This window comes from Panthera pardus, unplaced genomic scaffold, assembly GCF_024362965.1.
Source record: "Panthera pardus isolate Hobbes unplaced genomic scaffold, ASM2436296v1 HiC_scaffold_3, whole genome shotgun sequence".
Taxonomy (NCBI): Eukaryota; Metazoa; Chordata; class Mammalia; order Carnivora; family Felidae; genus Panthera; species Panthera pardus.
Window position 1 is genome coordinate 12,165,074 of NW_026526876.1, and position 132,518 is coordinate 12,297,591.

At 61.7% G+C, this 132,518-nt stretch overlaps 5 protein-coding genes across 15 annotated transcripts in view; 2 read left to right on the top strand and 3 right to left on the bottom strand.

Annotated features, from left to right (window-relative positions):
• SMTNL2 (smoothelin like 2) overlaps positions 1-6,314 on the bottom strand; it is a 16,773-nt gene extending 10,459 nt beyond the window's left edge. Inside the window, exon 1 of the mRNA XM_019413789.2 lies at positions 5,806-6,314. Coding sequence (XP_019269334.2) covers positions 5,806-6,213 — 408 coding nt within the window. The 5' untranslated portion in view covers positions 6,214-6,314. The remainder of the gene's footprint in view (positions 1-5,805) is intronic.
• A 23,865-nt stretch (positions 6,315-30,179) lies between these two features.
• GGT6 (gamma-glutamyltransferase 6) lies at positions 30,180-33,348 on the top strand. The gene is made up of 4 exons (XM_019413803.2): positions 30,180-30,689; positions 31,251-31,435; positions 31,526-31,639; positions 31,896-33,348. Exons 1-4 carry the CDS (start codon positions 30,547-30,549, stop codon positions 32,924-32,926), a joined length of 1,473 nt encoding a protein of 490 aa, XP_019269348.2. The 5' UTR covers positions 30,180-30,546; the 3' UTR covers positions 32,927-33,348.
• A 915-nt stretch (positions 33,349-34,263) lies between these two features.
• On the top strand, positions 34,264-47,371 carry MYBBP1A (MYB binding protein 1a). Its single transcript, XM_053893297.1, has 26 exons — positions 34,264-34,504; positions 34,669-34,764; positions 35,463-35,546; positions 35,633-35,707; positions 35,813-35,920; positions 37,040-37,215; positions 37,316-37,483; positions 37,597-37,714; positions 38,687-38,982; positions 39,204-39,314; positions 39,778-39,903; positions 39,991-40,158; positions 40,247-40,352; positions 41,641-41,737; positions 41,835-41,986; positions 42,292-42,372; positions 42,459-42,617; positions 42,700-42,882; positions 42,960-43,117; positions 44,020-44,260; positions 44,463-44,588; positions 44,669-44,737; positions 45,258-45,371; positions 45,562-45,663; positions 46,219-46,355; positions 46,553-47,371. Exons 1-26 carry the CDS (start codon positions 34,298-34,300, stop codon positions 47,112-47,114), a joined length of 4,020 nt encoding a protein of 1,339 aa, XP_053749272.1. The 5' UTR covers positions 34,264-34,297; the 3' UTR covers positions 47,115-47,371.
• Positions 47,237-76,777, bottom strand: SPNS2 (SPNS lysolipid transporter 2, sphingosine-1-phosphate). Of its 4 annotated transcripts, none has more exons than XR_008418871.1 (13): positions 76,241-76,777; positions 64,899-64,964; positions 56,817-56,953; positions 52,994-53,145; positions 52,768-52,834; positions 51,853-51,995; positions 51,495-51,647; positions 51,190-51,379; positions 50,746-50,811; positions 49,215-49,313; positions 48,982-49,145; positions 48,664-48,824; positions 47,237-48,241 (listed from the first exon to the last, which is right to left on the bottom strand). XR_008418871.1 is itself a non-coding variant. In XM_053893298.1 (13 exons), the coding sequence occupies exons 1-12, from the start codon at positions 76,608-76,610 to the stop codon at positions 48,668-48,670; spliced, it is 1,650 nt and encodes a 549-aa protein (XP_053749273.1). In that variant the 5' UTR covers positions 76,611-76,777; the 3' UTR covers positions 47,237-48,241; positions 48,664-48,667. The 4 variants fall into 4 exon arrangements, 1 of the variants encoding a protein (XP_053749273.1); XR_008418869.1 differs by having other exon boundaries at positions 48,982-49,124; positions 76,241-76,724; XM_053893298.1 differs by having other exon boundaries at positions 48,664-48,710.
• A 7,228-nt stretch (positions 76,778-84,005) lies between these two features.
• Positions 84,006-119,638, bottom strand: SPNS3 (SPNS lysolipid transporter 3, sphingosine-1-phosphate (putative)). 8 transcript variants are annotated; one of them, XM_019413791.2, is made up of 12 exons: positions 119,184-119,638; positions 116,077-116,142; positions 111,865-112,001; positions 111,216-111,367; positions 110,410-110,476; positions 109,656-109,804; positions 108,723-108,875; positions 105,243-105,436; positions 91,367-91,432; positions 86,021-86,119; positions 85,174-85,345; positions 84,006-84,349 (listed from the first exon to the last, which is right to left on the bottom strand). In XM_019413791.2, exons 1-12 carry the CDS (start codon positions 119,392-119,394, stop codon positions 84,025-84,027), a joined length of 1,791 nt encoding a protein of 596 aa, XP_019269336.2. In that variant the 5' UTR covers positions 119,395-119,638; the 3' UTR covers positions 84,006-84,024. The 8 variants fall into 8 exon arrangements, with proteins under 8 accessions (XP_019269336.2, XP_019269341.2, XP_019269340.2 ...); XM_019413798.2 differs by having other exon boundaries at positions 84,163-84,349; positions 105,247-105,436; XM_019413799.2 differs by lacking the exon at positions 91,367-91,432 and having other exon boundaries at positions 84,163-84,349; positions 105,247-105,436.
• Between the last annotated feature and the right edge of the window lie 12,880 nt (positions 119,639-132,518).

A 132,518-nucleotide genomic window follows, 5' to 3' on the forward strand; every position in this document is an offset into this window, starting at 1 on the left:
ACCCCCTGGGGGAGCTGGGGGTCAGGTCATGCCGCTGCTGGGTCTCAGTGTCCCCGTCTGAGATAAGGGAGGTACACTGTAGAGCATCCATCGAGCATCAGGCCCTTTTCTGGCCACGCCAGTTACGCCAACGTGCTTTCGTCCTCTCGGGTGCGTGCTAACACCCCCACGCGGCAGGGAAAGCCCAAGGCTCCGAGAAGAGGTGTCCTGTCCACAGTGACACGTGAGAATCACCTGTGGTCTGTGGCCAGGAGGGACGTCCTCCTGCACCGAGCTCCTGCCTCTCTCAAAGCGAGGGAGGTGGGGAGGGCCCGGCGTGTCCACAGGGCTGGCGGGGTCTGCTTGGCGGGAAGGGGATCGGGGCAGACCCCCCAGTACTAAGGGCCACTTGGAGGCTGGCTATACCTCTCCCGAGACACCTCCAGGCTGGCTCTTGCCTGCAAGCTTCCCAGATGACTAAAGACCACCCCTGGCCCCAGATGGCTCAGCGGCCCCTCAGCCAGTGCTAGGGGTGGCCACTGTGCCATGGGGGGATCGCTCTGGCGGGGGAGCCAGGACCTCGAGCAGGGCCCGAGAGTGCGTCCAGCCCAGCAGGTCAGGGAGGGCCCCCCGGAGGCAGCAGTGCCCAAGCCGGGTGTAGGGTACGCCAGGTGGATGAGGAGGGGACAACTAGCGTCTGCAGGGACAGACGACTTGGAGTTGTGACGCGTTCTGATGGGTGACTGCAGGGATAAGTGACCTGAGGGGGAAGGAAGGGGCGTTGGTGGGAAAACAGGGACTTCAGTTCGGGCCACATGGAGTGTAAGGTGCCCTGGGGCATCCAGGAGGTGAGGTCAGGACACAGCTGTGTGTTTGGGTCTACAGTTTAAGAGACAAGACAGAAGGATGGAGGGAACAATGAGGGACAAGCAGGAGTCCTGTGTCCTCGGCACACGCACAGAGCAAGAGGTGGCCAGGGGTGGAGGGGGCCTGGGGGGAGAAGAGGGGTCTACAGAGGGGCAGCCAGAGGTGCAGGGAGAAAACATGGAGAAGGCTGGGTGAGGCAGGTAGACACATTCAGGAAGAACACAGGCGTGCCTGGGGCGCCCAAAGGTGGCCTCGGGTCAAGGAAATGGTCGAGATGAGATCTGAACAGCGCTCATTGGGTTTAGCAAAGAAGAGGCCGGCAGGTGATTTAGGGACTGAATGAGGTAGGGGTGGGGCGGGAGAGGGCGGAGGGGGGAGAAGCTGGGAGGACAGGGGAAGAGTTGGGAGGGGCTGTCCCTCTGTGGGGTGTGGGTCCCTGCAGAAGGAGGAAAGGACAGGACTCAGAGCCCTGGGGGGGGGGGGGCGCCTGGGAGAGGAGGGGACCCCTCAAGTCCTGACTCAGGAGGACAGAGAGGGAGAGGCCAGGCTGTGGAGAAGGGGGGCCTCTGTGGGCACCCCTAACTTGAAGCCAAATCAGCAGAAGGAGAAACAGCCGGTCCACCCTGAACCCCAGCCCCTACCTGTCACCGGGGCCAGCTCAGCCTGGGGTCTCCGTGTCCCCCCACCCTCCTACTCTGGCCCAACCGGTGCCACAGGTCTGGGCAGAGGCCTGGAGGGACAGGGTGATGGTGAAACCACGTTCCCAGGAATGGGGGGCCCCCAGACGCCTGCCCCTGCACGTAGCAGGTCCCCCACCCCTGTGACGCCCCAGGGGACCAGGAGCCACAACCAGACAGGAAGTAGGTTCTGGACCAGCCAGATTCCTGGGTCTCCTGCCTGCCACCCCCCCCCCCCCCACTGCCACTTCCCCTCGATTGGAACTACCCCTTGTCCCCTAAGGCCAAGGGGTCATTGGGAGACCACCCGCCAACCATCATCACATAACCCATTCGTGGGACAGGCTGGGGAGGGGTAGAGGAGTGGAAGTTTGGGACCCGGGTCTCCTACCCCAACCTGAGACTTTGTCCACAAGGCACTCTGGCCTTCCAGAGAACAGAGGACAGCTCAGGACAAACGTGTCCCCCGGGACCTGGGGCAGGGCGGGTCCTGGCCCCTGCCAGACCTGTCTTAGCCAGATGAGGGGGAGGAAAAGGGTTAACAATGGGATAACCGCCCCAGCAGGACCTTTGCAGAACAGAGGCCTTAAACCAAGGACTTGTCCTGGTCCCCAAGCACACCCTGGGACCTCAGACACACTCTCCCAGCGTCTCCCGGCATGGGGGTGGGGGGGCTGCCTCACCCCCAGGAAGAGAACCGGGGCAGGGCAGCCTCTGTGTGCTGGGGCAGAAATCACTGGTAAGCCCTGGGGACGGGAACCAGCACAGAACGGTCCCCATCTGGACTTTAGGAAGAGCCCCGCCCCCACCCCCCCCACTCCCCCCCCACCCCCTGCATAAGGGAGCCCAGGCCTGAGAGCATGAGAGGGAGGCACAGGGTGACACAGGTCTGATTGCAGGGACTCCAGGAGATACGATCCTCTCACTGGGAAGTTTGCAGACGCTTCGGGAGGGTGGGAAAATTTCAGGCATTCTCAGTGCCGCTGGCCCCATGCGGGCTCACGTGTGGGGGCTCACGCGTGGGCACAGGAGCCCGGGAGGGGCCAGAAGCCCGTCCTGAGACTGCTGCCCATCCCCCACTCACACTCGGCTTTCGAGACTCAACCCAAACATCTCCCCAAAGCATTTACCTCTCTTATCACACAGTGTGTCTGGGAAAGGAAGGCAGATAAGGGAGTCTGGTTTCTTTCACCGCCGGCCTCGACCCAGAGCTCCTGGCAGCCGGCCCTGAGGGCCTCCGCCAGCGGGGCCCGGGCCTCCAGCCCAGCGGAGGACATTTCCAAGGGCCACGCTCCAGGCCCGGCCTGGCCTCAGGCTGCCGCCATACCACAGGTCCCCGCGGGCTCCCTCTGCCTGCGAGGCCACGGCTGCGGCTCTGTGGATGCTTGTGAACAGACCCTGCCGATGTCACCGTTATAAGGAGCCAGTCAGCTCAGAGTTGAGGGGCCCACCCAGCCTGGCCCCATCCCCCTTGGTTTAGATCCTGAGAAACTGAGGTCGACCTTTGAGGAGGTGCTCCCGAGGCCTCAGAGCAAACATGGCAAAAGCAGCTCCTGTCTGCTTCCGGGACTTGGGCCTCCTACAGGAAGTCCACCTTGGTTTCTCCCACTTCATGGCCCTGCCCTCTCCCTCCTCCTGGAGCCGCCCTGGCTACTCTTCTGTCTCCTTACCACTTAGCAAGGTCAAGGCTTGTGCACTCAGAAGTGGATTCCATGATCGACTCTTTCTGCATGGAGTTCGGGACCCATTTACATGCTAAGTATGATGCACTTTCAACGGCCTCAAGTTTGAAACAGCAGAAACCAAAAGATTCTCTAAATCTCACCGCTTATTACAGAGGGGCGGTGTAACACCAGGCCCCGCTGGCCTCACCTCGGCTGTAACTGACCCCTCCCCGCTGTGACACAGAACCAGCCGGGGCATGAAACACAGAACCAGCCACCCTGGGGCCCAGCCTGGAGCCCTGACTTCCAGGTCGTGACTAAGCACCCAGTTGTGTGCTGCTAGAGTGGGGACATACAGATGTCTCCACGGTCCCCTTTGCCGCCAGAAACTGGCTGGAGGCCGCCCGTCAGCGCTCCTGAGAGGGGGCTGCAGGAGAAGTGGGGACGACGCTTCTGAAGCCAGCAGAGGGGGTGCTGCCTCGGCGCAGGGGGGCTGCACGACCTCTGACCCCCTGGAGACCTTGGCCATCCTCCACCCAAGTGCCCATCTATACCTTTCTGAAGCCCACACCACTTCCCATTCGTGACTCCATCCCTATCCCACAAAGAGCCGTGGCGTCCCTGACCCCTTCCTCCAAGTGCTGTCCCCTTGACTTCTAGGGCTCGCTGGGACCCCCTAGCTGCCCAGCAGCTCCTCCCCGTCCTGCTGCACAATTACCTGAACACTTTACCCACTTCAGGGCTCCGCTGTAGGCTCTGCCCTGATGTCTCCCTAAAGTCCAGCCTTGACTCCCCCTGGCTCACCAGATCAGGGACTGCACCTGCTCTGGGACAGCTTGGCCTGGATGTCCCGCAGCCCCTCACACTGGGCAGGACCCAGCCAGATCCCGGCATCCTCCCCCCACCCCGATCTGTGACCCAACAGCTCCCCAGGCACGGCTCCTGTCTGTGCCTCCCTGCCGACTCCCCCTTGAAGATCGTCTCCTCTCCTTGGACCATCCCCCTTAACCCACCCTGTCTCCAGCCACCCTCCAACCCGCCACCCATCCTTGCCGGACCTTGCGGAACAAGGAGAACCTTGTCCCTCCCTGCCCGGTGCCCCACACCCACCACCCCCATGATATGCAAGATGACTAAGTCACCTCAGGTGAGAACAGCCAATTCCCACCAAGACAGCTGGATGCCGGGAAAGCCTCCTGTCACACATGCATGAGCACGCACGTGCGTACCTGCGGTCACACACATATGACTGGGACGTTATGTCTCTGGACACTTGGGAAGCTGCTTCCATGAGCAGACAAGTAGCAAACGTGTGTTAAAACCCAACTTCAGAAACAGCCGATGACACAGTTGATTAGGCACGTGTGAGCTCACCGCACCGTGGTGATTTTATACCACGGATGCGTAGTGTGTTGTGCTCATGGCACAGAATTAAATGTCTCCACATTTCCAGACCCTTCACACGGAGCACCGGACACCAGGGACAGAGCCCAGCTCCCGTAGCCAGCGCCCAGAGGGCCTTCACAATTCAGCCCTCCCCTCTCAGGCCCACCAGCCCCCCTCGCCACCCCCCACCTCTGAAAGCATCGCGGAGCCTGCACGTGCACAGTCCCCTTCGCCCCCGCAGCCTGCAACAGCAGCTACAGCAAGCCCTGGGCTTCCGGCACAGAAGCCTTCCCGGGACACCCACCTGGAAGGGACTGGGGCACAACATCTGGTCCCGCTGCCCACACTGTTGGCACTGCTCTGTCTGGGGCCACCTCCCACCCGGCTGGGACCTCCAGGGGCTGATGTGATCCCCCTCCTCCTGGCCCCCGAGGTGCAGCCCAGCCCACACAGGAGATCTGCGCGGATGACGGATGGAACCAAGGAGGGGCGGCAGGTGCAAAGCGCTCAGACCCGGACCCTGGAAACCGCACCCCAGAGCACATGCCTGAGCAGAGTGGAAAATCCCACCTAAGGCCACTGCGCACACCATGGAAACATTCTAACCTGCCTCTCCGGGAGGCCCCATGCTGGGCGTGCTGGTCCACACCGGCCTCCACCCCACCCCCACGCGGGTCACTGACCCCAGGAAGCTGGAGACTGCTCCAGGCTGGTTTCCCATCTGTCTTTACCCCCTGCGAGTTCCCAAACGCTGCCGCCCCGACCACACTGCGTCCTCCTGGCCTCCCCCTCGCGCGCGCGCGCACACACACACACACACACACACACACACACACACACGGGCCTGAGTTCTCAGTCTGGGTTAATTAATAACGAGAGCCGTCAGGCCTCAGTGAAGCGGCGACGCAGGGGGCGCATGAATGGAGGTGGGGGAGCCGGGGGCTGCCGGCGAGGCCCAGGCGGTGTTGAACCGGTCAGGGGCCGAACCTCAGCGCCCTCAGCGTCATGGGACAAAGGGGAGAGGGAGTCAGAACTCGGGGCAGACAGGGCCTGGCTCCCAAGAAAGGAGGGGGCCGGGAGCCGGAGACAGGTGCAGCGGGCAGGCTTCTAGGGCCCTCTCCCACCCCGGAGTGAGTCCCCGCGCGGCCGGCAGAGGCCCTGCCCCCAGCCCAGCACCCCCGCGTCGGCGGCCCCACGCCCCCGGCGCCCGCGCCCCCCGCCCCGAGGCTCACCTGGCCGCGGCCGGACAGCGAGAAGGTGGCGTGGCTGGCGAAGCGCGCGGTGCCCAGGCGGGGCGCGCGGCTGGGGACGCCGGGCGCGGGCGGGGGGCTGGGCGAGCCGGGCGAGCCGGGCGTTCCGGGCGCGGGGGACGGCCCGGTCGCCAAGCCCAGCGCCTCCACCTGCCGCGTCAAGCGCTCGAGCTGCGCCTGCAGCCGCTGGTTGTCGCGCTGCAGCTCGGCCACCGTGCGCGCCAGCGGGCCGGCCAGGCGCAGAGCCTCCGCCACGCGCCGCTCCACGCCGCGCTGCAGCCCCTGCATGTCCTCGTGCAGCGCGCGCACCGCGCCCTCCAGCGCCGCCTCGTAGCGGCCCAGCGCCTCGCGCACCGTGCGCGCCTCCTCGGGGTCGGGGCCCTGCTCCATGGCCGAGCGGGCGCGCCGTCCGAGCGGGCAGAGAAGCCAAGCTCCGCAGCTCCGGGCCGCGACTGGCCGCCCCGGGCCGGGTTCGCCGGAGGGGCGACGGGAGGGGCGGGCGCAGGGCGGGCGGGGGCGGGGCCGCGGGCGGGGGCGGGGCCTCTGGCGGCGGGAGGGGCGGGCACAGGGCGGGGGCGGGCCCGCGAGCCCCGCGACTGGGCGCCGCGCGGGGGCGGGGCCTCGGGGGCGGGGCCTCGGGCGGCGGGAGGGGCGGGCGCCGAGGGGGCGGGGCCTCGGGTGGGGGGAGGGGCGCGGAGTCGCCGTAGGGGGAGAGCGGGGCTCTGCTGCCCGGTGGGGCGGGGCCGCAGGGGGAGCGCCGGGTCCGAGAGCCCCCTGACCCCGCCCCAGAGGAGCGACGTGCGGCCTGGAGAGAGGCTGCGGCCCCCGAGGGGACTTTACCCCGGAGACCACTGACGCGGGCTGTGGGTCGCCGGGCTCTCCCCCGCAGGGCCCAGTCCCGCTGGGGGTGGGAACTCCCCCACCGGTCGGGGAGACCTGAGGGGGGGAGCAGTCCCCAGAACTGTCTGGCCCCTGCCCCCCTCCCATCACAAGAAAGGGAAGAATGAAAACAATTGTGGCTTAAGGAGGACAGGATGATGGGCAAAGATACTCTCCTGTAGTTGTAAACTGTTACCTGACTTAAATGGAGAATGGGAGGAGCGCCCGGGGCGGGGCCGGCGCTCAGTCGCTGAAGCATCCGACTTTGGCTCAGGTCATGATCTCGGTCCGGGAGTTCAAGCCCCGCTTTGGGCTCTGTGCTGACAGCGTAGAGTGGAGTCCGCTTCAGATTCTGTGTCTCCCTCTCTCTGCCCCTCCCCCCCAAGAATAAACATTAAAAACTTTTTTTTTACTGTTTAAAAATGGGAACATCCCACCTTTTGCCCAGAACTTTTTCCTGACTAGGCTTCTCCTTACCAGGCCAGGCCCACCTGAAGGAGGCCCAGTGCCTGGGCAGGCACAACCGGATGACCTCAGGAGCACGAGGTCTGAAGGGCTTGTTTCTGTCGTGTTAGGCATTCAGACAAATCTGGAGCCACAGACCTCCTGGACTGGTCCACACTGCCCAGATGCTCAGATGCTGAGAGCCAATCCCTCCCCCACCCACCCCTCCCCGTGCTCCCCTCCACCGTGGGGACAGGAAGGAACACTGGGTTACCTAATCCAAGGAGCCTTCCAGCAATTATTTCATGAGAAAGTCAATGCCAAAAGGCGTGCGTGTTGCATGTGTGTGTGAGTGTGTGTGAGTGTGTGTGAGTGTGTGTTCCAAGAAGCCGTCGGCACAGAGTGAGCCAAACCACTCCCTGCATTCTTTCTCTGGGTAGAACCTTTGATAGAGGCTGGGAGAGACACTGGCCCCTGCAGGTCTGACCACGGGAGCCTGGAGATCAGAGACCCCGTCTCAGCCAGAAAAGCCCATTCTATTCTTCTGCAGGACCCACGGAAGAGCCATGTGGGAAGGCCTCGGAGGCATTAGGCAGTCTGACCCCTGGCCCCACAGCCACAGTACACCTGGGCATGACCTCCCCTGGCAGCATCGTGGGGGCGGGCACGGGGAGGGGTCCAGCCTCCCCGGCCATCCTCCAGCAGGCAGGCTGGCCAGGTGTCTGGGGCTGAAACCCTACAGGAGGAGGAGACAGTAGACGGCAGAGAACCATCCCGCTCCCACCTCGGGTGTGTTATCTGCTCTGTCCCCACATCCACCAGAACATTCGGAGGAACCACCGCAGAGTCTGCCGCCGAAGTGGGGCCTCTGTCGAGGGCAGAGATGGAAGGCACTGTGGGTTCTGGGAAGGCAGACAGTACAAGAATCAGGCCTTCCCCCCTGGCTCCTCTCCCTCAGCAGTCAGACCACAGAGTGGGTAGCTGGAGATGAGCCTAGCAGAGGAGAGATACACCAGGAGCGCCAAAGAAGAGGGCGCAGGGGCAGGGAGGGGGGGAAGGGGTGATTCTGGGGTGGAGGGGTGGGACCAAAGCGGGCTCTAAGACAGCCCCGGGGGGGGGGAGGGGCGCCGCTGGGCTCCAGCCCCGCCCCCCAGCTCAGCCCCCACCCTGTACCAGGCCGTGAGGGAGGCCAGCGCTGCCTAATGAATGGGGCTGAACTCCCTCCACATTCACGGGCCCTGATGTCAGCGAGCTGGTGAGGCTGACCTCCCACCCGGTCCCGGGGGCTCTGGTGCTTCCGGCTCCCCCTCACCTGGCTCTGAGCCCTGCACTGCGGGCCGGGCCCTTGATCTGCTCTTTTCCTAGGCCAGAAGCAGGACGTGGGACGGCCCAGCCCAGCCCCGCTGCCCGTCACTTCTCAAAATCACATCCTTGCCGGGCCAAAACCATGAAGCCAGGGAAGTCGGTCACGGAGCTGAGATGGGGAAACTGAAGCCCCGAGAGGAAGAAGGACTGGCCCCGGGCCACACAGCAAGTCAATGCAAAGACAGGACTGGAACCAGGGCCCTGTCCCCGGATCTGATACTTGTCCCAGCGTGCTGGTCCCAACACAACTCCCTGGGCAACAGCCACATCCAGCCAAGGGTGGGCAGCTCCCCACTACTCCTGGGGCTGGCAGGAGGCTCCACCCCCCTGGCATTGCTCCCCAGAGGTCTCCAGCACCCCCACCCATGGCTCTCTGGAAGTAGACCCCCAGGACCACATCCTCCTCCTCTCTCTCTTGACTCCCCTCTCCCGGCCTCGCCCTCCCAGTGACCTTCCTGACTGGCTGTTCTGTCCCTCATCCCTTAACCATGGTGGGCCCCGGGGCCCTGAGCAAAGCCCCCATGCCCCTACACGCCCCCTACCCGCGCCTCCCTGGGTAGACTCACTCACCCCTACAACAGTGCTGATGACTCCCACTTCTCCGCCTCCAGCCCAGCCCTGCTCTATACCCACCGGCCTCCAGGCTGCTTCCCCCCTCCCTGACCCCTCAGTTCCTGAGATCGCAGGTCAAGTCAGCCTTACCGGGTGGGGGAAGGACGTAGGAAGTGGAATGGACAGCCGTCACACTCCTCTGCCCACCGGCTGGTGCCGCCCCTCCACCCCTGCACCCCAGGTTCACGTGCATGGGCACCGCGTGCACATGTACTCAGAGAGCAGGGTCTCTCTGTCTCCACCCATCTCCACTGGGATCACCAACTGGCCTTGGAAAGTGCTCGGGAAACCCTGGGTGACTGAACGCCGGGGCAAAGAGGGCTTGCTGGTGAGCCAGCAGGGCCAGGAGGGATGATGCTAGGTGGACGGACCACGGGCAAAGGGAGGGAAGAGGGGCGAGGGTGGCCCCCTTGCTGGCTGGGTGCCTGCGGGGTAGGATGGGTCACAGAGAGGGTGTGTGGGAGGGAATGGCGAGTCCTGGGGTGCGGCCCACGGCCCACGTGCTGGGTCACATCAGCCTTTGCACTCGGGATCCCTCCAAGCCCCTCTGCCCGGAATGGCTCAGGTTAGAGGGTCACAGGCCAGGCCAGACCTGATCGGCCCTGCACACCCTGCCTGCAGCCCTCAGCTCACAGGGCGGCTAACCGGCCTGGCCATCCAGCCTTGTGACCAGGGAGGGTGTGAAAGTGGGTCCACAGCTGCAGGCTCCCAATGGGAACCAGCTAACAAGAACCCACTCCAGGCCTGGGACCCCTGGCAAACATCTCATCCCAAATCCTGAAGGCAGCCTCCGGCCTGGAAACCACTGCCTTGTAAGAGACCCACAGGGGTGGCAACACGGGGCTTCTGTTTCCCTCGTCCTGCCTGGTTGTCGGACCCCGGAGCCGAGCAGGGAGGTGGGACCCTGGTAGACGCTGTGCAGGAACAGAAGTCCCAGGTGGGCAGGCCTTGGGGTCTTGTCTCCAGCAAGGACCCCGGAGGGGGCGCATGGGGCTCTGCCTGCTGGAAGCTGCAGCGGTGGGGGCTGATCCTGGAGCCCGGTGGCCCCTGGGAGGCTGGGAAGGGACCCCTGTCCCCGGGTCACTCCGACCAAACCTCAAACTTTGTCCCTCCTTCCTAGGGGACGCTCTGCCAGCCACACAGAAGTGTGCGATGCCCATCCTAACCCCCGTACATCTGAGGGCGGGTCTGTGCACGCACCAAGCTCGCACGTACAGGTTGGGCGTGTCTGTGGAGACGAGAGGTGTGGGCACGGCGGAGTCTGTTGTATCTGCGCACGTGCCTGCAGGGACACGTGTGTGCAGGGCACGTGTTCATTCACGGTACCGTGTCTGCAGGAGGGATTCTTGCGCATTTGCTCGTGGGTGGTGAGCATACGTTTATGCACACACGTGTGTGTGTGCCTACAGAACATGTGCCGACGTTGACACTGGGATGGGTCCTCGGCCGCTAATGCACACGTGCATATCCTCGCGTGTCCGTCCTGTGTCTACACAAGCTTACCTAATCAGATGTGTGTGGTTGTGTGAGCTCCATCATACGTGTCCCATGCCCCTGAAAGTCGGTCTCTACAAGGTGCAGATCCCGGGGGTCGGGGGCCACTCTGAAGACCCCAGCGCACGAAATGCCAGAGGTGCCCTGGTTTGGGGAGGCAGCCACACTGAGCAGCGCTTCCCGCCTCCGGGACCGTGCTGGGCCTCTGGGTCCCCTCCCACGGGCCTCTGCTGGGGCACGGGGCCCAGAGCACAAAGCACATCCGCCCCGGCGTGGAGGGGCTTGCGGTCCTGCCCACGGAGGCAGGGGCTGTGCGGGGCATGCAGTGGAGACAGCTGTCTCCCCCCTCCCCCCAACCCAGAGAAGGTAGTCGGGCTCACATTTTCTATCTCCAGGAGTAGCAGCCCCTGAGCCCCGTCGCACGGCCTGGAGAGGCCTCCTCGGCTCACCCTAGCTCCCTGCCCGCACTCTGGGGACTGCGGCCCCAAGAGGGGACACTGAGGTCTGGGAAGAGCCAGCACCGCCCCCCCCTCCATTGTTTGTGCTGGGCCCCTGGGTCCCTGGGGAAGTGGTGTCTAGGGCAGAGCACCCTGGAGCCCTCCCAGCTCCTGTCCCGACCCTCAGGCCTCCAGACACCCGCCCAGGAAGGCCCCTCCCTTTTATAACACGAGTCTCTGAGCGGGCACTCACTCTGCCCTGCTGACCCTGGCCGCTCCGGCCCAGGGGACCCCGTGAGGCAGAGGCCCAGCTGTTGTCATTTGGGGGCAGAGCTGGGCCTCCAGCTCTGGGCTCCTCCTGCCTTCTCCCCACCCCCTCCACACCTCCCACCCGAAGGCCTGGCCCCTCCAGCCCTGCTCAGCCCGCTCCCCTCCCCCTTCCCGGACTATTTATAGAGCCTGGCTCAGTGGCCTCCAGGACAAGAGGAGCCAGAGGTCCAGGGCAACGGCTCCCGGCTCCTCGGCCTTCCCCAGGGGCCCCGCAGGCTGGCCAGTGTCTGCTTTCAGCCCAGCCGAAGGCCGCTAGCTCAGAGTGAGCAGTGGGGGTGGGGAGGCCAGGCCGAGGTGCGGGGCCTGCCCAAGCCGAGGCCGTTTGGCTCCCTCAGGAGAGTTCTGGAGACTCACTAGGGCCGGGGCCTCCACGGGAGATCTCAGGGCCCGCCGGCACCTCCTCGCCCCCTCCCCTGCCAGCCCCCAGAGGCCCCTTGCTCTGACAAAACCATCCCTCTGACCCACGGACCCCCTCCACCAACAGGGAACGCCTTACAGTGCCATTCAAGGCCCCTCCGGTAAAATGCGCAAAACTCACTCGTGCACTGACGCCTGTCCTGGTACCTCTGCCTGAAGCACCCCTGCTGCTGGCGGTCCTGTCCGGCAGACCCCCCTCCACTCTCCATTCTTCACATCTTCAGAGCGCATCTTCAATGCCACCTCCTCTGGGAAGCCCCCCTGAGGTCCCCACTCACCTCCCCTCCCTGTCCCACTGTGCCCGTTGGAATGCGTCCCCTCTCCCCTGCCCTGCCTCCCTCCTCCCAAGTGCAGCTTCTGTCTTAAGGAATGATCACTGTTTGGGGTGTGGGCTGGGGGTTCCTGAGAGGGCAGGACCCTGACTCGCTCATCCTTCTGCCCCCGTGCCCAGCTCCATCAGCCAATGCTATGCAGGGGTGAAAGAGGGGGTGCACGGACCAGTGACTGAACCGAGGTGGACACAACAAGGGAGGGGAAGGAAGCAAGAAAGACCCCCCCCCCGCCGTGTCCCCTGAGCCCCGATTAACTGCCTGGTGTCCCTGGGGCGGGAAGGCGGCAGGGGCAGCCCAGGCCAGGTCTCAGTGGCACGGCGCGGCCCTGGGCAGCAGCCAGATTGGTCACCCTCATTCTTTCCAGATCAAAGTTCCCCCAGGGAACAGCCTGGAACCTGACACTGGCACTGGGGGGGCTGGGCCAGCTGGCCCTGTCCAGGAGGAGGACGTGGGGGAGCGGGACACCTGTCTCCAGCTCCAGGGACATCAGGCCAGCAGCCAGGGAGGGGACCAGACACACGCACGCGCACCTGCTCCGGCCCCAGCCCCACCCCCTCAGGAGGGCCCAGCCCTCTGTCCCAGACCCCCCAAGGACTCCAGGCCCCCAGGGGCTCAGCGCCTTGAGATGCCACCCCTGCCCATGACCTCTCCCCTCCCCCAGAGAGACTTCCATCTCAGACGCCCTCCGGGTACATCTCTCTGTCTCTGCGCCCTGTGCGGCTGTATTTCTCTGCATTTTCTGCTCTCCCCTCATAACCCCACGTCTCTTTGCATCCTCTGTCTCTGGGAGGGGGGTAGCCATGGGGTGGTGTGTCAGCCCTTGCTTCCAAGGATGAGCGGTTGTCATGTTCCTCTCCATTGTCCAGATTTTCCCTGATGGAGGAAGAGGGGGAGAGGGGAAGAGGGCAGAACCCACCGCCCCTGCTGCAGCCAGGCCTCCTTGATGCCCTCCGGCTGCCAGTCTGAACCGGCGGGGAGGAGGTGGGCAGAGCTGGTCGAGGCTCCTCTGTCCTCCGTTCTGCTTCACTGTGGAAAGTCCTGCCATCTCAGAGTGTGACTTCACGCCCCTGTGTGCAAGCAAGCACGTGCAAACGCATGCACACATGCACAGACATGCATGCACATAAGCGCACACGCCCACACAAGCACCCATGCATGCACACGCACGCCTGCACACACACAAATAGAGCGCACACACAAGCACACACACATGCATGCCTGCACACACACAAGCACCCATGCATGCACACGCACGCCTGCACACACGCAAATAGAGCACACACACAAGCACACACATGCACACCTGCACACACACAAGCACCCATGCATGCACACGCACACCTGCACACACGCAAATACGAGCACACACACAAGCATACACACATGCACGCCTGCACACATACAAGCACCCATGCACGCACACGCATGCCTGCACACACGCAAATACAAGCACGCACACCTGCACACCTGCACACACGCAAATACGAGCACACACACAAGCACACACATGCACGCCTGCACACACACAAGCACCCATGCATGCACACGCACGCCTGCACACACACAAATACGAGCACACACACAAGCATACACACATGCACGCCTGCACACATACAAGTACCCATGCACACACACGCATGCCTGCACACACGCAAATACAAGCACACACACATGCACGCCTGCACACACACATGCACACCTGCACACACACCCAAGCACCCATGCACGCACACGCATGCCTGCACACACGCAAATACAAGCACACACACATGCACGCCTGCACACACACAAATACAAGCACACACACATGCACGCCTGCACACACACCCAAGCACCCATGCATGCACACGCACGCCTGCACACACGCAAATAGAGCACACACACAAGCACACACACATGCACGCCTGCACACACACAAGCACCCATGCATGCACACGCACGCCTGCACACACGCAAATACAAGCACACACACAAGCATACACACGTGCACGCCTGCACACATACAAGCACCCATGCACGCACACGCATGCCTGCACACACGCAAATACAAGCACACACACATGCACACCTGCACACACACAAATACAAGCACACACACATGCACGCCTGCACACACACCCAAGCACCCATGCATGCACACGCACACCTGCACACACGCAAATAGAGCACACACACAAGCACACACACATGCATGCCTGCACACACACCCAAGCACCCATGCATGCACACACACGCCTGCACACATGCAAATAGAGCACACACACAAGCACACACATGCACACCTACACACACACAAGCACCCATGCATGCACACGCACACCTGCACACACGCAAATACGAGCACACACACAAGCATACACACATGCACGCCTGCACACATACAAGCACCCATGCACGCACACACATGCCTGCACACATGCAAATACAAGCACACACACATGCACGCCTGCACACACACAAATACAAGCACACACACATGCACACCTGCACACACACCCAAGCACCCATGCATGCACATGCACGCCTGCACACACGCAAATAGAGCGCACACACAAGCACACACACATGCACGCCTGCACACACACAAGCACCCATGCATGCACACGCACACCTGCACACATGCAAATACGAGTGCACACATACATGCACGCCTGCACATACACACACACCCATGTGTGCACATGCACACCTGCACACACCCAAATACAGTCATGCACATGCACACACACATGCATGCCTGCACACAAGCACACACGCACAAACAAGCGTGCACGCACGCACATGCACATACACACATACGTGCACATGTGCGCACACATGCACACGGATGCACACACGTGCACACAATCACCCATGCATGCACACTCACGTATGCCCGCACACACATGCACACACATGCACACCTGCACACACACACACATACAAGCGCACACATGCACACACACAAGTACGTGCACACCCAAGCACCCATGTATGCACGCGCACGTATGCCTGCACACACACATACGTGCACACTCGTGCACACACGTGCATACACGCACACACACGTAGACAGCGTAGAGGACTGGCTAAGAGCCCTGGACTCTGGATCGTAGTCGTGGTTCACTATCTGTTGTGCCTGTTTTCTTACTTGTAAATGGGGATTATGGTGAGACTTTCTGCATCCTAGGATTGTCTCTGTTTGTAGGGCCCTTGTGTCAGGCACAGAGCGTTGCATATGAGTTAAATAAGCTCAGCAAATATGTGTCCATGCTTCAAACTTGGCTGTCAGTGAACAGGACAGCTCCTGTCCACCTCTATGTCTTTGCTCCAGGCTGAGCCAGACGCGTCACCAGCAGGTCCAAACGGCCTGATGTGAGCCGTCGTGACTCGAGCCAAGGAATGACACACAGCCCACAGGTGTGACTCTGCAGATCCTCTGTGGAACCACATTCAGTCACCAGTGGCTGTGCCACATGTGGCAAGGTCGCCTCCTCCTTAAAGATGTCTAGAACCTTCTGCTACAAACCCGAGACGTCAGATTTTTGAAAGTTAATAACATGAGAGGACATGTTTGTAGACAAGAAACGGAGACCAGTTCTTCAGAGAAAGGGGACAGGAGGCGGAGGCTGGCAGTCCATGGGGGATGGGGGATGGGCCACGGCATAAGCGCTGAGCTGGACGGGGCCGCGGCCCGGCCAGCGTGGGGACCAGCACCACCTGTGAACGAAGATAAACCAGACAGGCTACGTTCACCCTTCAGGGCCGTGGCAAACACCAAAGGCTCAGCAGAGCCGCCAGGGTCTGAGGGACTGTCCCACAGATGCATCAGTCACATGACGTGCAGGCCCACAGCAGTCACTTCTGGGGAAACCCTGATCGGGAGCCCGACGGAGGCGGCCAGCAGGTGGCCTTGGGTTTTATAGCATCTCCGAGTGACCACGTGACCAGGAATCACAGAGCCCCGACGAGGCAAACAAATCTGCCAAACGGAAGGACCGCTAGCTGAGAAAACCGAGTTTTAGAGCAATTTGAAAAGCACTTTAAAGGAGACATCGGCAAGGCCTTCAAAGAAACCGAGGGGTGGCAACCGTTGAAACCACAACGGGAGGACGAAGTACGAGCAGGTCAGGTAACAAAGTCCATCAGAATATGGGAAGTTAGAGTTAGAGCTGAAAAATTCAAAAGGTGGGCTATCTTCCCGGAGCAGAGCGGGACAGAGTCACCGTGGATGCGAAGACTGACCTGAGAAAACACCAAGGATGCAGCCCCAAGAGACCGAGAGAGGAGGCTGCGACAGAAAACACTAGGCACAAGGAGACAGAAATAGATGTTTCCAGAACAGAGACATAGAAGGACAGACGGAGAGAAACTACAGAAGAATTGACGGCAGAGGGTTTTCCAAAAACGAGGGGAAAAAAAAGTCCTTAGACCGGAAAAATTTTCATCACACGCTAAGCATAACAGACAAACAAATCCGTGGTCATTTCATGTTTTAGTGAAACTTCAGAACATCAAGGATCAAGGGGAAAAAAAAAAAAAAATCCCAGACCCGGAAAACAAGATTACGACGCAGAGTCCTCACGGGCGACACTAAAAATCAGAATAAAATAACGTTTTCGAAGGAACGAAGGCAGCACGGCGAGCTTTCGCAGAGCTGTGGGCACAGCACCTTGAGAGAAAGAAATGGTAACAACTACATTTCCGGGCATCACGTGAAAGGGACTGGGGGGGACAGCTTCCCCGGCAGTCAGGAGGCCTGACTCCCACCGTCCCACGTGTCAGCCAATGCTGCAGCCGGCGTCCCATCCCTGTCCCCGTCCGTCTGTCCCTCCCCTGCCCACCACGTCCCCCCCCTCCTGTCCCCAGGGCTCAGCTGACAGGCTCTCACCCCCAAGTGTTTCACGTTCTGCTCCGGGGCGTCCGCAGTCACCGCCTGCAGGGATGGGAGCTGGCCGCAGGTGCCTGTCCTGCCCACCCCTCGGGGCCTCACAAGGTCCCCCAGGAAGTGAGCCCAGACTGCCCACAAGAGGCCTCAGGAACACACTCACAGTGGCCTTCCGGCCACCCTCCCTGTCCCGGCGGCCTTGACGGCCATGGTGCCGGTGCACGAATTCGGGGGAGGGGGGGCGTCAAGCAAGGGGGGACGCGGTTTGTGTTAACACCTGACAGAAGGGGGGTTTCCCGGGTCCCCAGTGCAGGACTCCAGTCAGCCCTGCACCTGACTTAGGCTGGAAGTAGGGCGGCCGAAGCCGCAGAAACCGTATTAATCACGATGCCGAGTCTTAGCCTGGACGAAGGAGCGTCGGTCTGCCCCTCCCACCTTTCCATCCCTCCCCTTCTTCCCTGGCCCCCCGCCAGACCCTCACCCCTTCCCTGCAGCCCCAGCCCAGCACCCTTCTATCCCTCAGCCCCTCTCCAGACCCCAGACCCTTCGGGACAGTCTTCCGTATCCTCAGCACCCGTCCCGCCCACGTCCCCCCCTTTCCCACTGTGTCCAGCACCCCCCACCCGGGACCACAGGCTGGAGACTCTATCCAGCACCCCACCCGGGACCACGAGCAGACCGCTTCCCAAGTGGCCGGATACGAGTAAAACACAAACAAAACGTGATGCCACCTCCAGCCTCCCCGAGCCCCAGTGAGGAGGAAAGGTGGGGTCCCCCAGGCCCCCTCTCTCTTTCCACCCCAAGCAGGATGACAGCAGGCTGACAGGGTGGGTGGGGGCAGGGACCGTCCTGCAGCCAGGGAGCTCTAGGTCCAGCCGGGCGAGGGTCCCAGTCCCAGGGGCTGCTGCGCAGGTGCTCACGGTCAGGACCAGAGGGCCCTGTTTGCGGGAGGCCTGCGATTTATCAACATGGCCAGCCCCAGCCACCAACTCCCCCAAACTCCTCTCAGCCCCCAGACCCCCCAGGACCCCCAGCCGCCCACACCTCCACCAGCAGACAGGACAAACGGCCACGGCTAGGGCTGGTTACCGTGTGACGGTTTCTGTTTGGGGAGCTGAGCGAGGCCCAGGGGCGGTGGGGTTGGTTGCACAACGTTGTGAACCTGTTTAATGCCACCCAGCGGCACACTTTAAAATGCTCACGATGGTAAACGCTATGTATATTTTGCCACAATTTAGACACGTTTAAAGATTTTCTCTGCAGGCACCGTTCCCTGCCCCCCCTTCGAGCCCAGCAGCCCAGCCAGCTCTCCCGTCCCTCTGATTTCCCCCAACCCTCCCAGCCCCTCCGGGCCCCCCCACCCACTCAAATCACTCCCCCTGGGTCCCATCGTCTTCTCCTGGCCCCTCCCTCCCAGCGCACCCCACACTTGCCCGTCACCTCCACCCCACCCCGCAGAATCTCTCTGCCGCCCCTGCTCCAGGCCCCTGATCCGGGCAAAATTTTCTGTGCATCCCAGGAGCTAATTTTCCTCTTGGGGCTTGTATGAGTTGGGAGACAGGAAACCTGCCTGCAGTGGTTTAAACAGGTACAACAGGATACGGGAGAAGGACTGGTCTTGTCTCCGTGCTGACTGAGACTCCGGGACGGGACGGTAGGTGCCGAGGACTCCCGCATTCCAGAGTGGGGACACCCACCAAAGCCGGAGGTGCTTGAGAAGCAGTTTTGGGACCTGAGCCGACCACCCCACCTCGAGTCACAAAAGAGGTTGGAGAAGCTGAGAGCAATTAGAAATAATCAGAGATATCACTTCTCAGGAGAGAAGCGGTTTCAACCCCTCTCAAGAGGTGGGGGCGTCCTGTCCCCCCCCCAGCAGAGGGAAAGAGGTGGGGGCGTCCTGTCCCCCCCCAGCAGCGGGAAGGAGGGGGGGCGTCCTGTCCTCCCCCAGCAGAGGGAAAGGGGGGGGGCGTCCTGTCCTCCCCCAGCAGAGGGAAAGAGGGGGAGGGGTGTCCTGTTCCCCCCCCCAGCAGCGGGAAAGAGGGGGGGCGTCCTGTCCTCCCCCAGCAGCGGGAAAGAGGGGGGGCGTCCTGTCCTCCCCCAGCAGAGGGAAAGAGGGGGGGCGTCCTGTCCTCCCCCAGCAGAGGGAAAGAGGGGGGGCGTCCTGTCCCCCCCCCAGCAGCGGGAAAGGGGGGGGCGTCCTGTCCTCCCCCAGCAGAGGGAAAGAAGGGAGGCCGTCCTGTCCTCCCCCAGCAGAGGGAAGGGGGGGGGGGCGTCCTGTTCCCCCCCCAGCAACAGGAAAGGGGGGGGCGTCCTGTCCTCCCCCAGCAGAGGGAAAGAAGGGAGGGCGTCCTGTCCTCCCCCAGCAGAGGGAAAGGGGGGGGGGCGTCCTGTTCCCCCCCCAGCAGCGGGAAAGAGGGGTGGGCGTCTTGTCCTCCCCCAGCAGGGGTGGGCGTCTTGTCCTCCCCCAGCAGAGGGAAAGAGGGGGGGCGTCCTGTCCTCCCCCAGCAGAGGGAAAGAGGGGGGGCGTCCTGTCCCCCCCCAGCAGCGGGAAAGGGGGGGGGGCGTCCTGTCCTCCCCCAGCAGAGGGAAAGAAGGGAGGCCGTCCTGTCCTCCCCCAGCAGAGGGAAAGGGGGGGGGGCGTCCTGTTCCCCCCCCAGCAGCGGGAAAGGGGGGGGCGTCCTGTCCTCCCCCAGCAGAGGGAAAGAAGGGAGGCCGTCCTGTCCTCCCCCAGCAGAGGGAAAGGGGGGGGGCGTCCTGTTCCCCCCCCAGCAGCGGGAAAGGGGGAGGCGTCCTGTCCTCCCCCAGCAGAGGGAAAGAGGGGGGGACGTCCTGTCCCCCACCCCCCCACCCCGGCCAATGGAAAGCAGGTTCACCGGGATCCCTGAGTCAGTCAGTAAACCGTCCGCTGATACGGGAACGGGGGTAACTTAGAGAACACGGTACACTGGTCTCTGACCTGATCCTCAAAAGTCTAGGAGGGAGGACTTCCCCTTCTGCCCCAGGAATGGCGCCCTCCTGCCATGAGCAAGTACAAGTCAGGAGAAAAGACAGAAAACGTACTTTCTACAGGCAGCACAGACTGTGACCCCTGTGACCCCGGGACGGGAGGACGCGCAGTGTGAACGCCCTCGGCCCCGCGGCAGCGGGGCCCAAAAGCAGCCCACAGTCTCACTGAGCCAAGGCAACAGAGGCCACGTGCCCAGGAGGAAGGGGCCTCCGGAGACAGACGCAGCCGTCTGCAGGGGGGCTCCAGGAGGTTTGGGCCGAGACCTGACGGCTCACAGGTGAGAGGAAACCACCCAAGGCTAAGGAGAGAAGCACCACCAGGCAGCCGGGCCAAGCAACGTGTGGGGCTCACGCAGGGGCGGGGTTGTCCCCGCTTCCTCCGTTGGAGTGGAGAGACCTCACGATACGTCGAGCATGGGGAGAGTCTTCAGAAGGGGCATGTCCTTCAGCGTGAAAAGACAGACTCGAGAATGGCAGAAAATACTTGCAAGCCACGTGCCCAACAAGGGGCTAGTGCCCAGAATATATAAGGAACTCACAGCTCAGTATCAAAGAAGGAAATAACCCATAAAAGTGGACAGAGGACCTGAATAGACGTTTTCCCGAAGGAGACATGCAAATGGCCAATAGGTACATTGAAAGGTGCTCGACATCGCTGATTAGCCGAGAAATGCAAATCAAAACCACAACGAGCTCTCACCTTACACGTCTTGGGGACGTGAGGTAGGGGCGTCTGGGTGGCTCGGTCGGTTGAGTGTCTGACTGTTGATTTCAGCTCAGGTCGTGATCTCATGGTTCGTGGGATCGAGCCCCACATCAGGCTCTGAGCCCGAACAAAACCCATCATTCTTTTTAAAATTTTTTTTAACGTTTTTTTATCTTTGAGACAGAGAGAGACAGAGCATGAATGGGGAGGGTCAGAGAGAGAGGGAGACACAGAATCCGAAACAGGCTCCAGGCTCTGAGCTGTGAGCGCAGAGCCCGACGTGGGGCTCGAACTCACAGACTGCAAGATCATGACCTGAGCCGAAGTTGGACGCTTAACCGACTGAGCCACCCAGGCACCCCCCCCATCATTCTTTTTAAAAATAGAATGCAGCACTCAACAGCATAAAATTCAGAATATTCAGCTCTACTAGAAAATCACCAGACCTGGGGCCCCTGGGTGGCTCGCTCAGTTGAGTGTCTGACTTCGGTGAAGGTCATTTCGAGCCCCACGTCGGGCTTCAAGCTGACAGTGTGGAGCCAGCTTGGGATTCTCTCTCTCTCCCTCTCTCTGCCCCTCACCCACTTACTCTCTCTCTCTCAAAATAAATAAATAAACTTAAAAAAAAAAGACAAAAAAATCACCAGACTGACCCATACGTAGGAAAAAAACCAATTCCTAGAAACAGACCTGGAAACGCTGGGATGATGGAATCCGTAGATAAAGACTTTGCAACGGCTGTTTTAAATCTAACGGACATAACCGAGGAGGAGTTGGACGTGACGAGGGGAGAAATGGAAGACGTACCAAAGGGACCGAAGTGAAATTTCTGGAGCTGGAGAACACCACCCCTGAAATGAAAACACACCAGGTGGGGCGGGGACCAGATGAGATTTTCCTGGAGAACGGGTTGGTGGGTCTGAAGGAAATGCAGTGTAGCTACTGGAAATCAACCCGCAGAGAAAGGCCGTGGAGGAAGACGTCAACAGAGTCACCGCGGGCCGGGGGGTAGCACCAAGGGGCCCAGCATAGGCGTAGCTGCAGTCCCGGGAGGGGAGAAAGTCGGGGGACGACAATGGAAAATACGTCAATACATCACGGCTTAAAATTTTCCAAATGAGACGATGACGACCAACCCATAGATCCAAGAATCTCAACAAAATCCAAGCAGAGAAACAGAGAAAGTCACGCCAACCCACATCACAAATTGCTTTAAAAAAAAAGGAAAATCTCAAAAGAAGTCAAGGAGATGCCACCTGTAGCCAAGATGGAATGACAGAGACTGAATTGTCCCTCTTACCAAAATGATCTAAACACAGACATCAAGACACCTGGTGTCAGGTGACAAAGGACAGCGATCTCGGAAAGGCGGGGTCTTCCGCTGCCCCAGCTCATGCTTTGGGTTCCCACAAGACGTGAAATGGCACAGAGTCACCCCTATAGTGGTGACAGTAGGCTGCGGCAGTCACAGTGCAGTAGCACAAACCCTAAACAATCAGGGAAACAGCAAACAAAGAGCCGGAGTCGATAATCTAACAAGAGATACAAGTAGACTCATGAATGATATGAGTTTGACCCGGGAGAAGTCAGAAGAGGAAGTAAGGGGAGGAAGTCAAGCCTGAAATAAGCAGAAGAAAATCATCAATAGAAGAGCAGAATTTAATTAAGCGGAAAACAGAAACACAGTAAAGTCAATTATGCCAGAAATTAATCCGAAAGCCGATTCCTTGAAATGACCTATACAATGGGGGGAGAGAGGGAAACTCTAGGCAGACTGATGGGGGGAAAAACACAGGAATCATCAGGAGTGAAGCAGAGGCCATCTTACAGACCCTACAGACACGAGGATGATGAGGGGATACCGTGAACTGCTTCAGGCCAATAAACTTGACTAAGTGAAGTGCATAAATCCCTCAAAAACACAAAGCATCAAAACTCACTCAAAAAAGGATAGCTAACCCTTCTTACTAAGAAAGCTCCAGGCATAAATTACTGATGATTTCTACCAAACATTTCAGCAGGAAAGGTTAAAAGAAACATCTAAGAAATTAAGGAATCATTCATTCATTCATTTACTTACTTACTTACTTACTTACTTACTTTGGAGAGAGAGGATGCCATAAACAGGGGAGAGGGTCGGAGAGAGAGAGAGAATCTCAGGCAGTCTCCACCATCATCACATAGCCCCATGCAGGGCTCCATCCCACAACCCTGAGATCATGACCTGAGCCAGAATCAGGCGTTGGACACTCAACCAATGAGCCACTCAGGTGCCCCGAAATTAAGGAAAATTTTAAAAGAAAGCACCAGCTTCTGGCCTGTTTTTTCCTAATACTAAAAACAGATACGAACATTACAAGAAAAAAAACAAAACACAGAATAATATTCTCTATGCACATAGATGCCAAATCCTTTACAGAATTTGAGCCAATCAAATCCAGAAATACACAACAAGACAATGCACCGCGGTCGTCAGGGGTTTATGCCGGAATGCAAGCCTGGTTTAGCTTTTGAAAATTAATCAGTATAATCCAAATTAACAGCGCCAACCAGAAGAACTACAGGACGACGTCAACAGATACAGAAAAACCATTTGATAAAGCCCAACACCCAGGAATGATTAACGAGTTTTTAAAAACCTCTTGGTAAACTAGGAACTTCCTCAACCTTACAAAGCTCAGCCAAGACAAACCTAGAACTAACACCAGACTTGACCATAAAAGGCTGGATGTGTCTCTCCAAAGATTAGGGGAGAACAGACCAGGGCGTCCTGTCTCATCCCCTCCGTTGACAATTGTGCCAGGAGTCTTAGCCAGTTCAATAGACAAGGAAGAAAAGGCATATTGGATACGAAGTAAAATTCTGTTCACAAAACATGAGTGTCCAAGTCGAAAACGTTAAGCAGTCTGCAAAGAAACCTGGGTAACTAATAGACGAGCTTAGCGAGGTCTTCGGATGCAAGGAAGGGTCGATATAAAAAAATCAATTGAATTTCTTTACAACAGCAAGACCTGAGTAGGACACTGGGATTTTTTAAAATACCATTTGAAATAGCAGAAAACTTGCAGAAAAATAGCAGAAAAAATGCTCGAGGTTAGGCCCCCCCCCCCCCCCCCCCCCGCCCCGGGTGGCTCAGTCGGTTGAACGGTGGACTTCGGCTCAGGTCATGATCTCACGGCTTGTGAGTTCGAGCCCCGCGGCAGGCTCTGGGCTGACAGCTCAGAGCCCGGAGCCTGCTTCCGGTTCTGTGTCTCCCTCTCTCTCTGCCCCTCTCCCACTCTCACTCTGTCTCTCTTTCAAAAGTAAATGAACATTTAAAGATTTTTTTAAAAATTAAAACTGACGATACCAAGTGTTACCAAGTGGAATTCCCATTCCTTGCTGATGGGAATGCAAAACGGAGCAGTGACCTTGGAAGGTAGGGTGGTAGTTTCTTGAGTCGGCCATACGCTTGCCCTACGGCCCAGAAATCCCACTCTTAGATCCACCTAAGAGGAATGAAAACACGTGTCCGCACAAAGGCTTGCACACGATTGTTTGTAGAAGCTATAGTCACGATAATAAAATTTTGGAAACGAGGCCATCTCTACCAATGAACACATTGTAGTGTGTAGATGCAATGAACACTGCTCACCAATAAAAAATAAAAATGTTAATACATGCGACAACATGGGTGCTTCTCAAAGGCTTCTGCTAAGTGAAAGGACTCAGATAGGAATGATTGTATGTTGTATGATTCCATTGGGAATACACAAATCCCCAAAACAGGATTCCTTTGGTAAAGGCAAACCCGTGGGGATGGAGATTAGATCGGTGATTGCCGAGGGCCAGAGGCAAAAGGTGAGGCTGAGGGCCACAAGGAAACTTCCTGGTGACACAGATGTCCACCTTGATCGTGGTGGTGTTGGAAAACGGCCGTATAGGTCAAAATCGGTAAATTTTCCTTTATGTACACGACACCTCAACAAATCTGGTTTTAAAAATGGAACGCATGGCGGACTTGCGGCCAACGGTAGTTTTGAGAGCAAAGAGAAGACACTTCGCCGCATGGGAAGCTGGCACCCCGAAATCTCTGGGGGGAAGGGCCGGGCGCCTGCCTCCCGTGGACCAGGTGCGCGGAGACTGTCCACGCGCGCCCCCTGGCGGGAGGTGAGACCCTGACAGCCCAGCAGCCAGGCGGCAGCGGCCGGGGAGCGCGCGTGCTTCAGCCACCTGCCACCTGCCACCTGCCAAGGGGGTCGTGGTGCGGGCTGCCGGGTTTGGGAAGGGCTTCGAAAGAGCCCGACTTAAACAGATGAGTCAGCTTCATACACACGCCAAGCCCTGAGAGGCTCTGCGCCGGCCGAGGCGGAGTCCGGTGTCCGGTATCCGTCAGAAAACCTTTCTTGCCCCTCTCTCCGCCTCCTTCCCCTCCCCCCCTCCCTTCCCACCCTGGAGGAACAGTCTGGGGGTGAGCCGGCGAGCAAGTCTGAGAGGAGTGAAATCAGACACACACACACACACACACACACACACACACAGACACATCCGTCTGTCTCATGCACACGTGCACACACGCTGGTTTCCCTGTTGCACTGTCTACCCAAAACAGACAGAGAAGGTGCAAGGGAGGGGATTTTAACTCTGAGTGAACTTTTACGTTTTGTTTTGGGAGGACGTATGCTTTTTTTTTTTTTTTTTTTTTGCATTTTTCATTGTGGTTAAAACATAGCTAACAAAAAATGTCCCGTTTTAGCCATTTTTAAATGTACAATTCAGCAGCACCAAGCAGACTTAACATTGCTGGACACCCAACCCCAGGGACTTTGCATCATCTCTACCTGCAACCCCCCAGCCACGGACAGTGACTCCCCAGTACCCCTCCCCCGCCCTGGTAACCACTATTCTACCCTCTGTCTCCATGAATTGGACCAATGCATGGTTTTCCTTTTTTGTTTGTTTGTTTTATTAAAACAATTTTTTAAATGTATTTGTTTCTTTTGAAAGAGAGAGAGAGACAGAGTGCGAGTGAGGGAGGGGCAGAGGGAGAAGGAGACACAGAATGTGAAGCAGGCTCCAGGCTCTGAGCTGTCAGCACAGAGCCCGACGCGGGGCTCAAACTTGTGAAGTGTGAGATCATGACCTGAGCTGAAGTTGACGCTTAACCAACCAAGCCCCTCGGGAGCCCCTTGTGTGGTTTTCTTTTTTTTTTTTAATTTTTTTTTTAACGTTTATTTATTTTTGAGACAGGGAGAGACAGCTCATGAATGGGGGAGGATCAGAGAGGGGGAGACACAGAATCTGAAACAGGCTCCAGGCTCTGAGCTGTCAGCACGGAGCCCGACGCGGGGCTCGAACTCTCAGACCGTGAGATTATGACCTGAGCCGAAGTCGGCCACCCAACCCACTGAGCCACCCAGGCGCCCCCTTGTGTGGTTTTCTCAATTGCAGTTAAGAAATTAACCCCGAGGAGCCAGCGCGGCTGGGGGGTGTGGGCACACCAAAGGACAACAGCCCCTGGCCATCCCGGCCCCTCCCGGCCGCCAGCTTGTGAGGCGGTACCAGGCTCGCCTGATACACGTGTCTGTGAGGACATAATCCCGGCTGGCAGGTCTCTGGGGGGCCTGACTTGGTTGGCGTTTGACGGGGGTGGGGGGTGGGGGAGGGACACCAGGACTTCGGGCACCTTCACAAACTGCCGGGGTGTGATAAGCAGCGGGTATTGTGCTGAAGAAACTAATCTTACATTGTATGTTAACTAACTGGAATTTAAATTAAAGCTTTTAAGAGACAGAGAGGGTTGCCCCTTGCAAAAATCGCCAGCAGACGGCTAGGAAAGGCAGCCGTTCGCAACTGTTACTACACATCAAAACACCCGGGCAACTACAAAAAAACACTGATTAATCACCAACCTAAAGATTCCGGTTTGATTAGTTAACTGGTCTGCCCGGGTATTAGGCGTCGTTAAAGCTCACCAGCAGATTCTAATGTGCAGCTAAGGCTAAGAGCTCGAGCTGATGAGTCTCCAGTCCCGTACTGCAGCCCTAAAGCCGTCCGTGGAGGGGGAGGGGGGCGCTGGGGGGCCTTGCTGGGTGCGAATCCTCCAGACCATTTCTGCATTGTGAGACTGAGGCCCGAAAGCAGAGAGGAAGGACATTGCTTCCTGGACCCAATTCCCATGGGGCAGGGGCGGGGTCCCACACCCAAGCCGTTCTCCTGCCCCTCCACTCCTTTCTGACCCCATGTACCCGGAAAGAGTGTCAGAGTCCACGGGCTAAGGGTTCGGTCCTACAAGACTGCCACCCCCCCCACCCCGCCCCACCGGAGGGGCCAAGTGCAAGGCCGGGCTGTCGCTGTACTTCTGACTGACCGGCTATGGGTCAGAGGTCCCCTCGGCCCCCTCCTCGGGTCCTGCCGTCCGCTGGGGCGGCCTCCAGAACCCGGGGAAACGCCGCACTCCCTGCCTCACCAGCTTCTTGTAAAAGTTCCCTGAGCCCCGTCCTCTGGGGTTTTCCCGGAGGCTTCGCCGAACCGCACGGCTCATCGAGTCATTGGCCACCGGCGTCCGACCGGACCTCCCGCCCCTCGTGGGTCCCCAGAGGTCAGGGGGTGGGACTGGAGGGGCCAGCCTCTGGTCACGTGCGGCCTGCTCCTGGCCACGGCCCCCCCCCTTGGGTGGGGTCCAGATGCCACCTCATTAACAAACAAAAGGCATCTTGAGGGCTCTCTGGCATCGAGGAGATTCCAGAGGTTTTAGGAGCTCTGGGCGGGAACAGGATGACCAAACGTGTATTTCTTACTGTAAATCACACTATCCCGGGAAGGAACCCATGTTTCTGAAGGGGCTACCTCATACCAGGCACTGGCCAAGTGCTTTCAGTGTATTTCCTCGTTCAATTCACACCTCAGCTCTGGGAGGAGAGATGTCGTGACCCCTATTTTCAAGTGGAGTCAAGACTCCCAGCGGTCAAACCACTTGCCTGCGGTCACGTGGCAAGTCAGTGGCAGAGACCGGACTGGATGCAGGTCTCCTGAAGCCGACCCCACTCCCAGCCCCCACGGAAACAGCCTGTCAGCCCAGGGAGCCACCTGGCCTGACCGCCACCCATCGCCAGAGCCTGCCTAGCATGTAACTGGAGCTTGGCTGACAGGTGTCTCGGGGTGGGGTGGGGTGGGGGAGCCGGGGCAGTGCTGTCCAAGCCCAGAGCTTCTGGAGTGAGAAAGACCACATCAGGAAGGGTCCCGGGACCCAATCGGGGGAAGTGGGGGTCCCAAAGAGCTCATCGGGGCCTAGTTGTAAGCAGAAATGTCAGTTCCCGGGCTGAGGTGGAGCAGGACATGGGGGCCGCACAGGCTCGGACGGTTCCCCACTGCCCCTTCTTGGGCGGGACCCGTCTCCATTCTGAGATTATAACCTTCCCTGAGAAAGGAGAGCCGATGGTCTTTGTGAGCGCCCCACAGCCTTGGCAAAACTGAAAGGTGGCCTCCCTCTGCCGGTATCTCCATTTGGTTGGTTGGCTTTTTATTGGCCGGAGAAATCAGACGCCCCGGAAACCGGCTTCGAGTGAGCTGAGGCGAGGGAGTGGAGGCAGCCGCTGTGCCTGGTTCTTTGTAGATCGATGCTTCTCGGAGCATCGTCAAGGGATCACCTGGGCGTTCGGAAGGCAGATTCCTGGGCCCTACCCCAGACCCACAAGGTCAGAATCCCTGGGAGGGACCGGCAGTCTGATTTCACAAACCCCTTGGGTGACTCTGCAGCTCGCCAAAGGGAGAGAGCACTCCGCCTGCTGGTGAAAAGGCCCAGAGAAGGGGGGAGTGGCGGAGAACCGTGTGGGGTTGAAGGATGATTTCTACGGTGGTTGTTTTAATGTAAAAAACATTTGAGCTTTAAAAAAAAACTTTTGTGTTGAAATAAAACCTTCAGGAGCTTGGGGCGCTCTGGTGACTCAGTCAGTTAAACGTCCGACTCCTGGGGGCGCCTGGGTGGCTCAGTCGGTTAAGCGTCCGACTTCAGCTCAGGTCACGATCTTGCGGTCCGCGAGTTCGAGCCCCGCGTCGGGCTCTGGGCTGATGGCTCAGAGCCTGGAGCCTGCTTCCGATTCTGTGTCTCCCTCTCTCTCTGCCCCTCCCCCGTTCATGCTCTGTCTCTCTCTGTCTCAAAAATAAATAAACGTTAAAAAAAAAAATTAAAAAAAAAAAAAAAGTCCGACTCCTGATTTCCACTCGGGTCATGATCTCGCAGTGTGTGGGTTCAAACCCTGCCTCGGGCTCTGTGCTGACAGCTCAGAGCCTGAAGCCTGCTTCGGATTCTGTGTCTCCCTCTTTCTCTGCCCCTCCTCTGCTTGCACTCTGCCTTTCTCTTTCAAAAATAAATAAACATTAAAAAAAAAAAGAAATAAAATATGCTTCCAGAAAAATGCGTGTGTCCTGCATGGAGAACGGGATGCATTTCCCCCATCGGCACCGTTGGGTAAGCAGTTGAGATTAAGAGACGGATCGTCACCAACGTCCCAGATCCCAGCGGCCCCTGTCCTGCCTCTCCCAGTCACCGCCTGCCCTGTGGTGGTCACAGCTCCTTTTATGTGTTCCTGCCCTTTATGTCATGGAAGCAGATAGAACGTGCTCCTTCATGCCCGACTCTGGCCCGTGACCGTGTTTGTAAGATCCAACTGACCTATCGCATCCACCCGAAGAGCGTTCAGTCCTGTGGACACACGGCTCGCTCTACCCAGAGGGCGGGTGTGACACGTCCCAGCGTGGGACTGCTCCAGTGTCTACAGTCCTCATGCCTGTCTGTTGGAGTCTCTGTGGTCTTGACCCTGTTGAAACATCGAGAAGGAACCAGTGGGGAAGGTCCTGAAGCTGCAAGACAGAAAGAACCAGTGAGGAGGGGTTCTGGGGAAGCCGGAGGCAAGAGTGGGGTGCCTGGGGCCAGTGAGGGGGTCCTGGGGCCAGTCGGAGGGGTCAGGGGCCAGTGAGTTGGGGGTCCCGGGGAAGCCAGAGGCAAGAGTGGGGGGCCAGAACCAGAGGCAGGGCCTGGCTTTGCCACTGCAGAGGGGAGGAGAGAGCCCAGCGCAGGTGGGTTCACAGCTGGGGTGGCTATGAGGGGCTCCTGCCGTGGGCCTGGATTTGGGTCCGTGAGGTGGGAGGCAGGGTCACCCGCTTGGGCGCGTGGGAGGGTCAGGATGTGAGGCAGGGGAGATGGAGGTCTGAAGTGGTCACGGGAGACTGGTCAGCCCAGGTGACTTGAGAGCCGAGGCTGGGGTCCACCGCGCTCCCGCAGCACCTTCCGGGCCGTGCCAAGTTGCCCTGGAACAGGTGCTGGGGAACTCGGGGGCCGGGCCGCCGCCCCAAGAGGTCTGCGGTGCCACCTGCTGGGCAAGAGCCACATGACGCCCAGGGAGTCCCCTTCCCCGCCCCAGGGGCTCCTCCCCAGACAGAGAAATGCAGACCCCAGCAGAGGCCAGACATGTCCACACCGGGACCCGGTCACAGGCTGAGCCCTGACCCAAGCCACACCGAGTGCTGAACAGGCCAGGGGATCCCGTGGTTGCGTCCCCAGAAAGGCAGGGGTCGGCGGGGGTCCTGGGTCTCCTGGCTGCGGCTGTGGCTCCCCCCTCACAGAGCTGCTCCCCCTGACAGGCTCCCCAGCCGCGACAGCCCCCAGGCCCCGTGCCCTAGTGGAGCAGGCTCACACGCAGCCTCCCTGGCTCCGTGCCCTGCCCAGACCTGTTCTAGAAACACACCACCCTTCCCCACGGCTGCCTCCACCTCCCACCAGCCAAGCGCAGGCGAGGCCGGGACTCAGCTGGGAAGGCCGGCAGGCAGGAGGGCTGGGGTGGCCTCCGCGGGGCCATGGAACCCACAGCAGGGCCCGTGCTGTACCGACAGCTGCAGCTCTGGGATCCAAGCTTGGAGTCCGGGCAGGAGGAGGAGGAGGAGGAGGAGACCTCGGAGCTGGTCGTTCCTGATCCCCGGAGGCCCCAGGACTCCTCTAGGTGAGTCAGGGAGGGGTCTGGGCACCCGGCAACTCGGGCCTGAGGCTGGTAAGTCCCTCCCTCTGGAGCCCCTAAGGTGGGGGCAGGTGTCGGACCGCCCCACGCCTGGCTCGGCTCCAGGAACTTTCTGGGTGAACAGGGGAGGAGCGGAGCTGCGGCCCCAGACCTGGCCTCCGAAGGGACATCTGTACGAGGCCTGCCCGGCCAGCTGCTCTGCCAAGGGCTCCCAGCCCCCACTCCTGGTGCACCTGCCAGGCAGGTTGGAGCCGGGCCGCACCCAGCTAGGCCCTGCTCCCCACCCAGCCAAGCCCACCTGCGGCCTCCCTCCTGCCTCTCCAACCTCCTCCCCAGGGGCTCCCTCCCTAGCTGTCCTCGGTGTCCCCAAGCTCCTTCCAATCGCCGTGTCTCGTCCACGCCCTCTACCAGGAGGCCTTTCTCCTTGGCAAAACTGTAGTCCTCACGCAAGTAAGACCAAGTTTTGGGGAAACGTCCCCTGGGTCCTCTCGGGGCTCCTGGTGGCCCTCCCGCCCCGGTCCTGGCTCAGGACACCCCTCTCTGCAGGGACGAGGCCGGTGGGCTGCCCGGGGCCTGGGCCCGCCTGGTCGCGGCCCTGCTACTCCTGGCCGTTGGCTTCTCCCTGGCGGTCAGGCGGCTCCACGCCAGCAGCGGCTCTGCGGCTCCTCCTCCCAGCGGGCACTCCCACCACCCCGGCGTGTACCACCACGGGGGCGTCATCAGCCCTGCAGGTCAGAGCGGGGAGCCGCTGGGGGAGGGGGGACGGGCCGGGGTCACGGTCCCGGGACGGCCGCACCCCCGACGGTCTCCTCTTGCTGCAGCCACGTGCTCCCACCTGGGCCGAGAGCTGCTCGTCGCCGGGGGCAACGTTGTGGACGCCGGAGTGGGAGCTGCTTTGTGCCTGGCGGTGGTACACCCTCACGCCACGGGGCTAGGTCAGTGACCCACAGCCCCAGGTCTGCTCTTGGGCCCTGACCTCGGGGCTGCTTAGTGGCAGGACCTGGGACTCAGGCGGTAGCCCCAACCCTGGATCGTGGCCCCGGCTCCCACGTCCGTGTGGTCTTGACCCCCGTCTCCAGGCCTAGTGAGCAACTCCTGACCTCAGGCCGAGTCGGTGACCCTTCACCTGGGCTACCGAGTCCCCCTGACCCCCGTGCCCTGACTCCCGTGTGACCCCTTCATCTCCTCCAGGTGCCACGTTCTGGGGCCTCTTCCACAATAGCACCTCGGGCAGTTCCACTGCCCTGACGCCAGGTCCGGCCCGGACGCTGGCCCCCGGCCTGGGGCTGCCGTCCGCTCTGCCGGCCCTGCGCCTGCTGCACGCACACTTCGGCCGCCTGCCCTGGTCACGCCTGCTGGTGGGCCCGGCCACGCTGGCTCAAGACGGCTTCCTGGTGGATACAGCCCTGGCCGGGGCCCTGGCCGCCCGGAGCACGGAGGGCCTCTGTCCACTGCTCTGCCACGCCGACGGGACCCCGCTGGGCCCCGGGGCCCGCGCCACCAACCCCAAACTGGCCGCCGTGCTACGCGGGGCGGCACTGGCCCCCACCCCAGACCTTGCCGGGGACGCCCTGCTGAGTCTGCTGGCCAGAGACCTGGGGCTGCGGGGACCCTCGCCTGGGCCCGGGCCCACCCTGGAGCCAGCCCTGCAGCTACCTATGCCCCAGGGCATCCTGTCCACCACCCCCAGCCCCTCAGCTGGCCCAGAACTGCTGGCGAGGGTGGAGGCGGCCTTGCGCTCTGGAGGGCCCAGCCCTGACCCCTGCCTGTTAGTCCCACGAGCTCCCGTGACCCCCGGGAGCGGCGTCCTGGCCACCATAGACAGCAGCGGCTCTGTGCTCCTCCTCACCTCCTCACTCAACAGCTCCTTTGGCTCTGGACATCTGTCCCCAAGCACCGGGGTTCTGCTGAGCGACCTGGTGGCCGAGTCTGCAAGTGGGGGCTGGGCTTGCCCCCTCGTCCTCCACGGTGGTTCTGATGACACAGAGGCTGATGTGTTGGGGCTGGTGGCTTCAGGAAACCCCGTAGTGGCCAGAGTCACGACTCGTGCCCTGCTCAGTCGCCTGGCGGGGCCCCAAGCCCAGGCCCAGCAGCAGCAGCAGGGACCAACACAGAGCCCTAGCATTTGTGGTCAAGGGACCCTGCTCCAGGTAGCTGCTCACGCAGAGCATGCTCACGTCTCCAGTGTCCCCAGGGGCTGCTGCACCTTCCAGGGCTTCTAAGTGTGGGGCAGTGGCCAGCAGGGCGTGGACCGGGTGGGGGGTCTCCAGCCTGGACGCAGGGACAGAGCAGGCCCAGCAGTGATGAAGTGCATACAGAGCACACTGCCAGCTCAGGCCCACAACCTCTGGCCTGGATTGGAGTTAGTCAGTTACCTGGACTGGAGTTCTGGCTTTTTTTTTTTCAGTTAAGGAACCCAAGGACAATGAGGAAAGAGCCCCAGGCCCCGGGGCCAACCCTGAGTTCAGATCCAGCCCTGAGAAGGACAGGTAGAAAGACGCCAAGCCCCTGTCTTGGCTCCAGTCCCCACGGGCAAGGCTGGCAGAGCCCGGGGTACTGCTGGCCTCTCTGTCCTTCCCTTCAGGCCACCCTCTGCTGATCTGTGTCAACGGGGCTGGAAACAAAATAAAGATCAAGTCTCCTGGATGCCTTGTGCCATTCCTGTTCTTAGTTTCCCATCAGCCTGTGAAGTGTTCGGTGTGGCGGCTTCCCCCTTGGGCAGCACAGCTGACCTGCACCCAGACAGGCAGAGGCTGGGCCCTGCCTTTCAGCTTTCCCCTGCTCTGCTCACCTCGGGCCCCCTGGGGCACCATGTTTTCATCTCATTTTCCAAGACAGGCAGCAGGGGTTGAGAGGAGGAACAGAAGATACCCTAGGGGCCTGGGTCCAAAAGTGGCCGCAGCTGGGGTGTGGGATTTGGCTGGGGGACGGAGCGGGGCGGGGCTTGGCCCTGACATTGCCTGCCTCCCACGTCCCCCCAGGGCTGGGGTCCCTCGGGACTATAACCCTCTAGAGACAGCTTCTCCAGGCCAGAAGCTGGGGAGGCCCTCTGTATTCCCGCCCGCCCTTGGAAAAGTTATGTCTGATTTTGTAGAACCCTTGATCAGCAAAGAGAATCCTCCCCCAGCTCAGTGGATGGTACCACCATCTACCCAGCTATTTTAGCCCCAAACCTGGCATCGCTCTCTTTTCTGCTCCCCCACATCCATCCCTCCTTACCAGCTCCAAATTAGCTGGAATCTGACCTCATTTCATATTACACTGCGGTCTGTCTCTAACGGTTCTTCCTGCTTCTCCCTCGGCAATCCGACAATCCATTCCCCACGTAGCCACAGAACAATCTTTTAAAAATGTAAATAGGATCAAGGCTTGCCCTTGCATAAAACCCTCCGACAACTTCCCATCCACGCTCCGATTAAACCCAGTAGCGAAAGAACCCCCCACCCCCCACCCCGGGCCGGGCTGGCCCCGCCCCCAGCCGCCATAGGCCCCGCCCCTCCCGACGAGACCCCGCCCCCGCGGCCAGTCCAGTGCGCACGCGCGGCGACCTGACCCGGAAGAGGTCGTCTTCAGAGCCCACGTGTTCGAGGAGCATGGCGGAGATGGAGAGTCAGGACGTCGCCGAGCCCATGGCCCCCGGGGAGGCGAGCGAGAGCGGCGCCCGGCCCGCCGACCGTGAGGGCCTGCTGAAGCACAGCCGCGAGTTCCTGGACTTCTTCTGGGACATCGCGAAGCCTCAGCAGGAGACGCGGCTGGAGGCCACGGAGAAGCTGCTGGAGTACTTGCGCGCGAGGCCCCAGGTACGGTGGCGGGGCCCGGGGCAGGGGGCTGCGTGCCTGCGGCGGAGAAGCGGCGGCGGCGGCGGCGGGAGCTGGGCCCGGGTGCCCCGGTGAGCGCGCCCCGAGGGGCGGGGGTGGGCCCGCGCGGGACGGCTCCACACTGGCGGGTGTGCTTGGGTCCGCAGGGAGCCGAGATGAAGTACGCCCTGAAGCGCCTCATCACTGGGCTCGGGGTCGGGCGAGAGACCGCCCGGCCCTGCTACAGTCTGGCCCTGGCACAGGTGAGGCGGTGGCTCCTGGAAGGGCCCAGCCGTGCTGGTCGGAGGCTGAGGGGTGAGGAGGGCAGTGGTCTGAGCGGACGCTGGGGGCGGGCGCGGGGGGGTGGGTGGGGGGGGGACCGGGCTGATGTCCTCACCGTGGAGGTGGAAAGTGCCTCAGCAAGGCCCGCGTACAGAGAAGCTCGGTCAGGTGGAGGAGGATGGTAAGTGGGTTGGCCAGCCCCCCGGGGTGCGTCTGCTGGGCATAGTCAGCTCTGGGCTGGGTTCTGACCTGCGCAAGGCTCAGGGCTCTTTTCAGCTGCTTGTAGGCCACCCCTTGAGGAACGTGGGCAATGGGCGGGTGGGGGGCAGGTGCGAGGGATAAAGTTCCAGTCCTTTAGGAGGGTCGTGGGGGAGCTCGGAGCAGGCTGTGGAGACAGACTGGGAGTCTCAGGCATTCTAGGCTCCAGAGGAGGTACTTCCTGAACCCGGGGTGGTCACGAGGCAGGGAGGCAAGATTCTGGTTCATCTGAGCAGCGGTGCTCCACACGAGCACTCCTTTGGGGGGGGGGGTGCGGCAAGCAGTCTCAGAGGCAGCCTTGGGGTGGGGGCAGGGGCCCAGGTCCTCTGGGCCGAAGTTGAAGGGAGTCGGAGAAGGCTGAGGTCTGTTGGGTGGGGCTGGACATCCCCCGACCCCTGTCGCGACCCCCCTCTCCCGCCAGCTGTTACAGTCTTTCGAAGACATCCCCTTGTGCAGCATTTTGCAGCAGATACAAGAGAAGCACGACCTGCAGAAGGTCAAGAAGGTGAGAGTTAGCGGCTTGAGGGGGATCTCAGCCCCTGGGTGGGGGACACTGGGCCCTTCTCACTCGCACCTGAAATTCTTTTCCAGGCGACGATGAGACCTGCTCTGTTCGCAAACCTGTTTGGGGTGCTCGCCCTCTTTCAGTCAGGCAGGCTGGTGAAGGTAGGAGATTTGGCGGGGGACTGCACTGGTGGGGAGTGACGGGGGGTTGGGGGGACAGCGGCACGGCACGCCCTCCTCATGCCCTGTCCCCTCTGTGGGCGCCAGGACTCAGAGGCGCTGATGAAGTCGGTGAAGCTGCTGCAGACCCTGGCCCAGCACCACAACCACCTGCAGGAGCAGCCCCAGAAGGCCCTGGTGGACATCCTGTCGGAGGTACGGGCTTCACAGCTGCGGGGCCTCGGGTAGCGCTCCCTGGTACCCGAGCACAGAGAGGAAGCATCAGAACGCCCTCGACCAGCATCGGCCTGCAGAATCGTGAGAGCGTGCAACCTGACGTCGATTGGGATCTGAATTAAAAAGCGAAACGGGAGCGAGCGTAGTTGAGTGACGTGTGTTAGTGAACCTAACGCGTTCAACGTGTTGTTTGAGCACGCCATCAGTGCAGAAGGTTGCAGAGGTATCTTACGTTCTCCATCGAGTTTCCGGAATCCAGCATGTAGGTTATGCTTAATACGCGTCTCCACTTAGGTCAGCCCGTTCTAAGAGCCCAGGGGCTGCCGTGTTGGACGGTGCGGTTCTAGAACAGTCCCTGGCACGTGGCAAGTATATTAAACGTGCTTGCCGTTGTTGTTTTGGATAGAGCTGGCCCCCCAGGTCTCTGCTGCCCTGCGTGGGACATGGGGGCGGGCTAGTCCCTGGAACTCTTTGCTCCCGAGGACAAGACAAAGACTGGCATAGCCCTGGCCCCAGAGCTGGGAGGACCAGGCTTCAAATAAATCTCAGCTGTCTACTCAGGGCACCTTGTATAACAAATGAGCTAATTCAGAAAAAAACAAGGAACAATTATAAGGGCCCTCAATTAGCGTCAGCTGGGTAGTTGTTAAAAACCCAGTGTCCTGGGATTGGGGGTTTGAGCTTTTTTTTTTTTTTTTTTTTTTTTTTAATTTTTTTTTAACGTTTATTTATTTTTGAGACAGAGGGAGACAGAGCGTGAACAGGGGAGGGGCAGAGAGAGAGGGAGACACAGAATCTGAAACAGGCTCCAGGCTCTGAGCTGTCAGCACAGAGCTTGACGCGGGGCTCAAACTCACAGACCGTGAGATCATGACCTGAGCCGAAGTCGGACGCTTAACCGACTGAGCCACCCAGGCGCCCCGGGGATTTGAGCTTTTAAACACCTGGTACTGGTGCCGATGCCTCGTGGTGGGTTGTGGCTGCGCCACCTCAGACTGGCACTGTGTCGGGGCCTCACGGGAGCCTGGCAGGTGGAAGGGGGAGGGCAAAGGATGCTGGGAGGAGGCCCCTCCCCCAATCCGCGCCTCCCGTGCCCAGGTCCCAGAGGCCACGCTGCAGGAGATCCTGCCGAAAGTCCTCAGAGCCGACCTGAATTCGGTGCTCGGCTCCCCCGAGCACCTAGAGCTCTTCCTCCTGGCCCGGCAGAAGGTGCCCCGCAAGCTGGAGGAGCTGATGGGACCAGTCAGCCTGTTCTCGGATGAGAACGTCCCCAGGTACGGGGTGGGGCGGGCAGGGCGCTGCCCCTGGCCCCGCACAGGTTGGTGGTGTGGATGGGGTGCTCCTGCCGTCTGAGTCCCCTCACCCCGTCCCCAGACTGGTGAGCGTACTGAAGATGGCCGCCGCCTCCGTGAAGAAGGAGCGGAAGCTGCCGGCTGTTGCTCTGGACCTGCTCCGCCTGGCGCTGCAGGAGGGCAAGTTCCCCCGGTTCTGGAAGGACGTGGTGGAGCAGGGGCTGCTGAAGAAGCAGTCCTGGCCAGCCAGGTGCGCGTGGTGCCCGTCCTTGCCCCCTCCCCTGCTTGTGGGCGGCGCGGGCTCGGGGCCCCACATCCGCCAGGGCGGCTGGACTCTGACAGGCTCCGCCGTGCACCCCGCAGCTACCTGTGTTTCCGCCTACTGGGCGCAGCCCTGCCCCTGCTGTACGCAGAGCAGCTGCCCCTGGTGATGCGGGGGGACCTGATCCGGCATTTTGGGGAGCACATGGTCACTGCTAAGGTGGGTATCCGCGCCCCCCCCCCCCCCCCCCCCCCCCCCGGCAGCCCAGCACTGTCAGCAGGGGCGGGGCACCGGGGTTCCTGGTGGGGAAGAGGGGCAGGCCGCCTCTGGGATCAGCCGGCTTCTGGTTTGCTGCAACATCCAGGGGTCTTCCTGCCTCAGTGGTCTCGCTTGGGAACTGGGGTTCTCTTCCCTCTGGGTGATGGGAGCTACCTGAGTTCCCCCAGGCCTCCCCCTGTGAATGGAGTTCGGGCAGGGTCGGTTGTTCGGGCCTCAGGCCCCTCGGCAGAGGCACGTGCAGCCCTCAGCCCCCCAGGCCTCCCCCACCCCGGCTGGGGAGAGCCCTTGTCCCCCACTGGTGTGCCCCACACTAGGCCCAAGCAGCGGACGGGAGAAGCAGGTGCCGATTAGGAGTTCGGGGTCAGGAGCCAGGGCTTGTCTGCTGGCCAAGAGCAGAGGAGCGGCGTCCCCCTCGGCCGCTGTGAGGACAGTAGGGGGAAAGCCCATGGAGGTTACCGCGCCAGGTGCCCAGGAGGTGCTGCTGTGATGCAGTCCTCCCCTCCGGACCGCCAGCTTCATGCTTCTATGGGGGCGGGCCCAGCTCCAGAGCGGAGGGCGGCCCACGTCCCAGTGCAGACGGTTGTCAATGTGACACAAATGTGTTGTGCACCCACGAGGGAAGTGCTCAGTTTTGAGCCCCACGGTGACAGCTAGGAGCTAGAGAGCTGGGTGTGGACCCAGGTCAGGTTGGTGGCCCAGCCTGGACTCTGCTACACCCTCGGTCCAGCCTGGACAACAGCCCGTCCTGGTGCAGTGAGAAGGGGGAAGGAGGGGCCTCCTGGGGCCGGGGCCCTCGGATGGGGCCTGGCTGTGTGTGGGGAGGAGGCGTGCCGGGCCTCAGGCGCGCCTGTTGGATGAGAGCTGTGGGACCCTCCTGGCGGGTGACCCCAGTGTTGGGCCTGACTCTTGCAGCTCCCAAACCAGTTCAAGTTTGCTCCGGAGATGAATGAGTACGTGGGTGCCTTCCTGGAAGGCTGCCGTGCTGACCCCGAGCGGCAGTTGGCGGTGGTGGTGGCCTTCACCTCTGTCACCAACCAGGGCCTTCCTGTCCTGCCTACCTTCTGGAGGGCTGTGCGGTTCCTGAGTCCCCCCGCCCTCAAGGGCTACGTGGCCTGGCTACGGACCATGTTTCTCCAGCCCGATCTGGACTCCTTGGTGGACTTTAGCACCAGCAACCAGAAGAAAGCCCAGGATGCTTCGCTGCACGTGTGAGTGGCCCCGCTGAGCCCAGAGCTCGGGCCCAGGGCCCGGGTGGGGGCGGGGAAGAAAGGGCCGCAGCCAAGCCATGGCTCCCAAAGAAGGCCTCTGTTTCCCCTTGTTTTCCCTGGGCGGGGGGGGGGGGGGGGATGTTGGTCTGTCTGCGGGGAGGGGCAGAGGAGGACCGTTGTGCTGTCTCTGAGTGGCTCCCTACCTGGCTCTCCCCCACCAGGCCCGAGCGCGCCGTGTCCCGGCTGCGGAAGTGGCTCATCCTGCGCCTGGTCAGCATCGTGGACACCTTGCACGTGGAGAAGGAGGAGGATGTGATTGAGGAGGTGGCCAGGTGTGAGCAGGCTCTGTCCCCAGCTCCCTGGAGGGGGACCAAGAATTGGGTCTTCCCGGAGCCAGAAGGCTCGGGTCAGGTCGTCGGGTGGAGGCAGGCCATTCTCGCCCCTTAGGCAGAGGGGGTTTGGGGAACATCCTTGAGAGGCCCCGTGAGGAGGGGACCCAGGGAGTGTGGAGCTGGGGGGCCACAGGCGTCGGCGATGTCAGGGGAGCCCCCCGCACTGGCCTCGTCTGCCGCCTCACGCAGCCCTCGTTTGCAGAGCCCGTGCTGTGACTTGGCGGGACGTAGCCGCGGGTCCGCCTCCGTTCCAAGGGCCAGATCCTGCTTCTGTTCCCAGTTCAGGCCCGGTTGCGTTCAGCGGGAGGTCCAGACTTGGGAGACGTTCTCTCTGCCACCAGGCCCTGGGTGGTGCCCTCGTGGGAGGGGGCCGCTGAGACCTGTGCTCCCCCCGCCCCCACAGGTTTTGCTTCTTCCACTCGTTCTTCGAAGCGAAGAAGCCCACGTCCCAGATCCCAGAGACCGAGCAGCGCTTCTCCTTTCCTCTGGAGAGTCGGACGCGGGAGGTGGTCGGCAGCGCCTTCTTCAGGTGGGCGGCTGTGGAGAGGGCAGGGCGGGCAGGTGGCCCCGAGAGCCCTCGGCCCGGCTGGTGACCCCGGCCCCTGCACTCCCCCAGCCTGCTGCAGACCCTCAGCGCCCAGTGCAGGCAGGCGCCCGAGCAGACCCGGGACAGCCAGCCCTGGACCTACCGCCTGGTCCGGTTTGCAGACTCGCTGCTGAACCACAGCCGGAACGTGGCCGCCCTGACGCCCTTCACGGCGCAGCAGCGCCAGGCCTGGGACCGGTGAGGGGGTGGGGTTTCCCGGGGGGGCCGGTGGGATGCCCTGGGGTCCGGAGGGCAGCGGCCTGAGAGCGTGCCCGGCTCCCCCCAGGATGCTGCAGAGTGTGCGGGAACTGGAGGCCACCTCCTCGGGGGCCAGGGCCAAGGCCGCTGCCTTCCAGCACCTGCTTCTCCTGGTGGGCATCTACCTCTTCAAGGTATGGCATTTGGGGTCTGGGGCACCACGGCTTTCTTCCCGACGGGGCTGGGGGCGGGGGGTGCTCTGGGTGGACCACAGCCCGAGAACAGTCGCTCCGTCCACCCCATGGCCAGTTGTGTCCTGAGCTCTCCGTGCGGCGTCTCCGATCTGTGACACCCCCCCCCCCCGCCCTGCTGACTGGTGGGGCGAGTAGCGCTCAGGCCACACACACAGCTGTTGGCGGGGGTTCAGATACCAGGTCTGACCGCACGGCCCCCCCCAGGCCCCCCAGCATTGCCTCACTGAGCAGAGGTGGTGGGCGTGGAGGGGAAAGTGCCTCCTTCCCGGGAGGGCCCGACTCTGGGCAGGCCTGTCCCCAGGGGCGCTGCTGTCCTCTCTGATGCCCGAGGACAAGGTCCCGCCTGTGCTCCTGCAGCCTCTCCCGCGGGAATCCAGGGTGGCCGGTGGGGTTAGCGTGTGTTCCTGTCGCCGCCCAGCCCGCGGTCCCGTGCCGTGTCGCTGTGTCCCCACGTTGGTTCTCGTACGCCAGACCGAGGTGTCTCTAGATCCAGCGTTGTCTCCCTTTCTGTGCCAGCAACTCGTGACCCTCCTGCTTCCTCTGGTTTCTCAGGAGCTTTTTCTTCCCAGGCCACGGGGTGGGGTCGGGGTTCCTGCCTCTGGCTGCTGGGCTGTGGTGGTGGTTTCTGCTTCCAGGCTGCAGACGCTCTGAGCGTGGCCCGTAGGCGAGTTGTGTGTGTGCGTGGTGGCCACGGTGCCCCTCGAATGCGTGGCAGCAGGGGCCCCCCTCCCCCCGCTGGTTACGGGACACGCTAGACGCCTGCCCAACCCCAGGGCCTCTTAGCTGGACGAGGAGTGAGGTGCATAAAGGGCCGGGTGTTGGGCTCTTGTCTGCCTTTCTGGTACCACAGTCACACTGACCATCTCGGGCCCCCCCGACTCACTGGGCAGTGGCTGCAGTCCGGGCTTAGCCGGGCAAGTGGGGTTCAACCGGATTTGAATTCGCTCAGGTTAATGAATTTGGGTACTTTGTAACAGTGTGGAGGTAGGGGCGGGAGGAAAACCTAGCTTTGGGGATCCAGCTGGGACAGGTTTGTGGCGACCCTGAGCTGGCTGACGTCGCCAGACTCCATGGCTTCATGTGGCTCCCGGGGTCCCGGTGAGGGACTGGCTGAGGCAGGCTGGGGGGGCCATCCGACACCAACTGCTCGCGCTTGACCAGCCCCTCCCCTGGCTCGACAAGGCCTGGAACGGGCCTGGTTTCTGATTCTGTCCTCGCCCTGCCACAGTCCCCCACAGAGAGCTGTGACCTCCTGGGTGACATCCAGACGTGCATCAAGAAGAGCCTGGGGGAGAAGACCCGCAGGACCCGCTCCAAGGCCACCAGTGGGTCACTGTCCCCGGGGCAGGGGGCGGGGCACGAACCATGAAGGGGCGGGGGAGGTGGCGGGGCCGGCCCAGGCTCAGCCTGTCCCGTCTGCAGACCCCCAGGAGCCGCCGTGGGTGGAGGTGCTGGTGGAGATCCTGCTGGCCCTCCTGGCCCAGCCCAGCCACCTGATGCGCCAGGTGGCCCGCAGTGTGTTCAGCCACATCTGTTCCCACCTGACCCCACGTGCCCTGCAGCTAATCTTGGATGTAAGTTGGGGCCTCTGGGCAAATGGGTCCCGGGATGGGGCCTTGCAAGCGCCAGGCTGCGTCACGGCTGCCCTTCTGTCCCGTCGGTGTCACTGTAATGTGTTCAGGCCGCCACTGCACGAGGCCGTTCCCCGGGGTGCACCGAGGGGCCCTGGGTGTGGGTGCTGGGCGCGTGGCCTTCTCTCTCGGGCCCCGTTTTCCTTCCTGAAATAGGGACCTTTTGGCCCAGACCGCACAGGGTGTGGCTGGAGGTCTGGGGAGGTTAAAGGCTCTGCGACGGGGCGGCCGTCTGGGAATCCCTGCAGGTGCTGAACCCCGAGAAGAATGCGGATGAGGACAGCGTGGTGGTCACGGACGGCTCGGAGGAGCAGCTGGAGGGCGCAGAGGTGCGTGCCGGCGTGGGGCCGGGTGGGGCGGGCGGATGTGTAGACGCGCGTGGGAGACCGGAGGTACAGCACGGCGGCCCCCGCAGGACAGGAGCTCCGACGGCGAGGACGACAGGGCCTCGGCCGGCGAAGAGGACAGTGGCGATGACAGTGACGACGACAGTGAGGAGGAGGACCGTGACGCGGACGTGGACCAGGGCTTCCGGGAGCAGCTGATGGCGGTGCTGCGGGCGGGAAAGGCGCTGGTGAGCGGCGGGGCGGGGACGTGGGGGGGGGGGGCCCGCGTCCGTACCCAGAGGCCAGCCGCTCACGGGCGTCGTGCCTCAGGGCGCGGTGGACGGTGAGGACGACGACGACGACGGTGATGAGCTGGGGGACGAGGCCATGATGGCCCTGGACCAGAACCTGGCCAGCCTCTTCGCCGAGCAGAAGCTGCGCATCCAGGCCCGGAAGGACGAGAAGGATAAGCTGCGGAAGGAGAAGGTTCTCCGGCGAGACTTCCAGATCCGGGTGAGCCCCAGAGCCCCCGGCGTCACGCGGCCCGCCCTCCCCGCGACGTCGCTGAGCCCGCCCCGTCCTGGCCGCAGGTCCTGGACCTGATCGAGGTGCTGGTGACCAAGCAGCCGGAGAGCCCGCTGGTGCTGGAGCTGCTCGAGCCCCTGCTGGACGTCATTCGGCGCAGCATGCGCACCAGCAGCACCAAGCAGGAGCAGGATCTGCTGCACAAGACGGCCCGCATCTTCACGTGAGCGCCGGCCCTCCCCTCGGCTGTCCCGCATCCCTCCTGGCGCCCGCTCTTTGCCGGAACCGTGGTCCTGGGGACCGCTCCCTGCCCTCGGGGTCCCCACATCAAGGAATCAGACCGATGGTGCAGCAGTGACACCCGGGGCTGTGGCAGGGGGCGGGTGGGAGGCCGGAGCACGGAGGGGGTGGGGCCCAGGGGCCCCTCTTGAGGTACCAGGGAACCCTTGCCGGGAAAGGGGTCCTCGGGCCTGGAGGCCCCAGGCAGGGCAGGAGAGGTGGTCTCTCGACAGGAGCTGGTCACACACAGGTGGAGGAAGGCCTGGTGGCCCGGAGCCCATCAGCGTTGGGGGTCCACAGAGCTGTTCTCGTCAGCAGGAGCTCCCGGGGGGATAGTTTGCATTTAGGAAGGGACGATGAGTGGGTGGGTCGTCCGGAGCAGGGGGCCCAGCAGGAGAGACGACACGGGGCGGGGGGGGGGGGGGTGCAGACCTGCCTTCCGGAGCAGAGACGCGGCCTACAGATGCGAGATGCCGAGCTTAGGTCACAGAGGAATGGGGGAGAGCAGGACAGACAGTGCCCCAGGTGACGCTTCCTGGCTGTCCCTGCCACCTGTCGGGGCAGCGCTGAGCTGGTTGAGTGACCTACTTCTCTTCCCCCGAGGACACCGACCCTCACGTTAGAAAGGGCTCAGGGGCCGCTGTCCCAGGAGGGATGGGGGCAGACGGGAGACGTGGACAGGGTTTCCCGTGGTGCAACCTTGTCCCCGGGGGCTGGTTTCTCTGGCTCGTGCTCGGCAAATGCAGGTGGCCCTGGGCCGCCCCCTGCAGCTTTGGTCGCGTCCCCGTTCTCGGCAGGGAGGGTGGCGGAGGTGTGGTGACCGGCTCTCCCCCCACGGCCCCACAGACACCACCTGTGCCGCTCCCGGCACTACTGCCACGACGTGGGACGCCTCGTGGGGACCCTGTACGCCCAGGTGGAGCGGCTGGTGCAGCAGGCCGGCCGCCAGGCCGACGCCGCCGTGTCCCTCTACTATTTCAACGCAGCCCTGTACCTGCTCCGCGTCCTGAAAGGCAACGCTGCCGGCAAGCCTGTGGGCAAGGCCCCCAAGAAGGAGAAGGCCGGCTCCCAGCCCAAGGGACCCGAGGTGAGTGGGCCCCGCCCCGGAAGTCGCAGCCCACGGCGCACCCGGGCAGCCGGCCGGGGCCGCCTGCCCGTTTCACAGATGGGGAGTGGAGGCCACGACTCCCGGGGACCCAGCTCTCAGCCTTCCGAAGGCGGTCCGGGCTCTGCCCCGTACCGGGGACCCTCTGCGCCGCGTCACACGGGCTCTCTCTCGGGTGGCCCAGGCTGCCGGCGGCTTGGATTTGAGCCTCGTGACCCCGATCTACTCATCGGCGCTGACCTCCTTCCTGACCAGGCGCAACAGTCCGCTCACCGTCACTATGTTCCTCAGTCTCTTTTCCCGGCACCCGGTGAGTATAGGGGCCGGCCCGCCCCCGGGGCCCCTGCTCAGCCCAGGCCCCACCTCACCGGCCTGTCACTTCCTCCATAGGTGCTGTGTAAGAGCCTGCTGCCCGTCGTGATCCAGCACGTGACGGGCCCAGCGCGGCCCCGCCATCAGGTAGGGACTTCCCAGGTCCCGGCCCCAGGCCTGATTTACCCCCCATGACTCACCATTGGCTGGGTGTTTGTGAGGCCCAGGAAGTGCCCGGGCCAGGGCAGGCCCACCCCTGCCCCTTTGACCTGGTCGGCCCCTGCCCCGCCGTGTGCACGGTGTCACGGGGAGAGGGGAGGCTTTGCTCCCACCACGGCCACATCCGTGGCCTGAACCCTCGGGCTCCTCCACACACACACTCTGACCTTTGCGGCCGAGGCCCCTAGCCGTCCCCGGGCCTGGATGGGTGGGACAGGGGCTTGTGAGCCCGGAGGAAGATGGCCCTGAGCGAGTGAGAGGGCCGGGTGCTGTCCCAGCTGCCCCCTCTGCCACGGGGGCCGCCTCTGCTCCTGGTGGGGGCCGGGCCCAGGTGGCTGCTGAGGCCAGGGCCGCAGGACCAGGCAGGTGGGACCCACAGCAGTGGCTTCTCAAGCTCGGGGCCTGCACGCTGAAGCCCCCGTGACCGCACCCCCCCCCCCCCCCCCAGGCCCAGGCCTGCCTGCTGCTCCAGAAGGCCCTGCCCACACGGGAGCTGCGGGTGTGCTTTGATGACCCTGAGTGGGAGCAGCTGGTCAGCCAGATCCTGGCGAAGGTCACAGAGGTGAGGGCCACGGGGTGGGGGGGGGGGGGGGTGGTTGCCGCCCATATTCCCGTCCAGGGTAATTTTCTGGGGCCCTGAGCCTCGGGGGGAGGGGTCTGGGCTGCCCTGCCCCCAACCCCGAGACCTCCCCTCCCTCGGGGTCCAGCGGGCAGTCCTGCAGAGCGGCTCAGCTGGCCGCCTCTTCCCCTAGAACCTGCGGACGCTGGGTGAGGCGCAGACCAAGTCAGAGCAGCAGAAGGAACTGGCGTCTTTGGGGCTGCTCAACACCCTCTTCAGGACCATTCACCAGGAGGTGGGGGCGGGGAGCGTGGGCAGGGTCGGGGTGAGCCGAGCTCACGGGAGGACGTGAGGAGGGTCCTGGCCAGCACGTTTCTGGGCCTGGGGAGGGGTGGGCCTGCGAGTGAGGCGCTTACGGGCCGCCAGGAGCTGGGGGTGAGCGGTTCCCCAAGTCCAGCCCTGGGGGGTGGCGGGGGGGGGAGGGTCCAGGAGTCCTTCGTGAGGATGCTGGTCAGAGCCCACAGGCAGGGCAAGCTGGCAGGGCGTCTCGGGGAGCAGACTCCTGGGCCAAGGCTGCGCAGACCACAGGTGCACCCGGGGGGGCAGTGGGTTACAAAATTAATCCATTCGCTGCGTGGCAGGGAGGGCACAGCGGGGCTCTGGGCAGAGAGGCCTGAGGGGGGTCGAGGAGGGGTGGGGCCTTCTGGCTGCGGGAGGGGGCTCTCCTTCCCTCCCAGGTGACGGAGGCCCGATGCACAGGCAGGAGGGGGGGCAGGACTGGGGACCCAGAGCCAGGCAGAGGCCCTGCCTCCCGTCACCTTTGCGGCCACCCTTTTCCCTGTCCCCGCAGAAGCTGACCGTGGACTTGACCGCCGTCCTGGGCGTGCTGCAGAGCAAGCAGCAGAGTCTGCAGCAGAGGGAGTGTGCGGCCGGGTCCAGCCGCCTCTACGACCTCTACTGGCAGGCCATGAAGGCGCTGGGAGTCCAGTACGTGCCGGGAGCGGGGGGTCCCTCCTGGGGCGCGTGCCTCAGGGTGGTCCTGGCAGGCCACGAGGGCCCTCACAGTCCAGTGGGGGCGCGCGGGACCCTCGTAGTGTGCGTTATCCCGGGGGGAGCTTTGGGGCGGCATTCGTCCCTCTGTTCCACAGGGGTGGGGTCCCTTCTCTCATTTTGCTCCCTTGCAGGCGCCCCAAGTCAGGGAAGAAGGAGGCCAAGGAAGTCCCCAGCGTCACGCAGAACCCCGTCAGCACGAAGAGGAAGAAAAAAGGATTCTTGCCAGAAACAAAGAAGCGCAAGAAGCCTAAGTCAGAGGGTCCCGCGCAAGAGGAGGGTGCCAGGCCTGCAGCCGCTGGTGAGCAGCAGCCCCCCAGCACAGGCAAGAAGAGGAGGAACAGGAGGAAGGCCACGGTGCCCGCCCAGGCCCAGGCGAAGCAGAGGCCGGCCCCGGCCCCCACCGCCGCCGCTGCCGCCCTCACAGGCCCCGGCACCCCCGCCAAGACCCCAAAGCCGAAGAAAAAGCGGAAGCTGTCCCAGGTGAACGGGGCCGCTGCCGTGTCCCCCGCGGAGCCTGCTGGCAAGAAGCAGCCTCAGAAGGATCTGCCCGAAAAGGGGGTCTCCGGCAAGTGCCCACAGTCCGCGCTGCCGCGGAAAAAGGCCAGGTTGTCTTTGGCCAGCAGGAGCCCCAGCCTCCTCCAGAGCGGGGCCAAGAGGAAGAAAGCGCAGCTCAGGAAGGCCCGAAAGCCCTGAGCGCGGGCCCCGCCCCAGAGACCCCAGTGTTTTCACCGTGATCTTCACAAACGAGCCGGAGGGAGCGCGTGGGGCCCCGTGTCCCCCGCCCCCGGGCTGCTCTGCTGGGGGAGCCGGCGGGCCATGATTTAAATAGGTTTATTCCTTCATTTACAAGAGGAATATATTTGGTTTTTCTCTTAAGACTCTGAGATTCACAATCAGCAGCTCTAAAAAATAAAGGAGGAGTTTGGCTTCCGGAAGGAAGAGGAGGCGAACTTGGACCTGGTTCTTGTACAACAAGAAAACATCGCTGGGGCCCCGGTTGAGGCTGGGGTGGGAGGCGGCCAGGCTGGTCTTTGGGGGTCCCACCCCCTCGCAGGTACCCCAGAGCTGGGTGAGGAGCGGGTGCCTGCCAGCTTGCACACACTGAAGCCACGCCGGCGGGAACTATGGGGCAAAGCGTCGCCTAGGCTGGCTCTTGGGGTCTCCTACCCGCCACCTTGATTCCAGCCAGTGTGCGGGGAGCGTGTGTGGAGCGGGGGCAGGGGTGTGCAAGTGCACGTGGCGGGGGGGGGGGGGGGGCGCGGTGGGAGTGGAGGTGCCCTGGGCACCGTGGGCACAGGGTGTGCGGTCGGGTCTCCGCCTGGGTGGCCCTCACCTAGGAGACCGCCAGGCCGAGCACCAGCCCCGGCAGCAGGGACCAGTGCCCTCCGGAGGGTCGTGCCCAGTGCCCAGCAGCACCCTGAGGTCAGAGCCTGAAGCTCCGCCCCGAGGCCTGGGCCGCCCCTTCTCCGTGCAGTCCAGGGTCTCCAAAGCTGCCACGTGGGAAAGTCCAGCCGCCCAGGACCATGTAAGGTGGTGACGCCCCAGGCTCTCCCCACAGACGCGCTGGGGGCTGCGTCCTCCCTGGGCCCCAGCGGCTGGGAGTCTGTCCGTCCGTGCGGCTCCCCCACACGCAGCCTTCCACGTCAGTTGAGGACGCGGCCTCTTGGTGCCACGGCCACTCGGCAGGCCCGCACCAGAGAGGGTGGGTGCCCAGCCTCGGGTCACATAGAAAGCTTCGCGTCAGCCCGGCAGGGCCGGGATGCCCTGGGACGCCTCCCAGGTAGGGCGACGGCACGGTCTCTTCGCCATCCTGGGGGCACCTAGAGAGAGAAGCCAGGTCACGGGCGGGGCTCCCTGCCGTTTGAAGAAAGAGGCCTTTCTCAGGGCTCTGGGGGCAGCAGGGGACATGGGGGTGGTGACCCTGGATCCTGCACTGCTGGGAAGCGTGGCCCCTGGAGGCCAAGCCCAGGGTGAGGTCAAATTTGGAGTCACCTGGTGCTGGGAGGGTAGAGCAGGGGCTTTCTGCCAGTCCTGGCCTGGACCCCCGCCCCCCGAACCCACCGGTCAATTCGGGCAACAGTTCTAGAGAAGCGGGCCAAGCCCAGGGTCAGTGGAACGTGCCCAGGGGAGGAGGTGCCTTTGGAGAAGCTGTTCCTGCTTCCAGAACATTCCCCAGGGCCCTGCAAGGTGCTCCCTGACCCCGCCCCACCCCCCAGGGGCCCCTCCACCCGGCTGCACTCACGGCCTCAGACTTTGACGGGTGCGGGTGGCATCGCCAGCTGGTTCACCCTGGGGGAGAGACGGGCGGGGGTCAAGGTGGCGGATCAGCTGCGGCCGGGCCCGGGCACTGCTCTGGCGCATCGCATCTCGGGGGCCGGCTGGCCGGACGTGCCGGGCAGGGACCTCGTCAGCCCCAGGGGAAGGTGGGAGAGCCCAGGGGTGGGGAGAGAAGAGGCAGGAGTGAAGAGGAAAAGAGAGAGAAGTCAGAAAACTGGAGGCGGAACTGTGGGCACCGCCCCCCCCCCCACACTCCCCCCGGCAGCCCACCCGGCCCACTCACTGCTGCTCGGCCTTGGCGCGGTCGCCCAGGAAGAAGAGGGCCGTGGCCAGGAAGAACATGCCGCCCAGGACCACCACGAAGGGGCAGAGCATGAGGGCGTAGCCCAGGCTCAGGAACTCCCAGAGCGGGGAGTCCTTGGTGCTCTGGCGGATCAGGTCGGAGATCTGTGAGGGCGGGGGCGCGTCAGGGGGCGCCTCCCGAAGCCACCCCCACCCGGCCTCGCCCCTACTCACAAAGCCGATGAGGTAGGGGCTCCCGGCGTCCCCCAGCAGGTGCGACGTGAAGCTCTGCAGGGCCACGGCCGTGGCCCGTCGCGTGGGGATGACCACGTACTGTGCGAGAGGCGGCAGGTCAGAGGCCACGTCCCCGGGGCCACCGCATCCCCCTGCCCCCGCCCCACGCCGGAGGACAGGCTGCTCGAGGTTCTGCACGGGGCTTGTGCTGGGTGCCGTGGTCCTGGGAAACTGAGGCCCACGGGCCGCGGCAGCGCCGGGACCAGAACCCTGGCCTTGGCTTCACGTGCCCGTGAGCTGAAGGCCACACGGGTTTCTCCCCAGGAAGACCCAGCAAGGCCCAGGCTGGCAGGGGAGGGGGTGAAGCTGGTCTGCCTGGACCGGCCTCCACTCCCACCCACTGGTGCCCCCAGCTCCCCAGGCCAGAGCCCAGCTCCAAGTATGCAGAGCCCCCCCTGTCCCCGCAGCGGCCACGCCCTCGGGGACCCTTGTAACAGGGCTGGGGGAAGGGCAGCTGCATCCGATGGGATCGCGTGGCCCCATTTCCAGCACTGATTAGTCATGTGGCTGTGACACTTAATAAAATGGGACGTGATTTCCCTGGGACCCAAACCCTGCCTGCAGCTGGGGCCGCCCCTGGGGGGCGGAGGCAAGCACAGGGGTCCTGCCCAGCACCAACAGCTTCACCTCCCCCCTGCCACCTGCCTGGCTCCACGCTGGGCCACGGGGCTGCGTCAGACCCCCCCCTCCCCAGCCCCGTGTCCCCCGGCCCACCGATGGAGGTGGAACAGGGCAGGCTTCCTGGAGACCCGGCAGGGCCCCCGGTGGCAGGCAGACTCTGATCTCTCCGGCTGTCCCGTATCGTGGCCCCAACCCCCACGTGACCCCCAGGAGGTCTGCCCTGGCGGCTCCTGGACTCTCCCCACTGTAGACCCCGCGTGCCCTTCTCCCACCCCTCCAGGCCCTGGCTGGGAGGATCCCTGGGAACAGGAGCAGCGGTCACCCTACCCCCAAACCGCCACCCCTCAGAGACGGCAAGTTAGCAGGGCCGCACCCCCTCCCGGTTTCTCCAGGGACACAGCCCCCGCCACTGCTCAGACGGCCCTTTGTGCCCGGCTGGCTGGTCTGGAACCCATTGTTGGCCCTGTGAAGACGGCCTCTGTCCACCCGGCCCAGCCGCCGGCCCTCGGGCAGGCGCGCCTGGGACCCGAGCTGGGCTGGGAGGGCAGGGCCCGTGGAGCTCAGGCCGGGGGAGGGGGCTAGCCTGGCACTGCCGGCCTCCCGGCCACGCCGAGCCTGCACACGTCCCCCTCCCCGCCAGTCCCACGCCCGTCCCTCCCGCTGGCCCAGCCCCCGGTTTCAGCCCCGAAGCCTGATCCCTTCCCTGCCTCCAGGCCCACCTTCCCCGCCGGCCTGGCTTCCTGCCCACCCCCCACCAGCCCCTCTGGCCTCCCGTCCCTTCACCGCCCTCTCCAGCTGCCCCCGGAGACAAGAGGCCCGGGTTGTCACGAGGGAACTCTGTCTGCCTCACCATGAGGATGTCCGCGGTGATGGCCCAGTTAGAGAACAGCAGCGTCTCCCCAACAAAGATGCAGACCTGCCCAGGAGAGACCGGGCAGCCGTCAGGGCCCCACCCCCACCCCCAGCAGCTCCACGCTGTCCCCAGACCTGCCCAGGAGAGACCGGGCAGCCGTCAGGGCCCCCCACCCCCAGCAGCCTCAAGCTGCTCCCTGCACCCTGACTGCCAGCAGGGAGCCCCCCCCAAGCCCCCACACCCCCCTTGGGGCCCCGCATCTCTCAGCAGGAGAAATTCCTCAGGCTCAGAGCAGTTGACAGGGTCCAGGAGGACCCCAAGGCGTGCCGGTGGCCTGGACAGGCCCCGGAGGGAGCAGGGCAGGCAGCGGACTTGAGCCCCTCTGCCCCGAGGGGAGGGGGCCCGCTCGCCCCACCACCTGCGCACCCCCGTCACACTCACGTAGGCACCCACGATGCTGCTCTTGGCAGCCACGAAGATGAGGCAGACGAAGATGGCGGAGCCCAGCATGCCCACGGCACACACCAGGGGGTCGGCCCGCTGGGTCCGCAGGCGGCACCATCGCGTGGCTCCCGCCCCCGTGACGACACCCAGGAAGCCAGTGAAGCAGGTGATGGCCCCGAAGATGAGGCTGTGGGGACAGAGGGCAGGAGCCGTGGGTCGGCCGGGGGCAAGGCTGGGGTGGGGGGCGGAGGGGGCGGCGCTGGGCACGGCTACCCCCCGCCCCCGCCCCCGCCCGGCCCTACCTGTCCTTGGCCCCGCACGGCGGGCTGCTGCACGTGTCTGCTGTCTTCTGCACGACCTGAGCTCGGTGCAAGTACAGCGGGATCCACATGCCCAGGGCCCCTGTGGCGAAGGACACGGCCGACGTGGCCAGGGAGGAGAAGACGTAGCTGCGGCTGGGGAGAGGCCAGGACGTCACGCTGAGCCGGGCTCCCCCCGCCCCCCACCACCCCCAGCAGCCCTCCCCGCTCCCCCTCAGGCTCAGGCTGCTGGGATAAGCATCAGGGGCCCCAGTGAGCACCTCGAGCAGCAGGGAGCAGGGGGGCCGGGGCCCTGCCAGAGCCCTCCCCCCCCCCCCCCCCCCCCCCCGGCAGCACTCACTTGTGGATCAGGGCCTTCATGTCTCGGAGCCACGAGGTCCGCACCTTGAGCTGCCCCCCGAGCTGGTCAGCGTGGCCTCTCTTGGTGGCCGGGACCAGGATCAGGATGAGTGTTCCTGTGATCATGCCCACGACGGGGGACACCTGGGAGGGCAGGAGTAGGTCAGGCAGGTGGGGCCCCAGGGCCCAGGGGGCTGTCCCTGTTTCGCCCCCAGGAGGGCCGGGGTGGGAGGGGGCGGAAGGAGAGCGAACTGACCGCCGGGCGGACGAACACGTGGAAAGACAGCCTGACAGACTCTGGAATCGAGGCTGGGGCCTGGGGGCCGGGGCTCTGGCTGCCATGAAGCCCCAGCTAAGGGATCGGGTCGGGGAACAGAGCCGCCACGGCCCCGGGCCCTTCCGGGTGGAGGAGGACACCCTGGCGGCCCGCATTCCAAGACACCAGCCCCTCCGGCAGCTGGAGCCCAGGGAGGCCCGTCCCCACCCCCGCGAGCCCAGGGCGGAGGGAGTTCCTCTCCATGCGCCCCGTCAAGAAATTCCACGGAGGCTGCTTCCTTCCTGCTTTTGAGGAAAAAACACTTTGTCTTAAGCTTCCGTTGCTCTGCGAGACTGGGGATCTCTGTTTCCTCCGATTGCGCTGTCCTGGGGCCTCGGCAGACTCGCCTGAATCCTCCCTCGGGACAGGAAGGGGCTCCAGGCCCCCCGGGGGGGGGCCCCACACAGAGGTCTCCTCTCAGCCCTGCCCTCACACAGCGCCAGGCTCGAGCAGGATGCGCCTTCGCGGACCTGGAACTTCCTGACACGTGGGAGAGTCCCTCGTCCCGTCCTGGGGCCCTGAGGCCGCAGGACCACTGGGTCTGGCCCCCCAGCTCCCCGTGCGCACGCATCCACGGACCCCAGGCTGGGGTGTCCTTACCCGCAAGGCCCAGCGCCAGTCTCCAGCCGCCTGCTTCACGCTGGAGCCCGTGATGTAGCCCAGGCCGCTGCAGACGAGACAGCGCGGGGGACGGTGTGCTCACCAGCCCGGGGGCGGCCGGCCGCCCACCCCACCCCACCCCACCCGCTGGCCGCCACCGCGCGTCCGGGTCGCAGAGCACCAACTTCGGGGACGGGGGTCCCAGGACGCGCGCAGGGACCCTCACCTGCCCAGCGGGATGGCAAAGTAGAAGACGGACAGCATGAGCGTGCGCGTGTTCTTGGTGAAGAGGTCGCCGATGATGGTGGGCGCGATGGTGGAGTAGCTGGCCTCGCCGATGCCCACCAGCCCCCGCGACAGGACCAGCAGCCAGAAGTGCTGCAGGAGGCACACGGGATGGAGGCCGCTGGCTCCTCGGCCCGACCCTCCCGGGTCCCCACGCCGGCCCGGGAGCCGGCCCGCGGGATGGAGCCCGACGCCGTCTCAGCAGCGAGGACACCCAGGCCCCTGGGCCCCTCCACACAAGCCCGGCACGGGGTTGGCACTGGTCTTCTGCAGGTGGACGGCTGTAAGTGCGGCCTCCGGGGGCTCCGGCCCCACCTGGGGAGCTTCAGGTCACCCCACTCACGTCCCACCCCGGGCAGGGCAGCTGGGCTGGCCCTGGCAGCACTGAGGACCCTGCGTGCACGAGGAGTGGGCAGTGCCCCCCCCACCCCCGCCACACATCAAAGCGGGAAGCCCAGCTGAGCCAGGAAGGGTGGGGCCGTGCCAGCTGCCAGGGTCCTCCCCCTTTGAGGTGGACCCGGGCCCTCCGGCCTCCCAGCTGCCCAGGGCCTGAGAACCCAGCCTGGCCATCTTTCCCCGGCCCCACCCTGACCACCCATCCGGCCGGCCAACGCCGCCCACAGGCTACCCGGCTCAGTCTCCCGCTTCCCTCCCTCCATCTGCCCGTCTCCGTCCGGGCCGGCCCTCTGCATCGTCGACTGCCCGTCCAGCCCCGCGCCTCTCCTCCGCCTCTGTGTCCCCCGCCTGCTCGCCTCGGTCCCTCTCTCTGGGGGTCACCTGCCCGCGTTGCTGTTGGGTCGTCCTGTATCGGTTTCCATTAGCCTTTTACACATCACGTGTACCGATCCTTTGTTTAATGTGATGCCTCCAGCCTGGCGATTCCCCGCCCCCCCCCACCCCCCCCATGGCCTCTGGACTGCACATCTCGCTCAGGCCCCATCCCCAAATGACAAAAATACCCCCTAACACGCTGTTTGCGAGACGCTGGAGGCGAGATTTCCTCCTCGGCAGGAGAGCAGGTGGATAGGACGTCCTGTGGGTCCCCGGGCCTCCCCAGGAACCCCCTCCTTGTGCGTGTGTCATGCTTCCTCCCTCCCTGTTCCCGCATACGCACGTGCCCCCGCATGCTTTCCAAACAGGGACGTAAAGGGGACGGTTCCGTGCCTCCTGCCCCGCACCTCGCCTCTGCCCTCAGTCACGCGTTGTGGAAGCGGGCCCATCGACGCCGGCTAATAAAGACCCGTTCACGCTTCTCCTGCCACGAAGACACCCCGTCTTTCCGGGCGTGCACCACACGGTCCCCCGTCCTCCGAGACTGTCACAAACGCCCGTGTGCGCGTGTGCCGCTTCGCGTGCACGAGCCGGGGTTTCTCTCTCGGGTACACACCTCCGAAGTCAGAGGCCGGGCCGTGGGCCGCGCGCCCGTGGCACTCGGCAGGATCCTGCCGCCCTGCTCTCCGCAGAGGCCCCGCCAATTTGCACCGCCAGCAGCAGCTTCAGTAACACTTGGTGTCCTCACCTCCCTAATTATTGCCCATCTGATGGGTGTGAAGTGTTATCTCGTTGTCGTTTCAATTTGCATTTCCCTGCTGACTTGGGACCAACACCGGGCACCGGCTCCTCCTGGGACGGCCGGCCGGTCCTCGTCCTCCCCCCACTTTCCTACGGGCTTGTCTGGCTTTTTCTTGCCGATTTCTAGCTCCCGGTTTTCAGACTTTGCTTTTTCCCTTATTTTCGCCTGCCTGGAACTTATTTTGAAGCAGGGTTCAGCTTTCATCCAGGTGCACGGTCAATCCTCCACAAGCCCCCCGAGGCACACCTGTCACCCCCACGGAAGGGACCGTTTCACCGTCAGCCTGCTGCTTTGGTTAAGCGGCCACCCCGTGATGACCAACGGGGCAGGCCACCTCCACGGCCACTTTTCACCATGTCCCTCGCTGTTCCTGGACGTTTTCTCTGCCAAATGAACTTCAGGATCCCACTGCCGAGGCTCGCCAACGCCCCTCCCCCCCACCCCGCCCCGCGGGGCCCGGACCGTGGCGGCCGTGAGTCTACAGACTAACTGGGGCGATCCGTCTCTCCGCCTCCGCCGGCCCGCCCTCCCTCCCACACCCCGGCACCGGCGTCGCGGTCCCCAGAAGCTTCTGGTCCAGGCCCCATTTTCGACCGTGGCTGTCAGACTCTACTGACACTCTGGCCTGACCCTCCTCCGTGAAGCCACGTTGTACCCGCACACCTGCCTGTTCCTTCCGCCCCTGCCTCCGGCCTCTTCTGGGCCAGCGTCAACCTTCGGAGGAAGCCCAGACCCCGAAGTGCCCCACCACCTGGCCCCTGCCTTCCTTTCCAGCCAAAACACTCTCCTCCGTTGTGGACCCACCGACACGCCCACCGTTAGTGGCTCTGTGGGCTTGCTCCCACCGCCATCCCGTCCACCAAAGGCCTCGTCACCCTATTCCACCTGCCTAGCTCAAATGCCGCCTCCTCCAGGAAGTTCTCCCTGACCCCATGGATTTCAAGAGACTGCTCTCTCTTCACTCAGGGCTCTCGGCACTTTGCACATCTCAAAGGCTGTGAACGTGGGGCGCCTGTCCCATCTTCCCACACCCAGCCCGGGAGCCCCCAAGGACGGGGAGAGGGTCTGCTCCTTTATGCCGGAGGCCGAAAGCTCCTTGAAGACAGATCTTGGTCTCTTCTCCTTCTCCCTCTATTTCCCTCTACGGTAGCCACCATGTGATTGTCCTTCCTCCGCTCGAACACTCCTGCCGATGGGAGACTCACTACCTATCAAAGCAACATATCTCCCTTGTGGATCGGGAGAACAGAAGGGACGGTTGGTTGAATGCCGCCACGGTCCGCCGTCTGGGCACTCATCGGCTCGGCGATTTCCCACAATAAACCTTCCGGTGGGGAAACACTAGTCCCATTTTACAGATGAAGGAACCGAGGCTCAGGGAGAGCTCTCCAGATCACAAGGCTGAACAGACAACAGAGTTGGGACATTCGCACCTGGACTGTGGGAGCTGAGTAAGAAACACCTTCCTCGTGTTGAAATGATGCTTGCCGCCCTAGGACTCTGACCCAAGGAGTCAGCTGGTTGTTGGGCAAAGAGCACACCGAGCGGGGCGCCCGGCCGGCTCAGTCAGTACACGTGTGACTCTCGACCTTGGGGACACGGGTTCAAGCCCCATTTTGGGCGTAGAGTTTACTTGAAAAAATAAAGTAAAAGGGCGCTGGGTGGCTCACGGTCAGCTGAGTGCCCGACTCCTGACCTTGCCTCAGGTCATGATCCCAGGGTCACGGAATCAAGCCCCACATCGGGCTCTGCGCTGAGCTCGGAGCCTGCTTGGGATTCTCTCTCTCTCTGCCCCTCCCCCATTCACACTCAAGCTCTCTTAAAAAAAACGAAAAGGAGGAAACCGTGCGAGGCACAGAGAGGGCCCGTGACTCACCTGGGGTCACACGGCAAGGTGCTGGCAGAGCTGGGACTAGAATAAAGGGCCCTGCCTCCTGGACCAGACTGGTTCTGCCGTTCCTTGCATCGTCCCCAAGTCAAGGCAGGTCAGAAAGAGGGTGCCACGCGGGGCTCGGCTAGGCTCGCAGCGGGGAGGCCCTTTCCGTAGCCAGGCCAGCTTACAAAAGCAGCCACGACGCCCCCCCCGCCCCCCACCCTGCTCTGGGAAGACAGCGCCTGAGACTCCAGCAGAGAGGCAGAACGAAGCCGGGCGGGGGGGGGGGGGGGGGCGGGGGCAGAGGAGCCGACGCACCTGCCGGGGGATGAAGGAGCTGGAGAAGGTGACCGCCGACCAGAAGAAGACACCGCAGCTGAGGATCACTTTCCTGTTGAAGCGGTCACCCAGGTAGCCGAAGATGGGGGCGGCCACCATGAAACTGCAGATGAACACTGCGGGGAGAGGAGGCCGTGACACGGGGCCAGGCCCCCACCGCCCGCCAGAGGCGACCCCACGACCCGCCCGCCTCCCCGCGGGCCCAGCTTGTCCAGCGGGTGACCCTCGGGGGACCTGAGCGACAGAGGATTCACTGAGCGGTTGACGTGGCAGGAGCCACGTCAGGAGCTCACCACCTGGGGCCTTGTGGGTCCGTGCAAGGCCACCTCCTCGCAAAAGAGGGGAGGCAAGACTCGCCCGAGGCCCCACCGGCGGCAAAAGCCCCGCGGGGACCTGATCCCCTGTGTGTCCGGCCCCGGAGCCAGTGTCCTCATACCTCGTCACGCTGCCGTCCTTCTTATACTTGGGAGAGAGGTTCAGAGAGGGGAAGGGACCCACCCAAGGTCACACAGCAAACCGGGACGGAACTGGGCCTGGAACCCCAGTCTTCCACCTGCCAGGTCATGCAGTCACACTCACTCCTCACTCCCCACAGGCTGGAGAGGCTTTCCTGGCGTCTGGAAACACTGTCATTCGCTCACTCTTTCACTCATTCAACGAAACAGGCAAAAATTCCTGCCTTCCTGGGCAGGAGAAAGAAACCACAAAATGAAAAATAGAGTACATGAGGTGGTGGCAAATGCTAAGGAGGGGAAAAGGGCAGAGACGGGAGACAGGAAACGTGTGCGACACAGAGAAAGAAGGGCCAGAGAGGTGACATTTCAGTGAAGACCTGGAGGAGGGAAGGAAAACAATCATGCAAATACTGGGGCAAGTGCAAAGGCCCTGAGGCAGGAGTATGCTTAGCACATGCGAAGAATAGCATAGAGGCCAGAATGGCTGGAGCAGAAGGAAGGAGGGAGGAAGGCCTGACGAGCCAGGGCCTGTGGCCCACCGTGGGGACTGTGGCTTCTACGGCTGAGAAAGGGCACAGAGCAGGGAGTGATCTGACCTGGTTTTGTTCTAGAACGAGACAGAAGACTCCATGGGGAGTGATGGGAGGGGCCTTGGGGCCCCAGGTGGGACCTAGAGGCCCAGCAAGGCAGGGCAGGCCCTAGGGGTCAGGGAGCAAGGAGCTCCCCCAGGCCTCCCCCTGCAAGGCGGTCCCACAGCTGACGGACAGATGGCCAGACAAAGGCCGAGGGTGGGCAGACGAGGTGGCCAGTTGGCCGGGCTCTGACCGCCGGGCTGAGTGTGCACACGGGCTGGGCTTCTCCCTCAGACAGAGGCGGGGAGGGGAGGGGAGGAAGGATGGACTTGGTGAAGGAGGGGAGAGGGCCGGGCCGGAGGAGAGTGACTGTCTCCCTCTTGTCCTAGTGAGCAGGACGGGGTGTGGCCGCAGGGGAAACTGGGCCGCGGGCAGCATCAGCACAGAGAGGCGGGACCCGGGCCCAAAGTGAGCTCTGATCCTTCCCAGCTGGGTGACGTTGAACAGGTCACCACCTCTCTGTTCTCAGTTCACTGGTGTCCTGATAAACGTCCAGCGACGGACTCCAATAAAGGGGGGATGGGGGCGGGGGGAGGGATGTGGTGTTTGCCAACTGTTGCCAACTGTCGAGGGGTGAACACGCCCGCCGTGGCTGCCCGTGGCTGCCCGTGGCTGTGGTGTGATGTCACTGACCAGCGTCATAGGAGGTGGGTCTCGGGAGCGCCGCGAAGGCAGATCGATTGCGTAAATAACCTCAGGGACACAGATACTGGTAGAATGCAAGGACGTGACTAGGGAAGGATGCGTTCTGAGTATTTACTACCTTTGTGTTTCACACAAGATGTTTAACCACAAGTGTACATAATTCAGTTGTCGCTAAGGGTCGAGTTCAGCTACCTGCTTGCACGACGCCTGAGAATTAACACACGCCTCTTGCGGGCTGGTCGAGGCCGCCACCCCGCCAGCTTCCTCATCCGCCAAATGAAGATAAAAATAGCAAGGCCCCGGTGCCGAGCGCAGCAGCGTGAGATAAAGCTCAAGGTGCTCTGCCACGCCCCGCCCGGAGCACGGCCTCGGTCAACACCGGGTCCTTGTTTAGATTCATCCACACAGAAATTACTTCCTCATATCTAGAAAAAGAACTTGTCCTGCTGGGCCTGCCTCACAGGACCTGCCTGAGATCAGACCAGGATGCGGGCAGAAAAGCAATGTTGATCCTTCAGGACTCACGCACATTAGGGGGAGGAGGGAGGACTGTGCCCTCTGTGCCTGTCTGCGCCAAGCGGGGAGAGGGCACAAAGAACCAGAGGAAGAGTGACCCCTGTCCGGCCGGGGGGCAGAGCCTATCCGTGGGCTGCCCAGCTCGAAGGGGCTAGGATGCCAGGAAAGCCACCAAGAGGGCCAACTCCTGCCAGGATGGTGAAGAGAGGCCTCACAGAGGCAGCGATGTCAGAGCTGGGCATTGAAGGGTGCACGGGAGTTTGCCAGCGATGATGATGCTTAAAACCAAGAATACATACTAAAATATAAATCACAAATCTTATAAGCAATACCGTGCAACGGTTAGGGAGGCACGATGCTCACGGCTAACGAGAACCTTGGTTGTCGCTCACGGAACACTTGTAGACAGGCCCGAGTGCGCCCTGGACGTAAGCACAGGCTTCTCACTTGCCCCTCACGACTACCTTCATCCCACAGAAAGGTGCCAGAGGCCGAAAGGAGTTTGTCAAACGCCAGGGTCTAAGCCACACTAGGACCACGGCATGTCTGTCCTCCTGCAGGGGTGGACGGGGCCCGGGGGGAGAGCCAGGCCGCCGTCCCCACCACCCGGCCTGCGGCAGAGCAGGAGGGCGGCCCCGACTTCGTGACCCTGGCTCCCTGCCAGCCATCTGAGTGGACCGAGTCACAGGGGACTCCGGTGGGAGCAGGTCCCCACCCTCACCGCTGGGTCCCAAGCACCCACCCGTCCCCACCATGTCGTCCCGTGTTGGAGCTGGGCCACCGACAGCTGGAGGAACCTGCCCAAAACTACACAGTGACCCTCCTGCCCCCAGACGCCCTGCACCCTCAGCACTGTCCCCTTGGGGACAAGGGCGTCCAGGGTCACGAGGGAGAGCAGCCCTCCCCTCTGCTACGGACAGACAGGTAAGAGGACGCTCCCAGGCCCTCGGGTGCATCACAGGCCAGCAGAGGGGCCTCAATGCAATCAGGGCAGGGACAAGAGGAAAAATGCTCCTGGCAGAAGAAACAGCAGTGGCAAAGGCCTGGAACCTTGTCCCGGCAGGGCTAGAAACTTCCACTGCCCCCCACCCCGGGCCTGCAGCCTTTGCTGGAAGAGAGCTTTCTGGGCAGCCTGGCTGCCCCACCCAGACCTCGGTGGGGGTGGCCTTCCCAGCAGCTCCCGCACAAGGACATCCTGCAGTCAGGGCATGGGGAAGCCCTGTCTTGGCTCATGTGTGCTGAGCCCACAGGACGGGGACAATGGGGCTGCAGGCGGGAGAGGGGGGGCGGCGGGGTTGGTGAGCCAGCCCACAGGATGGGGACAATGGGGCCCGCGGACAAGGGGGGGGGAGGGGGGCAGCATGGGAGGAGCCACCTTGCAGAACGACCTCATGTGGTGTCCCCGCCCCACAGGGATGCCCGGGGGGCCTTCTCCTCTGGGGTCCTCAGAGGGCCCAGCCCCCAGAAGTCCAGAACCACCCCACTGAGGACACTGTGACCGTCTGATCCCACCCGGGGGCTGCTCCCAGGGTGCATGTGGCCCTGTCCGATCCCAGAAGCTGGTCCTGGGGCAGGGGCAGGTGAGGCCTGAACTGGGGGAGCCCTGGACGCCCCGTTGGTGCCCTCGGAGCTCACGTCCAGCCCCCACCTCAGCCTGGGCTGAACCCAGGGCTATTTTTGCAGAGTCCAGATCCGGCCGACCTGTCATTCGGAGAGATGTGCCACCCTGCACCTCCCGTGGGCGGGGAGGGCGTCGGGCCGGCTCTGCCCACAGGGTGTGGACGGGACGCCCCGGCAGCCAGGCCACGGGGAGGCCCCATCGCTGCCTGTAGGGCCACCAAGCTCGGGCTTCCTGTAGGGAGAAGGGGGCCGCTCCTCCCTCCCACTGCTCAGGATACAAGCCCTGGGACGGCCCCTCGGGCCTCAGGGAGACCGGTCCTAGGCCCCCCTCAGGCACGGGGGTGCTGGGGGAACCGCCACGGGGGCTGCCTGACTACGAAGCAGGCCACTGCAGAAGTGGGGAGGAGAGCAAGGCCAGGAGGACACTCTGCCCGAAGCAGGGCCGCCGTCTGGTTTCAGTCTGAGCTGGCTCTTCCTCTGTCCTGGCACGTCCTGGCACGTCCTCGTGACCCCACCAACCCCAGCCCTGAGCTGCCTTCCAGCGCCCTCCCCCACCACCCGCCCCAGAGAGAGCATCCCCATGCAGACGTCTAACGGGGCCATGCCTGCCCCAAAGCCTCCTCTGGCTCCCTACTGCCCCAAGACCAAAGCCAGAGGCCCTTCACGATGTGCCCCTGTCCCCCGCCCAGCCTCCTTCCTTCTGGGGGGAGGGGGGCGAACACGAGTCCCCAGAGCCTCCAATCGGCTCCCCTTCCGCAGACCCAGCTTCTGATCTGCTTACTCTCTCTTCGACTGGGTCTACACTGCTGACGTCCAGGGCTCACGGTTTTCACTTCCAGAATAGCGAATTCAGCTTTTCAGTCCCTGTTCTTTTCCAATAAGGTGCTATCCCTGTCTTACAAATTCTACTCTTTCTTTGGAACCGTGGAAACGAAGCACATAGGACGTTAAAGTCTGTTACGGCAAACCTACTGCCTGAAATTCCTCGGGAATCGGGTCGCCTGCTTTCTGGGATCCGTTGCCCCCTCCCACAAAGGCTTCCTCCTCGTGGGCTCTGCTCACGCTCAGTCTGCCTTCAGTGGGCACTGTCACCTGTGCCCCACACGGGCCCTGGGGCACAAAGGCTCCCGTCAGGAGCCGCATCTGCGGAGGGGGCCGCAAAGCCCGGGCCGCACGGAGCAGGCTCTCGGCACACAGCCAGAGCCGGGACGGAGATCTCACAGGCAGAAAAACCGCCCACGGGCCTGCGGGCACAGCCAGAAGTCAGGGGGCTTGCCCTGGGCTCGGGGTGGAAATCCCGTCACCCCCACGATGCTGGACCCCAAGCCTGCACGGGGCCGACCCTGCAAGAAACCCCCGGAGCCCGGACGCTGGGCCGGAGTGGGCGGTCGATCCCTGGATGAATCTGGGTGACAGCTTCCTGCAGCCTCGTCGCGCTAGTCTCTTTACTCTTTATGTATATTTAAAATGTTTCATCATAAAAATGTTTACACTAAAAATACCGTAACAAGCTTCTGTGACAGATACTGGTCCCCAGGCGCCCTGCACCACTTGGCTTTAATACCAGCTTCCTCTCCTGCTCCCTGGTTTAATTCCCTGCTTCTGGCACCTGGGAATCCCCCTGCCAGTCTTAGCTTTCAAGCTCAGCTATGTAATTTAAGTGTTTTCTTGGCATATTTTACGCAGCGTGGAGTGGGGGGGGAGGGTTTCTCACATCTGCTCAATCTGACACACTGACTGTGAGCCCTATGCCCTGAACAAACTCTAACACATCCTTCAAAGCCCCACTCAAATGTCCCCTCCTCAGGGGAGTCTGATCCACCTGCCACCAGGCAGAGCTAGGTGTGCCCTCGCTGCTGTCCCCCCAGGCTCCCACGCACCCTGCTCCCCCCCTGCCCCGTCATGCCTAGGTGGTGACTAGATAGGTTTTCTGTCCCCAGTGATGGGGGGAATCTACTGGAATGCAGGGACAGAGGCTATGGCAGAGCCCAGCAGGAGCTGCCTCTCTGGGTGTAGGCTGTGGAGACCCGGGCCCCGAGACACTGGGACCAGGGCTGGAGCTCTTCCGCGGGCTTTCCCAGAAGCTTCTGCAGGGGCTCGGGGGCCTGCTCGGGGCTGTCGAAGGCAGGCTCTTCCCAAGCCAGGGCTCACGGTCTGGACCCAAGGGGAAACGGCAGAGGCAGGCCCAGGCCTGACTCTCAGCCGCACCCCCTGCCCTGTCTCCGGGCCCAGCAGCCCCTGGTGCCCACGAACGAGCAGACAGCCCGGCTCTCAGCCCTGGCCCTTTGATCTGGGCAAACACCAGCACCTGGCTGGCGCCCTCCACCTGGCTCCGACCTTATCAGGGGCTTGGGGAAGAGACAGGTGCCTGGGGCCCAGGCCAATTAGGTGATTTTCCTGGTCGCCCACTGAGTCACATCCTGGTCTAGCTGGCCTGGCTCCTTGGCTCAGGTGGCCGAGGGGTGAGGACACTCAGGGAGCCAGCCCGGCAACGCCAGGGGCAGGTGGTAGGGTGGAGGCCACGGGGTAAGGGTCCCTGAGAGACCACGGCCCAGGGGCGCCCACGCTGAGAGCACAGAGATGCCAGACGCTGAGACACGCGGCCAGGCCTCCCCTCCCCAGGTGGAGACGGCGGCACGCGTGGAGCCCCAATCCTGGGCCCGCCGGCCTCCCCGCACGCGACCCCCTGTGAGTCACCCGCAGAGCTGACCTCTGTCCCTTCATCTGGGAAGTGCAGCTGCCCTGGGAGGTTGCGGGGGCAGAACCGACCATGCTGGTGGCGGGGGGGGGGGGGGGGGGGGCGGGGGGAGGGGTGGTGTCCACCTCCAGCCAGGTTGCCAGGGTCAGTGGGGGCCACCGTGACTTCTCTGTCCACTAGGAAGGCGGCCAGGGACACCTTGCAATAGGGACAGCACTGCTTGGGGTGGCTGGAGGCCGGGGCGGACCCTGGACACCCCATCAGTCAGCAAGGCTGAGGCCCAGAGGGGACGGGACCGGGGCCACAGAGGGAGGGGGCTGGAGAGCTGGGCTCTCTCCTGCCCTCTCCCCACTCCCCACATCTGGCTGAAACTCTCTTCTAGGCTGTGAGTGGCGGTCACTGTGGGCTCAGAGCCCAGGAGCCTGGGGGGGTGGTGGGGGAGGGCCAGAGGACAGGTTTGGGCTCCTGTGCTGGGTGAGGGATGTGGGCAGAGGCAGGGGCCGGCCCCCCTCAGGGTTCTGGGTCACACAGCCTTGCCCCTGTCCCAGCTTCCTCAGCTGTCTGTTGGGGCTGCGCCCTGGAGCAATCACCTCGTCTGTCTGAGCCCCAAAACCACCCTGGGAAAGGATCACAGGCCGCAGGGCCTGGCTGAGTGGCTCATGGAGGCTGGCACAGCACATTCTGGAATGCCACCTAGGCAGGTCAGGCAGGTTCCGGGACATAGCGAGCTCGCTCCGCTCCTCCCTCCCAGGAGAGCCCAGGCAGGGGAAGGGGTTCCCAGGCTGGAATGCAGACCACGGACTTCCTCCCACACATCTGACCGGGCCTCACAACCACACACCCTCCAGGGCCAGAAGGAATCAGAGCCAAGGAACCGGGCCCTCGGCCACACAGCAAGCATGGGGCCAGGTAGTGGGTCGGCAGGGACAATGGAGACACAGGCCCCCCTGCCCCAGCCCAGGGGGCTCTGGCCCTGCCCCTCCCCACCCCCACCAGGGAGAAAGCTTCAGGCCCAGGACTAGCCCAGGACCCAGGCACTCAGGCGCTTTCCCAGAGTTTGGAAATGGTTCCTGGACTGGCCGTGGGGATTTCCTGCTTTGACATCTCAGAGACTGTTCCCAGGCTGATGGCGACGGAGGAAATGGGGGCGCATGCCATGGAAACAGGGTCACCAAAGGCTCTGCCGCTGTCCTGCCTGGAACCTAAGGAACTCCCTTCACCAGCCTCAGGGCAGACCCTGGGCCCCTGGGTCCTGATGAGGCCCCAGGACCAAAAGAAGGGTCCCCTCTAAGGACTCGGGCCTGTGGCCCCCCCGGGCGCCGCTGGTCTGTTTGCAGGGAGAGCAGCAGAGGCTGGGGAAGCCGGTCCTCTTGAGTGCCAAGAGTGAGGTCTGGACACAAAGCACACGTCCCTTCCAGCGAGTCAGGACCAGGGAGGAGACCCCCAGGGAGACCCAGCAGGTGTGGCGGGGGCCTGGCAGGGGCGTGGGCCTCACCTGACTGCAGCAAGCCGGCGCCTCGGTCCTTGACCCCAAACTGCTGCTGGATGTCCAGAAGGACGCCTGGGAGGGAAGACAGAGGGTGCTTATGTCTGATGCCCGGGGCCCCTGTCCCCCACCCCACCTAGGAGACCCCCAGTCTAAGCCCAGCCCGCCCAACCCAGCCCCTTCCACAGAAGGCCACCTCGCCCAGTCTGGCCAGGCCACTGGGGAATCTGCAGGCCAGGCTATGCTCACCCTGGGGGCATGGGATCCCACCCCCCACTCAGGGACCACTCAGGGCCACTGCAGGGACCTGAGGACACACAGGCGGGACTCGGGCAAACGCGTGCTCGCGCTCACTCAGTTGTCCTCGGGGTTGTAACCAGGACCCCGCTTTTCCGATGACAGAGCTGAGACACAGAGGGAAGCAGGTAGGGCTTCTTGGGGGGAAGGTGATCCCTGGAGGCCACGCCTGTCCTCCTCCTGAGTCCCCACCACCTCTGCTCTCCCGTTAGGACTTTGCATGTCAAGAGGACTATAACCAGAGGCCACCAACAACCACGGACAGACAGAGCCACAGCTGCGTGGGGGCCGGCAACCTCCTGGAGCCTCCTCACCTCTCACGGCGCCCAGCCCCCCACCCCGCAGGCCCCGGGGGCCCCCACCTCTGCTTATCTCCGAGGACAGCAGGGGGCTGGGCCACAGGCAGGAACCCCCCCCACCCCCCCCCCCAGTCATGACACATCTGCACCGAGAAGGGCTAGGGAGCCAGGAGGAGGAGACAGGGCAGGCTGCCCCCACAGCCCCCCACGCAGGGCATGGAGGAAGGGACCTGCCCTCAGGGGTCTCCCAGAGCTCATCAGGATATGGTGATGGCGCACGTCACTGAGCAGGAACTGGGCAGACAAGGGAGCTGAGCACGAGAGGTTAAGCCTGCGCCCCAGGTCGTACAGCGGCAAGGTGGCCAAAGCGGCCCCCGGGGCCCCGGAGGAGGGTCCCGCCTGGAGACTGCCCCCCGAGGCCCAGGGCCGGGATGCTGAGCCCTCTTCCGGGATGCAGCCTGACACGGAGGGACGCTGGCCTCCTCCTCATGAGTGCCGAGTGGATTCACCCTAATTACCCATAATGAAGAGGCTGTGCGAGGCCCAGTTAATGACTTAATAACTAAGGCGGGCTGTGGTCGTGCCCTGAACGCGGAAGCCAGGGGCCTGTCCCTGTGGACGGAGGGGCCACCAAGTGGGGCCTCCGCGGGTGGCACGGCTGGGCCCAACCTTAGGGCACCACTTACACTCACCTCCCAGCCCCGCAGCCCATTCGCCCCGCTTCTGAGCCAGGGCCGCCCTGCCCCTCTCTCTCCCCCACAGTCAGCACCTCCCGTGGCTCCCCAGTGCCTCAGACGCACACTGGCCTCCACCAGGCCACAGGGCTGCAGGCTCAGCCCCTCCAACCCCGCCCCTTCTCAGAACACCCCCGCCCCATGCTCTGGACCCCGACCGCCCACAGGTCCTCTACCCTGCTGGCTGTGCTGATTCCTGCCGCTCCTTCAACACTAGTTCAGGTGCCTCTTCTTCTGGGAAGTCTTCCTTGGCTTCTCCCCCTCCTGTCACCCTCAATAAGGCAGGTGCCCCCACACTCCCCTGGCACACTAGGATCAGTGACTTCTGAAGACACGTAGGGACGTGGGTAGGAGCTCGCTGGGCCCACGGTGGCTAAGAGCCACGAATTACTGCTTCCTGCTAAGTTCTAGGTACCCAGTGAGGCTCTGCAGATGCGATTTCTACCCCTGCTGCTTCGTCGCATTTTTCACCCCATTTTACATATGAGAAAACGGAGGCCCTGAGAAGTGAAGTAACTTGTCCTATGGCAGGCAAGGGCCCCAGGGAGATCTGAAACAGGCTCTGTTGCCAAAAACCAAAAATGTTTTCTTCTGCCGTGCCGCCTCTGCACGCACTTGGCTCTTGCGGGCCCCCAGCCCAGGCCCCGGCACGCAGCCAGCCCCCAGCGGCTGTTTGTGGACAGAGACGCCCCATCCCCACTGCAGTGAGAGCCCCCTCAGGGCAGGGTCGTGGCGGGGCATCTCCGGAACCCAGAACAGACGCCGTCACATGTTAGGTGATGGACAGGTGCAGGTGGGAGGTGGCAGGAGGGCGAGACGCCCCTGGGTCACCGCGCAGCGGGTGCCCGTCCACAGCCAAGAGGAGGGCACGTCCGGGGAGGAAGGCCGTATCAGCGTGGTCCTCATGAGGCCAGCAGGGGTCCGCAGCGCGGAGAAAACACCCTTGCGTCCCCCGCCCCGCCCCAGGCATCTCCTAGCCTCCAGACTGGACACGCTCGACCCCCTCCAGCACTTCAAGCCCCAGTGTTTGCCTCTGCCTCCAGGAAGCCCCCCTGACCTCCTCCGATACGCAGAGCTCCTGGTAAGAGGGAAGAGCATTTTTGCACATCCAGATGGATGTCCTGGGAACTCCTGGGCAGGCCAGACCCCAAGGGCCTTAGGGGCCCTCACCCCAGCACCCTGGAGCCAGGCCTTGGGTTCACCGCCTGAGCTCCAGACAGAACCTTCCCGGGGCCTGGGGGCAGGGCCTCACTGCAGCCTGGTAGGGGCTGTGGCCACAGGCGGGTGAGAGCCGCTGGCCGCTGGCTCGGGAAGCATGTGTCACAGCAGCTCGCCAGCCGCCTGGATGTTCCTCTAGGCTCCCGCCTGGCCTGGGCCCACGAGCCCCTCCCTTCTTCCCACCACGACCTTATTTTTAGCCTCTTTCCTGGAGGCTGAGGTTTGGTGGGTCACAGGACGGGCCTCCTGCCCGGGAGCCGCCTCCCACAGCTGAGGCCAGGCCCCTCCACCAGCCCGGGGCACGCAAGGTGGGGCTCCACACGCAGCCCCCAGCCGCCCACGGCCACAGCTGAGTCGAGCCTCTCCGGACCCACAGCCAGGACCACCCTCTGCCCACGGGGGTCCCCCTCCCCGGAGCAGCCCGAACATTCTGTCCCACCAACCCCCAGTTACACCTCTCTCTCTAACTCAAGCCCCCAGGGTCTCGCCTCTTGTCCCAGGCCAGCTGTCCCTCCTGCTGCCCCGGGAGCCGGCCCTGGGGCACGCCGGCTTGGGCCTCACTTCTGTCTGCTGCGCGTCAGCTCACAGACACGCGCCCCTCTCCGGCCCCTCTGCCAGCCCCTCAGATTCTCTCCCCACTCAGGCTTCCAGCCACCCAGACTCCCATCCATGGCTCTGCCGCGTCCTCCCCGGTCCCCAAGCCGCAGCATGGCACTCCCCAGGCCAGACGGCCCTCGCCTTCCTCGGCCCCCGAGTGGGGGCTCCAGAGAGTCTCCTTCACCCCCCGGCCCCCTCCTGGGGCCCCAGCACCCCTCCTGCAGCCTGCCTCACGGGCACTTAACCATCTTCTCCTAAGTCCTGGGCGGTGGCTCCGGAGAGCACAGCCCGTCTCTGGACTCAAGGAACTGGTGCCACGGCCCAGAGGCTATCAACTCTGGCCGGAAGTCAGAGTCGGCCAGGCCCCTGGGTCAGTTACACCACCGGCGACAATGTGGGGACTGACATGCGTTCAGGGCTTGCCGCTTGCCCGACACGGTTCGCACGGTGCCACCCGGATTAGTTCACTGAGTAGGACTGCAGTCATGCTTTGTGGATCCCCGCTGCTGGCCAAATGGAGCCCAGACTTCTTCTGGCACCGGAGGCCTCCGTGACCCAGGTCTGCACAACCACCTGGCCTCAAGGTGAGACCCAAGAGTCGCTGACACACTGCCTGGGTGACCTGAACCACCGGCCTGGCCAGTCCTAGGCCCCTGTGGTGTGTACATCACAGCCTGCAGGCCTCGGAGCCTTGACTCCAGCCAGGCCCTCTTCCCAGGGTGTCTGTCTACACCATCGAGGTCTACCGCGTCTGGGGGTCAGACCCAAGGGTGTCTACGAGGGTGTCCCCCTAACTCTCTCTCTGCAGCTCTTGTTGAAGAGGTGCCCGTAACCTCGAGAGCTGGCTGATCATGGATACTCACGGTGCCGCCCCCCGCCCCCCCATCGTGACCGGTCTGTTGGTAGATCCCAGAGAAGCCAGGTCCAGATCCTAACGTGCTGGGGTCACGCAGGCCTCACAAAGGCCACGACAGAAGAAGAAACTCACACTGGCCTCGGGAGCCCCCAGCCCAGCCTCAGATGCACAGCGGAGATGACAAGACCCTGCGGTCTCTTCCTGCCCTTGTCAGCCAGGCCAGGGCACCAGGTCTCAAGTTCACGCCCTCAAACACAGGCATCATCACCCCACATTCGCCCTGCCTTTTTCGGAGCAGACGACCTAGTTGAATCCCCAAGAGCGTGGCCTCCAACACCAGACCATCTGGGTTCAACTGCACTTACCCTGCTGTGTGACCTCAGGCAAGTTACTTAACCTCTCTGTATCTCTGTCTTCCTCTGCAATGTACCTTAATGTTAAGATCTGCTTCATATGGTTGTTGTGAGGTTTAGATGAGTTAATCGGTGTAAAGTGCTTAGGATGTTGTCTAGCACAGAGTAGATAGTCCATAAACGTTAAAAATGTGACCACAGATCACTAAGCCTTGGGGTGGGAGCCCCAGCCATGACCAGAGGGCAATGGGAACTCCCACCTCAGTGTTCTTTTCTCTAAAATGGGGCAGATGCCTGCAAGGACAGGGCCTAGGGATCTGAACGGATGGCCCACGGGTCCCAGGGAGGCCTCAGAGCTGGCTCACTCTGGAAGGATCACCCTTCTCCGACACTCAGCCGCAGCTCCCGCCCCGGTAATTACAGGAGCCTGAGGGCCTGGCTCTGCTGACCTGGCCCTGCGGGCACCGCCCCCAGCCGAAGGGGACCAGCCAGGGCGGTCCCTGAGCCAGGACCAGCTCTCAGGCACACTCACCTCTACCTGCCCCCTCCCCCAGGGACAAGCAGAGTGACCTCTGGGAGCAATTGGCTCTGCTCTGAGCCCCGGGCTGCCTGTCTGAGAGCCACAGGGTCCCCATACGCCCCACACCCACCCCAAATCCCAATCACGTTTGTTGAACCTACACCGACCCTCCCACCGCGACGCCACCCGACAAACCTGGGTCATTAATGTCAGAGGTGCTTGGCGCTCACCTCCACAGGGATCCCGTGAGGCCCCCAGCACCGGACCCCAGCCCCTCAGGGAGACCCCAGTCCTTTTCTAGAGGGCCCGGATTCCAAGCCTGTGCCCCTAAAGAACATTGCAGCTGGGCCTGAAACACCCCTCCCTCACCCAGGTCCTAGAGAGGAGCCCCCCACCCCCACCCGGGGCTCAGAGCCCTCCCTCCTCCCACCAAGTCTCCGTGCCCAGAGTGGGCGGGGACAGGCAGCCTGGCCTGTGTCCTGTGGTTCTAGTCTATCATTTGGGGCCAGTTTTCCTGGAACCAGACTCGGCCTTAGTAATTTGGGGGCTCTGCACAGCCGCTCCTTCCCTGGAGCAGCCCCCGCCCCACCCCTGTCCCTGGCTGTGCCCTGGCTCGGGGCCTCCCAAGACCACCAGGGCTACCCTTATCATGATCCGCAGACCCAGGATGAGGCCGGGGCGTGGGGGAGAGAAGCCCACAGATGCTCAGCTGTCCCCCTGCAAGGCCTCAGTGGCCAAGGCCTTGCTCCTGACCCTCAGATGGCAGACTGAGAGTCCGAGGGTGCCACCGGATAGAGGCCCCAGAGCCAGGCAGGACCTGGCCTCCAAGCCCCCAGACTGGCTTGTGTTCCCCCTTCGCCCACCAAACCACAGAAAACAGGCCGTAACCAGCCTCCTCTCAATGTCCACACCAACTGCCCTGGCGTGGATTTGAACCCTGCAACCTAGGAACGGTGAGTGACCCAGTAACACCACCCCCGGGGCACCGCACTTCACAGCCTACGAAGCTGAATCGTCCTCCTTGCTTCCCGGACCGTGTCTGGCAAATCCACGCGCGCCGGTGAAGGGACCATGAAGGCCTCACGGAGGTGCCCGTCTGCAGGGCGCAGACCCACAGGGAAGCCCTCCCCGCCTCCGCGCTCCGGCCGGCGCGTCACCCCTGCTCACGTCTTGCTCTAACGTCCGTGCTTCTGCCCTTCACCCGCCGCCCCCAGGCCAGCGGGACAGAGCCAGGCCCGGAGCAGGCCAGCATCCGCAGGACACTGCTGTCCAGTGTGACCCGGGCCCCACCCAGCGCTCCAAGTGCCCTCTGCCCTCACAGCAGACCCGGCAAAGTCACCTCAGAGCCCTCCTGAATGTGCGGAAGCCGTTCTGCCCGGCGTGGGGGGTGAGGAGACCCCTCCATCGGGGCTGAGGGCTGGGCACGCAGGGCCCATCCTGACCACTTTCCCAAGTCCCTCCCGGGGATGCGAGGCCCACGGCTCCCTGTGTGCCGTGGTCAGGACTCAGGCCCCCGCCTCAGCATCGGGGCCTGGTCCTTCTCAGGGTCGTCTGAGCCTACCAGCGCCCCTCCCGCCCGGAAGGATGGGCTGGGGTCAGGCAGGCCAGGGTCAACCCAACCCGGCCACCGGGTCGCTCCACAAGGCCAAGCCCGGGCCAGCCCCACGTGCACGCTGAGGTGCCAGTGGCCAGTGGGAAACAGCCCTGGGGAAGGCGGGTGCAGGCAGAGCTGGGGAGGGGACAGCAGACAAGAGTTCCCGGGACCAAGTGCCCCACACTAGCCTTGGGAGCAACATCATGACCACAAAATCACCTGTTGTGTGTCCGGGGCTCAGAGAGGGGCAGGACCTGCCTTAGGTGACAGAGAAGGTCTGGCACAGGCAGGAACAGGAAACTCAGCCTCGCCCAGGGCCCAGTTGGGAGCTGGGCCCCAGGAGCCTGAGGATCAAGCCAGGGTTCTCTGTCTCCCTGGCTCCCATCCCCCTTCTGACCTCAGGACTTCAGCACCCCGCCCCCCCCCACACACACACCCAGGCGGAAACAAAAGCCACTTCCTGTCTGGGGAAGGGATGGGACACCTCTCTGAGCAGCTCAGGCCAGGCTGTAACGTGCAGCCCTCCTGCCCCTCACAAAACGGGAAACTAAGGCACGAGCTGGCCGGTCATGCCCTTGGTCCTAGACCAAGGCACTTCCTCTGATGGGTCAACAGCACGCCAGAAGGTACCTGCAGAGACCGGCAGCCGGTGGTTTGTCATTAGGGCGCTGGCTCTCCAGGCCGGTCGGGCCTCTCACCTGGGCGCTGACCTGCCAGACAGCCACCTTGGAAGGCGGCCCTGGAGACGCCCCGCCCACCCGGCAGGACCTAAGTGGTGCTGACACTGCAGTGGCCAGGGCAGGGCCACCCAAGGGGACAAGGCCACTGGAGGGGGCGGGGCAGGGCTGCTGTTGGCCATCCGCATCCACCAAGGTAGCCACAGAGCTGGGAGCTTGACGTGGCCTCCACCCACCCAGGTGACCCTGTGACAGGCCCTGGGCGGACAGACTCAACCAGGCAGACACCAGAAGAGCCAAGAGCCCCAGGCCGGCAGCCCCCTCCTGCAGCCAGCTCAGGTATGCGGGGAACCCCCAGGCCTGCCGGGCCTGTGTTCCCACCCGGTCCCTGTGCTCTGCTCTCCCCGGCTTTGTGTTAGTGAGCAGTTGCCATGGATACTGGTCTCAGCTTCTTTGGCAGAAAAGGGCTCCCCCAGGGCAGGGCTCTGCCTCTCCTCACCAGGCTCTGCCCCGCCCAGTGCCACCAGCTGGATCAAAGGGAAAGAGCTCAGGAAGGCACAGGTGCCCCAGAGAAGCTGGGGAGGGGTCTCAGCTCCCAACAGCCATTCTCCGTTCTCTTCCTGCTGGGCCTGGCTCCAGCCTCCGTCCTGCTCCCATTTCACAGATGGAAGAGTGGGGGCCCGGGGGCCGGTGGAGCTCCGGCACCAGGAAGCAGATCGGAGGAGACGGTGCCCAAGCCCTCACCTTTCCCCTGAGCTGGCAGCCGTGACTGGGCTCCAGCCATGGGAGCAGGGGAAGCCGTAGCAGCCTCTGCTCAGAGGCCTCGTGCCCTGGCCAGCAACAGGGCCAGGCACCCCTGCCTGCACGGAGACAGCAGTGTCCTGGGGGGTCCTGGTCCCGCTCCTCTCGGGTGCGGGAGCTTGGGTGAGCACCTGTGCTCTCTGGCCTCCAGCATCCCCATCCACACGAGGAGATGTGTGCAGGGGTAGCCCTGGGCTCCTTCCCTTCCACCCCCCTGATAAGCGCCAGAGCTGGGCCTGGCCCTCCTCACCTGCTGCCTGTGCCCTCAGGGGGTTCTCAAGGGGAGGAGGGGAGGCCGTAATTGGCTGGGAATGCTACTTGTTCCCAGGATGGAGACCCGGCCTGGTGGAGGAGGGAGGGGTCCTCAAAGGGGCCTGGAAGGGACTGACCGAAACAAAGAAACACGGGAAGGACAAGGTGGCCGGGGGCACAGCTTGCACAGAGGCGAGAAAGGGAAGGAGGCTGGCATCTGTGCGGCTCTCCTAAGGGTGCGTGAAAACACCCATTCACTCAGGCAACCCGGGAGGCACCCAGGAGGCGGTGATAACCCAGAAGGCTCAGGTGACACCCCCCAGGTCACCCAGCTGGGGGGGCTGAAGAGCCTGAACCCAGGTCTGCACTGGCCACTGCAGCGGGACCCCAGACACCGTGGCTGTGGCTGCCTGAGCCGTGGCCGGTCCCGACTGACCCGCGCTGTAAACGGAGAACACACACCAGGCTGCAAAAGTTAGTATGAAAAAAAAAAAAGAGCAAAATATCCCATTAATAGCTTTTATGTTGATTACATGTGCAAATACATTAGAAATGTGAGGTTGAATAAAATATATTAATCGGTTTCACTTATTTCTTTGTACTTTTTCAACGTGGCTCCTAAAAGTATTTAACTTATATATGCGGCATCATATTCCTCTTGGACAGAGCTGGTTGATCTATACCATAAAGATAGAAACACACAGCACAGATTTCGAGAAAGAGAGTGGGAAATCCACTGCTGAGGGTCTCAGGAGTCAGGTGGGTCGAACATCAAAGGTGACTGAGCCGTAGAATGTCTGCCCCCTCACCCACCCCCTCCACCCACCCCCAGCCAGCAGCAGGTGGACTCTGGCCTGGGATGCCCATTCCCCTGCTCTCCCCTCCAAACACATCAGGCCATAGCAGTTGTCATAGAGACAGTAAATCTCCCTAAAAACTGGACCTGGGGCAGGGGCGTGGGGAAGCCTGCCATAACGAGAGGGAGAGGGAGCCAGGCTTATCCGGAGAGGAAATCTGTGTACGTTGTGTGTTGGGGGTGGGGCGGTGCCGGGACAGGGAGGGATGCATAGCCCAGGCGGGTGTTTGCACAGGGCTTTCCGGACCTTCCTCCCGACGGCCCCACACCCCTCTGAGCCACCGCTCCCCATCCCCCCCTTACGAATTCCCTCGAATTTCCTATCTTGTTCTCCCATTCTGACTCTGGGACCCAAGTAGGGTGGGAGGCAGATAAGTTCCAGACCTCCCTGATCCCACCCTCTCCCCTCAGTCCCTGGCAGGGTCAGTCTCCCTGAGGATACCAGGGAGGGGTGGGTCTGGGGCCGGGAGAAAACAAGTTGTGCAGTGTCACAATGCCAGAGACAGCACCAGTCACCGTCCAGTAAAGATGTGGGAGCCCTCCCAGGCCAAGGCTGGCGGGTAGACCTACCACCTGCCTTCTCGGCACTTCTCAGGCCGTCCTGGACAAGGGGTGCCCAGGGGCCTTGGTCTCCTCCTGTGCACAGAGTCCATTTTGCACCGACCACAGATCCCCGTGTTCACTGACCTCCCCCCACTTTATGGTGGCACGGAAGCTCCCAGGTCCCAGACAGCACAGCGTGGGGGGCCGGTGCAGCTGGGTGTTGCTGCGTCTTCCTGTTCACCAGACCACAGTAAGAGCCTCCTGTGGATGGCCCAGGTCAGAAACGGGCGCCACTGGTTCCCACTGCCGCCCCCCCCCCCCCCCGCCGCCCCCGCAGCAGAGGGAATAGAGAGCCAAGGGCTTTTGAAAGTGGGAGGGGGGGAGGGGGAACCCATCAGAGTTCCTTCCTTCTAGTTGACACAAAACCCTATTCGACAGAGGAAGACTGAGGCCAGCAGGAGGGAAAGGGACCCAGGTGACCCACGGTGGACAGTAGGGCCCACCTCTCTCCATAGCCCCACAAAGTTCTCTTTAGAGTCTGTCCAAAATTCCTTCCGCCACCTTCCCTCCCTCTCTCTCTCTCTCTCTCTCTCTCTCTGTCTCTCTCTCTCTTCAGTTGTTCCAGATTTTACTGAGCTGTGGCTAGGCAGGTTCTGGGCCAGCGTGCCATGTAGACAGCCACTGCTCTCCTCCTGCAGGGAGCCCCCCGTACCAGCCTGCCCACAGAGCTTTCATTTCAAGGTTACCCCGTTCTCACCTACAGGCAGCTCAGTCCGCGGAAGGCCCTACTCACAGACCCCCCCACCCCGGGGAACTGGGGGAGGGGGGGTGAGCAGCCGGAACCCAGTCCACCCCCGAGGGGCCCAGAGATTATCCGCCGCACAAACGGGAAACAGACTTAAACACGAGCTGGGACTGGCCCAAGGTCACACACCAAGCAAGTAAGGGGCAAATCTGGGACTAGAACCTGGCTGTTCCACAGACCCCCACCCCGTCCCCAAGGCTGGTTCCCAGAGACGCTCGCACGGGATGAGGCAGCCCCCTCTGCAGCCCCGGTGGCCTGCGCTCTACCCCCAGGCCCCCAGCGCCACAGAGCTGGGGGAGGCGGCTTCAGGCCTCCAGCCAGGGCCAGCTGCAAACCGCATCTCGGGTCCCCAGGCGCCGCGGACCCGCCCCGCCCCTCCCTCCGCTCCCCGCAGCCCCGAGCCTTTGTCAGCCACGCGCTCACACACGGATCCGCGCCGCCCGCGCGCACACACCCGGGCTCCCCTGGCGCACACCCGCAAGGGGCGCGCGCGCTCGCCGCCCGCACGCAGGGGAGTGGAGGCGCCGGAGGAAGGAAGGAACTGACCCGCTACGGCCCGACAGACCGCCTGGGCTGGGGGAAGGGGAAGCTGGGGCCGGGGCGGGAGGGGGCGCGGAGGCGAGGACGCGGAGGGACGCGGAGGAGACTCTCGGAGAAGAGGACAACGGATGGGACGTCAGGGCTGGCGAGGACGCGCGGGCTGCTCCGCGGCTGGGGGACCCCTCCAACCCCTGGCCCGGCGGGGCGGGGACGGGGGGCAGGTCCCCGCTTGGACCCGTGATTCACGGGCCGTCACTTGCCCGGCGTGCCTGAGCGGAGGGCCCTTAGACACCCCGCTTAAGGCTTGGATACAGGGGCCCTGGGACCAAAGGCTCCCCGGGGAACCTCCAGGCCGGGGGTTGGGGGGTGGGGGCTCCTGGCTCTCGGGCCGGGTGGGGCGCTCGCTCACCTGCTACGGTGTACCTGTCCAGGTAGTTGAGCACGTTGCCCAAGCTGAGGATGGCGGCAGCGGCCCCCCGTCCGCGGCCCAAGCTGGCCGGCTTGGGCTGCTGAGCTCCGGGGCCCTTGGCAGCGGCCGCGCAGCCGGGGGTGCCGGGGGTGCCGGGGGGCCCGGACGGCGCCCGCCTCACGCTGCCCGACAGCGTCTGCACCTCGTCGTCCGCGTCCGCGGCTCCCGCGGCGCCCACTCCCCGCGCCCCGCAGCAGCCGCCGCCTCCAGCCCCTCGCTGCGCCCCCCGGCGCCGGCGCCGCCGCTCCGCGTCCGCCTCCTCCTCCTCCGCGCCGCCCGCCGCCGCCGAGGCGCACTCCAGGCACATCATGCCGGCCGGGGCCGGGACCGGGGCGGCGGGGGGCGCGGGGGGCACGGGGCCCAGCCCGGGCCCACTCAGAGCGTGTGCGCGCCGCGGAGCCGCCGCTGCACCATCGCGGCCGGGCCCGTCGGCTCCTGCGCTCCGGCCCGCGTTCCGCGCTGCGCCGCCGCCGCCGCGGCTCTGACAGCTGCGCCCCGGTCCCGCCCACCCGGCGGCGGCCAATCGGCGCCCGGCTCGGCCGCGGCCCCGCCCCGCACGTGCTGCCCGGGGCGGCCGACGGGGGCGCAGTGGGCCGCGCGGGGGCGGGGGCGGGGGCCCGGGGCGCGCGGCGTCCCGGAGACGGGGCCCGGCCCGCGGCTGCTCGCCGCCCGGATTTAATCAGTCCGGGGAGAGCGCGGAGTGTGACCGGCGGGGGCTTGGCGCGGACCCCCGGCCTCGGCCAGGCGCACAGGGCTGTGTGGCCCACCTCCGCAGGGAAACCCAGATCCAGCTCCTGACGGCTCCCGGCCCCTATGCCTGTGCGCGCGCCGATACCCTACCCTCGCCCCCGCGGAGAAGCGGCCCCTGGCGGGGGAGCCGGGCTCCTGTGGGGCCCACCAGACGCAGGGCATGCCTAAGGGGCCTCCCCAAGCATCAGACTGCCAGCCGCGCCCTAGGGAGGGGGCGAAGCCCAGGATGGAAGACGGGAGGCTGGGTCGTGTGTGGCACCACCCTGGGCAGACCCCTAACTCTCTCTAGGTCCCAGTGTCTCTCCCGGGGCGGGGGTAGATCGGAGGACAGAATTCAGCCCGGAAGTCTATGAGCGGTCACTACCACCCTACCTGGGGAAGGGCGAGTCCTATCTCCGATGGATGTGGCAGGGTCGAGTGCCTTCTGTGTTCGCGGCCACAGTCACTGCCCTCGCCCATCTCAGAGGTGCCGTGGTTCCGTGCCCCAGCCCCAAACCTACCCTCTTCATCTGTCTGAGGCTTTGACTGTAACTCAAATCCTATAGAAAGTGCTGGGGACCGAATGTTAGCACTGGACATAGCCTGGGAAACCAGAATTACCCCCATGTTGCACAGACAGGGCCCAGAAAAGACCTCACCGTGGACCTGCAGATTTGGTGCTGACCCGGGGCTCTGATACCGGTCCCCCGGGGTTGGGAGCTCAGTTCCCCCAAGTGCAGGGGCAAGTGCATCCCATGAAAGCGTCGGCTACCGTGAGTCACGGCATAGCCAACGGGTGATGCCGCACGAGGCACCCCCTCCCTGCTGAGAGCAGAGTTAATCCCCAAGCTGGTGTTTCTTGGCGCCTTCGAGGTGTGTTTTAAATTCTGCAAGGTGACTAAAAATATGCTTCAGTGTGTTGGGTATGGATGACTGTCACGGGAGGGCCAGGAAACAGACTCCATTCTCAAAGTTCCTTGCTGCCTCTTTCCAGCTTCAAGCCGGATAAGGAAAGTTCTGCTGGCTGTCCTGGTGCTTAACAGGCCAGTGCAGACCCAGGAGCTCCATGGGGTTGGGGCCGGGCCCTGGCAGTGCCCCTCACCACTATGGGGTGGTGCCAGCTAGGGGACAGTGCCCAGCGGTGGTTCTGTGTCCGGCTGTGAAGGAGACACAACCACGGCTCAGAGCCCCACCCCAAGGTCCCCTTCCCACTCGACAAAATTCCTCCTCCTTTCAGCCATAGCCCTGCCCAGGGAGAGTTTTAGCTCCTGACCAGAAAGGGGGGCCCTCCCTTTGCAGCCCCCACTAGCCTAGAGCAGGGGAAGATGTCAGAGTTTGGAGACTTTCGAGTGGGGGGGGGGCTCTGAGCAGCTATTCGTACAGTGTGGGTTTTTCTGGGATGTTAACTCAAAGCCACTCTCTAGAGCAAGTCTCTGGGTAGCTATGGGGCACCGAGGGCAGGGCGACAGGAAGGACTATAGCGCTTTCTGGCTGTGTAGCCCTGGCAAGTCACAGTGGTGCCAAGAGCCTCCGGCAGGGCCACGAGACCGTCGGCCACAAGACTCACAGGGCCCTTATCTCCATCTCGCCAATGAAGAAACCGAGGCTCAGGGAAGAGAAGTAATGTGCTCAAGGTCGCACACCTGGTGGACACTGGGCCTTGCACCGAAGCCGGGTGCACCTGCCTCTGACGCAGCGTGCCCGCTGCTGCCCCACAGTGCTGCTCTTGGTTCCTCCAGGACTCGGTTCCTCGGCAGCACTTGGTGCCAGGCCGAACTCCTCCGTTCCTTTGTGAGGCCTAGACCACGAAACAGTGGGCCAGCAACCCAAAGGCAAGTGTATTTGGTTTCCTGACTGAGGGACTGGACTTTTCAGAGCCTTTAACCTCAGAGTGTACGCTGTGGGGCTCCCAGGCAGAAGTAGAGGCTGCGGTGTCCCCGTGTGTACTTGTCAGGTGTCCAGAGCTTTGCAGAGCTCAGTCAGACACAGCGGCTTCCCCAAGGCTGATACGCGGGAGCTCAGCCCCTCTGCCCATCCCCCAGGACTCGGGCCTCAGTTTCTTCCCTTCTCACTGGGCGTACTCGCCCTTAGCAGGCTCTCGGCCACCATCCACACGCCCTTGGCACCCCAATCTCCATCTGTAGACGCGGCCTCATCTGCAAGCTCAAGGTCCGTATGCACACCCACCCGCCCCATATATCCTGCAGCTCCTTAAACCCAGCACAGTCAAAACTGAACTCATCGTTCCCTTAAGTCTGCTCCATTCTGATGTCATTTCTCTCTTGGCAAATAGCACCATCGTCCTCACTGTCACTGAGCAGGACAGCGGGGGCCATCTGGGACTCCTTCTTCTCCCTCAACTCCTACATCTAGGGCCTGTCCACTTTCTTTTCTTTAAAACCCACGGACTCAGCTCGAACCTCTCCTGCCTCACCTTTTTAAAACTCGCCACACCTGCCCCAACATCCCCCTCCAGGCTTTTCTCCGTATTTCTTGCCAATGACTTTCTAAATCACCCATATGACCCCATCCGTACCTTGCACACAACCTTTCCATGGCTCCCCACTGCCCACAGGATAAAAATATCCAGGTTCCAAGACCCATCATGACCCTTCATGACCCTTCATGACCCATGCCAATCTCCAGCCTCAGATCCTACTGCCCGGCTCTCAAAATCGGAGTCCACCACACTGAAAACAGAGCTCCCTGAACTCATTCAGGGCTGTTGCACTTCCTGGAGCCCGGAGGGGTGACGGGGATGGGGGGAGCCTATCTATAGTCCTTGCGGTCCCCTCAACGCAATGCTGTTCAGGACCACGGAGAGCGTCACGTGGGAACCCCCACCTCCCCCTGCCCCTAGTCCGGCTCTGCCTCGGCGTCTACCCAGCTCACCCTTTCGACTCGCCCTCAGAACCTCGGCACAGACCATGACTTCCTCCAGAAAGCCCTCCTCGACCCACCTGAAAACTGTCGTCTCCTCCTCTGGGCTACCTGAGTAGCCTGTGTGTGCCTCCCTCTCACCAAAGCCGTTGTGCTCACTGTGTTTGTACATGAGTCCACCCCCCACCCTGCCCCACAACCAACTGTGAGCCTCGGGGGCCCATACCCTGATTCATCTCCACAGCCCAGTGCAGAGGCGCTCAGAGAATGTTTGTTGATTGAATGAGTAAATGACATTTAGCAGGTGCTCAGGAAGTGTGTGTTGATTTGCATCATGTATCTGTTGCTCTGAGTGACTCAGAAACCAGCCGCGTTCCTCTCCTGGCTCCTCTGGAAAAGGCATTTTTCTCCCTGACCGACTCCACCCTCCCTTAGTTTCCATGTCCCATTTGCCTCCACCCTTTGATTACCTTTCCCACAAGTCGGCACCCACCGTGGGGGAGACGGTGCCCCCTCTCTGCTCCTGCCATTGCCAACAGCGGACTTGTCAGAGCCCCTCCACCCCCCAGCCTGGGCTTGCCTTGCCAGTTTTGCTCAGAATGCTCTGTCCCTGCCTCTCTCTCCTGCTCAGAACAGATGGCTCTGAGTCCCCACTAACACAGAAGTTCCTGTTCTGTCATTTGAACATTTTTAACGCTTTCTAAATTATAGAAGATTCAGTCTCCTTTGATCATGGACTCAGACTATCAGAAACAAAGAATCCCTTGAAGGATACGGCGCCCAGCTTCTTCCCGGTCCTGCCAAGACGCTGATCTGAGAGAGCGCCAGTGGCCCGCCCAAGGGCGTCAGGATGGACGCCATCGTTGTTTGGTTTTCCTTCCATTGCTGTTCAGAGCCCATCCCCCTTCCCAGCAGCACCTGGTTTCCTGCTCTTAATGGAGCTAAAAAGCAAGGAATGACCGTGGGGTCCAACTGGACTCTCTCCCCCGGGGCTTTAAATCTCGAGTAGGGTGGCGAGAAAATAGGGAAAATTGTTTGGCGCTTTGGTGAAGGTCCCCAGTAAGACGGCCCAGGAGCCCTGGCTTCGGAATCTGCAATGTGCTCATCAATTCTGTGAGCCCCTGACGTGCTTCCAACAAATCCCTTTCTTGCCTAAGCCACTCAGTTTCTTCTGCACATCACCAGACAACCCTAACCGATATAGTCACACAGCTTCCTGTGTGCGGTAAAACTGGCACCAGTGGCCTCCTCCCGCCTGTCTCTAGAGGCCGCATTAAGCCAAAACCCTCACAGTCTGACTCAGACATGGCGGAAAGACGGACACTTTAGGGCATGAAACGGACAGAACGATGTCTGGCGATGCAGGGAGCAAGCCAGCGTCGGGGTGATCATCCCAAAGCCCGTGCCCGACCTTCTGAGCCTGAGGTCAGGGGGAAGAAGAAGCTCACCCCCGCCCACGCTCTCGAGTGCCCCACGCGGACCAGCGCACCTGTGTGCCAGGATCACACCGGGAGCTGGAAGGCAGCGGCTTGCTCGGGGGAGCGGTCGGCGGGCTGAGTGGGCGGCTCGGGCTTGAGGGCCTCGTCCTGCTGACCAGAAGCACATCCTCACCCGCATTCCCAACACCGAGACTCTCGGGAGTATCAGGGCCTGGGATTGCTCAGAAGTGACCTTTAGGCCAGACAGGTGTGATGGATTGACGTCTCCGGCCCCAGCGGCTGGGCTCTCGAGGACCCACACCTGTGACCCCGGGGCAGCGAGGCCTGAGCAGACGCCCGGCCGGGCTCTCACTCCTGGCTCCCGCCAGCCCAGGCCCCGCCCCGCCCACCCCACCCCCCCACCCTTCGGATGATAACACCCTGCAAACTCCGGGCTGGGCATTCTGTCCTGAGTCCTAGTGAGCACCACCCTGCCCAGCCCAGCAACCCAAACACCAGAATGCACTGAGTCAGAAGGAACTACTCTGGATTCAGGGTTCGAGCCCCAGCGCCTCCTGGTCCCCCCAGTTTCTCCGGCCTCCCCCGTTCCCCCAAAGCACACACACACACACACACACACACACACGCGTGCCTCCAAGACGTATCAGATACCTTTATCCCGCTCTCTCCAGGGGAATTCTCCTGCTTTGCTCCTCCGGCCCCTCCCCGCACCTCCGCAGGGTCTCCTGGGGGACTTAACGCTTCCTCTGCCCACAGGTGGCCTCACTCGGCCTGGTGCTTCTCTGTCATGGGCTGTGAGGTCCAAGGGTGGGTTTGGAGTCAGAGTTACTGCCCACAATCAAGATGGGCACCAATGATACCAACACCTGTTTCTGGAACTTGCAGGGACGAGGTCTCTGACCTCTGACCTTTCCCCCCAGCCGCTGGACTCTGGGCTCGTGGCTGTTCTGACTCATAGGAAGCCCTTGTCCGTGTTCTGGGAACGGAGCCTCACAGGGGGCCTTCTCAGGGCTGCAGGGAGGAAGGTTCAGACCCGAGAGCAGGGCATCTGTGGGCCCAGGCCCAGCCAGTGAGAATCACACAAGTATGGGCTGGAGAAGCCACGTTCGACGCCCCTCTTAAACACAGCAGGGCCCCAAGCGGGGCCATGGCATCCTGGCTCCCACACAGACCAGGAGCCTCCTTCTCAGGAGAAAACAAGGGGATCCTGTGACCTACAACAGGAAATACATGTTTGGTCTTCATCCTGTTTCCCCGCTCAGAGCTCCTAAAACCTCTGGAATTTCCTAAATGCCAGAGAGCCCTCAAGATGCCTTTTGTTTGTTAATGAGGTGGCATCTGGACCCCACCCAAGGGGGGGGGGGCCGTGGCCAGGAGCAGGCCGCACGTGACCAGAGGCTGGCCCCTCCAGTCCCACCCCCTGACCTCTGGGGACCCACGAGGGGCGGGAGGTCCGGTCCGTCGCCGGTGGCCAATGACTCGATGAGCCGTGCGGTTCGGCGAAGCCTCCGGGAAAACCCCAGAGGACGGGGCTCAGGGAACTTTTACAAGAAGCTGGTGAGGCAGGGAGTGCGGCGTTTCCCCGGGTTCTGGAGGCCGCCCCAGCGCACGGCAGGACCCGAGGAGGGGGCCGAGGGGACCTCTGACCCATAGCCGGTCAGTCAGAAGTACAGCCGACAGCCCGGCCTTGCACTTGGCCCCTCCGGGGGGGCGGGGTGGGGGGGTGGGCAGTCTTGTAGGACCGAACCCTTAGCCCGTGGACTCTGACACTCTTTCCGGGTACATGGGGTCAGAAAGGAGTGGAGGGGCAGGAGAACGGCTGGTGTCTGGAATGGCTCGGGGTGTGGGAAGCCCGGCATTTGCTGTGATGGGGTACAGGTCCCTTGCCAAGTAGGCTTTTTAAAACTAATTTCAGGGACAGCCTGTTTTATGAGCTTCAGGTGCCAGATGGTGGGTGGAGGGGCTGGCCAGCTTGGTGGTGGGCACTCCTGACAAAGGGCTGAAGAGGGGGACAGGTGTGGCTAAGCTGGAGAGCCCAGCTCCTGGGGCTTGTCCATCCAACAGGAGGACAGGGAGGACAGCACAGGAACGCAGGGAGGGAGGGAGGTGAGTGTGAGTCTGATGGGAGGCGGGCCCGGCAGGACCAGGGGAGGGGGAGAGGAGCTCATGCTGGTGGGGCAGAGAGAACATGTCCCCCCCACTGCTGCCCACCTGGAAGCTGGCGGCCTCCCGCAGGGTCCCCCGCGCCCAGCTGCTCTGAACCCAGGGTGAGTGCAAGTCCTACAGAGCCAGCCTTCCCTGCGGGCTGTGCTGGGGTCAGAGCATGAGCCGTGGGGGTGGGGGGCCAGGGTGCAGACACCCCCACTGTGGCTGCAGGGCAGTGGAGTCTGTGCGCGACCCCAGCCCTCCTCCTCGGGGAGGCTTGAAGCCACATCGGCACCAGAGTGCAAAGCCCGGCCTTTTGTTCAGAGGGTGACTCAGGCCAAGGGGGTCTTGTGCCCTCCTGACCTGCAGAGTGGGGGGCCTGGGTCAGAGTGAGACGTCCGGGGTGGGGATGCCTAGGGACCCTTGCCCTGCAGCCCTGCACCCCCGGCCAGGGCTTCCTCTCCACCCCCTCCCAGCAGAGACACCTTGAGGCTGTAAAAAACACGCTCGTAAAAGGCCTGAAATCCACTTTTACTCGGGGCCCACAGGCAGCCAACCGGGCTGAGGACCCGGGGCTGGGCGGGCGCAGGCCCAGGCCTCCCGCCGAAGGCGCTGACAGCTCAATTCCCGCCACAGGCCCTGCCAGCTCTCTGGCTGGGAGGGAAGAAATGACAGGTGCAGCTCGGCTGGGGGCCCTGAGCCACAGCCAGAGGGGGACAGGGCCCTGATGCTGCGGTGGCCAGCGGGAGGGGTGCAGGGAGGCGGGCAGGAGGGCGGGGGCCTCAGGGGTCCTCTGTGGCGGCGCCCGCGCCAGAAAGCAGGGCTCGCCTCTCCGTGTCCTCGCCGTCCGGGGTCCCTGCGGGAGGAAGGACGCTCAGCCAGCCCTCACGGAGGCCCAGGCCCAGCTTCCGCTGGCAAAATGAACTCCAGATGCGACCCTTCCCCCAAACTTCAGTGCCACCACCAGGGTCCTGGCCCCACTGCTTCCCCCGGTGATGGCAGGGCCTCCCGTGACCTCTCTGCCGACCCTCCAGTCTGTTCTCTTCTGCACGGTAAGTAAGACACCTGGGGGTCCATCTGTGGCAACCACACAGTGGCTCTGTCTCAGAGCTAAGGCCACGGGCCCTACAAGGCCCTCAATTGCCGGCTCTGGCCTCCTTTCTGCCACCTTTGTCCCCACCCCTGTCCCCTGCGTTCCTGCCCCAGCCACACCGGCCTCCTTGCCAGGCCTCAAGCACATCAGCTACATTCCCACCTCGGGACCTTTGCACTGGCCGATCCATCCTCCAGATAGCTGCAGGGCTCGCTGCCCCACCCCCAACCCTTTGCTTCAGTGTCAGTGTCACCTGTGCAGTGGGGACCCCGACGACAAGTTTCAACTTGCCCCCACGTGTCTCTCTCTCCCCCACTCGCCTACTTGGAGCTTCCCTGCGGCACTGGCCACCCCGACAGTCTCTCTCTTGCGCTTCCTGTCTGGCTGCACCTTCTAGAGCCTCAGCTGCACGAGGGCTTGGACTCCGTGTTTCCCCCCTACGTCTGGCACATAGCAGGGGCGTAATGAACGAATGAGCAAATTAAAAAACAAACAAATCAGCCGGCTCAGGGGGCGGCCAGCGCGGCTTGCCCCCGGGAGCCCAGCCCCGTTCCTGGCGTAGGTGATAGGTGTGCAGGACAGGGTACCTGTGCCAGGCGCCCGGGCCCGGGCCTGGTCCCACTCCAGGCGCAGCGCCGTCAGCAGGAAGCAGCCCCCGCCCAGGGCAATGACAAATGCACAGCACAGGAAACTCTGCTGGAGGCTGAGGAAGGCCTGCAGGTAGGAGTCTGGGCGCCCGGCCCTCAGGGTGCTGGACACCTGCAGAGAGAGGCCGGCCTGCAGCTAGGAGTCTGGGCGCCCAGCCCTCAGGGTGCTGGACACCCGCAGAGAGACGCCGGCCTGCAGGTAGGAGTCTGGGCGCCCGGCCCTCAGGGTGCTGGACACCCGCAGAGAGACGCCGGCCTGCAGGTAGGAGTCTGGGCGCCCGGCCCTCGGGGTGCTGGACACCCGCAGAGAGAGGCCGGCCTGCAGGTAGGAGTCTGGGCGCCCGGCCCTCGGGGTGCTGGACACCCGCAGAGAGACGCCGGCCTGCAGGTAGGAGTCTGGGCGCCCGGCCCTCGGGGTGCTGGACACCCGCAGAGAGACGCCGGCCTGCAGGTAGGAGTCTGGGCGCCCGGCCCTCGGGGTGCTGGACACCCGCAGAGAGAGGCCGGCCTGCAGCTAGGAGTCTGGGCGCCCGGCCCTCGGGGTGCTGGACACCCGCAGAGAGAGGCCGGCCTGCAGGTAGGAGTCTGGGCGCCCGGCCCTCGGGGTGCTGGACACCCGCAGAGAGAGGCCGGCCTGCAGCTAGGAGTCTGGGCGCCCGGCCCTCGGGGTGCTGGACACCTGCAGAGAGACGCCGGCCTGCCGGCCTTGGTGGTCCCCCCCCCCCCCCACGCCCACCGAGGAGCCACCCCTCCCCTCCCCCACACCCACCGAGAAGCCACTCCTCACCAGTCCAGCAAGGTAAGGGCTGCTGGCGTCCCCCAGGATGTGGCCCACTGCGATCTGCAAAGCCTCTGCTGTCCCCCGGCACCTGGGCACCACCACGGACTGCAAAACACAGGACACCGGGGCAGCCCCCAAGCAAGGGCAGAGTGTGGGTGCCTCTGGTCCCCACCTGCCAGGGGCCTGCCTGGAGGGCAGCGGGGCTGGCCGAGCGAGTGGGAAGGAAGGGGGTCAGCAAAGCCCCAGCACTAGGACGTCAGGCCCCTCCGAGGGATGGGGGCGCCGAGGCCCCTGATGAGGCCTGCTCTCGAGGGTTTGCTCTTGGACGGGGCAGGGACCAGGCCTGGCTCTGACTCGTGGTGACGGGGCCGGGGCGTCCCAGCTCAGGGCCCCGGAGGCGGGCCGGCCTGGCCGGGAGAGGACGCACGGCCGGGTGTCTGTGCGTGTGGGTGCTGGGCTCAGTGGCACCGAGGGCTCAGCCCCTCTCTCGGGAAGTTCGAGCCCCACTGGGTGGACACACAGTGGCAGACAGCGTGGCTGGAGAGACCCCCGCGACCCCATGGAGGGAGGTGGGGGATTAAGAGCGTGAATTCCGAAGTCAGGAATGTCTGGGTTCCAATCCCACTCGCTGGCTGTGTGCCTTCAGGCAAGTCACTGTGCCTTTCTGTGCCTCAGTCTCCCCATCGCCACACGGGGATGATAACTAGCTGCTGGAGGGATGTGCTCGTGGCCATTCTTCCTCTGGTACCTGGAGGCTTCGTGGGGACGTCAGACCGAAATAGTGCCCTTTGGCCCCAGGAGGCAGAGGGTTTCCAGACACTTGAAGGTGGTGTGGCCTCTGCCTGCCAGGCCCTCCCCGCTCAGGTCCAGCTGGAGCATCTCCACCGGTCCCTCGGGACTGAGCTCCCAGAGGTCAGAGGCCTGCCCTGAGCTCCCACAGCCCCCGAGCGCCCCCCTAACTGAACACACAGCCCCCACGCTGGAAGGTTCCCCCTTCGTCCCCCCCAACACACACCCCTACATCATCTGGACGGCAAAGCCCCTGTCGGAGTTCTCTGGAGGTTCCTGGATTACAGCAGGATGCCAGGCCCAGAGCAGACTACGAAAGTCTGCCAAGCAAACGAGTCCAGTAGAACCATCTGGAAGACCAGTCCCAGGACAAACCCAGCCAGAAGCCAGGGTTGCAGCAGGGGAGGGGAGGGGAGGAGCAGGAGGAGGGGTCCAAGCAGAGGCCAGGCGGTCACACAGTCCTAAGGGGGAGCTCCCCACCCCAGAGCCCCATCCCCAGCACCTAGCGGAGGATAACAATTAGCATTTATTGAGTGCCTCGTGCATGCATTTTATGCACCTCATGTATACACTTTACAGATCCACTCAACCACCCCACGAGCGAGGTATGATCGTCATCCACGGGTCCCAGATGAGGAAACTCTCCGCAGGAAGGGAAGTAACCTGTCCGCGGTCACCCAGCCAGGAAACAGCAGGACAGGCATTTGAGCCTCCGGAATCTGACCTTTGACCACTTGGCTGTTAGGAGCAGGGAGGAGCCTGTCCAGCAGTGTCTGCTATGGGACACTTGGAAACACGGAAGGGCGAGGAGGGCAAGCTCACGCAGCCCCGCACGTGGGCAAACTGGCAGAGAGAGCAGGGAAGGGCGTCCCAGGCAGGGAACAGAGTGAGCAGAGGTGTGAGGCAGGGGCCCAGCGCCTGGAGCCCCAGGACGGGCAGGCAGGGCCAGGCAGCAGGAGTGGGTGACAACTGGCTGCCCCCGGTCACTGACAGACACTCTGTCCAGGTGGCGAGAGAGGCTGAACCTCTAACCCTGACTGGGACCTGCCGACGGGCCAGAGCAGGAGCTGACCGTGGCTTTGCACCTTCAGGCAGTGCTTCCCCCTTGCCTGTAATTATGTGATTACCCACGGGTGGCTCTGGGGGGACAAGCAGGTGACTCCTAGAGGGTGGGCCCCGCATGTCTGGAAAAGTCCTTGCCGGCTGCTTGGACCCTCAGAGTAAGGTCCAGACAGCTGGTCCTTCCCACACCCCCCAGGAGCTGCTGGGCCCAGACCAAGACAGGTCGGTCCCCTGCCCGTTCTGGGTCCTGCTGCCTCCATGGGGGGGGGGGGGGGGCAAAGCTGGCCCTGCCCACAGCGGGAGAGCCCAGCAGGTAATTTTAGACGTTACAGGCTTTGGCTTCCTAAAACAGCTCCCTCTATTCTGAGACAAAGCGCCTCTGTTTCTGGCTTTCCCTTCTCAGAAGAGCTGTTCCCTTTCCAGCCTGGGACATAACCAGCATCGGCCGAGGGCCCACAGAAAGTCCGAGCGGCAACCATCAGGTGCAAACTCCCTGGCAGCCTGCCTCCTGCATCCCCCCTCGGCCCTCACCCCAGACTCGCTGGGGAGGGTGAGACAGACGGGTGGGCAGAGCAGGGAAGCATTGAGACAAGGGCCCAGGAGAACAGGAGGGAGATAACCCTCGAGGGGGTGGGAGAAATCTGCTGAGGAGGTGGGGGGTGCGCCTGGCGGCTGGATTCCAGAACCGCGGAGGAAGAGGCAGTGAGTTCCACTTCTGCTCAACTCCCTGCTGCCAGGGGCAGGTACCCCTGTGGGGCCCACACGGACAGGAGGCTGGGGAGGGAGCCAGAGGTGCCATCAGCAGGGGGAGCTCAGCCTGGGGACGGGGGCGGACACAGGCTGGGCAGACCAGATCCAGGGGAGCAGGACCCTCCGGGCAGGGCGGGGGTGCTGGAGGCGTGCCTGGGGCCAGGGGGTGAGCTTCTTGTCCAGGGGCTTGGGATCAAGGGACCGACTGTGCCAGTCAGAGTCCCGCAGGGGTTCACAGCCTGGGGAGCCGGGCGCGTTAGACCAGTGTTCTCCCAGGGCGCTCTGAGGAGCCTATGGGCACCACGGGGGACGTCCGTTAGAAAGGCACAGCCTGGACCCCAGCATGGACCCACTGAACCAGACTCTGAGGACAAAACGTCCCCCACACCTGGTTCTCACGCTCACTGAGGTCTGAGAGCCCCTGGACCACACAGCTGCTGAGGTGTCTTCCCCGGCCTCTGGGTTGTCGTGTAGGTAAGAGGGTCAGAGAGAGCACCGTCCCTCAGCGGGACTGACGTGGGGCCGGGGAGCCCACACTGACCCCCAGGAACAGGCAGGTGCGGGACGCCAGCAGGGATACGGGCCTCCTCGGTCCCGGTCCCTCCTTGGGCCTCAGGAGCCAGCACCTGCCAGCAGATGGGACCTCCGTGCTCTCCCTGCCCAGAGCTCACCCCGCTGGGCCTGGACCCGTCTCCACCACCCTGCCCTGCCTGCCCCTGGGGGTGCTCCTGTCTCACCTGTGGAAAAGCATCACCAGCTTCCAGCTACCTTCCAGCTCCCTCCCTCCCTCCCTTCCTTCCTGCCTCCCTCCCTGCCTTCTCCCCTGCCGTTCCCCCTGCCTCCATCCCTCCCTCCCCTCCTCCCTGCCCTCCAGCCCCTGTCACCGCCCATGCCCACGCCTTACTACACGCACCCTGTCACTCACAGCCTGCTCCCCACCTGCATGTGGCCCAAGACCACTCCCTCCAGGAGCCCCTACTTTCCCTGTCAGGGACCGGCCTCCAAAGTCTGCAAAGTTGGCCCAGCTTTGGCCACTGACTGTCTGACGTCAATCCTTCACTAAGGGTTTCAGGAAGGTGGGAAGCAGGGAAGGGGGCCAGGAAAGTCTCCTGGGGTGCAGAGACTTGCTACGCTTTGGGGCCTTGGGGCCGGAGGTCTCCAAGCCAGGGGAGGAACAGAGGGAGCCCCAGGTCACACCTAGCACAGCCCCCAGGGCAGCCCCAGCCTGCTCCCAGCAGAGCCCCAGCTGGGTCAGACCACGGCTGGCTGGCCCTGTCGCCCCTCCCCTGCCCCCAACACACACACACACACACACAGTGCCACAAAGAGCCTGGCTCGGCCAGGTTAATCATTCCTGCAAACACAGACACTGGGGTGCCCCGGGCACGGCCCTCACACATCTGCGGCTGCCATGTGGAAAGGGACAGTGCCCTGGGGGGCGGGTTTCAGCTCCACCTGAATGCCCAGATGTCAGGGTGGGGGGTAGTCAGGCTCCCGGTGCCTGAAAGTGGGCCACCCCCCGAAGAAGACGTTTACGAAGGCTTGGCTGCCGCTGCCCCGCTCTGCCTGCCAGACCGGACAAGGAGACTGAGGCCCAGGGCCGTTCATCCTCTCTGTGGCCGAGTCTGGGCTGGAGAGAAGGGCAGAAACGACCACCAGCCCTGCAGCTGATCCGCCCCGGGAGTCAAAGGGCAGCGTGGGCTACACCCGCCGAGCCTGGGCCGTGGTGGGGGTGCAGACCATCTAGGCCGTGTGTGAGCAGGCCTCGTGGGCTCGTTAAATGATCGTGCCTCCCCACAGCCCCCTCGAAGTCGCATGGAGGGCACAGGACTCGAGAAGGTGGAGAGGGCTCTGTGGAGCCCCGGCCAGCATCCTGCCAGAGCTTCCCTCGGTCGCCTCGTTCGCCCTCATAGTAACCACGAGTATTTCAGTTTTTCACCCCACTGTGCACACGGGGAAACTGAGGCTCGGAGACACGGAATGACTTGCCCATGACACACACAGCTAGTAAGCGGCAGGAGTGGGGCTGAAAGCTAGGCGTCTCCTCCGTCCAGGACCAGGCCCGGCAGCTGGTCACCACAGGACAGCTGTCAGCCTGTCGCCAGGCTCCTGGGCTCCCCTGTGCACGGTGTTGGACTATGCCAGGCCTTCAGGGGGCAGGAGGGCTCGTAGGGGTCCCCAGGTCTGGGTCCCACAAGGGCACAGCTCACCAGTGTTCCAAGTGCTCTCCTGATGGCTCCCGGAGGGAGGCAGGGAGGCTGGGCAGAGAGCGTGAGGCTCAGGGACGGCCACGCTGGACTCTGGACGTAGTGGAGTCACGTGGTCGGGCCTCACTTTAGCCTGAGCCGGCCCCTGGCCTCGCAGACCGTGACACGGGAGCCGAGGCAGCCTGGACCCACCTGGCTTGTGGCTGTAACCCTGAAGTCCCACATCCCCGTCCACACACCCAGAGCCTGCTTGTGGACAAGTACAGTCAAGAAAGAGGGAGGGGAGGCGTCAAAAAAGCCTAGGCCCCTGTCCTGGCTCGGTGCCTCTGCATGCTGGGCGACTTTGGCCCGGGTACCTGCCTTCTCTGAGCCTCCGTTGGCTCATCTGCAAAATGCAGCCAATGGTCAAAGGATATGTTTGAGAGTGTCAGGAAGGCCCCGTCCAAGGAAACTATCCAATGACTTCAGTCCCCCGCCCCATGGTCTCTGAAGCCCCTCCCAGCTTCCAGGCCAGCGGACAGCAGAGACCCAGCCCCACACCTACCAGCAGGATGTCGGCAACCACCGCCCAGTTGCAGGACAGAAGCAGCTCCCCGAGGGCCAGGAGCACCTGTGGATAAGGACCCTGGTCACCGACCCTCCCTGCCGGGTCTCTTCCCGCCTGCAGAGAGAGACCGAGGCCGCACAGAGAAGGGCGCCATCAGATCTGCTGGGGGAGGCGAGGCCTGAGCTGCGTCTTTGGTTCCAGCAGCCTCCAGGGTGGGCAGACATTCCCGTCTGGGCGGGCTGGCGGCCATGACCCAGAGGAGAGCGCCAGGCCCCGGGCCTGGGAACAGCCTGCTCCCTGATGGACGGCCCCCAGGCCCAGCTGCTGAGGTCCCCCGTGGGGCCCCAGGAAGAGGCAGCCAGGACTTCTGGGCCACTTGAAAGCTGGGAAAACAGACTGGAGAGGAGAGAGGCCCAGGGACTGAATAGTTTGCTCACCCCTCCTGTGTTCCCCTAAGGCCTGCATACGCTGAAAAGGTACACACAGTGGGCCAGCCCACCTGCCTGGCCCGGGCACTCCATCTACAGTCCCTCCCAGGCTACCTCCTTCCCAGGCCCCTTGAGCAGCACAGGGGAGGCCAGCAAGGCCGAGCCGGGGGCAGGGCCAAGGTTTCCCAGGGGTCACCGGCTGGCCCAGGGCAAAGCCGGCCTGGAGCGAGACTCCTGGGCCCTGGCCAGCGGCCCACCCCCTTCCCCGATACCTGTGGGGCTGGTTTAACTCTGTGTGCCCCCCTCCCTGCCCCACTGTCTGCCGGGGACCAGGGGCCACTGTGGGCCTGCCCCACCCAGCAACCTGAGTCCCTGCCTCTGCAGAGGATTGGGACAATCCTCATACCCCTCGCTCAGTAAGAGTTTAATGAAGCGGCAAGAAGGGGAAAAAAGGCATTTCTCAGAGCTTCCAGGAGCTTATGCTGGAGTGGAATTAGTCATTCCTGGAGTCACGGGGCTGTGCTGGGGCGGCCCAGGCTCTGGTCCCCAAAGGCCCGTGACACTCAGGGCAGAGGAAGTGAAGGAGCCCGGTCACCTGCCACGTACCGGGCGCGTCCGCTCTCGCGACATCCACCCACGCCCTCAGCCACTTCGTGTGGCCCGTCCCCAGGCCCGCCTCACACATCAAGCCTCCTTCAGGTGAACCCTTCACCCCTGCGCTGGCCCTGTGCAGGTCGAGGCTGGCAGAGGAAGTCGGAGGAAAGGCCAGGATGGGGAGGGCCTGGGGGGAGGTGGCGCTGAGAGCAGGGGGGAGGCAGGATCTGCGGAGGAGCCCCCCAGGGAGGCAAGAAGCTGGGCTGCACCCACCGCCTGGCCTGGCCTCCACCCCGGCCTGGGGAGCTGTGCCGGCAGATCAACCCCCCTCCCCCCCCCCCCCCCACCGGCCTGGGGCTGGGCCTGGTGGGAATCAGGAAGTCCCCGGGGGCGGGTCCGGGCTGCAGACCCACATTCCAGCCTGACAGTCTTGCCAACCCAGGCCTGTGAGGCCACATGAAAGCCCAGGGCGCTCTCACGCCCTCCCCTCTGCTTCTCGGTCTGGGCCTCCACCTGGGCGGCGGCGGTGCCCTCCTCACATCCTGCGCCACGGCCGGCCATGTCTCTCCCCCGCTCCCCCACAGCCACATGACACACGGAAATACATTCTCCGTCCTCCGGCTGCGGCAGGGTGGATCCCGACCCCAAAATAGAGCCCGCAGAGGGAGGCTGCAGCCACAGGCCGCCCGGGGATGCCAGGTTTCCTGAAACACACCTGGAAATCCTCGAGGGGCGAAGGCCGGGCCGGGAGAGGCTGGCTTCTTCCTCACCCTGTAATTACCGGCCTCCCCAGGCTCCAGGAGGGCCGGCCCGCCCTGCCCCGCCCTGTCCTGCCCGGCCACCCCGGAGGTCACCGCCCTCTGGGCCTGGGTCTCCCTGGTACCCGCGTGGTGAGGACCCAGGCGCCTCCGGCACCCCCGGCCTGTGCTTCTGTGTCCCCAGCAGGCTGAGTGCAAACTCAGAGCTCAGAGGCTCCCGTGACTACATCAGACCCCGGCTCCACAGGTCAACAACCAGCCCGAAAGGGCCCTGGTTTGAGGCCAAGCCAGAAGGAGGAGGCGCCGGCCATTCAGAGCCCTGCTCCGTGGGCGCCCCAGCCCTGCAGCCCCAGGCACCACCCAGACACCCTCCTGTGCCTCTCAGCAGGCCGAGTCCCCCAGCTCGAGCTGGTTCTCTCCTCCGGCCCCTGTCACCCAGCGTGGCCGAGCCGGCAGGACAGGCCCCAGCACAGACCGGCCGCCAGCAGCTCCCTCTCCTCTGGGAAAGCCTGCTGTACCCTGTCACTCGAGCAGGACACGGGGCCGTGGGGCTCCTGCATCCTCGACGCCCCTCAGCCCTGCTCAGTCCTCCCGTCCTCTCCTCCTCAGCAGTTTCCCAGGCCCCACCATCCCTCCCAACGCCAGCCCTGGAGGGGACTTCCAAAAGGGAAATCGGACCCTGCCCTCGTACCCTTTGCGCCTGTGCTGGCTTCCCTGCACGCTGACTTAGTTCCCCGGGCGAGAGGGCCTGGGAACGCTGCCCGGAGCCTGAGAAACCAGGAGCCCCTCGGCCTCTGGCCGCTTCCATTTCAGACTCAGGAGGATTTCCCCCTCGAGCTGGGGCAGCGGTGGTGAATATCCCCAGCCTTAGTCACCCCCGGTCAGAGATGCAAGGCGCACGCTGTGACACGTGCACACGCACTCACATACACAGACCCACACACGTGCACGCTTACATAGACGCTCGTAACCTGGGACGCACACACACTCACCACAAGTACACGCATGTGCGGCGAGCAGGGATGACTCTGGAGGCGACACCACGTGCGGTAAAAGCACCCGCCAAACAGTGGCAAACGCGCTGGGACAGGCGTGCCGGGGTGAACGAGCACGCACACCTGTGTCCTTGCGGCCTCCCAACACAGACAGCAAGTTGTGCACACACACGTGCACGTGCACACACAGGTGGGCTTGGGGAAGGAGACGGTGAGCAGCCCCGTCGCGGTGCCCGCGGCAGGGAGGGCCGGTTACTGGGCTCTGACACGCAAAGACTGGATTCTGGGCCTCGCCAGAAAGGGAAGGGAGGAACCCCCGCGGGCTCAGAGGACTGGGGCAGGGCCCAGACGCCATGCTGCCCTTTCTCGGATCAACTCCGTCCGTGCCCAGTGAGCCTGAGCCAGTCGGGACGGGCCCCGGGCACAGACGGGCCTCCAGCAAGCTGCCACGCCGCTGGCACACGTCGGCCCTGGGCCTGCCAACCGGTAATTGCAGGGACTGGCTTCGGGCACGAGGGCACCACTCGGCTCCCCAGGGCTCGCGGCAGCCCAGCGGGCAGGCGAGGCCTCGGAGCTCCGACATCCTCCGGGACGATTCGGCAGACCGTGGCCTCCCCGGGTGGGTGCTGCTTCCCACCCAGCAGAGGACGCCTGCTGGGTCCAGGGACGCGTGGCCCTGAGGGGAAGGGCAGGTGGGCCTCCCCCGGCGGCGCTGGTTACTCCAGCAAAAGGTGCGGGGGGAAAAGGGGAGAGCCCCCAGAACCGGGGTGTCTGCCCAGCACATCTGGCCCCCGCAGGGGCCAGAGAGCAGGTGGCATGGCCACCCCAGAATCCTTAGCTGCCCCTGACCACAGCTATGGTGGGCACACGTCCTTGTGGGCCCCCGCCATGGGCGGTGGTGGGGCAGACACGTCTAACCCTGGTCCTTGCTCAGGAATCTTCAAGGCTGAGGAGGGTGGCGTCCACTCCCGGATGTGAAGGCCTTGGTGACAGGAAAGCTGGCTCTCATGGGGCCAGATGATCTAGTTTGGGCTGCAAGTGGCCTTAAACATCATCTGAGGCAACTTCTGTGTAAAGACAGAGAGGGTCAGACTGTGTCACAGACTTTCCTTCCTCCCAAAAGTAAAAAGTAATAATTCAGAAAAAAGTTGTTCTTCCTCAAAGAAAAGAACAAAACCTAAGGAGATCAATGTTCCATACCGACAGCCAAGGGAAGATACACTCTGGAGTAGAGTATAGAACTTCTCACCCCCCCCCCCCCACAAGCCCCCGTAGCTAGAGGGAAGTCAGCTGAGGAGGGGTCCCTTGTTCCCGCTCCTGAGAACCGAGGGGAAGATGCTGGGAGAATCGGGGGAAAGTGGAGAAAAGCAAACAATGACCCAGTTCTGATTCCGCTCGAGGCCAATAAGTAGAAGGAGGGCCACGCACATGAGGGAGACTTTCCGCACGCCCAGAGGACAGCCAGCCCAGGGGGGCTCACAAAGTCTCCTCGCCGCCTGACAGAGCCCTGCAAGCCTCTCAGGTGACAGAACACCCCAAGCACAGACTTCAGACTGTAGCCCCTTTGAGGGGAGAATGTCCCCAGGGAAGGCTGGAGAGCGAGGGCAGAGCCACCACGCGGGGTCAGGGCAAGTTCAGCATCGGTGCAGAGCCGCCCAGGCCCAGGCCCAGGCCCGGCACAGAAGGAACGAGAGGGAACGAGACGGATCATCGAGAGACCGGCTAGCGCCTTCCCAGCCCACACGCTTGAAGGCATGAGCTGCTGGATGAAAGGGGCCCACGCAGCAAGCAACAGCGGCGAAGGGCTGAGGTCCTCAGCCCGCGATGCCCCCGCGTCCGAGTGCAGCCAACAAGCACTCGGTGAGCTGGGGGTGGCTCCCTGCCCCGTCGGGCCTTCAGATGAAACCACAGACCCGGCCAACACCCTCCGCGGCCTGTGGAGGACCCAGCTGGGCCAGACCGGACACGTGCGTTGTCTTGAACTGCTACGTTCGGGGATGATTTGCTTCACGACACAGGATGACTAATACACTGGTTGGGCCGTGAATTTCAAGAATAAATAATGAAATCTCCAGGCATCCAGGTGGAAACAGTGAGTCGGCATTCAGGGCTTTTTTGAACGTGAGGCAAACTTTATTCTCCACGGCAATATTTGTGGCCAAAAGACAACAGAGCAAACGCCAAGCTACAGGGAAGTAACACGTGACCCGAGAGTCTTAGACCCAGTTAGATGATGTTCAGGTGAAGAATCAAAGGGAAGATGGCCCCACAGATGGGCGGACGGAAGACACACGGTCTCTCTAGGCACAAATTACTTGACCCCAGAAACCACCCAGGTAGGGGCTGAACCCGAACAAAGACTGGGAACGGAGGGTCCCCGTGAACAGATGGTTGGTGGGTGCTGAGCCCATCCCATCTGGGACCCCTCCCAGATGACAGTGAGGGGCACGCTTGGACAGCAGGCTGTGGGGGGTGTAACTCCAGCAAAAGTGAAAAGTCACACACGCCAGGAGCCTGGGGAGAGAAGAAGGGGGCGTACGAGAAGGTAGGGGCTCCCTTCCACGGTCGGATTCACCACTAAGTCCAAAATCTTAAAATCGATGTGAACTTAAAAATCACTTCAAGTTCTTCAGGTAAATTCATATAAACATATTAGACATATTGTAGGATTCCATTTATAGGAACTACCCAGAATGAACAAATCTATAAAGACAGGAAGTGGATTAGTGGTTACCCACGGCTGGCCTGGGGGCAGGTTGGGGGCAAATGGGAGAGACTGATGAACAGATATAAAAATTCTTTTTGGGGTGATGAAAATGTTCCAAAGTTGATAGCGATGATTGTGCAGTTCTGAATATACAAAAGGCCAATGAAGTGTACATTTTGAAGGGGCGACTGGCACATCTCAATCCACCTGGTTTTAAAATTATATGACTATGGGGCACCTGGGTGGTCAGTAGGTTAAGCGTCCAACTTCGACTCAGGTCATGATCTCGCGGGTTCGTGAGTTCCAGCCCCGTGTCGGGCTCCATGCTGACAGCTCAGAGCCCGGAACAAGCTTCGGATTCTGGGTCTCCCTCTCTCTCTCTGCCCCTCCCCCGCTCATGCTCTGTCTCTCCCTCAAAAATAAATAAACATTAAAAAAAATTTTTTTAATAAATAAATAAAAGTAAAACAAAATAAAATTACATGACTATATGGCCTCAGTTTAATAAGAATATTTCTAGAAACATAAATGGGTGTACATATATAGAGAGATACACATGGAATGATCGTCACCTGATTAGATAACAAAAGCAGCAGGAAGTACTTAGAGTCCAGCCGTGGTCCCCCCCACCTCTGTCCATGCGCACCCCTGGCCCACCCCTCTCTGCCTCGCGGCTCTGCCCGACCGCCAACACTTCTCTCCTGAGCTTCAGACTCAAATCGCAACATCTCCAGCTGATGTCCTAGGAGGCATCTTGAGTTTAACATGTCTAAAATCAAATTCCTAACCCACCCGTCCGAAACAAGGCCGCACCTCCCTCAGTCTCCCGGGTCAGTGAATGGCAGCTCGGCCTCTGGTGGCCGGCAGAAACCCCGGGTCGTTCCGGCTCCTCCCGCCCCTGCCCTGATACCGACCCACCAGGAAATCCTGTTGGTTCCACTTCCAAAACATACCGAGAATCTGACCACTTCTCCACTCGCCCCGCCCCACCCTGGTCCCAGCCAAACCAGCCGTGCCCTTCTTAGGAAGCCTCCTAACCGGTTTCCCTGTTTCTGTGTCCTTTCTTATCCTTTCACAACACGACAACCAGAGAGACCCCGTTCAACCACGAGGAAGATGGTGGCAAAGTGGCCCCCGCATCCTCATGCATCTTGGAACCCACACCCCGCGCGGCCACGGCGAACCCGGTTGGCCCGTACCTCGCTCTGGCGGGCAAGATAGGGCAGCGGGGCCGCTCCTGACCTGGGCCTCGGGAGACTTGGCCGCCTCCCCCTTGTGCCTTCCTGGAGGCTGCCGTGAGGGAAGGCAGTCTACTTGGAGGAGGACCCAGCAATAGACGTATGTGAGGAGGTCAGTGTGGACACCCCGTCTGCCGGGTGCAGGCTGCCACGTGAGTGGGCACAGACAGGACCCGCCAACCCGCTGAATCGTAAGAAACAATAAATCATCGTTGTTTGGGATGATTTGTTACACAGCAGCAGGTAACTGATACAAAGCCACAAGTCGGATCATTTCACACCTGGCCAGAGGGCCTGAGGGATTTCCCACTTGGCTCAGGCTGGAAGCCAAGGTCTCACGCGGATAGGGCTCTACGCAGCCTGTACCCACGGGGGTCGCCTCTGATCTCGCGTCCCGTGCTCCTCCCCGGCTGGCCTGGCTCCACCACGTTTGCCCAAACACACCAGCCATGCCTCCCGCTGGGCGTTTGCACTGGCTGCTCCCCCTGCATCAGGCTTCCCCTCACTGCACCTCATGTCCACCCGGCTCCTTCCCTCACCAGATCTCAGCAAGGCCTCGCTGACCACCTGGCCCTGCCCCGGCCCCTCCTCATGTCGCTTTCCCTGCTCTGTTATTCTCCCCACCTAACGTATCATTTATTTTGCAGGGTTCCTATATCACACGCATATCCTGCCTGATCTGTTCAACGGTGGATACTCAGAGTCTGAAACGGTGCCGGCACACAGGAGGAGCTCAGGAAGGAGGAGCTCGGGTGACAGGAGGAGTCACCGTGAGGTGACTGAAGGTCTCTGCCCGTTCTGGCTGGGACCCGCTTCCCAGCAGCCTTGCCCCTCGGAGCCCAGCAGGGCTTTAAGGGTGAAACCCCCACCCCAGGGTTTCTCGCCTGAGCGGCCAGAAGAACAGGGCGGACCAGGGGATCCCGGGTGGCCCACACCTGCGGGGCTTTGTGGCTGCGTGCCCGGACCCCTCCCCCATGGCTGGTGGTCAACGGGACCCAGAGCACGGTGGGGGAGGAGCCCAAAACAGCCGCTGTGGTATCCCCACGTGCTTTCTCCAAAGCCCCATAAAAGACCGAATCCCCCCTCAATTCTGAGCAAGCAGTTGTGACTGGAGCAAAGAACCCAAAGCAGGAAAGATGATGCTGTGTAACTTTCGAGGGTAGGGCACACACAGCAATACGGCGTCACCTGGCTCTCTCTGGACGCTAGTCCTCGGGGGCCGGCCACCACGTTGCGAGGAAGCCCCGGCCACGTGGAGAGGTCACAGGCAGCCGGTCCAGCCACCAGCTCCAGCCGAGGCCCGGCCAATGGCTGGCATCCACCACCCCATCCTGACCAATTATCCCCAGTCCCAACCTGCCCAAACTGCAAATTCATGAGCAAAATGAGTATTTTTGTTGCTCGAAACCGCTGAGTGTCATCACGTTCCCATAGTAACTAGAACAGGCACAGAAGAAGGCTCCTCGGCGAAACCAAGAGGCCAGCACTAGGCCCCCGCGTTACAGAGAATCGGGGCTCGGCCAGGCCAGGGTCTCACCCCGGCTCACACGGCAAGCAAGTGCAGAAGCAGAAACAACACGAGATCTCCCTGATGCCTCGAGGCTCGATGCCTGCCCACTCCCCTCCCCTGACCCAGCCCCTCCATCGGGACCACAAAGCCCCCCGCCCCCTCCCCCCGGGGATGTCCTCCGGCCACGGGGGCCGGCAGTGCTGGAGCCCCCACCTTGGGCTCGGTCCGGTCCTTCGGCCGAGTACCAGACCTTCTCCTCTGAAGGGCAGTGACTCTGGGAAGGAGGCCAAGGAAGGGGGTGTGTGCCAAGCCCTGCTGTGCGTGTCTGGATCCTAATTAACAGCTGAGAAGCCCACTTCCCCTGCCAAGGACCCGGAAGGAGGGAGGGATGGAACCCTCGGTGCCTGCAGGTGGGTGTCCAGCGCAGGGCTCCCCAGGGAAGGCCCCGGACCAGATGCCCTAAGGTCAGGAAACCTCACCGCCATGAAACACACGGCACAGGCTGGTCCCAGCCTCAGGCGATGCGGGGTGGCACAAAGTGCCGCCCAGATCCCTCTTCGCTGAGCTACCCTCAGCGCGTGTGCAGACACGCGTGTGCACACACGTGCGCCCGGTCATCCGCTGCCCTGAGACACGTGGATGTGCACACTCACGCACAGACCCGTACGCGAAACGGCACACGCAGACACGTCCCCACACATCGTGCGCGTCCAGGGCAGACACACATCCGGGCTCGTACAGAATGAACACGCGTCCGTGCACGTCCAGGCCGAACACACGTACGCGCAACCAAGCACAGACCGATCGTGAAGGTGCCCGGAGATGCACACGCGGAAGCACGTGCGTCCACACCCGTATTCACAGACCCGCATACATCCACCCTGAAAAGCACACTCACATGGGCACACACGCCCGCATTTCCACGTGCCCTTCCCAGGAAGTCGGATCGGTCTCCCGGGATGGCAGAGGTGGTGCGGGAAGAACCAATGTGGTTTCTGGGATCTGAGAAAGTGAAGGGACACACGGCCAGTTGGACAGAGCAGACACAGGGACTCCGGATTTTGAACAGAAGTCAATTCCTCAGTCGCCTTTGGACATCGTTTCGTTGCTGTTGTTTTAATGTTTACTCATTTTTGAGAGAGAGAGAGAGAGAGAGAGAGAGAGCACAAGCAGGGGGGGCAGAGACAGAAGGAGACACAGAACCCAAGCAGGCTCCAGGCTCCGAGCTGTCGGCACAGAGCCCGACGCGGGGCTCAAACTCACAGACCATGAGATCGTGACCTGAGCCGAAGTCGGATGCTTAAACCACTGAGCCCCCAGGCGTCCCTTGGACATCGTTTCAGACGCTGACCCTGTAATGTCCCCCAAACCCGATGACGCTCCTGCATGGTGAGCCGCAGCCATTTCCCACCCGTTAAGGTTTTAGGGGTGACGTCGTGTCCCGTGGCCCCAGACTCCACGTCTAACTCCCCACAGCCCCCTCCCCCAGGATGCCGGCCTGCCGTCACTGCACCCTCCCCAAATCCACAGCTCCTGGCCAGGGTCCTCTCCCTGGTGGTGGCCACACAGGCTAGTGTCTCAGAGGCCTCCGCACCCCCTCCTTCTCTCACACCCCGCGTGGACTCATCGGGAAATTCCTCCGAGATGTACCTGGGATCCACCCGCTTCTTCCGCCTCCACGGCAGCGGCTCGAGCCCACACCCCGCGTCACCTGGATGGGGGCAGGGGTCTAGCCCCACCCACGCCTATGACCACAGAAGCCGGACTGATTCCACCGAACATGGGCCGATAACAGAACAATAGAGAAAATCAATACAACAAAGCTGGCAGCAAAATGGATGAGGCTTTCGCGACACCGACCAGGAGGAAAGCACAGAACACTCGGGTCCCCAAAACCAGCAATGGAAAAGGCACGTCCCGCCAACCTCAGGGAGCCGAGAGGGGAAAAGGGAATATACCAGGCACAACTATACCCCAACAAACCAGACACCTAGACAAAGGCACAGATTCTCGGAAAGCCGCCAACTATCAAAAATGACATAAAAGGAAATCAAAAGCCTTAACTGATCTATAACAAGTAAATATTGAGTCAGTGATCAGAAAACTTCCCACAACAAAAAGCCCAGAACCATATGGCTTCACTGGTGAATTCTAAAAATGTCTAAAGATGAACGAACACAAGTCCTTCCCAAACTCTTCCAGAAAATCAAAGAGGAAGAAGCATGTGTCAACACGTTCCTCGGGGCCGTTATCCTGATGCCAAAACCGCAAAGACCACATTCCTCGTGAACACGCGGCAGTCGGTGCGCTGAAGCAGATTTGATGAAGGGCAAACCACACGGTCGTGTCCACAGACGCAGAAAACAGGAGCCAGATGCCCCCTCCTCAGTGCAAACCCCCCCACCCTCCGCAAAAGCTGGACCTGCTCTCTGCCCCTCCCCCACTCGTTCTCACTCTCTCAGGAATAAATAAACATTTGGGGCGCCTGGGGGGCTCAGTCAGTTGAGCGTCCGACTTCGGCTCAGGTCACGATCTCACGGTTCGTGGGTTCGAGCCCCGCATCGGGCTCCGTGCTGACAGCTCAGAGCCTGGAGCCTGTTTCAGATTCTGTGTCTCCCTCTCTCTCTGCCCCTCCCCTGCTTGCACTCTGTCTCTCTCTTTCTGTCAAAATAATAAATAAACATTAAAAAAAATTAATAGAAAAACAAATGAATGTTTCGGGTGGCTGGTGATGTAGCCATCCACTCAGCAAGCGGTGACCCCCCCCCCCCAAGTACCTGGCGCTGTGTTTCAGGCCGAGAGCTGAGGAAGGTGGGACCCCCCGGGCCCCTGGGCTGGGACAGGGGTCAGAGCATAAGTAACTGTGGCCTAAAGAAGACCTCACAGAGAGCAGGAGGGTGGGAGTGGGGGGCAGGTGGAGCCCAGCAATTCCGGAGGGCTCCACGGAGGAGGGGTGCGGAGGGAGCCAAGGGAGGGTCGGCCGGACAGACGTGGGGACCAGGAGGGGCCCTGGCGTCAGCACTGCAGGGGACATGGCTGGTCAAGGGAGTCATGAGGGGCTTCGAGCCCCCCGAGAGGAGCTGGGCTCAGTTCCAGAGGCGCCAGGGGCCCCGGAAGGTCTGCGGTGTCTCTGGCAGTGGGCAGGTGAACAGACCAGGAAGGGGCTCCTGGCACGGGTCCCACAGACAGACGGCAGGAGCCGTGCCAGGCAGAGGGCCCGAATCTCAAGCCGGAACGTCAGTTAGAGGCACAGACGGAGCCATGGAAGGGCTTCTGCTCAGGAGGCCCGGAAGGTTCCGCGCTGCTCCTGGAAGGCGGGAGCCTGGCTGCTGGCTTGGTGCCGCTGGGTCCCACGCCAGGCCCACACACGAGTCACGGAGGGAGCAGCCTCCCAGCATCGGAGGGACGCGCCCCCGGCCTGCCCACCATCCGGCCCGCAGCCCCTCACCCCTGCGGCAGGCCCAGAGAAGAGTTTCTTCCACTCTGTCAGCCGGGACGCAATGTCACTTCTAGACGAGCCATCCAGCCCTGGAGATACGCCAGGCTGCAGAGGGGGAGACAGCTGTGTCCCCTAAACACAGCCAAGGAGCCGCCTCCCAGAGCCAAACAGGACGGTGGCAGAAGCAGAACTGGCAGGGGACTGGGCCCCAGCCGATGCAGGGACGGCCTTTGACAGACCTCCATCTGCCTGCAAGGTCAGGCCCGCTGAGCCCCAGCAGCCGAGACTCTGGCCCCACTCAGGGAGCTGCTCCCTCGGCCCGGATGCCAGTAAGCATCTAGGCACTTATTAGCACCTACTGTATGCCGGGCTCCGTTCCTCCCCCACGGGAGCGACAAGAGTCAGCAGGGCATGAAGGACACAGACTATGGGCTGGCTCTCAGCTCTGTCTGTCCCACTATCTGTGTTCTGTCTCCGGGCCTCAGTCTCCCAATCTGTAAGTGGGGGTGAGAAAGCCCTTCCCCCACTGTTAGCAGCGCTAACAGGACCCGTCTGTCCTCCGGGAATTTCGGCAGAAGCCCACCCAGACCTTCAGAGACACGCCATCCCCTCCCTCAGGACCTGGGGAGAGAAACGACGGCCCCGTATGGCCCCCTCCCCCTGGCTTCTAGAGGGAAGGCTGCAGGCGTGGGCTGGGGAGGGTTAACCTGAAGAGTAGGAGAGCTGGCGAGGGGCTCCGAGCGACCCAGCCACAGACAGAGGACACGAGCCAGCGGAGTGCTGGGGCCGCCTGAGTGGAGCTCACACAGGGCACCGTGGGGGCACCCGTTCGTGTCACCCAGGGGCACGAGGATGCAGGCCCCGAGCCCCTCCCCAGGGCATCCAGGGTCCGACAGACGCCAGGCAGAGGGGGCAGGCCTGAGGGTCACGAGAGGGGAGCCCCGGTGGTGGGTCCAGCAGGACCAGCTGAGCCGAGAGGAGGGACGCCTTGGAAGACGACCTGCAGCAGTAATTGGATGATGCAAATGCCGGGGCTCCAAAAAGTGCCCCCGAGAGAGCGACCCGTGCTGGTCAGCCAGCATCTGGAAGCTGGCACCAGGAGGACACAGACACTCGGGGAAAACCCACTCTGGGCACGGTAACACGTGCCCCGTTTCAGGCCGTCCTTCCTTCCCGCCTGCCCAGCCCGGAGCGGGGCCAGGGACCAGGGCAGAGGTGGACCGAGAAGAAGCAAACGGACCGCAGCTCCCTCTCGCCCCAGTGCAATATCTGGGCCTGGACAGACACTGTTTGGAAGCAGGACCAACGTGTTGACTTTCCAGTTCGCGGGTGTGACAGTGGGCTCTGGGCGTGGGTAGTTCTGGTCTCAGTGTGCTCGGTGAAGCCCACGGGCGTGTGCAGGGGCACCTGTGTCCACGGTGGGGTCCCCAGGGCCTTGGGACGGGAGAGGAGGGGAGGGGAGCCCATCTGGCTGGGGCTAGGCTGGCACCAGCTTCCCAGAATCACCGGCCCTTTCCCACTGGTGAGACCATCAGGGCTGGGGCTTTGGGGAGCAGGGGGTGTGCATACAGCCCCACCCATACACCACGGTGCCCGAGGGACCCAAACATGCATGGAACCCAAGCGGGAACAGTGAATTCTGACGGGAGCACGGGACGGTCTGGAAAGGCTTCTGGAGGCGCAGCGTTTGAGCTGGGCCTTGCAGAAGGAGCTCAAGGGGGAACCGTGCCCCTGCAGAGGGACGGGCACAGCAAAGGCCGGGAGGTGTGAGCTCATCACTGGCACGGCCACAGGGTGGGGCACACGGAGGGGTATGACGGAATAGAGCCCGGAAGACGAGAGAGCATCCGATCGCTGCCTTTACAGCGGCGTCGGCACGGGCCATGGCCAATCTGGGCTTCACTCCCCTCACCTGTCACCCCATCTCTCCTGGCTCTCACAGCACATCCGAGGAACAAATGCGTCCCACCGTCTCCCATCAGAGCCTTCACCAGCAGCTCAGAGCCAGAAAGGCTCAGGCTCAAACCCCAGTTCTGTTCCTCCCTAGCGGTGCCACTCTGGGTAAGCCTCAGTTTACGCATCTGTAAAATGGGGGTAGCAGGCTGTCCCTGGACGGAGTGATAAACATAATGTACGTAAAACCTGGCCCGGCGTCGGCCCACGCGAACAAGCAGCACCCACCCACACCACCAGCGGGCACTCACTTACATAGGAGGCCAGGAACGTGGTCGGGGCCAGGATGAGAGCCAGGTAGAGGCAGGGGGCTGCGACCAGAAGGCTGCCGGCGCAGAGGAGGGGCTCGGCCCGAGGGTTGACTTTCTTGTACCTCCTGGAAGCCTCTGCTCCCAGGACAACTCCAATGATGCCAGTCACGACAGTCAGCGCCCCAAAAATCAGGCTGATGGGAAAGAGCAGAGCAGGGTTACTCGGCCAGGTGGGGGTAGCCCTGTCCTGGGGTTCAGCCCCTGCCCCGAGTGCGTGATCGGGTACCGACAGGGAGTGTGGCTGTGGGCCCCCTCCCCTCCCTCCTAACCAATGCTCCTGGGTCCTCAGGGCCCCTCCCTCCATTTTCCTTCCTGCCTCTTCCTGGGGAGGTCACTGGCCACCAGGGTGGCTGCCCCAGCAGGCCTCACTGCTCAAACAGCCCCTCCTAACTGCACTCCCTGTCCCTACTCCCGGACCCGCTTCCCCTACACCTGACCCCCTCCTGCACCTGCTGCCTGGGGAAGGGTTCCTCAGACCGAATTCAAAGCAGGTCCCCAGAGGGTGCTTTCTAAAATACAGGTTTGAAAAAATAATAATACAGAGTGCCCACCCCCTGCCTAAAACTCCCCACCAGCTCTCAGACACCACTGGATTTGGTGCCAACTCATCGCGGCCCGTGTGGCCCTCCGTGGTCTGACCCTGGCTGACCTCAACCCCATCCCCCAGCTCCAACCTCTGCCCCCAGATGGGCTCTTGTCCCCACCTCATACTTTTATTCCTACATCCGGACACTCCTCACTAGTTTTCCCACCTACTGAACTCCTACTCATCCGTCAAGACCCATCACAAGATCTCCTCTTTGGAGATGCCTTCCTCTGTCCCCTTGCTGATTCCTTCACTCCCTTCAGTTCCCAGATCCGCTTCTGTGTTTCTACCATCAAGGTCATTCACTAGCCTGCTGATTCCTGGAGGACACAAACCAGGTGTGCCTTAATCTCCCGACTACGCTAGCAACACAGAGCCTGGAGTACAAGAGACAGTCCCAGAACTTCTGGGCAGACAGCCGCAGGGGGCAAGGTGGAGGAAGGATAAGGCAAGGTCACTCAGCTAATGCAGCAGCAGAGCCAGGATCTCAATGCCCACCTGCCCCCCCCCCCACCCAGCCTCCTTTTAAAGGGGTTCAAGGGACGCCGACCTAGACGAACCATGGGTGTAGTCGGGGCCTCTCCAGCGCTCGGTGGCCTCCCGTTGTCCTCGGGCCAGCTCTGCGGACCGGCCCCTGCTGCCCGTGTGGCATCTCGCCCTTCTCTCTCCACCCCCACCTCTGCACAAATGACTGTGGGTTCTCCGGACTCACCCATCTTCCGGCCCCCCTGGCCTGGAGCACCACTGCCCCACCCACCCCCTCCCGCCGCCAGCACCCCCTCCTGGCCCAAGCATTTCCAGAAGTGCGCAGATGGCCTCCGGTATGGCGGGGTGATGACCGTTCACCAAGATGCAACACGACAGGTGCGAGACTGTGCTTACTGACAGACCGAGTCTCCCCAAAACCGCCTTTCCTCTAAACAGCTTCTGTGAAATATCCATCCCACAGGCTGAGGACGGTGGGCTAATCCCCCTGCCCCACCCCCTTGGTGTATAGGAGGGAGTGTAGGGCCCAGAGAGGGCAGGGACCTGCCCCAGGTCACACAGCCCTTCACTGGCACAGCCAGGGCCTCCTGACGAAGCACGTGTGGCCTTAGGCAGCTTAAAGGTGCCCAGCGACCCTTCCCAGGCTACAAGCTGCACAAGGTTCTGGCTCAGGCCAGTCGAGTGACCCCGAATCCTGGAAGAATGCTGTCTACCTTGGAGTCCGGGTCTGAGCTGGCCCTGGAAGATTCTGGAGACCTTCCTGAGACTTAGGATTGATTATTCAGACAGGGCCCTCCACTGGCCCCCACACAGGAGCTGTGGCCAGAGGACAGGCCCAGCCGCCAAGCTACCCCCAACCCACAAGACCTTCCCAGAATCGGACTCTCAGAGCCAAGAGGGTCCTTAACGTCCTGCAAGTTCCACACTGACCCTCTGTACAACGGCCCTGGCAAGCAGCTGTCCGACTCCCACTTACATGCCCTGAGGGGCGGGAAGCTCACTACCACCATACAGCCCCTTCCACAGGGGCCAGCTCTGAGTGTTGGAAGTTCTCCCAGGGGCTAAGCCAGCATCCTTGTCCTGAAGCTTCCCTCCCTCGACGCACCCTCACCGTGGGGCCTACCCTAACCGCAGAGGGTGTGTTAGTAGCTGAGGTCCATGCAGAACCCCAACACCAGGCTGAGTAATGCCCCCCAAGATGTCTATGCCCTAATCTCTGGAACCTTTACAGAGGTGATTGCATTAAGGGTCTTGAGAAGGGGACATTAGCACCCATTAACCGAGGCCCTCCATTTAATCACCAGCATCTCTGTAAGAGGGAAGCGGAGGGAGACGTGAGACACAACAGGAGAAGGCAACGTGACCACAGCTGTGGAGACTGTGGACGCGGCCACAAGCCAAGGGACACCAGCAGCCCCCGGAGGTGACGAGGCAGGAAGGACCATCCCCTGGACCCTGGGAGGGCACGTGGCCCAGTGCAACCATCTGGACGCGGGGCCTCAGGCTCTCTGACAAAGGGACTCGCTTGCCCAGGGACACACAGCCACTGAACGCTAGACACACAAGTGAGTCCCGTGTCCCATGTTTTCAAGCTGCTGCGCGACTTTTAGGGCCCAGTCTTTGTCTCCAGGGAGGTGACAGTCTGGCCGTAGCTGCAAGGCCAGCATCACAATCTGTGTGGTCCATGCATTCACTCATCACTGCTGCCTCCTCCCGGCCCCCGCGGTGCTCCAGGAAGCGCCCCCAGCGAGGTGCGCAGATGTTCGAGTCCAGCAGGAACCGGCGTCTCCAGAGGCGACAGGACGTGGCGCTAAGACCACCAGCTCTGGAGTCCGCGGGGCTTGAACCTGCCTCCGCCACGTGCTGCTGGGACAAGTCACTTAATTTTCTGAACTTCTGTCTCCTCATTTGCAACAGGACTAATCGGGTTTGTTATTACAACACCTCTGAGGATTCTTCACGTAAAATGCTCAGCTAACGTTAAAGGTTAAGAAGTAACGATGGGAAGACAGAAGGGGACCTACGGGCAGAGGGCCCAGCTCGGGCATGGGGCATTCCGGAAATCACACGGAGCTCTCTCTGTGTCCCCAGAGAGGAGGCCAAGGAGACCGAGACGGAAGCATCGCCCCACAGGCCCTGCAGAAGCCTCACCCGCCTGCCAAGTGCCTCCCGGACCCCCACAGTGGCTCAAGAGCAGGGAGACTGGGGCCCAGAGGGGACGAGGCTGCCACCTACGGCCGCCCGGAGGTACAGGAGCTCAGCCAGAGTGGGAACCTGGCCTGCAGTCTGCCAGCAAGGCCCCAAGTCCCGGGGCACGTGCCCGCCCAGGGCTCCCAGCACCCCCTCACCTGTCCTGGCTGTTGCACGGCTCCTGGAGGCAAGGGCGCTGCAGTCCATGCACCACACGGGCCTCGAACAGAAATTTGGGGGCCCAGAAGCCCAGAGCTCCAGTCACAAAGGCGATGGCAGTCACCCCAAGGGTGGACCACACAAAGCTCCAGCTGCAAGAGAAAGCGCCCTGGCTGACACCCCCAGAAAGGGCCGTGGCCGCAGGGCCCCTCTGCTCCTGTCACTGCCCTCCCAGGTCACCCAGGCTCCGGACCCTCCCCGCCACAGCCCCCGCCACACCCCCATTCTCGCTGGGCCTTCCCCCCTCCTCTCTGCAGGACCAGCTCTCCCCGTCCAGGAAGGCCGAAACCCAACAGCACGTTCTCCAGGAAGCCGCCCCCTGCCCCCACCTTCCTCCCAGCGCCCCCCCCCCCCCAGTCGCATGGCTCTGTATCAAAGAGAGCGAGAGCCGGGGCCTGTCCGCACCCCACATTCCAGTAAGTCATGAGGCCGGGAGTGCAGTTGACTGGGGCCGCCTCCCCGCCCATGCCTGGAACAGAAAGAGGATGGACGCACTCCCACGAGGTTTGCAGAGGTGAGTGATTAACTCCCAGCATCCTCCCGGCAACCCGGGGAGAATTATGTCCGCTGAATAAATGAGGGGAGTGAGGTTCCAAGTCTCAGGTCACTCGGGGATAAGGCCCTGGCAGAGCTCACTCTGCCTCCCTCCCTCCCTTCCGGTCCCCATTCTGTCACAGGCAGGCAGGCAGGCGCAGGGGGCCTCCAACTGAGGGAGGGGCACCTAAGTTGGTGAGTGGGAGCTCAGAGGAGGAAGAAGGCTGTGAACATCGGGACAGTCACGGAGGGCTCCCTGGAGGCGGAGAGAGGCAGGTCAGCAATGCTAGGGCAGACAGGATTTTTGGTGACGTGCAGGGAGGAGCAGGGACACTCACTTTCTCCCCAGGTATCTGACGTCCTCCCACCAGCTGCTCCTCGGGCCCCCCATGGCCACCTCCTCCTGCTTCTCAGCAGCTCCCCGGGGAGGGTCTGGAACCAGCACGATAAGCAGGACCAAGGCTACAGCTTCCAGGCAGGGCATGACCTGGGCACGGAGGACCCAGGATCTCAGGGCCACACATACACCCCTGCGACCCAGGAGATCCTGCACGTGGCTGAACCATGTGGCCCAGGCTCCGGGAGCCTCTGTGCCCTGGGAGGGGTGGGGCAGGGGGCTCGTTTCCTGACTGCCCCTCACCCCTGGGAATGCAGCCTCTCTGGGGAGTAGGGTCCCCCTGGGACCTCCCTCCACACGGTCTGTTCAGTGATTGCTCTCTTGGGGTCCGTGAGCCCACGTGGCTGAGGACTGGCACCGACTGGGGTTCTTGCCGCCTCCACCTGCCAGGCCACTTCTGCCCTGGGATGTCCCCACCCTTGTCTGTCCACCTCTGAGGTTCCAGGAGGCAGCACGTACTGCCCCCGCTCTGCAAGCCACTTGCTTGAGCTCGCGTCCTGAGCAGACCCAGCAGCCAGCATCTGAATCCAGGGCCGTGACCTCCACAGTTCACGTTCTGTCAAACGTCCGAAGCTGCCAACGTCTGACCACCCCCCACGGCGCCAGCTACCGTGCCAAGTGGCGAAGGCCACTGGAGGCTGGAAAGTCCCTGCCTGCCCAGGGGGATCAGAGGAAGAACAGGAGGCTGGACTCACTCGGAGGGCCCAGCGCCAGTTCCCGGTCAGCTGCAACACGGCCGAGCCCAGCATGTAGCCCAGACCACTGCGACAGAGGATGGACAAGGGGGTGGGCAGTGAGGGGGGCGGCGGGGCAGTGGGGGGGAGGGGATGGGCAGTGAGGGGGAGGGGCAAGGGGATGGGCAGTGGTGGGGAGGGGAACGGGAGTGAGGGGGGAAGGGCAAGGGGATGGGCAGTGGGGGAGGCCCAGCCTGAGCCCAAGGCTGCAAGGCCAGCCTGAGCTGGGGCGCCCCACCCCAAGGGGCTGGCTCTCTGCTGCTCACAGCCCTGTCACAGGAAAAGTGAGCCACATGAGGCCCAGATGTCCACTGCCCTTGGTCAAGTCACCGGTGACCTCTGGCTTCAGGCCCGTCTCCAGCACCACTGCCCCTGCCTCCCTATCCAAGGACCCAAGGCTCAGCCCTGCCTGAGTCAGGCAATGCCAGGAAACCTGGCTCAGAGCTCTCGGGCCCGACTGCAAATCCACTCTGACCTCCCCCACCCAGGGGAGCCCGCCCCGACCCCACACGCTTCCCCAAGCAGGCCTTCCCAAGCGTCCTACGGGGTAGGAGGCATCTTGATTCCCTCGAACCCTCAACACAGCCCATCAGCCAGTGTTCTTGCCCCCCCTTTACAGATGAGGAAACCGAGGCCCAGAGTGGTAAAGGGACAAAGCGAGGAAGGAGCCCTCCTGGTCTGATGCCCTCCTACCCCAGCCCAGACTATTCTGGCTCCTTTGGGCCTCAGTTTACCGCCTGGGGAAGCGGGTCCTGGGTGGCACCAACCTTCCAACAGGGATAAAGATGTAGAAGATGGCCAGCACCCGGGTCCGCTGGTCCCTCACAAAGAGGTCGCCCAGAATGGTGGGTGCGATGGTGGAGTAGCTGGCTGAGCCGGTGCCCACGACTCCCCGGGACAGGAAGAACAGCCAGGAATACTGGGCAGGCAGGCGCAAGACCCCAGTGAGCCCCAGGATCACCCTCGGGGTGAGGGACCTGAGCGAGTGTCAGAGGCCCCAGGTCCTGGTGACAGGAGCCCCCCCCCCCCCCCCCGGGGTGGAGGAGGGGATCTGGGCTCAAAGACGCCTGGCTACCCGCCCAGCCCAGGTCTCCACATCACACGGGTGCCCCCTGCTGGCGCCTGCAACCGCGGCCTCCCCACCCACTCTCCCACCGCCCAGGGGAGCCCTTTTTCTGGGCCCCCAGACAGTGGCTGTCACCTCCACCCGCCCCCCACAGGCAGCAGCGGGAGGCGCAGGGGAGGAAGTCTCCCGCTGAGAGAGCCTAAGGGGGTCCTCTCTCGGCCCTGGATGACGCCCCTGCAGCCAGCCTGGAGCCCACCCATGTTTTAACGGGAAGGAGCAGGTGGTGGGAGCGGGGGCGGGGGGGGGGGGGGGGCAGGTCCAGGGCGCCTTGCAGGGATGAGGGCACCCACCTGGGGGGAAATGAAGGAGCTGGAGAGGCCCGCCCCTGACCAGAGCAGGATCCCAATGCTCAGCGTAGCTTTGCGGCTGTGTCGGTCGCCCAGGTAGCCAAACACAGGTGCAGACAGCAGCAGGCAACCTATGAAGACTGGAGGGGACAGGCCGGGGCCCCATGCATTCCCCCGTGGTGGTGGGCGCGCAGACGGGCCTGCGGGCCCGCAGAAGGGGCCTGGCTCAGGTGCGGCAAAGCTGGCACCCTGGCAGTGGGTGGAGGCCACAGGACCCACGGCCCCGAGTCAGGGGAACTGGGAAGGGGGTGGAGGGAGCTGCGCCGGCTCAAATCCCGGCTCTGCTGCAGGCTCGCTGTGCAGCCTGGGGTTACTAACGCCACCCCTCTGAGCGTCCCCCGAGCCGCCAGCGCTCGGTGCACGCCAGGCCCCGCGTCTCTGCGGAGCTGTCCGTCCCCTTGCCTGGCTGGGCCAGGTCCGATTTTGCCGTCACACCCCTGCTGGGGGCGGGAGGCAAGGGAGGCCTGCCCGGGCCTGCGGTGCAGACCTGCAGGGTTAAGAATGAGTGCAGTCGTTCCCGGAGGCTGGAAAAGGGCCTGGTTTTCCTAAGCAGGCAGAACATTCCCCTGACACCGTCAGTTGTATTTGTTCCATTTTTTTAAAGTAAACCCTTCTGAATTGGGAGACTGGGTTAACGAACGCGTTTGCTACTCTGCGAAGACAAAGAAACTGCCGCGTTTTCGCACGACTCTGCACCCTCGCCGCTCGCGTCCCTCACCTGAAACCGTCTCCACCCTCCGAGGGGGGGCGTGTCCGCGGCCGCAGGTGAGCGCGGCGTCCGGACCCGCCTCCGCCCGAGGCCCCGCCCCATGCCTGGGTCCGCATTCGCTGAGCGCTCGTGATCGACATTGCCTGAGCCTAATGAGCGTCCAGACTCGTCCCAGCCCCTCCCACTCCGCCCCACCCGCTCTGGTATTGGGTGGAGCCGTGCGTGGTTGCAGAAATTAGGCCAGTTTTGACCTACAAAAAATGAGGCAATTTAAAATGGTTCGACCTAATACTCCACAGAGAATGGTCTTTGGTGCCAGGGACATTTAGAATTTTAATAGCTACCTCCAAAATAGGCCTCCAAAAAGGCTGTATCCGTTTACACTCGTGCAGAAGCGCGTATCTCTCAGCTCCCTTGATATGATCAGTCACTTTGTTCCTCTTAATGGTTGAGGCACAGACGGTGTCTCGCTGATGTTTTAATCTGCATTGTCCTTATGTCAGTTCCTGTGCTCACACCTTCTGCCCGTTTCTCTCTTGGGCCCTTGTGGGAATTGCAAACAATTTCTCCCAGGCCTTTACGTTTAAGGACTTAAAATGCAAATTCTGGGCTCACATCCTGACCCAATGACTGCTTAGCTGTGTGACCTTGGGCAAATTCCTTAACTCTTCTGTGCCCCTCGAATCAACTATATAATGAGATAGCATTGTGCTTCCTGTAGAAGGTTCAATGAAGTTAAGCATATAAAAAAGGCAGTGACTAGCTTTATGTTAATGCCTAATAAATGTCATCCATTGTTGTTACTAACTGCATTTATAGTTTCAATCATGTCGAGTTTACCTTCTTTACCTTGGTGTCCTCAAATGTGTCAATACTCCCGGTGTGGTGTTTCTTGTCTCCTTAACGCATCTCTTCTCTACCCAAAGGTTATAAAAATACTTCCCCAAAAGTTCTAATACTTTTATGAGATTTGGGGCAGGGATCCTTTATAAGATCTAAACACCTTAAACCCACAGATGCCCTGAAATGGAGAACCTTGCCCCCAAAGGAAGGCATACTCTGTCACACACACACACACACACACACACACACACACACTCCTTTGCTCCTGTAGCATCAAATGACTTCTGTGACAAATAGGAGCGATGAAAGAGCAGTGGGTTAAGAGAAGGACTCCACAGGAAGCTGCCTGGATTTGATCCCAGCTGTGTGACCTTCAGCAAGCCCCATAGCCTCTCTGTGCCTCAGGTTCGGCATGCATAAAATGGGCATAATAACAATGCCTGCCTCGTGGGTTTGTTGTAAAGATTAAATGAGTTAATATCACAAAACACTTGAGATAGTGTCGGGCACATGGTAAAGGCCACATCATTAAATATTATTAATCAACAAATTAAGTCCAACAGCCAGTCTGTCCCTTTGGAAGGGGAGGGGGTCTGACCACTGCTAACCCCCACCCTCTGCCCCACTCTTACAGCTCAGCCACGGCTGAGTCAGGGGCTCCCTCCCTTCTGCAGACACAGGGTGGGTCTCAGGCCATTTCACGACAACCCAGAAAAAGGCGAAGACTCACCCGAGGTCCCCGGAGACAGCCTGGTCATCTGGTCATCAACCCCACTGCCTTCTCCACATACCCTTTGGGCTGCTTCTGCAGAGTTGAGCCTCCCTTCACACACCCCCAGGCACCCCCCCAGGCACACGCACATCCTCTCTACCCACTCACACACGTACACACACGTACTTTCTCTCTCTCTCTCTCTCTCTCTGCCCCTCTCCCTCACCTGCACAAACTCCTTCCATGCATCTCATTTATCAGCGCTTTGTAGTAATAATCCTGTTCACCAGGGAGAGGACCAGGGGGGCAAATACCGACTCACCTCCCATTATCTGTTTAACCTAGAAGTTGCTGGTATTGAGCTGAGATGGTGTCGCTTTGGCTACAGAAATGACTGGAGACCAGCACCAGCCTCAGCCCTGAGACAAGAGCAGTCAGAACGGACCTGGGACGTACACGGTGGCCTGCTAACTCTTTTCCTCCGGTGCCTTTTAAAGACGTTTGTAGAACTACGTACCCCTTCATGCGTTTTCAGCCAACATTTACAACGTTCTCATCCTAAGTTTAAATAATTGCTAAGGATGTGATTTCCATCGTTATTGTACTTTTTTACACGATATTTTCACCTAAACCCTTGGGGCCACAGAGGCATTCATTGCATTCGTGGGACATGTCTGCCATCTACGGACACCGCTTTAATGAGCAAACCAGTCTTTATTCGCCGAATCGATCCAACAAATCAGGATGATCGCCTGTGAGAAAGACACTAAATATTTCAAAGATATCTGAAATAAATGTGTTGACACCCATCCCTGAGACAACATCTTGCTTCTGAATTCTAAATTAGAGATAAATAGTAGACTGTCACGCCAGCAGGAAGACAGACAAGGCTTGGCACTTGGCCACGGGTCTGTGGCCTGGAGGAAACACCCCCAGTGGGTTCGTACTGACACCGTCTCTGCTATGTTCCCACAGCCTCGCACGGGAGCCCAGCGTCTGTGAAGGGTCCCGTCTGCATGGCACCCTGGAGGCTTCCACACCCCAGGGCTGGGCGTAGAAGAAACACAGAATAGGGAAGAGGGACGTTTTCCTGCTTGGAGGGGTGAGGTGGGAAAGAGGAACCAGGAGCTTTCTCTCAGGCAGGTCCATTTTAGGAAAGAAACACACAGGCTTGAGGGTCTATAAGTGGATTCTCTCCCAACTCTGCCCGTGTAGCCCCTGAAAAGCTTTCGTGTATCCCCAGGGGTCCCACTTGTCGCAAGACTGTTGGGGGAAGGAGGGGCCACAGAGAGGGGCACGCGGGTGCTGGTTACATGCTGGGTGTGTGCACACGTGCGTATCCGGTGTGGTGACAGTGAGTGTGCCCATGGGGACACGTGTGTGTCACTGTGGATGGAAGGTGTGTCTGGTCCCCACCCCTGGACTGTAGGCCCCGTGGGCCCAAACCCCATCTGAACACATGTGGGAAGTATGTCTGTCTGTCTGTCTGTCTGTCTGAGTTCCGGGGGCCAGATTCTTCAGGCCCACAGGGGAAAGCACGTGTCGGGATTTCTCAACCCCAGCCTGTCTCTGGCCCCAGCCGGGCTACATGGGCACAAGAGAGCACGCCACAGTCATGATCTGAAGCTCAGGGGCCTCCTCCAGCCGTCCTCCCCGCTCCTGCAGTGCCTCCGCTCAAACCCGAAGGCTCGGCTCAGGCACCGGGCCTACCTCCTCCCTTCTCCTACCCACACTGCCCTCGCGCCCAGCACCACCCTTCCTCAGCGTCCCCTCCTTTGTGCCGGGGGGACTCAGCGGGGCTCAGCCTGGCCCCCATTTCCCAGCAGCTGGAACTAGGCCCCTCCCCAGCATGAGCCCAGGGCCCCAGCTCCACCAGGGACTCACCCCTTACCTGTCTGAAGCAAACCAGCACAGCTATCACTGATCTGAAAAAACTTCTGTACGTCCAGCAGCACGCCTGTGGACAGACGGACAGCGCTCAGGAAATGGGGAGTGGCCCGCGGGGCTTCTAAGGGCAGCTGCCCCTACGTCTGGGACAGGGCCCCAGTGGGCCAGCACAGGGGGTGACTCGGTTCTCTTCCTCTCTGTCCCACACGCACGTACAACCACACGCGCACACAGATAGGGGAGCACGTCCACACGCCCGGGAGCACATATCGCAGAGGCCCAAGTGTGTGTACGCATTCGGACATGAATGCACGCGCACACTGACACGTGCACACAGAGGCACCCACGTGTCCCACACACGCGTGCCAACATGCCATCATCGTCAGAGTGACGGGAGGCTCCCCGCGGCTGCACAGCTGCTCGCTCAGACTACCGGTGGGTATTTTTGTTTCTGTTTTGTTTCCTTTTAATTTGTAGAGAGAAAAAGAGCGCACAAGCAGGGGAGAGGGGCAGAGGGAGAGAGAATCGAGGGCAGGCTCCAGGCTCAGCGCAGAGCCAGACGCGGGGTTCGATCCCACGACCCTGGGGTCACCACCTGAGCTGGGAATCAAGAGTCAGACGCTCAGGCGACTGAGCCGCCCGGGCCCCCCTAGACCACGGTGTTAACGGAAGTCCCTGGGACTGCAAGGCCGCAGCCCTGCTCGGGTACGCGCACCCATGCGTGAGCATAGGCGTGCAGAGACACATGTGCACACGCGTGTTCTTCCAGACGCATGAGCAGACAGTCACGACAGTGCATGTGAGCGCTTCAGAGACAGGCCCCACTTAGGTCCGGCCTCGGCCCGCCTCCCTGAGGGTGGCAGGCCCTCCAGGGTCTTCCTAGGCCAAGGCCGGTGCCATGGGCACTCGGCTCAACCCAGAGGGAGGAGACGGCCCGACACCAGGCTCCGATCCCCGAAAGCACAACTTCAGGAAGAGGTCGTCCAAGCAGAGGCGCCTGGTCGTCCAAGCTGTGAGGCCCTGGCCAAGTCCTTAGAAAGAAAAGCAATCGTCGGTCTCGTTGGATTATGAGGCAGCCGAGGCCCAGGCCCCTGAGCGGGGCCCTGTGCTTGTTCGCCTGAGAGGCGGGGACTGTCACTGTCCCCCCGACACGGATGAGGCGCCCTCCCACCAAGTGCTGCCTGCAGAAGCGGCCACGCGGTGGGGAGGAAAGCCCCACACCCACACGGCTGAGGCCCGTCAGCAGGTAAAGAAAGACCAAAGAACCAGACAAGAGAAGAGATTTTTGTAAAGACATTTGCTTTGGCCCCAGATGCACAGCGTCTGGGCATGCCACTCTGTATGTGTTTCCTTCCTTTTAATATCTTTTTTTTTTTAAGTTTATTTACTGGTATTTTTTGAGCGAGAGAGTGTGCCAGCTGGGGACAGTCAGAGAGAAAGGGAGAGAGAGGATCCCAAGCGGGCTCCGGGCTGCCAGCGTAGAGCCCAACCCGGGGCTCGAACTCATGAACTGTGAGATCATGACCTGAGCCCAAACAAGAGTCTGACGTTCAACTGACTGAGCCACCCAAGCGGCCCCTCTTTTTCCCCCTTCTTAGTATTTTTAATTACATGAATAAGACGTATTTGTTGGAGAGAAAAACACTAATAACTCAATAACTACACGAAAATTCTGTAGGATCACACTGGTCTCCATCTTCCAGAGTGAGGACTGGGCCCTAGTTTGGGCTCCTCCCAGCCTGCTTTTCACCTTTAGGCCGTCTTCCCCCAGGGCATCTGGCTGCCTTGAAAACCTCCTACCCCCAGCAGCCCCGGGCACCTCTCCGCATGGTTTCACTTCTCCAGGCCTCCTCCGTCCGGTCCCTGAGGCCAGAGGAAGTGCCCACTAGGAAAGGGCTCCCCAGCCTGCAGGCCTGCAGGACTCCACACCGGTGACTGACCCGCCCCCAGTCCCTGCACCCCTGCCCGGCCTCGGGCCCTCCACTCAAACCCTCAGCCCCCTTAGCCCCGGACTGGTCCCCTGTCTTGTTTGCACCAATCTGAGCATCTGAGCATAGTCCCCGCCTCCGCACCCGACCCAAAAAATCATCCATGGCTCCCCATTGCCTCAGCAGAAAGCCCCAGCTCCCAGCCTGGCAACCAAGGAGCCGTGATCTGGCAACAAGACTCTTTTAGAACAGTTCCCCACGCTCCCCTCGTCAGCTCTGACCACACCACACACTTCGGCCCCGTGGGCCTTGGCCCACGCTGACCCTTCACCCAATGCCCCCCCCGCCACCTGCCGGCTCCCTGTCTTGCCGATTTGCTCGTCCTTCAAGACCCAACCCGAGTGCCCCCTCCTCTGGGTCCCGCCGGAGCCCTCAGTCACCGTCCTGGGGCCACCCCGCTGACGTCCCTCCTGCCCTGTCCTGTGCTGCTGTGTCCTGTGATCCTCTGAGCTCCGCCCCCTGAGCCCCCCAGGCCGGCCTGTGAGTCCCTCTGCCTTGCAGGAGTCCCGGTGACGAGCTCCCCGCCTCTGCCCCTCAAGGTGGCCATTCTGGAGCTCAGGAACCACCAGGCCGACCCCTCCCCCTCCCCCGGGTCTCCAAGCCTGTAGTTAATGTTCCTTCAGCCAGTCGTGAATGAGCCCTTGATGCAGAGAGAAAAGGTTAAATCTGGAAGAATGAAGGAATGAATGAGTCCGTGAATGTGCCAGTAACAGGCAGAACAGGGTAGCCCCGGGGCCTCCAAGAAGGAAGTAAGAAAGTGCAAGGTTTGCACACAGCCCGCTGGCCCAGAAATGCCCGGCTATTCTGGGCCAGGCTGCCGGCCTGCCGTCCACACCCTCACGGGGCACCCCCAGAGCCTCCGGGCCTTCGCCCTGCTGCCCTCACCCACCACACCTGTGTGCATACACCCCGTCTGGGGCTGAATTGGGAACTCGATGCCTCCCTCCCCGGTTCGGGCCTGGCTGAAACCGCCCGCCCCCCCTCCAGGGGTGAGAGCGGCTGGGACGTCTCCACGAGAAGACAGTTTGCTGGACGGTGGGTGCCGTGCGTCCACAGCGCCAGCAGGTGGCCGGGAGCCATGAGTGACAGCAGGTGCAGCCCGGGACGCCCTCCCCCCCCTCACCTGGGATGATGAACCAGTGCATGTAGTTCAGGAGGTTGACATAGCACAGCACCGCGGCGGCCGCGTGAGCTCTCCAGAGGGGCAGGCTCCAAGGGGCGGATGTGGTCCGAGGGGCGCACTGTCCCAAGCCCGAGGCCCCGGGGAGACCGCCTGGCCCCGGGGACGGCCCCTGAGGCCCCTCCGGCCCGGGCTCCCCGCACTCCGCGGACATGCCCCCAGCCTCACCCGCCTGTAGCTCCTGTCCCGGGACGAAGGCGCATCAGCTCTGCACCGACTCACTTCCTGTGGTTTCCCAGCGTCCTGACCTCAGAACAGCAGCCCCAACTGCACAGGTTCCTCCTGAGCCCACTGCGGCCTCGCCGGCGAGGTTTCACCACCCCAGACTCTGAGGCCCGCGAGGGACCCACCCTGGGGGACGGGACGTTATGGTCCCTTGACCCGGCCTGCAGCTTCAGTGGCCGCAGTGAGGAAGCGAGATGGGACAGGAAGTGAGAGGGCTCTCCAGAAGAGGGTCTGGCTGCCCAGACAAGACACGGGCTGCGAGTGCGGGAGGTGAACGGGGTCACATCAGGAAGGCTGGGTACCGCCCGGGCGAGAAGCCCCAGCAGGACTGTGCACGAGGCCACCACCTGCTCCGGGCTGGTGCCCCACCTGGAGAAACGAAGGTGGCAGAGGGGCGCGTACAGGAGGGCAGCCTGTATCTGTCGTAGATACAAAACCCAGGGGGACGTTGTGATGAGGGGCGAGATATCAGCAGGGTCTCAAAGCGTCTCTTTACAGTTTATGAGTAGCGGGGTGCAGAGGGAGTAACCACACCGCATGGGAATCAGGCGACATCTCAACCAAGGGTCGAGTTAACACCACCAACCAGGTCAGGGGTGTCGTGCTCCTCCACGTGAGGCCCCGAGCAGGCCAACGTCACCTAAGGGTGACCACATCTAATGAGGAAACGTCACACCCGAATTGAGGCACGCTATGTTTTTAATACACTGTGTTTTAGGAAAGTTTTAGCAAAATCGAGCAGAAGGTTCAGAGGTTTCCTGTATACCCAGCCCCCACACATGCAGAGGGGGACGTCGGTCAGAACTGATGAACCCACGGTGACACCATCACCCAAAGTCCACCCCTTACGTTAGGGTTCACTCGATGTCGTACATCCTGGAGTTCAGACAAATGTATGATGTGCACCCACTCTCATAGCATCACACAGAGAAGTTACGTTGCCCTAAAAATCCTCTGTGCTCTGCCTCCCGCCCTGCCCACCGCTGACAACCACTACTGTGTTTACTGTCCCCATAGTTGTGCCTCTTCCAGAAAGCTGTAGAGTCAGAATCACACAGCATGGAGGCTCTTCAGACGGGCTTCTCCACGTAGCAAAATGCATTTAAGGTGCTTTTATGTCTTTTTAGGGCTTGAGACTCATCCTTTTCTGTGCTGAATAATATTCCACTGTCTGGATGGGCCAGGGTTCATTTATCCGTTCGTCTACTGAAGGACATCTTGGTTGATCGCAAGGTTTGGCAATTTAAATAAAGCTGCCCAAATCATCTGTGTGCGAGTTTTTGCGGGCACTGAAGTTTCGACTCCTTTGGGTAAGGCTGGTGATTGCTGGATTGTATGCTAACTGTACAGAACACTTTGTTTTGTTTTGTTTTTAAGGAACTGCGGTATTCAAAAGTGTCAAAGTCATAAAAGACTTAGGAAGGCGGAGGGATTGTTTCAGAAAAGGAGATGAAGATCAGCGCATACACGAGACTGTGTCCTGCCCTGGAGAGAAGGGCACGTTCTTGGATACACTGTATCCTCTCCTGGAGAGAAGGGAACTTCTTGGATACACTGTGTCCTCTCCTGGAGAGAAGGGCATGTTCTTGGATCAGCTGATGAGATTGGAACTCAGAAGGCAGACCAGGAAGAAACACGCCAGCATCCAATGAACTGAAGTTGATAACTGTGCTGTGGTTACATCCATGAAGCCCTTCTACTGAAGTGTTTACGGGTAACGGGCCACCGTGTAGGCACCTTACTATCAAGTTGTTCAGGAAAAAATTAAGAGACGGTAAGAAAGCAAATGGGACAAAATGGGTAACGACTTTGTGGGTTTTGGGGCGCCTGGGTGGCTCGGTCGGTTGAGCGTCCAACTTTGGCTCGGGTGATGATCTCGCAGTTTGTGAGTTCGAGCCCCACGTCGGGCTCTGCACTGACAGCTCGGAGTCTGAAGCCTGCTTCCGATTCTGTGTCTCCCTCTCTCTCTGCTCCTCCCCTGCTCGCACTGTCTCTCTGTCTCTCAAAAATAAACATTAAAAAAAATTAAAAACTTAAAAAAAAATAAGCGGCCGACTTGAACAGGTATCTCCGAAGAAGTCGTACAAATGGCCAACGTGCACATGAAAAGATGCTCGCTTTCACCAGTCATTAAGGAAATGCCGATCAAAACCACAATGAGGGGCACCTCGGGGGCTCAGTCGGTTAGGGTGTCCAACTCTTGATTTCAGCTCCGGCCATGATCTCACAGTTCATGAGATCAAGCCCCATGTCGGACTCTGTACTGAGAGCTCAGAGCCTGCTTGGGATTCTCTCTCTCTGTCTGTCTGCCCCTCTGTCTCTCTGCCTCTCTCTCCCTCTCTCCAAATAAATAAGTAAACTTACAAAAAACCAGAATGAGAAACCAGTTCATATCCACTGAGATGACCAGAATTAAAAAAAAAAAAAATCTAATTAAAAAAAAAAAGAAAGAACAGAACAAGTTTGGTGAGGATGTGGGGGAAACAAGACCCTCATACGTTGCTGGTGGGAAGGGGAAATGGCTCAGCCTCTGTGGAAAACAGTATTCCAAAGGTCAAACTTAGAATTACCCTACGACCAGCAGTCCTCTTTGTAGGTATAAACTCGGCAGGATCGAAAACAGGGACTCAAGCGAACGAATGTCCGTGGAAACGCTATTCCTTATTTGCAACATGCGGAAACAACCCCAACGCCCATCAGCTTACAAACGGGCAAACCGAATTCGGTGTGTGAGCGCAACAAAGCAAAGGGTTGAGGTCCTGATCTCAGCTACCGTGCCCACCCTCGAAAACACTGTGCTAAGGGAAAGAAGCCAGACGCAGGAGGTCACACGCTGTAGGATTCCATTTATACGAAATATCCTGAGTAGGTAAGTCCCCAGAAGCAGAAAGCAGACCTGTCCTTGCCAGCGGCCGGGAGGGACAGGAAATGCTTCGTGGGTTCGAAGTCTCCTCTGGGGGGTGAAACATTTTGGAGCCAGACAGAGGTGACACCGAAAGCACCAAGTGCCACTGAAGTGTGTGCCTCGAAATGCTTAAGACGTTACGTGAATTTCGCTTCAACTTTTTAAGAGAAGTCCAAGCAGGGGCGCCTGGGTGTCTCAGGCAGTTGAGCATCGGGCTCTTGATTTCAGCTCAGCTCGTGATCCCAGGGCCGTGGGCTCAAGCCCTGATCCAGGGTCTGTGCTGAGGGTGTGGTGTGGAGCCTGCTTGGAATTCTGTCTCTCTCTGTGACCCTCTCCCCCACTCATGCACTCTCTCTCTCTCAAAAATAAAATTAAAAATAAAAATAAATAAAAAATTAAAGCAAACCAAGAAAGAGCCAGTCTGGAGACATGACGAGAATGTGAGCTTTGCATCCTGAGAGGCCAGGGTTCAAATTCCAATTTCGCTTCTTCCGAGCCTTGTGTCTAAGGCAAATCCTCGGCCTCTCTGGGCGCTGTGTGTCTAAGGCAAGTCCTCGACCTGTCTGGGCGCTGTGTGTCTAAGGCAAGTCCTCGACCTGCCTGGGCTCTGTGTGTCTAAGGCAAGTCCTCGACCTGTCTGGGCGCTGTGTGTCTAAGGCAAGTCCTCGACCTCTCTGGGCGCTGTGTGTCTAAGGCAAGTCCTCGACCTCTCTGGGCGCTGTGTGTCTAAGGCAAGTCCTCGACCTCTCTGGGCGCTGTGTGTCTAAGGCAAGTCCTCGATCTCTCTGGGCGCTGTGTGTCTAAGGCAAGTCCTCGATCTGTCTGGGCGCTGTGTGTCTAAGGCAAGTCCTCTACCTCTCTGGGTGCTGTGTGTCTAAGGCAAGTCCTCGACCTCTCTGGGCGCTGTGTGTCTAAGGCAAGTCCTCGACCTCTCTGGGCGCTGTGTGTCTAAGGCAAGTCCTCGATCTCTCTGGGCGCTGTGTGTCTAAGGCAAGTCCTCGATCTGTCTGGGCGCTGTGTGTCTAAGGCAAGTCCTCTACCTCTCTGGGTGCTGTGTGTCTAAGGCAAGTCCTCGACCTCTCTGGGCGCTGTGGTGTCTAAGGCAAGTCCTCGACCTCTCTGGGCGACAGAAGGTCAATTGAGCCCAACAACCGAGACAAGTGCAGCCTTCCCCTCGGGGCCAGGGAGGGGAGGCTGGCCTCTATTATTGCTGTCAGGGTGAGGCTCACCCTCCCGCCCCAGGGGGTGGTCCTGGGGAAACAAGGAGGGCTGGGAAGCAGGTGCTCCAGCAAGAGCTCCCACAGCCCCACGGCTAAGGGCCTGTCTGAGCCCCGGCCATCTGTTCTTAGGCCTGACTCAGGTCTCTGTGCCTCAGTTTCCTTACCTGTAAAATGGGGTAATAACAGAACACAGCTCCTAACCTGCTATGATTGCCGTGCTGTAAACAAGGTGACGTGTGAAAAATGCCCAGAACTTTGCCTATTGAGGAAGCGCTGTGGGGTTTCCCTGGCACACGTACGGGGGACTTTGGTCCCGGCCCCGCCCTCAGAGACCAGTGGCATCCTCGGGTATGAGTGTGAGAGTACAAACGGAGGTGCACACACTCGTGCAAGGCACACAAGACCTTTGCCCCTTGTGAGCACGAGACGGGGCTGCTCACGGTCGCCCCGCTCCAGAGTCCAGCCCTCACTAGGCAAGGCCAGGAGGCCACCCCTCCAAGGGACACGGGATTTGTCCCCGGGGGGTTCTGTGCCCGGAGGCCAGCAGGGCGACACAGTCACAGATGTTCGGGTAAGGCCCCGGGTTCCAGCACCGTGAGGTACCACCGGGACGCGGCCCAGCCACAGTCGTAGAGACACAGAAGGGACACTGGGTGGGGGCCCGTGCTTCACGGGGACAGCGCTTCCGTTTGGGAAGGTGGAGAAGTCCTGGGGACGGGTGGCCGTGGCGGTTTTCGCTGGTGAATGAGCCCCATGCCCCTGAGCCGAACACCTAAAAGTGGTTCAGGTGGGAGCACCTGCGTGGCATCCGACTTCGGCTCAGGTCAGGATCTCACGGCTCATGGGTTCGAGCCCCACATGGGGCTCTGTGCTGACAGCTCAGAGCCTGCTTGGGATTCTCTCTGTCTCTCTCTCTCTGACCCTCCCCCACTTGAGCTCTCTCCATCTCCCTCTCTCTGTGTCTCAAAAACAAATAAACTTTAACGTTTATTTATTTTTGAGACAGAGAGAGACAGAGCATGAACGGGGGAGAGTCAGAGAGAGGGAGACACAGAATCCGAAACAGGCTCCAGGCTCTGAGCTGTCAGCACAGAGCCCGACACGGGGCTCGAACTCACAGACCGTGAGATCATGACCTGAGCCGAGGTTGGACGCTCAACCAACTGAGCCATCCAGGCACCCCAAAACAAATAAACTTTAAAAATGATTAAAATGGTAAGTTTTATTTTGTGTATGTTTCGCCGCAATTAAAAAGAGTAAATGCGGTATCACACTATCCGAAAAAAGCGGGTGACATTCTAGACTCCAGGTTTCAGGGAACTGGTCAGATAAGTGACGGAGCCCCCGACTGCTTCCCGTCCTGTTGGTCTGCGTTGATCTGAAGTGTGTCCGGGATATGGCAGTGACGTGTCCATCAGAGAGTACAAAAAGCATGTGCAGTATGACCCCACTGGGGTAAAAAATTATAAAAGTGAATACAAAAAAGCCTTAGGAGTTGGCCAGTCACAATCCCCTCGGCTGTTTGTCCCCATAAACTCTGACGAATGCAGTTTATTTGGGATTATCTTCAGCACAGGCCCTTCCAGAGGGTTCCCGTTGGAGTGTGAATTTACTGGCTGTCCCAGCTCAGAGTCTCTCCTGCGCCCAGTGAGGCGTCGGCCATCGGGACCGTAGTCATCTGCAGGCTCGACCGGGGCCGGAGGGATCACTTCCAAGGGGGCTCGCTCACAGGGCTGGCAGGCTGGATCTGGTGCTTGGCTGCTCTCCCGGCAGCGTCTGAGCGTCCTCGGGCTGTGGTGTGTGTCCTCGAGTGTCACAGCATGGTGGCCAGTGTCCTCCAGTGCCTCGCAAGACCTCTCCTCTGGGCCACCCGGGCCAGCCCGGCTCACTGTGGGAGGGGACCGCAGAGGGCATGCATGACCACAGGAGGGACGCTCCCCGGAGACCTGCTTGCAGGCTGGTGAGCACGCCTTCGCCTGGAGGCTGTCATCCGACTGGTAAGAAGGTTCACGCGTGTCTTTCCCCCAGGACCCACCGGCCAGGGGAACCCACGTCCCCCCCCCCCCCCCCAGCTGCCAGAGACGCCCAGGGCGGGCAGGGTGGGGGACTGTGAGTGAGGAAGACGGGCAAGGGAAGCGGCCTGCGCGTGAGCAAGCCCCTGCCACAGCCGGCCAACCTGCGCAGTGCCGCCTGAGAGGGTGGCACTCTCCCCCCGGGGAAAAGGGGCGTCACTGGACCCTTCATGATCGGAGGGCTTGACAAGTGCCTGGTGCGGATTCCCCTCTGGGTCTAGCAGGTGGCAGATGCCAGCAGCTGTCCTGAGCCGAAGCCCCCAACTAGCAGGAGGCGTGGGGACAGAGAGCCGCTGAGCACGGGAGCCCAAGCCCAGGGGAGCCTCGCTGAGCTCCACGCGGTTCAAAAAGCCCCAGGAGCGTGCGCCGCCCGCGGACCCGGTTTCCATAGCGACACCCTGTGGCCCGCACGAGGTAACTGCGGGCACGAACGGCGCCTGCCGCGCTGGGCCCTCTAGACTCCGGGTCGCTCGGTCACTCACTCGGGGGCTCTTGCTAATGAGGCGGTAGCAAGCAGGGCCTGATGGGAAACCCCGCGTCATGACCTTGTGGACACGGAACCGACCACCTGCAGGGCGCGTGCACACGGGGACCACCGTGGAAGGGCGCACCCCAAGGGGTTCATGGCACTCGTCCCAGCTCACAGAATTACAGATGATTTTTTTTCCCCTTCTCCTTTCCTTTCCTTTCCTTTTCTTTTCTTTTCTTTTCTTTTCTTTTCTTTTCTTTTCTTTTCTTTTTTTTACTTTCTTTCCTTACAGCCGATAATGACATTTGCAAATAGCACCTACCATGCGCTGGGCGCTGCAACCCCCACGGATTGGGTATGACGATTATGCGGACTTTTCAGGTGAGGACACGGGCACGAAGACTGAGTGAGGGCCCCGTCTGGCTCTAAATGTGCTCCTATCCCTGGAAATCTACCTTCTTGTCTTCTATGTACCAACGTTTCTGTAATAGCATTTAAAAAAGGACAAGTAGAGGCATGCAGAGTTTTTAGAATCACACACAAAATAACGCAATGGGTATACGTTAACTAACTTGGATTGAAATTTAAAAGTAAACTAAAAAACATAATGTGGGGCGCCTGGGTGGCTCAGTGGGCTGAGCGTCTGACTTCAGCACATTTATGATCTCGCGGTTTGTGGGTTCGTGGGTTCGTGGTTTCGAGCCCCGTGTCGGGCCCTGTGCTCACAGCCGGGAGCCCGGAGCCCGCTTCGGATTCTGTGTCTCCCTCTCTCTCTGCCCCTCCCCCGCTCAACTCTCTCTCTCTCTCTCAAAAATAAACATTAATTTTTTTTTTAAAAAACAAAACAATGCAATGGAACAAAACAAAGCGTGCTTGACTATGTGCTGCACTTGCCTATGGGTCACCTATGGGACACCTCCTATGGGTCACCTCCTCCAGGAAGCCTGCGGGCTTGGTTCAGTGCTTATTTTTTGTCATACTTACGGCTCATTTTGGGGATTTTCTGTTTCCCCCACCGGTCAGCAAACCCTTCAAGGGAGAGGCGATGTGTGAGCCCTTTCCGCCTCCCCCGGGGTCTGGCCCGGGAGACTTGACCAGAGCAGGAAGGCAGACGGGCGTTCTGAATGAGTGAATGAACCTTGCTTCTCAGGCTGGCAGCCGCACAACCTGGGAGTAATGGTAGGTCTCCACTTCCACAAAGGTGTTTTTGTCGCTCTAGCCTTGACCAGAAAAATAGCTAGAACTCTGTCGCTTTTTGGTTTTTTTTGTTTTGTTTTGTTTTGTTTTTTAATTTTTTTTTTAACGTTTATTATTTTTGAGACAGAGAGAGACAGAGCATGAACGGGGGGAGGGTCAGAGAGAGAGGGGGACACAGAATCTGAAACAGGCTCCAGGCTCTGAGCTGTCAGCACAGAGCCCGACGCGGGGCTCGAACCCACGGACAGCGAGATCATGACCTGAGCCAAAGTCGGACGCTTAACCGACCGAGCCACCCAGGCGCCCCACTCTGTCACTTTTTGAAAGCAGGACCCACACACTTTCTCAGGGACCGTGCAGAGGGAGTCTTGTTTGTGCAAGGATGTCTCCCCACTATACTGCGCTCAGGCTCTCTCTGCACACAGGGGCGTCTCTCTGTGGGTGGGGGAGGGGGGAGGGGGCGACAGCTAAAGGTCATAGGGCATGTTCTAAAGTTGACCGTGGTGATGGGTGCACATCTCTGAATAGACCAGAAAGAAAACCACCTGAACTGTACATTTTGTATATTTATTTTTGAATTCTGCATTTTATTTACTTTTTATATTTTTTAACATTTATTCATTTTTGAGAGACAGAGAGAGAGAGAGGGAGCATGAATGGGGGAGGGACAGAGAGAGAGGGAGACACAGAATCGGAAGCGGGCTCCAGGCTCTGAGCTGTACCACCAGTGTCACAGAGCGTGGCACTCGGGCCGAGCTCAGTCACGTTCCGATAGGGAGAGGGAGGCATTGCTGTGTGGTTTCAGGCGGGTCAGTGCTGTTCTCTGAACCCTCTCCGTGGAATAAAGCCATGTGCCTGGGGGCGCCTGGGTGGCTCGGTCAGTTAAGCCTCCGACATCAGCTCAGGTCATGATCTCCCAGTCTGTGAGTTCGAGCCCCGCGTCGGGCTCTGGGCTGACAGCTCGGAGCTTGGAGCCTGCTTCCCACTCTGTGTCTCCTTCTCTCTCTGCCCCTTCCCTGCTCATGCTCTGTCTCTCTCTCAAAAATAAAAGTAAACATAAAAAAAATTAAAAAAAAAAAAGCCGTGTGCCGGGCTCAGCTCTTTGCTTCTGAAGATGAGTCAGCCTTTAAGGGGCGCTGGAGCTGGGGTGAACAGAGACCACCAGGTGTCGCCAGACACCAAGACGAGCCCCTCCTTCGCCCACAGCAGTTCCCCGGGAGTCTGGACATCAACTCGCCACTGAGACAGGCTCCGGGAACATCGGAGTCAGCGCGTGCCTCCCGGGGTCGACCCCGAAGTGGGGGGTCTCCACGGCTCCAGGGACTCCGCCAGCCAGGCAAGGACCAAAGGACTGGACCCCAGGTTATCTCTGGGCCTCAGTCTTCCCATCTGCCCGTTGGGCATAGACTTGCCATCCAGGTTTCTTCTGGTTCAGACCCCTTCTCCGTGGCGGCATTGGGGCGGGATGAAGGAGCACTGGAAAGGAGAAGGGGGTCTGCCTTTGTTCCCTCTGCTTCCCGGGGGGCGTTCCTGGTGCGCTCACATTCAACGAGAAGTCGTCTCTGACAGGGCACAGCTTTGCCATTATGCCCGTGGTGGAAGCCATCACAGCCTGAGGAATCCCTCTCGGGGGAGCCAGGGAGGTCCTGGGGGAGGGGAAATGTGTTCTTCTAAAGAAGCGAATGTCAAAACCATTCTGAGCTCAGAGTTCAACCAAAACAGGCCATCGGCCAGACCTGCCAACAGGCCAGAGTCTGCAGACCGACCCCTGGTTGAGAGGAAACCCCACGACGGCCCCCTCGGGGTCCCTGGCATCTGTTCACAGAAGAGCCTCAGAGACAGTCAGCCACCTGCCCGAGGCCTTCACTGTCTCCATTCAGATAAAACACACACACGTATGTCAGCAACTGGGGTGCGCGAGGTCAGGGGAGATCGGTTCGGGCTCTGGGAGACGGGGCCAGGGCCAGGGGCGAAACGCCAGGGGCTGCAGGGCGACACATCCCAAGAGCCCGAACCTTCGGTGAGAATGAAGTCCACTGCACGTGAGGATCCATCATGCCTCTTGCGAGGACCCCCACCCTCGTCCCGATCCCTCCCAGCCCCAGGAGAGAGGGGGCCCCCTTCCAGTGGCACATTCGGACCCCGGGCCAAGGAAAGACGTGGGAACACAGCCCCCGGTCCTTGTCAAACACGGAGGGCAAGCGGGCGCCCGGGCAGGATGAGACAGGTGAGTTAGCAGGCGTTCGCATACACCTCAGCTTTATGGAAATGGAACCCACGTGCCGCCCGATTTCACCCGCTGGAGTTTTCTCATCGGTGCTTTTGAGTACATTCAGTTCTGCAGCTCACCACAATGAACTGCGAAACACAGTATCGCTGCGGGGCCCCGGGGTGGCTCGGTGGGTCGAGTGGCTGACTCTTGTGTTTGGCTCAGGTCATGATCTCACGGTTTGCGGGTTCAAGCCCCGTGTCCGGCTGCTCGCTGAGAGCGGAGTCCGCTTGGGATTCTCTCTCTGCCCCTCCCCTGCTCCTGCTGTCTTTCTCTAAACTAAAATAATATATATATTTAATTTTTTTTTTTTAATTTTTTTTAATGTTTATTTATTTTTGAGAGAGAGAGAGAGACACGGACAGAGCGCAAGTGGGAAGGGGCATAGAAAGAGGGAGACACAGAATCCAAAGCAGACTCCAGGCTCTGAGCTGTCAGCACAGAGCCCGATGTGGGGCTTGAACCCACAAACCGTGAGATCATGACCTGAGCTGAAGTCAGACGCTCAACCAACTGAGCCACTCAGGTGCCCCTATTTAAAAATTTTTAATTAAGAATATGTCATCACTGCAAAAAGCAAAAATAACCCCCCCCCCCCGGCAGCCCTCCCTTCCATCCCCCCACCCACCCCCACCCCACCACCGGCAGCCACCCCGTCTGCTTCCCACCTCTACAGAGTGGCCCGTTCTGGACGATTCATATAGACGGAGTCAGACAGGAAGTGGCCCCTGGTGCCTGGCTTCTCCCGCCAAGCACGGTGTTTCCGAGGCTCGTGCGTGCCGATGCGTGGACCGGGACCTCGTTCTTCTGACGGCGGGACCGTCCGGATGGTGCACCGTCCGGACGGACCACAATTTGTGTATCTGCCCACCTGTTGACGGACCTTTGGGTTGTTTCCTGCTTTGGTCCATTACGAGTGATGCTGTTATGAACACTTATGCCCAAGTCGCTGGGTGAACCTATGTTTTCAGTGACTTTGGCCTGTGCCGGGACGTAGACCCCCATGCTCAGCGGCTGGGGACCCCCCCCCCGGTGTCTTCCAGCGCGTCTGCGCCCTCTGTGTCCCTTGTCTCCCGTCTTTGGGGTTCCAGCCGTCCCGGTGGGTGGGAAGTGGGACCTCAGCGTGGATGTATGTGCTTCCCTGACGGCTCATGATGCTGAACATCTTTTCAAGTAGTTGTGCCTTCCTCAGAGAAACGTCTGTTCAAATCCTCACCCATTTTAAAATGGGGTTGCCTTTTTACTGTTACGTCCGACGGGTCCTTTGTACATTCTGGACAGAAATCCCTTCTCAGGCGCATGACTTGCAAACATCTTCTCCCGTGGCCAGATCCTTCCACTTTCTGGGTGTCTGCTTTATGCTTTAAGGATCCAGGATCAGGTTAATACAACTTGAAAACCATTTCCGCTTACTAGATCGTTCCTGTAACCATGATGTGGACCCTCTTGTTTTCCCTCACAAATATTTTCTCTGTTAAATAATATTTTGTTTGTTATTTATTTTTTTTAATGTTTATGTTGCAGGGGCAGGGAGGAGGGGAGAGAAAGAAAGAGCACGAACAGAGGAGGGGCAGAGAGAGGGAGAGTCCCAAGCAGGCTCCGTGATGTCAGCACAGAGCCTGATGCAGGGCTCAGTCCCATGAACCGTGAGATCATGACCTGAGCCGAAGTTGGACGCTTAACCAACCGAGCCACCCAGGTGCCCCTTTTGTTTGATATTTATGGAGATACACTGGCTTTCTTTTGATTAGTGTTTTCTGTTTACTTTCAACCTTTTATATCCTTGTTTTAGGGCTTTCTTTCTTTTTCTTTCTTTCTTTCTTTCTTTCTTTCTTTCTTTCTTTCTTTCTTTCTTTCTTTCTTTCTAGAGAGCCAGCAAGAGCAGGGGGAGGGGCAGAAGGAGAGGGTTCCAAGCAGGTTCCATGCCCAGTGTAGAGCCCAACACGGGGCTCAAAGCCACAGCCCGGGGATCATGACCTGAGCAGAAATCAAGAGTTGGACGCATAACTGGACTGAGCCACCAGGCGCCCCTGAATCTGAACTCTTTTTAAACCCAGTCTGACAGCTGATGTGGCCCAGTTGGTGGCCTCACAATGACGGTGACTCAGGCTAATCAGCGGTGCCCACACTCCGCCAGGAGCTGGCCAGGGTGAGGGAAAAGAAACTGCTGTTTATCCAAGTGTGTCCCACAGGTGGCCTTGCTCAAGGCTCACACTGTGTCTCCTGTTTCACGGAGAGAGATCAGGGCTCTGCCCAGCGAAGTCACTCAAAGTCACCCAGCTAGTAAGTGGCAGAGTCGGGGCTGTCCCTGGGCTCCAGACCCCGTCCCCACCATCTGCAGGGGCAGCCGGAGCCCTCCCAGAGTGGGCAGAAATCCAGCTGTCCCAGAGTGACAGAGAAGGAAACAGGTTTCCAGGCAAAGGGAACAGTCACAACCTGATGCCAAGGTGCGTCAAGGTCAAAGGGTGGGGTCCCTTCCCACGTAACCGAGCCACCCACAGGTGTGGAAAAACCTGTGCCCACCCGACCCCACCCCCCCCCGCATTTCTCCTGCCCATGACATGCACGGTAGGGTCAGGCTGAGAGCTTCCAGAGAAATCTGGGAAACATGATTCGTTCCTGTCCCACTGATGTGCAGGGGGGAGGTTTAGCAGCCACTCAGTGGGAAGGGGGTCCTGAGCTTTTGCCAATCACGTGCTATGAGTACGCCCACCATGCCAAACTATCAACGTCACTAAGCACACACACTGGGAAGATGCACAAACAATCCACTCTCACAAGCCGGGGACAGCCAACTCCGGCCCACCACCCTGCTTCCCTGCCTGAGAAGTCTGCCAAAGGGGGGGGGTGGGGAACGCTGCTGGAGGCTGTGCCCTCCCATGGGGCAGAGATAGTTCATGCCTTCCTCCCCGACCCCTCCT

Excerpts from the sequence above, each read along its gene's own strand:
- MYBBP1A (XM_053893297.1), top strand. The coding sequence starts at position 34,298 with ATGGCGGAGATGGAGAGTCAGGACGTCGCCGAGCCCATGGCCCCCGGG. Across the intron at positions 35,547-35,632 it reads ACCTGCAGAAGGTCAAGAAG|GCGACGATGAGACCTGCTCT; the intron begins GTGAGAGTTAGC and ends ATTCTTTTCCAG. Across the intron at positions 35,921-37,039 it reads TGGTGGACATCCTGTCGGAG|GTCCCAGAGGCCACGCTGCA; the intron begins GTACGGGCTTCA and ends TCCCGTGCCCAG.
- GGT6 (XM_019413803.2), top strand. The coding sequence starts at position 30,547 with ATGGAACCCACAGCAGGGCCCGTGCTGTACCGACAGCTGCAGCTCTGG. Across the intron at positions 30,690-31,250 it reads AGGCCCCAGGACTCCTCTAG|GGACGAGGCCGGTGGGCTGC; the intron begins GTGAGTCAGGGA and ends CCCTCTCTGCAG. Across the intron at positions 31,436-31,525 it reads GGGCGTCATCAGCCCTGCAG|CCACGTGCTCCCACCTGGGC; the intron begins GTCAGAGCGGGG and ends CTCTTGCTGCAG.
- SPNS3 (XM_019413791.2), bottom strand. The coding sequence starts at position 119,394 with ATGTCCGCGGAGTGCGGGGAGCCCGGGCCGGAGGGGCCTCAGGGGCCG. Across the intron at positions 108,876-109,655 it reads GTCAGATACCTGGGGAGAAA|CTGGAGCTTTGTGTGGTCCA; the intron begins GTGAGTGTCCCT and ends TTTCTCTTGCAG. Across the intron at positions 86,120-91,366 it reads TGGTTGCCGACATCCTGCTG|TCCGTGGTGGTGCCCAGGTG; the intron begins GTAGGTGTGGGG and ends TGTGTTTTGCAG.
- SPNS2 (XM_053893298.1), bottom strand. The coding sequence starts at position 76,610 with ATGATGTGCCTGGAGTGCGCCTCGGCGGCGGCGGGCGGCGCGGAGGAG. Across the intron at positions 56,954-64,898 it reads CGCCGGCTTGCTGCAGTCAG|TGTTCATCTGCAGTTTCATG; the intron begins GTGAGGCCCACG and ends CTCTCCCCGCAG. Across the intron at positions 50,812-51,189 it reads GCAGCATCGTGGGTGCCTAC|GTCTGCATCTTTGTTGGGGA; the intron begins GTGAGTGTGACG and ends TCTCCTGGGCAG.